The sequence below is a fragment of the Triturus cristatus genome, chromosome 6 (assembly GCF_964204655.1).
Source record: "Triturus cristatus chromosome 6, aTriCri1.1, whole genome shotgun sequence".
Classification (NCBI taxonomy): Eukaryota; Metazoa; Chordata; class Amphibia; order Caudata; family Salamandridae; genus Triturus; species Triturus cristatus.
In genome coordinates, this window is record NC_140589.1 from 764,798,286 (window position 1) to 764,942,464 (window position 144,179).

Below are 144,179 nucleotides of genomic sequence, written 5' to 3' on the forward strand. Positions count from 1 at the left end.
TCTGTGTGGCTTTGTAAATCTGGAGTAGCATTTTTTAATCATATATGCGCCAAAAAAAGTAGCACCACCACGATACAAAATGTTAGTGAATCTGTGTCTTAGTGTTAGGGGCCTCAACATATTACATTACCTTGACTGCAGAATTCACTCAGGCTGAAGCCTCAGAATGTGAGCATGGAAAGGTCATGCTGCAAACTTCAAGTGTGCAGAACACTACTGTAAAAAGATATTAGTATGAGTGTCAGATGTGATGAATACATTTTTAAGGTCATTCTACACCCCCAGGTAAAAAGAGTAATGTGAGAAGCGATATATTCATAATTGTTGCAAGTGCGAGGAAGGAGCTCTCAAATACACAATGAAAGTCTGCACACACTTAAATCACTGATATCCAGACATATTTGAAAGGCTGGAGGTGATTCTTCAAGAGAAAATTCCAAGGCGTTTTCTTTCTCTGCTTGGTGACATGGGGCATGAAATTGATGTGTAATGTTGAAATAGTGTAATTGAGTTGAAGTTAGTATAAAGTAAAAAGAGAAAGGTTTGGACTCAAAGGCTCATTTTGAGAAAAGAAGGTAGCCGACTTAGTCAAAAAGCATGTCATACAAGCTATAGATACTTCTGCAGAATAGGATGTGGGCAATATCACTCTTAGACAGTGCAGCAGAAATGATAATAGTTTGCCAGACTCTCAAAGAGCTTCATGGGCCTTGTTAGACCTGACACATTGGCGTGGGTCTCCCTTCCATTTTTCGCTGTTGCTTCTTATTATTTTGCTGGTGTTAGTTGCTCAGGGCACTGTGCCACTGCTGTCCAGTGCCACAGTACAAGTGCTCCCTATTGTAAGTTAATGTGTGAATTTGTGATTCCATGATTGGTTGGTTTGGTTTACCTGTCAGACCCTAGTGCAGTGCACCAGGAGTGCCCAAGGCTTGTAAATCCAAATACTGCTGGTGGGCTTGCAGCCCTGGTTGTGCCACCCACAGAAGCAGCCTGTAAAAATGTGTCTAAGGTCTGCCTTTGCAGAGCTTGCATGCAGTCTGGTACTGTCATGCTGACTGGGCAAGTGCACCCACTTGCCAGTCCCTAAACCTTCCCTTTCCTTCATATCAGACACCCCTATGGTAGGCCCAAGGGCAGGGTGCATTGTAAGGCTAAGGTAGGACATGCCCCGGTGTGTGTGGCATGTTCTAATAGTGAAATACAGCCATTTTCGTTTTTCACTATTGCAAGGCTACCTGTTCTCCATAGGCCAGAACGGGCAGTTTGGTTATTACATCCTATAATCTTAACTGACTCAGGGAACATGGTAGAAATTCGAATTTTGTATGCCTGAACTCAGGATGATAAAATACATCTTTTAGTGAAGTTGGTTTTAACATTCTGTGTTTGAAAATGCCACTTTTAGAAAGTAGGCATTTTCTTGTCTAACCATTCAAACCTGCCTCTGCTAGGCTGTGTATTCCCTGTCTGGAGTTTGAGTGACAGGGCTGGAGAATTCCAGGTTTAGGGGTGAGGTGTCCCAGTGGTGAATAGAGAGATCTGCATCTAGATGGGTGGGAGGAGTTGCACCTGGGACCTGAATAGGGCTGTGCCTTCCCTCCACAATGCTGGCTCCACCTCCTGTGGTGCGTCTGATGTCTCTGCCCTGCACTCTGAAAGGAAAGAAGGAGTCAGGTAAACAAAGTGCTCCAGGACTGACCAGAACTGGTTTGAACAAGGCAAAGGCCCCTCTGCCCTCAGAGGACAAATAATTTTGGGGTATAAGTATTGGGACCCTGATCCCAAGAATTTAGATCACTTTGGGAAAAGAAGAAGACACCTCTGCTGAGGAGAGGAACCAAGAAGAAGCTGAGGAGGAACTATCCCTGAAACCGGGTGATTGGCCTGCAGTGGTTGCCTACTGCCAAAGAGAGGAGAAAGGAACTTTGTGTGTACTTTTGCTCAACTTGTGAAGGATCTCCAAGGGCTTGGAAAAGAGCTTACCTCCTGCTGAAGTCTCAGGAACAACAGACTTCACCCCCCAGCTCCCTAGAGTTCTTTGGAAGTGCCTGCTGCTGTTGTTGGGCCTTCTGAGGGACTGCTTGTCACAAGGAGCTGGAAGCGTGACTCAAGAAGGAGGAGCGTGCCACCGTCAGAGCTGTTGTCGTCGCATCTCGTAAAGTGTGTTACTGCTGCAGCATCGCATAGAGCGGAAGCGTCTCGCATCATCCAGGAAGTGTCTCGCAACACCGAAGAAGCATGTCGCCATCGCAACCATCGCACTGATGCATTGCACCGCATCAAGAGAAGAGTCTCGCATCGAGGAAGAAGCGTGTCAAAATCGCAGCCATCGTAGTTGTCGCATTGCACCGCATCAAGGAAAGCGCCTTGCATCCACAGAGAAGCGTGCCGCCGTCGGAGCTGCTGTCGTCGCATCGCGTAAAGGGGTGTCGCCGCTGCAACATCGCATCGAGTGGAAGTGTCTCGCAAATGGCAGAGAAGAGTGTCGCTGCCAAGGCCGCTGTCGTCGCATCACTTAAAGGGTGTCGCCGCTGCAGTTGAAGCATCAAGTCGATTCTTCTTGCAACATCGGAGAAGGGTATCGCATCTGGAAGATCTTCACGTCTTTATTTCTTTGCACCATTATCTTCGTCACATCAACATCGTTGCAACACTTTTGTTGCCCTGCGTGTCGCATCTAAAAGGTACATTGACTTAAAGTGTCGCATTTAAGAACTAAAGAGAACTATGCAAAATTCTACCATCTAAAGTAACAGTATTGTGTATTTTTGTAGTTTAATGGTCTTGTGGTAAATCTATATAAATAATACTTATTTTTTTATATAAAACCTGTGTGGTGTCCATCTGTAGTGTTGTCACTGGATTACTGTATGTGTTCACAAATGCTTTACACACTGCCTCTGAGATAAACCTGTCTGCTCGTGCCAAGCTAACAAGGGGGTGAGCAGGGGTTATTTTAGGAGTGTTCCCCCTTACCCTGACTAGAGGCGAGGGTCCCTATTTGTCACAAGTGCATACCTGCGCTAACTAGAGACCCAAGTCTAACATTGGTGGTCAGCGGTGAGGATTCTGGACTTGCATTTGTGACTCATGTACAGTGAATGGTGAACACTACTTAGTGAGTGCAGACCATAACGCAACCAATACTTGTTGGTAGATTTCTTTTTGGGACTTTCTATTTTTGAGTACTGCCAAGCTTAACCATGGTGGAGAAAGCAGCATCCATAGCCTCTGTTGATAATGAATGGGAATGGGAAGAAGAGAAACTGGACAGCTACCCAGTAAAACAGCTAAAGTTCTTCTGCAAGAAATTCAATGTTTCTACTACTGGATGCAAAAATAAGCCAGAGTTCTACAAGGCGCTGAGGGCCTGGGTAGAAGCAAGGAATGCCACTGATGATGATAATGCAGAGGAGCAGCTGGAAGGGCCAGTGGGTCCAAGAGGAAGGAGAACCCCTTCCCCCTGCCGGTAGCAGTGTTTGTGGTAAATGTCTATCTCCAGAGGAGTTGGCAGATAGAAAAGAGTGTAGGATGCACAAAATGGAGCAGACCAAGCTCAAGTTAAGTGGGCAGTTAGAATTTGAAATGCAAAGTAGAAAGTTAGCCCTAGAAGAGAAGAAGCTACAGTTTGAAAATGAAAAGGTTTTTGAGGGAGTTGGAGTTGAAAGCCAAAAGCTTAGATATTGCTCCCTCTGGTGGCAGCACACCGTCAATGCCTGTGGAATCTAGAGTGTACATTCCTAAGGATGTGATGAAGTAATTTAAAAAAAATTATGATATTGGGCAGTGGTTCAAGGCCTATGAGGTAGCCATGTCTTCCTACCGGGTCCCTGAGAAGGATTGGGGAGCAGGGTTGTTGGGGCGGTTCCTTAGTGAGGGGCGGGACACACTGCTAGACTTGCCTTCTGATGTCTATAATTCCTATCCCCACATGAAAGTTGCATTGATGTCTAGATATGGTTTGACCCCTGAGATGTACAGACAGAGGTTCAGGGGTTGCACCAAGAGAGTAAACAGTACCTATGTTGAATATGTCACTTTTTTCTGCAGAGCATTGGATGGATGGGTGAAGGGTAGCAAAGTTGATGATTTTCAGGGACTTCTTGATTTGATTGCATGGGAGCACTTGTCAAGTAACTGTTTTCCTGAGCTACGACAGCACCTGATTGATAGTAGGCTGACTAATCCTAGGAAGCTTGCTGAGGAGGCGAACCGCTGGGTCAGTACCAGGGTCCACAAGGGTCACGTGGGAGACTCAGCCAAGAGTGGGCAGGGTCCCCAGCAGAAGAGTGGGGGGGTACAAGGGTAAACAGAGGGAGTTCCATAGGAGGCCCCAAAGTAATCCCCAAGGGAACCAAGGGAAAGGTTCTTAGCCTCCGCCCCAGAAACCATCAGGGGCCCGACATGTCCACCTGTTCAAAGAGGGTCCCCAAAATGCTACAAATATGGAGAACTGGGTCATTTTGCCAATGAACAGAAGTGTTGCCTGTTTGGAAAACCAGCACCCACTGGTGCAGCCCCCCGGCAAATGGCTAGTGTAGCCATGGGTGAGGAGATGGGTGCCCAAGGTGGGTGGGGTCCCGCAGAGATGTCCCTTGTCTCATTAGGAGACTGTGAGGTGGTCCCCAGGACCCAGCTGCCTGATAACACTAAAAAATACAGGCAGTGGGTGACCATAAATGGCCATAGAGTGGAGGCTCTAAGAGATACAGGAGCCAGTGTGACAGCTGTCAAGTGTCACCTGGTGTCTCAAGAGCAGTTTGTCCCTGGAGCATTCTACCCAGTTGTTGCCGCTGACAACACAGAGAGTCACTGCAAGGTGGCTCAGGTTCCCTTTGAGTGGGGGGGTTCTCTGGTACTCTTCAGGAAGCTGTGAGGCCCGCCATGCCTGTTGACTGTTTGTTAGGGAATGACTTGGAGAGCTTACCTTGGGCGAAGGTGGAGCGGAGTGCTCACTTAGAAATGTTGGGTTTGCCTGACTGGGCGTGTGTGACCACCCGGTCAACTTTGGGACCTGCCTGAGCTGACCCATTGGCAGCAAGAAGGAGGACCCTCCAGGGAGGAATTCTGCAAGGAGCAGAAAGAATGCCCTTCTCTTGTGGGTCTGCGGCAGCAGGCTGCAGACCAGGCAGCAGGTGATCAGTCTGGATCACATTGGATCTACTGGGAGAATGACCTCCTGTATACAGAGCCTAAGGTTGCTGAGCCTGGGTCAGCCCGTGTGCTGGTGGTACCCCAGCGCTTCAGAGCCTTCCTACTGGGGCTGGCTCATGATGTTCCGTTGGCAGGACATTTGGGGCAGGACAAGACCTTTGAAAGGCTTGTCACCCATTTTTATTGGCCCCAAATGTGCAGGAGTTCAGACACTCACTGCAGGACATGTCAGACTTGCCAGGCAAGTGGAAAGAGTGGGAGGAAGCGCAAGGCTCCTCTCCAGACCTTCCCTGTAGTCAACACCCCCTTTGAACAGGTGGTTATTGACATTGTGGGGCCACTGGACCCCAAGACAGCCATGGGAAACAGGTTCATCCTGGTTTTGGTGGACCATGCCACCCGGTACCCAGAAGCCATACCTCTGAGGACAGTGACGGCCTCCGTGGTGGGACGAGCAATGATGGGAATTTTCTCCAGAGTGGGATTCCCTCACGAGGTAGTGTCTGACCGGGAGACCAACTTCATTTCCAAGTATATGAAGTCCCTGTGGCAGGTGTGCGGTGTAACCTATAGGTTCACCACTCCTTACCACTCCTAAGGGCACGGGTTGGTTGAGAGATTCAACCGAACCTTAAAAGGCATGATAATGGGTCTTGAGGAACCCATGAGGCATAAGTGGGACGTCCTCTTACCATGCCTACTCTTTGCTTACCGTGAGGTGCCACAGAAATCTCTAGGGTTCAGCCCCTTTGAACTTCTCTATGGACACCCAGTAAGAGGACCTCTAAGTCTGGTCAAAGGATGGGAGCAATCTCCCAGGAAACCTCCCCAGGATGTATATAGCTACATGCTGTCCTTTAGGAACCAGACTAGGCGTTTAAGACAACTCGCTGAGGCAAATCTGGAAGCCAGCCAGGAGGAGATGAAGCGGTGGTACGACCAGAATGCCACTCTGGTTGAGCTTCAGCCTGGACAGAAGGTGTGCGTCATGGCCCCAGTGGAGCCCTGTGCGCTCCAGGATAAGTGGACCGGACCCTTTGAGGTTGTGGAGTGCAAGAGTCCGGTTACCTACTTGGTGGACTTGCAGTCTCCCAGGAACCCTTTGAGGGTCCTGCATGTCAACCGCTTGAAGCCCCACTTGGAGAGGTCCCAAGTGGGCATGCTCTTGGCAACAGATGCTGGGATGGAGGAGGAGACCGAGCCTCTTCCTGACCTCCTGTCAGCCAGAGAGAAAGATGGGTCAGTGGATGGTGTCAACCTCTCTTCCACCCTGACCCCTGAGCAATAGAATGACTGCCACCAGTTGCTGGGACAGTTTTCTGATCTGTTCTCCCTGGTTCCTGGTGTCACTGATTGGTGCGTCCATGAGGTGGACACTGAAGATAGTACACCTGTGAGGCACAAGGCCTACAGAGTGACTGACAGGGTGAGGGCTTGCATCAAGGAGGAGGTCTCCAAGATGCTTGCGCTAGGGGTAATTGAGTCCTCTAGCAGTCCTTGGCCCAGCCCAGTGATCTTGGTCCCAAAGGCTGCCGCGCCGGGTGCCACACCCGAACTCCGGTTCTGTGTGGACTACCGAGAGCTCAATGCAGTCACCAGGACTGATGCACACCCCATCCCCAGAGCTGAAGAGCTCATAGATCGGCTAGGGTCTGCACGGTACCTCAGCACGGTTGACTTAACGTCTGGGTACTGGCAGATCGTCTTGACCGATGGGGCAAAGGAGAGGTCAGCATTCTCCACACTAGATGGGCACTACCAGTTCCGGGTGATGCCTTTTGGGATGAAGAATGCCCCTGCCACCTTTCAGAGGTTGGTCAACCAGGTGTTGGCTGGACTGGACTCGTTCAGTGCCGCCTACCTGGATGACATCGCAGTGTTCAGCATCAGTTGGGAAGAACATTTGTGCCACCTCTGGGAGGTGTTGATGGCGCTGCGGAGGGCAGGCCTCACGATCAAGATGAGTAAGGGCCAGATTGGGCAAGGTTCTGTGGTGTACTTGGGACACCAGGTAGGGAGCGGCCAGGTGGCGCCCCTGCAGCCCAAGATTGAAACCATCCTGGCTTGGGAGCTGCCCAAAACCCAGACAGAGGTGAGAGCCTTCTTAGGACTCATGGGTTACTACAGGAGGTTTGTCAAGGGGTATGGCAACATTGTTGCACCCTTGACAGTGCTGACTTCCAGGAAGCAGCCAAAGAAAGTTATTTGGACTGACACCTGTCAGGAAGCTTTTGAGGCCTTAACCCCTTCGCTGTGCTGAAGGTTCTATTGCGCGGGTGGGGCCATGACGGAGCGGTTCCGTCATACGCACAGCGCAACCGACACGCATGACGGAACCGCTCCGTCACTCGCATCGATGTGGTTAAAAACTGCTATGTGCACAGCGCCCGTGCTCTTGGCACCCAACTTCTCCAAGGAGTTCATAGTGCAAACAGATGCTTCAGAGCATGGTGTGGGGGCTGTTCTATCACAGATGAATGAGGAGGGCCTAGATAAACTTGTAGCCTTCATCAGTAGGAGGTTACTTCCACGGGAACAGAGGTGGAGTACTATTGAGCGTGAGGCTTTTGCTGTGGTCTGGGCACTGAAGAAGCTGAGACCATACCTGTTTGGGACTCACTTCCGGGTTCAGACAGACCACAGGCCCCTCAGATGGTTGATGCAGATGAGGGGTGAGAATCCAAAGCTGTTGAGGTGGTCCATTTCCCTACAGGGGATGGTATTCACGGTGGAACATCGTCCCGATACAGAACACGCCAATGCTGATGGTCTGTCCAGATTTTTCTGCCTTAGTGATGAGAACTCCCAGGAGGTAGGGTAGTTCTCCCCACATTTCAGCTGCAGGGGACACGTGTTAGACCTGGCACATTGGCGTGGGTCTCCCTCCCATTTTTCGCTGTTGCCTCATATGTTTTTGCTGGTGTTAGTTGCTCAGGGCACTGTGCCACTGCTGTCCAGTGCCACAGTGCAAGTGCTCCCTATTGTACATTAATGTGTGAATTTGTGATTCCATGATTGGTTGGTTTGGTTTACCTGTCAGACCCTAGTACAGTGCACCAGGAGTGCCCAAGGCTTGTAAATCCAAATACTGCTGGTGGGCTTGCAGCCCTGGTTGTGCCACCCACAGAAGCAGCCTGTAAAAATGTGTCTAAGGTCTGCCATTGCGGAGCTTGCGTGCAGTCTGGTACTGTCATGCTGACTGGGCAAGTGCACCCACTTGCCAGTCCCTAAACCTTCCCTTTTCTTCATATCAGACACCCCTATGGTAGGCCCAAGGGCAGGGTGCATTGTAAGGATAAGGTAGGACATGCCCTGGTGTGTGTGGCATGTTCTAATAGTGAATTACAGCCATTTACGTGTTTCACTATTGCAAGGCTACCTGTTCTCCATAGGCCAGAATGGGCAGTTTGGTTATTATATCCTATAATCTTAACTGACTCAGGGAACATGGTAGAAATTCGAATTTTGTATGCCTGAACTCAGGATGATAAAATACATCTTTTAGTGAAGTTGGTTTTAACATTCTGTGTTTGAAAATGCCACTTTTAGAAAGTAGGCATTTTCTTGTCTAACCATTCAAACCTGCCTCTGCTAGGCTGTGTATTCCCTGTCTGGAGTTTGAGTGACAGGGCTGGGGAATTCCAGGTTTAGGGGTGAGGTGTCCCAGTGGTGAATAGAGAGATCTGCATCTAGATGGGTGGGAGGAGTTGCACCTGGGACCAGAATAGGGCTGTGCCTTCCCTCCACAATGCTGGTTCCACTTCCTGTGGTGCGTATGATGTCTCTGCCCTGCACTCTGAAAGGAAAGAAGGAGTCAGGTAAACAAAGTGCTCCAGGACTGACCAGAACTGGTTTGAACAAGGCAAAGGCCCCTCTGCCCCCAGAGGACAAGAGATTTTGGGGTATAAGTATTGGGACCCTGATCCCAAGAATTTAGATCACTTTGGGAAAAGAAGAAGAAACCTCTGCTGAGGAGAGGAACCAAGAAACCAAGAAGAAGCTGAGGAGGATCTATCCCTGAAACTGGGTGATTGGCCTGCAGTGGTTGCCTACTGCCAAAGAGAGGAGAAAAGAACTTTGTGTGTACTTTTGCTCAACTTGTGAAGGATCTCCAAGGGTTTGGAAAAGAGCTTGCCTCCTGCTGAAGTCTCAGGAACAACAGACTTCACCCCCCAGCTCCCTAGAGTTCTTTGGAAGTGCCTGCTGCTGTTGTTGGGCCTTCTGAGGGACTGCGTGTCGCAAGGAGCTGGAAGCGTGACTCAAGAAGGAGAAGCGTGCTGCGGTCAGAGCTGTTGTCATCGCATCTTGTAAAGCGTGTCGCTGCTGCAGCATCGCATCATGCGGAAGCGCCTCGCATCATCCAGGAAGTGTCTCGCAACGCCGAAGAAGCGTGTAGCCATCGCAACCATCGTAGCTGACGCATTGCACTACATCAAGAGAAGAGTCTCGCATTGAGGATGAAGCGTGTCGCCATCGCAGCCATCGTAGTTGTCGCATTGCACCGCATCAAGAAAAGCGCCTCGCATCCACGGAGAAGCGTGCCGCCGTCGGAGCTGCTGTCATCGCATCGCGTAAAGGGGTGTCGCTGCTGCAACATCGCATCGAGCGGAAGCGTCTCGCAAACGTCGGAGAAGAGTGTCGCTGCCAAGGCCGCTTTCGTCGCAACGCGTAAAGGGTGTCGCCGCTGCAGTTGAAGCATATCGCATCTGGAAGATCTTCACGTCTTTTTTTCTTTGCACCAAAATCTTCATCGCATCAACATCGTTGCAACACTTTCGTTGCCCTGCGTGTCGCATCTAAAAGGTACATTGATTTAAAGTGTAGCAGTGAAGAACTAAAGAGAACTAAGCAAAATTCTACCATCTAAAGTAACAGTATTGTGGATTTTTGTAGTTTAATGGTCTTGTGGTAAATCTATATAAAGAATACTTATTTTTGATATAAAACCTGTTTTGTAGTGTTGTCACTGGATTACTGTATGTGTTCACAAATGCTTTACACACTGCCTCTAAGATAAGCCTGTCTGCTTGTGCCAAGCTACCAAGGGGGTGAGCAGGGGTTATTTTAGGAGTGTACCCCCTTACCCTGACTAGAGGCGAGGGTCTCTCTTTGTCACAAGTGCATACCTGTGCCAACTAGAGACCCCCATGCCTAACAGGCCTTATTACAGAGAGTGCTCCAGGGGCGCAATGGGCATTTGCACCCGCTTTGCGCGCCTTCGGGGCACTTTGGTATTACAGAAGGGATTGCAGACTCTAGATCCGCTCTAGAATAAAAAGGTAATTTTGGAAAGGGCCTGAGATTTTTATTCTATATATCGGATCCCACATTCCCACTACTTCAACACATGTACTCCCTGTGAACACAGGGGGCTCACTTGGCACTAGAACGTTTTCATCAGGTGAGTGTGGTGGACCAGTGATGATACCTGACACCCAAGGTGGGGTGTGAGGCCTTGCCTTACAATGTAAATTTACAAAATAAATACTGTAGGCCCTTTCTAAATAAGAAGATATTTGCCTTACAATTTAAATTTACAAAGTAAATACTGCAGGCCCTTTCTAAATAAGAAGATATTTGAGACATTCGGTTTCCTCAAATCAGGCAAAATTTCCTTTGGTGGGTTCTTCAGTAACAATGTATTAGTCCTGTTTGCTTTGTAGTGCTTCATAGATTGAAAGTCCAATAATGATCAAATAATGGTGTACCAGCTAAGACCAGAGTGTGAAGAGATACAAAAAAACTTCATAACCTGAGACTCTCAACAGAGGCCGTATAGAACTGTATCACCATCTGTGCTGAAGGCTATCTAGAGGCTCACTTAGGTTTTGCTTGGCAGGCTTATCTTCCTGCTTATGTAGACGAGAAAAGCAGGTGCAATATTTTTTTAATGAATTTTGGTTCATTTGTTCAGAAAATAGGTTGTGAAGGTGTGAGCCATCAAAGAAACTCAAATTCGGTATTTTATTCGGTGCTGACAGTAGTTCAGCTAGCCAAAGAGACTAGAGTGGGATTGTAAATATTGACATAAAGAAAGCTTTATGATTTTACCAATATGTTACAATAATATTTGCTATTCAAACTTTGGTGCATTTTGTTGCTACTAAATAATTAATATTCATAATAGTTACTATTTATATTGTGTGTACTAGGAAAGTGTCTTGATGTTTAAAAATACATTTTTAAAATGTTCTAATGGGTTTCTAGTGTTCCTGAGTGTGCCTTTCCATACTGAAAAATGATTTAAATTCCACTAATTATGCCTGTGACATGTCACAGGATTGATCATGAGCTGAAAAGCATCTCACTCAATGATAGTTTGGTGGGTCATGGGGTGGCTGTAGTCCACCTGGCTCTCTGTCTCTGTTTGGCACATTGACAAAGGCATCATGCCAGGGGGTCTAGAAAGCCTATTTCTCCGAAGTGTTCTCGAGAATAATCCAGAAAATGTATCATCATATTCCCTTGTATTTTGTGGTTGAATGTCATAGATATGTTTTAATTCAGTATAGTAAAGAGTCATTTGTAGCAGAGGCTAAGGTGTTGGACTCAATATGAAAATTAAGGGTTTAAATCATGTTGTCTCTATGGTCTTTTTTGTTCTAATGTATGGTCTATTACTAAGAGTGCACTGATTAAATTAAAGGTAATCATCTTTTTTTATCAATTGGCAAAGCATTTTATTCTTCCCAGTCTATCTGAAAAGATCTGTTTAAGTCTATCACAACCTAAATATAAAACAACACTTCTTTTCTCTCTCATCTCTCACCCTCTACAGCCAACCCTACATTCCTTTCATCTATTCTATCCTGTAAATGATATTGTTAGCCAAGTGCACTGACCTGAGGCACTTTATTGACTTGTATTTTTGTGCTAAAAAGTCATAGTTATGTTTTGATTCAGCCCAGTTAAGAGTCACCCGAGGTCTGGTGGTAAAGGTCGTCAACTCTCACTCTAGAAATTAAGGGCTGGAATCCATGGGCCATATTATCAAGAATGGGTGATAACATTATCGCCGCCTTAGCGGCAGGAAACTCCCGCTAAAGCGGCGATAAGGGGCTTGATAATATGCCCCATAGAATTCCAATAGAAGCACAGGTTTGATGTCCTTCACACCACAACCTGGGCTTCTATTGGAATTCTATAGGGCATATTATCAAGCCCCTTATCGCCGCTTTAGCGGCAGTTTTCTGCCGCTAAAGCCGCGATAATGTTATCGCCCATTCTTGATAATATGGCCCCTAGTGTCTTTATGGCCATGTGCCATATCTAAGATCTGGTTGATTACAAAGAGTTTGAAGAGTAAATTAATGATGATTGTCATTTCTATCCATGGGCAAAAAAACATATTCTTGCGAATCTGTCTGAAAATATTTGCCTCCTAAATTCCTTCCTTGCCTCCCTTCATACTATTCATTATTCAGTACATTATTTGGCTGGCCATGTACACACACTCATCTCACCAGATTGACTTGTATTTGGGGGTTGAATGTCATTGTTCTGCTTTGATTAAACATAATAAAGACTTGCTCATGGCCTAACATTTAAGGTCTTAGACTCTTGCTCAGAAGATTAAGGGTTCAAATCCTGGAGTTTTATATTGCCATTTGTGTATTTGTAAGGTCTGGTCTCTTAAGCTGAGTTTCAATATTCAATGAGTAAATTAAAAGGTAACTGTTGTTTTTTTTCATTATCAAAGTGTATCTTGCCAGTCTGTCTGAAAGTATCTGTTTATAAGAATACCATGGCCCAAAGATTTTACAAGAAACATCTCTCTCCTCCCTCCTTCCATACTGTTCTATAAATTATATGGGAAGGCAAATACACACACCTATGGCACCAAAATGACTTGTGTTTTTGGGCTGGATGTCATAGTTACGATTTGATTTAGCATAGTAAAGAATCACTTTTGGCTCAGTGTTTAAGGTCTTAGACTAATTCTAGGAACATTAAGGTTTCAAATCCTTGTTTTGATTATGGATGTGTCTATTCTAATGTCTGGCTCTTACAAAGAGCTCAATGAAAAGATATCTCCCAAGAATTAAACAAAAAAGCTTGCTTTCACTCTTGTCTCTCTCCCTCTACCTCCAACCCTACCTGTCTTCTAACTCTCCCTCCCTCCCAACCCCCACAATATTCTGTAAATTATGTGGCTAGCCAAGTACACTCACCTATTGCACCATATTGACTTATATTCTTGGGCCGCATGTCATAGTTATGTTTTGACTCGACACTGGAAACGTTTAGTTGCAGCCTAGTGGTTAAGATCTTAAGCTGTTAAGGATTTGAATATTGGGTGAATAAATGGTCACATCTGGTTCATTAAGAAGAGTTAAATTAGTAAACACAACTTCATTGTCTTCTTATCTATGGGCAGATAATTGTATTCTTCAAACTCACTCTGAAAATACCTGGTTTTTAAGTATACCATAACCCAAAGATAAAAAAACCCAACATATTTCTTCTCTGTGTCTCTCTCCCTCTCCCTCACTCTCTTTCTCTCTCGGCAACCTTACGTACCTCCTCACTCGCCCTCCCTCCCTATCTCCATACTATACTGTAAATGATGTGAGTGGCCAAGTACAGTCACCTATGGCACATTATTGACTAGTTTTGGGGAAACAACCTTTACAATGCAATCATTACATCACACTACCTTTACATAGCAGTCATTACATCTCAACATCCTTTACATCGTATGTCATTACAACGCATCCATTACATCGCATGTCACTACAACGCATGTCACTACAACACAGGCATTACATCGCAAGTCATTACAATGCATACCATTACAACGCATAGTACCCTTACACTATCCAACACTTACCCTACTGTTGCACTCACTGGAGTTAGAATAGTAATTATTACCCCTACACTATCCAACACTTACCCTACTGTTGCACTCACTGGAGTTAGAATAGTAATTATTACCCCTATACTATCCAACACTTACCTTAAATGCGATGTAATGGTATGCATTGTAATGGTATGCGTTGTAAAGGTATACTGCGATGTAATGGCATGCGATGTAAAAGAATGCGTTGTTAAGGATGTTGCGATGTAAAAACTGCGTTGTAAAGGCATGCGTTGTAAATGTATGCGTTGTAACGTCATGCATTCGTATTTTTGGGCCGATGTCATAGTTATGTTTTGAGAGAGCCTAGTAAAGAGTCCTTGTGGCTTGTGTATTAAAATCTAGACTCTTGCTGTGATGATCACAGGTTTGAATCCTTAAGTCTATATGTTGCTCTAAGGTCTGATCCATTACAAAGAATAGAATTTGTAAATTAAAGGTGATTAACCGTTCACCAATAGGCAAATGATTTTATTCTTGCCACTCTGTTTGAAAGTATCTTTTTATCTGTATACCATGGTCCAAAGGGTAACAAATAAATTATTACTTCCTCTTGTCTCCTTCCTTCTACTTATTTTCCCTCCTGGTCTTCCTTTACACTAGTCTGTAAAATATATTGCTGGCCAAGTACACTCACTTGATTGAGAATAGTACTGAGTCATTTGTGGCCTAGTGGTTAAGGGCTTAGACTCTCACTCTGAAGGTTAAGGTTTGGAATACTGGTATCTATATGGTTATTTGTCTGTTCTAAGATCTAGCCTGTTACAAAGTGCTCAATGAGCAAATTAAAGGTCATTTTTAAATCTATGGGCAAATAATTTCAGTATACTATTACTCAAAGTCTAAAAAGAAAAAGAAATCTTACTCTCGCTCTCATCCCTCTCCTCTTCATCCAACCCTTCATAGTTTCCCACTTTCACTCCCTGCCTTCCATCATACTTTTTGTAAATGATGTGGCTGGCCAAGTACAAACACCTATGGCCCTATATTGATTTGTATTCTTGGACCAAATAACATAGTTATGTTTTGAGTACCTGTCATAAAGGGTCACTTGTGGCCTAGTGGTTTAGCTAGGGACTAAGGGTTCTAATCCTATTGTCTATAAGGTCACTTGCCTGGTCCATTTGTGGGCTGAGCATCATAGTTATGTTTTGACTCTACATAGTAAAGTGTCACTTGTGGCTTTGCCTTTCAGTGTTTTAGACTCTTCGGGCATAGGTAAAAGAAATTGGTGGATTGTGGTGTTACGCCAAATTTGGTAACGCCGCTCTCCATCAGTTTCAAAGCGCATGAATGCGCCGTATTTACCAAAATATGGTGCACCCCTGTGTTTTAACCAGGGCTGGCGCTAAACAAGCTGACTAGAACCAGCGCAGGCACCCTAGTACCATTTTGCTAGGGTGCCTGCGCTGCAGGGGGGATTGTTTATATGCAGGAAGGGACACCTTTTTGCACATAATCAATCATAACAGTCGATTTGCTCTATCCATGTGTGCTACAGAATGCAGCACACGTGGAAAGAGCAATATACAAGGAGAAATAAGACATTTCTCCTTATATCACCTGTTCAAGACCAGGTATTTTCTGGTCTTATTTTTGGTGCTGCCCCATACCTTGTACATATGGGGCAGCATCATAAAACAATGTGAACTGTGGCAGAACCCCCACTGCAACACCCATTGCCCACCCTTTTCACGCTAAGTGCTGCGTGAATAGGGGCATTATAATACAAGGCGGTATTAAGCCGCGTTAAGTGGCTTAACGCTGCCTTGTAAATAAGGCGAAGAACTTAACGCCACCAGAAAGTCACAAAAAGTGACGTGCTGGTAGCGTTAACTCCTTATAAATATGCCCCTTAGTCAGAAGTTTAAGGTTTTAAATACTAGTGTGCATATGTTCATGTGTCTTCACTAAAGGTCTGGTCCTTTACAAAGAATTCAATAAGTAAATTAAAGGTGACTGTCTTTTTATCCATTGGAAAATACTGTTATTCTTGCCATTCTGAAAATATCGGTCTTTAAGCATACCATAGCCCACAGACTAAAAAACACTTGTTACTCTTTCTCTCATCACTCCCACTGCCTCCCTCCATACTATTCTGCAAATGATGTGGCTGGCTAAGTACTCTCACCTATGGCACCATGCTGACTTGTATTTTTGTCCTAATGTCATAGCTATCTTTTAAATTCAAGATAATAAAGTGTCAATTGTGGCCTACTGCTTAAGCTCTTAGACTCTTAGTCAGAGGATTCAGGGTTTTAATGCTGGTGTCTGTACACTGTTCTAAGGTCTGATACATTAAATACTTCAATTAATAAATTAAAGGTGATTGTGTTTTTATCCTTGGCAAATAATTGAATTCTTGCCACACTCTCTGAAAAGAGTCAATTGCAGCCTAGTGGTTAGGATTCTAGACTCTCACTCTGAAGATGAATGATTCCACTCCTGGTATCAATATGGTCATGTCTTGAAATATCTGTCTTAAGGTATACCATAGCACACAAATAATAATAAAAAATATTTACTATTGTTCTTGTCTCTCTCCATTGACCCCCATTCCTACATACCTTTTCCATTTCCTTCCCTTCGTCCCTCCATACTATTCGGTAAATGGTGTAGTTCTCCAAGAAAAGACATCTCTGGCACCTTAGTGGAAATGTTCAGTGAGCAGGGAAGAAATGCACGAGCGAGCATGCAATGGAGTGGGTAAGAGGTGGGGAGGTGAAGCAAAAAGCAAGAGAGGAGGGCACGGATGCGGAAGGCATAATGTAGGGCAGTGGTGGGAAGAAGAGCAATGGGAGAGAGAGCAACAGAATAGAAGTACAGAAGCCAGTCAATCAAAAGTGATGGTAAAGAGGCAATTCTCTGTGGGAGGGGCAAATACAAGATTGACAAGCTGGGACATGAATACGAAGCAGGCAAATGAGTGACAGGAGAGCCCACAAATGGTAAGTAATGCGTGGCTCCAAGTCCCTCTATGTAAGCCCACAAAATGTCTTGCAACAGACAGTACATGTGGTGTCTAGTAGGTGAGACCTAAAAAGTGCAATTGCACAGTTGCACTCTTGCCAAGGCATTTTTGAGGTAAGGAGCGTTTAGTTCGCATGCTAAACAACGCATGCCATAAAAACGCGGTCGTTACAATGACCGCGTTATTATTTTGCATACTGTTACAACACAAGTTGGAACAGCGACTTGCGTTAGGGGGCAGAGGGTGTTGGATTTAAAATCCAACACCTTCCCTAGTGTCCGCACAGACTGGAGTTGGAATAGTAAATTATACTATTCCAACATCCAGCGCCCCCTATAAGCAAGTCGTTGTTCCGAATTGCGTTGTAACGGTATGCGAAATAATAGCTCGGTCGTTGTAACGACCGCGTTGTTATGGTATGCGTTGTAAACGCATGAGAAAAAACGTCATATATTCCATTTTTGGGCATACAGTTGCACGGTATATACGTTTATGAATACATAAAGTGCAATTGCACTCTTGCAAAGGAAGTTGTGGGTGTGCAGTCGCACAGTGTATACATTTATAAATACAGAAAGCCCTCTACAGGAACATAAGTAAGACTTCATAATACCTTTCCTGGAGTATTTGGAGACCTTTTGTGATTTCCTAACATTTGTAAATCTGCACACTGATGAGGTATTAAAGTTTCAAATGAAAAGTTTCATTTTTGTGAATATGGTCCATAGTGTTAAAATAGTAGCTTGTGTCCAACAGGGTGTTTGAGTAATCCTGAACAATAGCCGTGGACATGGAAAAAGCGTGTCAGCAATATATATTTTCAGCATTCCTGTACAGACAAGTTAAAGTGCTTAACTTCTCCCATCCCATCCAAAGCACATACATCTGCCAAAGACTCCAGAGGCTTGAAGGGCGAGTTGTTTCAGGAAACTCAGGGGTCATTATAGTTGGCCTGCCCCTACGTTTTCACTGTCGGCAGATTCCATGGACCATGACTAGAACGCATACCCTGCATAAATTGTAAATCACTCACGGAGTGCATCAGAAACTGGAAAGGGCTTTAGGCATTCATAATAAATGCCAAGAAGGCCTTTGATGCAGCACAGAAAATGATTTTTGGAGGGACTGAGGTGGTGGTAGGAGGGGACAAGTGGAGTGAGGTGTGGCTAGATCACAGACTTCTCCTGCAAAGCTTAAAAGCCAGAATTAGTTCTTTTAGTAATGTGCTGCCTTTTATGTGATTGGTCGACCACTCAGCACCTTCATACATTATCTGTCAGTGGAGTAAATTGCTTGTTGCTACTTTTGAGCTGTTATTAATGGAATAGCTGGATTCCTGGCATGCCTCCATGGTGCTCTGCCTGCTCTGACGAGAGACGGCCATTAATCGTCTCTCTTTGCCTCACTTTAGCTGGTTGTCATTTTCCGCATAATCCGCTGGTCCTAGGAAGAGGGGTCAAAGGGCAAACGGCTTGCATTGAGGAGAGGTTAGCGGTTTAGTGGCTGCTTCTCACCTTGCGGCGCGAGGAGCTGACAGCCCGGCTCTGTGGAGAATCAGGTTTTGTGTGTTTTCTTTTCGCTTCCTAAATGTTACTTCTAGAGTTTACAAATTGTGCCTCACCCCATTGCAGGAGGGAAGGAGCGATACAAGTTTTTTTCTCTGTACCGACGACGCTGTGTCTGAAAACAGACACACCTACTGCGGTTTTTCACAGTGACAGCAACACGTAAATTCACTCTGAGTGCACGATTAGCGGGAGGAGCTAACAATAGTACAACAGGTGGAGTGACACCGGGGCCCAACAGCCTGAGAAGCCCACTGAACCCCAAATATATCTTTGTTTTACTATCAAATCAAAGATTGGAGCAGCCCCATTTCCATTGATCGCATTTGATCCATGGCAAACTTCCTACGTCACTGACGATAAACTTTCTTGGGGGGGGGGGGGGGGCTACAGTGTACACATGAATATTCTGCAATAGTTGAACGGGGCCGTGCCCCTAAATAATGTAATCTACTTTCCATGATTGCGCCACGGTGCACCTTAAAGCAGGTGCGCCGAGTGCAAACATGAAAAGTGCGCTCTATCAGGAAGAATGCGTTGCCCCCAGGTCAGCGGATTCAAGAGAGATATGCGGCAGCGGTTTAAAAGCTGCTCCGTGTTTCTCTGCGCAGGTGGCAACCTGGCTGCCCCTTTAAAAGGGATTAGAGATCCCCTTGCAGGCGGCTTCACTGCACTCGCCTGCAAGGGATGTCTGGAGGGCCCATGGGACCCCCTTTCATCCCTGTAGAAGGGCTGCATTTAGAAAGTGCGCCACTCTTTTGTGGTGCACTTTCAGTGCACCTTCTAAAGGCATGTTTGCCTCTGTGCGCATGTCAGTAATACGGCACAGGCGCAGAGGCAAAGTGATTCCCTCATTTGCATGGGCCAGCACTGTCTGTCTGCCAGTCCTTTCTATATGACAAAAGGGGCCACACTAGCATTTGCAGCCCCTTCTGAAATACCAAAGTGCCGTGGGGTGCATAAAGTGGGCGCAAACGCCCGTTGTGCTCTCAGGCTGCTTGTGTAATACTGCCCCAGGAAGTTGTTGCTGTTCTTATGTGTACTTGCAAGAACTAACCTCGCTGCACTGGGATTTTTTTTAGCTTAGCTTAGTGAGCATTACTGTTGCTGCTCCCCTTTCTTGTCTGAGCACCTTGAGAATTTAATGGGATTCATTTAAGGATGCTTTTGGAGAAATTTCGAGCCGACGCAACTCTGGCTACCTAGTCATTTATCATTCAGAATTTAAAATTAAACCTCAAATAAAAAAAAATGCGGCTCAAAATATGAAATATAACTATTGCAAAGAATCACAGTTCATAACCATAGAAACATCCTAATATAGCTGTAGATGGAAACCGAAATTAACATGTACTGTGTAATGCATATTGGGCCAGATGTACGACCCGCCAATTAGCGAGTCTCAAATTGCGTCGCATTTGCGACTCGCAATTTGCGACTCGCTAATTGGGATGCACAACAGTGTCTGAGACACTGTTTGCCTATTCCCAATGGGGTCGCGAATTGCATGCCTCATGTATATTAATGAGGCTGATGCAATTTGCGACCCCATTGGAAATGGTTGGCACTCCCATGGATGGTGGCCTGCTGGGGTCAGCAGACCTCCATGTCTGGGACTGCTTTTAAATAAAGCAGTTTTTTTTAATGCAGCCCATTTTCCTTAAAGGAAAATGGGTTGCATTTAAAAAATGAAACGTTTTTGTTTAATTTTTTAAGAGCAGGTAGTGGTCCCTAGCACCACTGCCTGCTCTGAAAAAATGTTTGCACACCCAATCACAAAAGGGAAGGGGTCCCCTAGGGACCCCTTCCCGTTTGCGAATGGTTTACCCCCTTCTTGAAGAGGGTGGTAAACTGCGAGAGTTTTGCGACCGCAATTGCAGCCGCAAAACATTCTTACATAGGTGTTGGACTCGCTAGTAGGAAGGGACGCACTTGGAATGCCCCTTCCTAATAGCGAGTCGCTAACCCTATTTTGCAAGTCGCTATTTAATTAGCGACTTGCAAATTAGGGTAAGTACATGGGCCACAGTTTTTTTTGCATGCGCAAACAGGACTAAAACCCATTTGCGCACGCAAAAATCCATCGTACATCTGGCCCCTAATGCTTTGAAATGCATAGGGCTAATTTAGGAAACCCTACCATTTAGGACTTTGCAAATAAGGTGCACAATAGATATATTGAATCTGTGTCTCACTAGCAGACGTCTGGCAAATTTGCCTCAATGATTGCCCTTCGCCTTTTTACAAAAGACCTTTTTTGTTGTCTGTTTATTTATTAAAAACATTTCGACCATACTGGCCATTAGGGGCTCAGTCATGAAGTAAGAAATAAACACACATAAAGAAAAGCCGGCGAAGAAAGTACATCAACAAAGAAAGTAACTTTAATACACATCGCTTTTAAAACACATAACAGGCAATTTAAATGAGTGAATCCAACAGTGGCGGCTCCTCTGCTAAGGCAGAGTAGTCGCCCCACTGCTTTTTGCAGTGTAAAACAATGAAAATGATAACTCGAGGTTATTGTCCTTTTAGTATTCCCTGTTGTGGCATCGTTGTGGGGCGGGGCTGCTCTCAGAGCAGGGGCAGTAGTGGTTTGCACTCCCTATGTGAGCATGAGTTCTTGGTTGGACCTCTCAGGCTGCCCAAAACAGTCATGCGCACATACCGTGTTCTCCATGCAGGCTGCATTACAGCCTGCATGGAGAACATGCCCACCACTCCAGCCCCTGGACACGGCGCTCAGACCAATCCCGGCCGGCCGGAAGGTAAGCAATCTTTTTTTAACCCTTTCCCCAGCCCACCCCACTGCTGTTTCCAGGTAGCAGCCGCCGCTGGAATCCACTGAGTATCAAATATGCTTTGTCCATAAACTGATGTTCCTGGGAATTTGAACATCACTAGATTACACAGAGCAATTAGGATGGAATGCATCAACATGTAAAGGCCTGCATAGAAACATATGTAACATTGTGGTGCCAAATTAGTAACGGCAGTGCTTAATTGAAGCCAGTGTTTGCTGGTACTCAGCACCCGGACCCATTTTAGAGGGCAGGTACTTAAATTGAGTAGTTTCTTGCAATTGCTGTTGCACTGTGCAATGTGCAAATTGTATTTTATCATGTTATGTTATGATCTCTTGGTATGACGCAACAAATCGGAAACAAAAGAATATCTTAGCGCTTCTGCTGAAGTATATGACTAGTGAAAAACTGACTAAAACAGCCAGGTTTTTAGAAGTTTTTTAAACATACTCAGCTCTCTGTATAAGCGAATTGTTAGGGGAAGTTCATTTGAATAGAAAGGGGCCAAGTAGGCAAAAGACCTCCCACCAAATCTGGAGGTACGAATTGTAGGAATTTGAAGAAGGGATTGCCTGTAGATCTCAGTGCTCTAGTCGTGTGATAATAACTGATTCTATTTTGTAGGTAGGTCGGAGCCTTACAGTTCAGGGTTTTATGGGTAAGACAGCATATCTTAAACATGAGTCTTTTCCTTATAGGTAGCCAATGTATGGAATAAAATATTGGGGCAGAGGGAGCGCCTGACAGAAGGTTACACACCAGTCTGGCTGCAGTATTCTGCACAGCCTGCAATTTAGATAGTAAAGTCTCATTTGCACCGGCAAGTAAAGCATTTCGAGATGACTTGTAATTAAGGTTAGAACTAGGGTTTTACTAGAGGTAGCAGGAAACCATTTGAAATGCTTTTTTCAATAGTCGGATGGTGGCAAAGCAGATTCCGCCAAAGGGTTGAAACTAGTTCTTTTATAGACAAAGAAGTTTCAAACTTTATGCCAAAGTTTTTAACTACTTGTTTTGGGGACAGGGGAGCTCCTAATTTGGATGTCGCATATAGAAAAAGCAAGGCTCCTTTGTAAGGATATTGTTGTGTTCACAATGCACATTTCCGTTCCCCCGGCATTGTCATGCTCCAGGGATCAGACTGACCCTTGTTTTATACTGCTCACTACTGACAAAATGCTTGTCCTATCATAGCGATTGCAAGAAGTGCCATATCGAAAACAGCTGTGACATGCTGGTTCTTTCCAGCACCGTGCATTCAATAGCAATATGCATTTATTTGAAAAACAACAGAAATTTGGAACACAATGATTATATTTCTGAGTGCCAGGTATTGATAGTATCCCTACCGACATTTTCCTATATGATAAGGATAAATGGAGCAGGTATATTATGCTACTGGCAAATGCGATTGCCCTTGGTGCCCCCGTCCCTGATTCCTGGAGAGGGGAGAAGATCATCCCGGTATACAAAAAACGTGACAAGTCCCTGCCAGGACATTATAGGCCCATAAGCCTAATTGATTCCATTCAAAAGGTGGTAGCTCGCCTTGTCTTGACTAAGGTCCAAGAGTGGATAGATTCTAACGACATCCTAACTCCATTACAAGCGGGTTTTCGGGTACATACCGGCACTATAGACCAATTCTTTTCATTTTATCTTAATATACTGGCGGACCGTAATCCTTGACAAGGGCAGCATGTATGCTGCCTTTGTTGACCTCAAGTCAGCCTTTCACCAGTTCTCTCGCAACAAACTCTGGGTGGTGTTACAGGAGCTGGGGATGCCCATGGACTTGCTCTCCCTTATCACCCGCCTCCATGAGAAAGTCCCTTGAGGAGTTCTGGGCTGATTTAATTTTCTCCTCAAAGAACTTAGCCTGGGTTTCTTTAATACCATTGTGGTAGATTTTGATGGCTGATTTATATTTGCTTTTAAGTTGTGGGTCGTAGTTTTTCCTCCAGTCCCTTTCCCTTTTTTTGCAGTCTTTCTTTAACGCTAACAGTTGAGGGTTGAACCATCCCTCTGCCCTGGGTCTGGTTTTAGCTGTGACGGAGACTTTGGGGGCTAGTTTATCTAAGGATTGGGTGATCCAGGTTTAATATGATTCCTCAACTGTTACTGGCAACTTGGTGTTAAGTGCATTTGTTTCTGCTAGGACATTCCCCCACGCCTCTGCGTTGAGCTTAGCCCAGCACCTTTTCTTTATTTAGTCTATTCGGGAAGCTCCCTGCTGCACTCTACCTTTCTTCCCTATATAAAAAGGGATATAGTGATGGTCTGACCAGGGGACTGGTATTGATGGTCCGACTTTAATGTTAGAGTTGTTTGGGATGACTAGATCCACTATATGTCCCTCGGAGTCCGTGGCACCCAGTACCAGCTGAGATAGTTGGAAAGCTTTGAGATCTGCCACCATCCTTTTAATGCTGGGGAGGTTCTGGTCCTCCATATGTAAATTTAGATCTCCTATTACGGTAGTGTTAACTCTCTTTAGTGTTAGGCTGGCTAGTGAGTCTGATAGACCTTCTAGGAACTTGCTGTAAGGACCCGGAGGTCTGCAAATTAGAAGCCCTGAGAAGGTGTGGTTGGGTGTTAGGTATATTGCAAATAGGAGACATTTGCTCCCTTTAACCTGGAAGGTCTCGGTGGTGCAGTTGTATTCACTTTTTATTAAAAAAGCCAGGCCACCCCCTGCCTGTCCGACCCTGTCAATTCTGAGATTTTTATAGCCTGGGGGTAAGGCCATTACTATGTCCGGGGAGGAGCATTCTGTGAGCCAACTTTCTGTAATAAACAGGGCATCTATGGCGGTCTTCTCTACCAATAGGTGGATTTCTATTTTATGCTTGGGGAGGGAGCGACAGTTAATCAACTCCAGCTTCTAGGCCTGCATTTACTTAATTGCCTCGGTCTTATTCCACCCTGGCTCTGGAAGTCATTTTAGCTCTAACTCACAGTGGGGTCAGGACGTGCCTTATAATGCTTTGCCCGTAAATTCCCAGCTCTTATCACATCTGACTTCCCTTGGTTTGTTAAGGTCACGTAGTTCCTGACCCGAGTACGAGATCCTCTAGATTTGTGCAGGGTTCCTGGCCCCTGGGCCCAGTCTGGCTCGGACGGGCACAGACGAGGTTGCGTTTGGCGCGCCAGCGGCACTCCCGCTGCGCGTGTCTGCTGCGCGCCCGCTACCCGGCCTTCATTTAAGGCCATCCGGTGACCGGTGACTTTTGCATTGACCTATCAGCTGATCTCAAATCAATATATCAGCTGGGACAAAAAATTCATTTCATGGAGAGCTCGCTGAGCCTTTAAATAAACTGATCAACACATCAGCTCTGCTCTATATAGAAGTTATATCTGGACATTACTGAATTGACCTCCTTGGCAAACCTAGTCTCAAGTCTTTTCGACAAGATCTCCTTTCAAAATGGCTTGAACATTTACAATCCACTGCTACGGGTAAGTACTTCAATATGTGTCGGACCTTCTTTCACCCAACGCATTCAACAATAAGGCTGTCTTTCGAGGAGATTGAAAATTCTGTCCATTTAGGGGCATATTTACAACAAAGTGGCAGAGCGTGGCGTTATAAGTTACAAAATGTCTTTTTTTTTTTAAAGATTGTTTATGTGCAGGAAGGTTCACCTTCCTGCACATAAACAATCAATGGCCTTTTGCTGGTTTTATGTATGCTGCACATGGAAACAGCAAAAACGAGGCGAAATAAAGCATTTCTCCTCGTTTCGATTTTTTAAGATCAGGTTTTCCAGCTCCTAATTTTGGTGTTGCCTCCTATTTATGCTGCCTGTGCAAATAGGGGGGCAGCGTCAAAATCAATGGATGTTGCGGTGAGATTCCATTCTAATATCACCTAATAATAATAAATGCCTTAAAAGTACAGAAGAACAAAATCATGTAAAAAAATGTAATAATAATGTGCAGATTAATTAGGTTTGCACATCACTGGTAATCATGTACTCTTCAGCTCACAGGATTTCAGCATGCAATGACTTCAGTGAGAGAAGGTGTGTGTGTCACCAACACACAGTGAAGAAACCAAGAAGATACGTGTTGCATTAAGGTGGGCGCTTCACAGTGAAGCCAAATACAAAATGGCGCAAGGTGTGCATGTCACTGATATTAGAGGCACACTCTGAAGAAAACGAGAAGATACACATTGCATTAAAGTGTGCACATCACCGTGAAGCCTCACCAACTGGGCTCTACTCCTGTGCCCAAACAAGCAGTAAAGAATCTTGGTATGAAATTAGACCAAGCTTTAACGATGAAAGAGCACATCTTGGCCACCTCCGGAGTATGCTATCATAACATGCGCCTTCCACGCAGAATAGTCCTCTATCTTCCAACCTCTGCACGAAAGACTCTAGTCCAAGTCTTAGTAATAAACAGACTGGACTACGACAACTCCCTTTTAATGGATGCTAATGAGTCCTTAGTTGCCAAACTGCAGGTAGTTAAAAATACTGCAGCCAGGCTCGTTCTCCATTGCCCTTCCGGTACAGCTTCGGCTCTGTTGCTTAGGGAACTGCACTGGCTGCCAGTGAAGAAAAGATCTTGTTTTAGGATCTGCTGCCTTCCTTATGATGCCCTAAAAGGGAAAATCCCATTATAGCTCCAACAAACAAATTAAAGCATACACACCTGGCCGTTGCCTAAACTCTCGTGATAAAGCCTTACTGTGTGTTCCTCGCATTCGCCTGACTCGCAGCGGAGGAAAGGCTTTTTCCTATCTCGCTCCCTACTACTGGAACAAGCTTCCACTTCATGTTCGCTAATGTCCAAACTACTGTAAATTTAGAAAACTACTCAAATCTCACCTATTCTGAACTCTTTCTCCCTCCACTGATTCTTGTTTCCGAACAGCGCCGAGATGCCCCCGGGTTAGTTGTGCGCTACATAAAATAACATAACATAACAAGCCCAATACAAAATGGCGCACGGTTAATTTACCTAGAGCTCAGCATTGTCACACGAAGTTACGTGAAAGATCCTTGGGCCCAAGTTAAAATGGGCTTATATGGTGTCATCTTATAGGATGTCCCACAATGCCACATGTCACACTGAAGATCTTCCTCATCGCTGAAGACCTCTCGCACTGAGCGTTGAGATAAGGAGAGCATCTGCCTGTTCAAAGCAGGCACAACTTAGCTTAATACACTGTAAACAGTGATACGTTCTCACCACCGTTCATGATAATATACTGATACATATTAAGCACTACAACTGGAACGTAGCCCTCCCAAGCCAGCTAGCGAATAACTGCCAAACTTAGAACCACCACACTTCTCGGCAAGTCTAGAACATTACCAACATTCTGATTCTTAAAAACTTTGTTCCGCTAAAAATGACCTGTAAGCTGTCTACTATGGCTATGATGAGCAGATGTATCAGGACTCTAAGGGGGTCATATGATGGCGGAAGGACTGACACTGCCGGGCCGGCGGTGGCGGTCCTTCCGCCATCACATAGCGATTTAAACACCGCCAAATTAGGATGGCGGTGGGTACCGCGGTGAACGCAAAGTCCCTCCGCCGCTTCAATGCCAAAGGCAATCGCACCGATTGCCTGGCGGTCGGAGCAGGACCACCAATATGGTGGTGGTGCCTAGCAGGCACCGTCCACCACATTAGAATGTGGGTCCGAAAAGGCCTTTCCATGGCAGCGAGGTGTGTGGGGGAGGTGTCGCTGCACTGGGGGGGTACTCATGGTACCCCCCCTCATTTCCATGTACCAAGTGGCAGGCACAGTGTGGAGCCTGCCACATAGTGCAGGGAAATGCTGTGCATACACTTTTCACATTGCGTGTGGTGCTGCAGCCAGCAGCACCGCCCGCAATGAGAAAAGCCCAGGATGCGCCCGCCATCCTAATCGCAGTGGGGAGACCGCCGCATGTCTGCCGGCGGTCCCAAACACCGCTACAATGGCGTGCGGACCAAGTCCGCCCGCCATCGTAATCATCGTAATGTTGTTGAAAACTAAAATGCCGATATGATTAAGCATTTACTAAAGACATGAATTCTCTCCAGTTAAAGCATGTCTTTCGTCTTATGTTGCCTAATGTCCGGACTCCATTTTGTACTGTCATGTCTCCACGTGCTCAGCACGAGAAGAGACCTATCTTCGTGTTAGTTGCTCTTGTAATCTGCCTAGCAACAGTCTATAAATAGTCCCTTTGTCCGTCTGGCGCATGTCCAGACTTGACCACATCTGTTATCAGTTAGTCCTTGCTTGCCCATGTTTTCGCGGGCTTAGGAGTGTGTTAACTCCGCCCACATATTCATTCTGTGTCGAAAATGTCCATAAAAGGTAATGCTTTTCGCCTCATGTTGTATCCACCCACTTATGAGCCCCTCTGTTGTGTATAAAAGGGGACCGTGTACGCAAGTTCTTTGTGCTACTCTATGCAATACTGAAGAGTGTTGTATGGGCTGTAGGACCACCCTTAAGGGTTAATAAACTTTGTCTTTGTATTTGAAGTTTCCGTGCCAACTTCCTTCTAGTTTACGTTACAGGAGAGCGAACCCTAGTATTCTGCGGGCCTAGCTGGGGCCTGTATTCGTCAATTGGCGCCCGTCACGTGGGGCTCATCGGCGACTCGGATGCTCGAAGGACTGGTCGTGACGAAGGTGAGGAATTTGGCCGGGGATGTGATCACTGCCAGTGGCGTTTTTAGTCCTGGCATCCCGAGGTTTTCTTCCTTCCCTTCCGAACTGACCTTCTGGGTGGCGCCGGTCCTCGACTGAGACCTCTTCTGTCGGTTTGCCGCGAAAGCCGTTTGGGCGAATTTTGGAACTTGGCAGTTGGAACCTGGACACTCTTGATTGGTAAGAACCGTTGTATGGTACTTGCTCCGAGTTTTGAAGCCTGGGTTGGCTATTTGAGTTTGATTTGTGATGACCGGTCATATTTTGTATTGATTATTGTGAGAATATATGCGTTGCAACACATATAGGCAGGTAATGTGGAGATATTTCTCCGGAGCTGTGTAAATCTGAACGGCGCAAAGTTTAAGTGCCATTTTTTTGATAATACTGCATATTTTGCATTATTTTTGAGCATGCCTGCTTTTAGCGCACTCCATAAGTGGTGCTGCTGTTTTGGAAACCGGTTAAACCTCGAGGAATCTGCTCCAGCCCCCCCAGAGGGGACTCCTAATAGGGATATGTATGTGAAGCATGGTCTTTCCTCTATAATGTACAGCACAGTGTGGTGGAAATACACCAAAAAGGATCCTGAGTTACGATGGCCTTTGTATGGCTCGTTTGATATGCGCAAGATTGAGTATGTGGAACAGTGTATGTGTAAACGGCGTGCTCGGCAAGACATGTTTGAATGTGTACGGTTATGGGTGAAGGAAGTGCGTGAGCGAGAGAAACGTGAGAAAGCGCTGTTGGATAAAGAGCAACGGAAAAATGATCATGTGAGAGCGCAGGAAGCGAAGCGTCAGGAGGAAAGAGAACTGGCGGAGAAACAAGAGAAAGAACGTAGGTTGCAAGTCTCGGGTCAATATGCTGTCCGCCAGCCACTTTATCCTGTCCTTACTAATCTTGACGATGATTTTTATTTATTAGATCGCTCTCCGCCCCCTTATGTTGGCGCGTCTGCCCCGAGATCACGGGATTCTGGATTGGTTTCGGATAAGGTAGACACGCGGTCTATGTTATCAGTTGAGCGTATGGGTGAGCTTCGGAAAATTTCTCTTTGTGCACTTAAGGGCAAGTTATCCCTTGCTGAATTGTTGGACTCTTTGGAAAAGTGGCGGGATAGAGAGAAGTTGTATTTTCTTGAAACCTTTTCTGATGAAGTGATTACTGCCTTTCGGAAATATTCAGAAGTTTTTTAGCCTGATGATGTAGTATTAGATGCTAAAGCATTACGTAACGGTGTTTTTTCTCCCTCTAAGGCACCTGAGGCGGTCCGGCGGCTGTTTGCATTGCGGGACGCGGCGAGTGAACTTAAAGAGAGAGCGCGCCTAAAGACAGGGGAGGAGGAGCAATCGGATTCACGTATCGGCCGCGACCAATCATCTACCTCCTACTTAGATAAGAGCGAACTAGTGCATGCTAAACCAATGCGAGAGGCAGCGCCTTTGTATGTTCCTCCTAAAGGGGCAGGAACTAGCTTGGATATGTCTTCCCCCGATGCTAAGGGTTATTTTGTGTATAATTGGGTTTATACTCCCTGGCATAGAGCTGATGTTATGGCATTAAAGAATGCATTGCCTGACCCCTGCAAGAATCCAGCGGCCTTTTACGAAGAAGTCGAGGGGGCCTTGAATTCTTGTACTATGACTTTAGCAGATATAGATTTGTTCTTTGGGCTTATTTTACCACCGGATATGTGGCGATCTGTGCGGAAGGTGGATGATCTAGCCGTTTTTAAGGCCAAATGGTCTGAGATTGAGGATGAGGATAGGGAGAGAAAACCCGCGCAAAAACCGCCCCAGATTATTTTAGATCTCCCCGCTGCTATCTTGACCAAGTTGAAGACGATTATTCCCCCTAAAAAGATTGATTGGAATATGTTAGCTTCGTGTAAACAGAAGGTTGATGAATCAGTTTCAGATTTCTTTACACGCTTTGAGGAGACATTTCATGATTTCAGTGGTCAGTCGCTTACGGATGATACGGGCCGACATCTTTTTGTGGATAAATATGTGGCGAATTTATTACCGGGAATAGCAGCTCGTTTAAAAGCGAGTGAAAGTTCTTGGTCCACCTCGTCTCCTGCATCCCTCCTGACTATGGCTCAGTATTATGAGCGTCAGGAACAAGAAGCGAAGGGGAATGAGGAGAAGAAATCGAAAGATTTGAAAACTAAGGTGATGTTAGCATAAGTATATAGTCCGCCTCGTCGGGGTGTAGAACGAGGTAGGGGAGGATTCTATGGTCCCCCTTCGGGTCGGTCAGATGTAAATAGAAATCAATGTGCGTATTGTAAACAGTCGGGTCATTGGGCCAGAGATTGTCCGGTGTTGTATGCATCTTGTCAGGGACGTGGTCAGGGACCACCGAGAGGTAGAGGGGGCTTTTCGAATTATAGAGGGAACTCTAATGATCGTACTCGATTTGAGCCTAGCGTACAGCAACGGGATAGACCTAATGTGTTTGATAGGCAACACCAGTATCAAATGTCTGGGAATGACCGTTCTGGGTATCATGACTCACAGCATGAGTAGGATTGCGTTGGATGGGGGTTTGAATCAGTTGAAGTGCCGGTTGATCAGAAGGGTCCTTATGTTTCAGCAAATGTTTTGGGTTCTACTGATCGGTTCCTAGTTGATACAGGAGCTACTCGCAGTGCGCTGTCCAAACAATTGGTTCCGAGGGCTCCCCCATCTGGCTTAATGGTTACATCGGTAGGGTTTGATGGTACACTCTCTCGCAGCCCTCTTTCCCGACCCCTTGCATTCCATGTTGACAACCTTTCTGCGTCCTGTCCGTTTCTGCTTGCCCCGAACACGCCTGACAACATTATGGGTCTTGATATGCTCAAGTACTTCAGAGCAACGATCCGCTGCTCCCCTACTGGAGTATGTGTGATCTTAAATGATAATCACCCCATGACAGAACGGATGTGTGTGGTTGCAGAGGATACTGTCTTAGCTTCCCTCCCTCATACTTTGTGGGCTACTTCGGATACTGATGTGGGACAGATGGTGATTCCGCCTGTCCACATTAGTGTCCAGGAGGGTGCGGTGTTACCGCGCCTCCCTCAGTATCGTATTTCCCAGGAGGGGGAGGAAGCACTCATACAGATTGTGCAGGATTTGATTAAGGTGGGAGTAGTGGAAGAAGTTCCCTATAATGTCTGCAACAGTCCTATTTTACCCATTTTGAAGAAAGATACTGATACCAGAGTTTATCGTTTTATCATTGACTTAAGGGAAGTGAATAAGATAGTGATACCTCAGTATCCAGTGGTTTCTGATATCACGACGTTACTTACTCTGGTCCCGCCAACGGCGACCACGTTTTCAGTTATTGATTTGAAAAATGCCTTCTTTTCGATCCCTATTCACCCTGATAGCCGATACCTTTTCGGTTTTACTCTGAATAATAGGTCTTATAGATTTTGTAGAGTCCCTCAGGGCTATACAGAAAGCCCTAGCATTTACAGTCAAGCATTGAAAAGGCAATTGGATTCCTTTGTTCTGCCCGAGGGTGTCGCCCTTATACAATATGTCGATGACATCTTGTTGGCGGCCGACACTCCTGAGTTGTGTGAAAAGTGTACGTTATCCTTGCTTTCCTTTTTGGCATCTCACAATCACAAAGTGTCGAAGAAGAAATTGCAATTCTGTAGACCAAAGGTGACTTATTTGGGTCACCTTTTGTCTAAGGAGGGGCGTGCACTCACACCAGATCGTATTCAAGCAATTTTGGACACGCCAGTACCTTCCACACAGAAGGACGTGCGTGCATTTTTGGGTCTTGCTTCTTTCTGTAGGCAATGGATATTGGGATTTTCACATATAGCTAAGCCCTTGTTAGCACTTTTGACAAAAGACACACCGATCCCTCTTCCCTGGTCAAATGAGTGTGAAATTGCCTTTCAGCAATTACGACAAGCCCTTTGTTCAGCACCAGTGTTAGGTACCCCTGATTATACGAAGCCCTTTTCACTGTATGTGCATGAGAAAGATGGATGTGCATTATCAGTTTTAGTGCAGATGCACGGCGATAAGCAGCGCCCTTGTGCATATTTTTCGGCTGTACTTGATCCTGTTGCCCGAGCATTGCCTGGTTGTTTTCGCTCGGTTGCGGCGACAGCTGTGTCAATACGCCAAAGCGAGGGAATTGTGTTATCTCATAAGCTGTTGGTATTAGTTCCCCACGCTGTTGATGCCCTGCTTAATCAGACAAAGACGCAGCATTTGACCAGTGCTCGTTTAACGGGATATGAGTTGACGCTTTTGGCTCCTCATATTACGTTAAAGAGGTGTGCAACGTTAAATCCAGCCACATTGTTGCCGTTCCCGGAAACTCAGTCTGAGGCACGAAAAGCACATGACTGTATTCTTGTGACTGAGGAACAGACAAAGGGTCGTATTGATCTCCAGGATACGCCCTTTACAGATGTAGATGGAGAACTGTGGGTGGACGGATCATGCCTGAAGCTACCAGATGGTACGACTTCAGCAGCGTATGCAATTACCACATTACAAACAATAGTGGAGACAGCGCGCATACCGCAGAGATCAGCTCAAGCAGCAGAACTGATAGCATTAACACGAGCATGTGAGCTCAGTGCAGGATTGTGTGTGAATGTTTATACAGATAGCCGCTATGCCTTCGGAGTAGCGCACGATTTCGGCCTACTCTGGAAGGAGAGAGGGTTTCTAACGTCACATGGAGCACAGATAATGTACGGGGAGTTAGTTCACAACCTTTTGACTGCATTAACATATCCAAAGAAGATCGCTATAGTTAAATGTAGTGTCCATAAGAAAGTGGTTGATAAAGTTGGAGAAGGGAATGCTTTAGCAGACCGTGTGGCACGAGAGACTGCGATGCAGCCTGGTGCTACTGCAATGTATGTTGTGAAGTCATAGGCAGAAAGATGGCACGATGCTAGGAGAGAAGTGCTGGAGATACAGAGGACCGCTTCCGATAAGGAACGGGAGCAATGGTCCAATGATGGAGAATTAGATGATGAAGGGTGTTGGAGAAGTAAGCAGATGGATAAGTGGAAGTTACCCACTGCCTTCGTACAACCTATGGTTCAGATGGCACATGGACTAGCGCATGTCGGAGCTTCCGCAATTGTTAAATTACTCACACGAGTTTGGGAGCATCCGGAGATCGCTAGTACGGCAAAGAGGGTAGTGCAGACCTGCATGATTTGCCTGAGGTATAACCCGGGAAAGGGTACACGAACTCCAGCAGGAGGATTTGCGACACCTACTGCACCCTTTGAGGTTTTGCAGATGGATTACATTCAGCTTGAGCGCTGTAACAATCTGAAGTATGTTCTAGTAGTGGTTTGTGCCTTCAGCAAATGGGTTGAGGCATACCTTACGAAAGACAATACTGCAATGACTACAGCCAAGATGCTATTGAAGGAGTTCTTCCCTCGATATGGTGTTTGCAGATTGTTGTGGAGTGATAATGGACCTCATTTTATAGCAGACGTTATTAAGTATGTCCTGAAAGGCCTGGGAATTACCCAAAAATTTCATGCAGTGTTTCACCCTCAGTCTGCGGGATTGGTCGAGAAATATAATGGTACTCTGAAGCTTAAGATCGCGAAGATTCAAGCTTCGACTTCTTTGACTTGGCCAGACGCTTTACCGCTGGCATTATTGTCAATTAGATCGATACCGCATTCTCGGACCGGTCTCACACCCTACGAGATTGTATTCGGACGCCCAATGAATATTTGGGGTCCACCAAAACCGAGGTCAGTGTATGATATACCTTGTGTAATTATGAATGATTATCTGGCACAGTTAACGGATAATTTGGTTTCTATTCATCAACAGGTTCGAGAAGCGCTCCCTGATCGGTCCACAGGTGAAGGTCATAATCTCCGACCTGGTGATCAGGTTATGATCAAGGTATTCGAAAGGACGAACAGTCTGGAGCCGAGATGGGTTGGTCCTGAGCAGGTCCTGCTTGCAACGAGGACAGCTGTGCGAGTTTCCAATCGGAAGAACTGGATCCACTCTTTGCACTGTCGCAAAGTGCCGCCTGGATTGGTGGAGCCTGCTGTGTTGACCGACCATCGAGAAATCCTGACTGCAGAGAAAGGCCGTGCTGTGGAACCGAACGATACTGAGGAGCTCTTCCCGGACCAGTCGATTCCTGGAGGAGGAAGATATCATCTTAGACCAAGGAAGTGATTTTCTTTGTGCATCCAAAGACGTTGTCAGAACGGCCCTTAGGTTAGTGAAACGGAGAGCCAATGTGGCAAGGGGGGGGATCAGCCCTGCATTAGTGTAGTGACACCCGTCTTGGCCCGCTGGCGAAGAAATCAACGGCTGCCTAAGGGGAAGAGTTCTGACAACCTTTTAGTTTCAGGAAGATATTGACTTTTTACTACAAGATGGAAAAGAAGAAGATTGTTTGTGCGACGAGTTTTATTATCAGTGTAGCTATTGTTGGTATAACCACATGGTTTGTTGAAGACGTGACGCCTGCTCGTGAGTTGTTTGTCTTGACCACTCCAGTGCCTGAGGAGCACTACTTTTATACCCTCCCGTATCAAGAATTGAAGCATCGTCAGTCTTATCTGAATAACACTTTCATTCAGATGTTGCATCATACCCATGTTGCTACAAATGCTACGAACTGTTGGATATGTGGTATGATGCCAGCTCATCAGAAGAAAGGAGGAAGGCCATTTATACCTCTTCCTTTTTCTCATAATGGCTCTTGTAGAGCATGGTATACTTTGCTTTTTGCCACACGGAAACCTACAGTGGGACGACTGCTTTTCAGACTTAATAAGGAATGTCATCAGGATAAAGAAGGCTATCCACAAGCGAATGGGACAATATGGGAATGGGAAGAGTATCGACCAGACAATGAATCGATCCCCTACATTTTCACGAACACTAGAGACACAGCAGGGAAAGAAAAATTTGTGATTCAAGTGGCACAAGCTCAAGCGGACCTGTGTGTCCAGAGTGTGGGTTATATTCCAGTTGGTGTTAGTGACTGTATTATTGTTTTGAATATAGATGGTCTAAATAATAGTACTTTCTTAGCCTCCCATAACACATACTTTGTATGTGGGAATAAGGGTTATTATCGTTTGCCAGCCGGCTGGTCCGGAGTATGTTATGTAGCGTTCTTATTACCTCCTGTATTTTTGGCACCTGCATCTTATCATAAAGATTTGAAATTGTTGAACAATGTAACTGTAAATAGATATAAACGTACTCTATCTATTGATGATGTTGATCAAACTGATACTAGCTTACAGCAGTATATTGATTTTAACTTAGGATTGTTTTTCTTTGTTGGAGCTGCCCTAAATAGTAGGAAGGTTCGAAGGTTAACGAGAGTTGTAGAGGCTGTGACGAATCAAACTGCTGCTGCTCTTGGGAATCTTACGGAAGAATTACAAATCACTAGAATTGTTGCATTGCAGAATCGTATGGTATTAGATGTTATGTTAGCTGACAGAGGTGGAGCATGTAAAATTATCGGAAGTAGTTGTTGTGTGTTTATTCCTGACCATACGCCATCAGTTTATAATGCTATTAATAAATTGCATAAAATCGCAGCTGAGATTCATACAGAAAATGGCACTTGGACCTTTTCTGGATGGTTTTGGGCATTGATCACTACATGGGGATGGAAGGTTTTAACTGGTCTCTGCATTATTGTGGCAATTCTGTTCTCCTGCTGCATCTGTGTCCAGTGTGGTCCTTTACTCTGTTCTTTATGTGTGTCATTCTGTATTCCTGATAAGAAAGCTATTGCCAATGTCACCTATCAGAAACATTTAACCAAAGAGGTGGAAGAGATGATGAAAATTGACATATATGATGATTATCCTAATAAGCCGAATGTCTTCAGTAAATGCTGAAAGGGTCGTCTGTTGAAAACTAAAATGACGATATGATTAAGCATTTACTAAAGACATGAATTCTCTCCAGTTAAAGCATGTCTTTCGTCTTATGTTGCCTAATGTCCGGACTCCATTTTGTACTGTCATGTCTCCACGTGCTCAGCACGAGAAGAGTCCTATCTTCGTGTTAGTTGCTCTTGTAATCTGCCTAGTAACAGTCTATAAATAGTCCCTTTGTCCGTCTGGCGCATGTCCAGACTTGACCACATCTGTTATCAGTTAGTCCTTGCTTGCCCATGTTTTCGCGGGCTTAGGAGTGTGTTAACTCCGCCCACATATTCATTCTGTGTCGAAAATGTCCATAAAAGGTCATGCTTTTCGCCTCATGTTGTATCCACCCACTTATGAGCCCCTCTGTTGTGTATAAAAGGGGACCGTGTACGCAAGTTCTTTGTGCTACTCTATGCAATACTGAAGAGTGTTGTATGGGTTGTAGGACCACCCTTAAGGGTTAATAACCTTTGTCTTTGTATTTGCAGTTTCCGTGCCAACTTCCTTCTAGTTTACGTTACAGGAGAGCGAACCCTAGTATTCTGCGGGCCTAGCTGGGGCCTGTATTCGTCAATGTGAAGCTGACAGTAGAAGTATAATTTCTGAATACCAATATTTTTCTCTGAGCAGAAATGTAGTTATCCTGGTGTTTTGTTCACGGAGTATATCAAGACGAGAGGCACGAGGGGGTAATGCCTCGATTTTCTGTGCATCTGGAATGGGAACCAACACACACTATTATCGTGTTTTTTTCCATTCCAAGGGACCCCGTTGAAGATTGGGAGCAATCTAGGCCTCGCTCAGGCACAAACCCTTTGCAAGTGAAAATTAGCATGAACGCGATTTCCACCATATTTTCCTTGGTGCTTGGGGACATGATTTAGACAATGATGGCAATATATTATCCACTGAAAGCAGTAATAATGTGACTCACTTCACACAGGTAATTTCCACCAGAAATTAAACAAACACAGAGAAAGACTACTAATATATGCGTTCTCTTCCTTCCTTATCCTCCCACTCTCGTACTGCATACATTAAAATATGAGCTGTTGTAAGAACAATCAAGTGGTTAATAGGGGGAAGGGGAGTGTTACCCTTGTAAAGTCGCACCCACCCATTTTCCCGCTTCCTTTTCCGCACATCCATTCCATATTAGTGGTGAGACATTCTGAGCATGAGTTGTTTTGAGGTTACTTAATTTCATTCACGGGTTGCTTGAAGCACAAAATAGAATTACTTTGTGCATGAGCAGGTTTGAGATGCCTCGTTGTGAAACTTTCTTTTTAGAGCTAGTCTACAGCATCACACTGATAAAACCATAAATAGCCATGCAAAAGGAATTGGTGCGTGTTCGTTACCCTGTCTAAAGAATATGGCATTTTGGTTTACAGAACTTGGGGGCATATTATCAAGACAGGCGATAGAATTATCGCCGCTTTAGCGGCAGAAAACTGCCGCTAAAACGGCGATAATGGTCTTGATAATATGCTCTATTGAATTCCAATTGAAGCCCATGTTAGATGTGAAGGACATCTAACATGGGCTTCAATTGGAATTCCATAGAGCATATTATCAAGACCATTATCGCCGTTTTAGCGGCAGTTTTCTGCCGCTAAAGCGGCGATAATTCTATCGCCTGTCTTGATAATATGCCCCTTATTCTGTGAGCAACAGTTACAGTTTCCATAGTTGTCCAGCAGAGAACAATGTTTGAAAAGCAGGATATACACAACACCGATAGAACACAAACCACTCAACAAGCATTTGCAATGCAATAGGTCTCGCATTGACGTGAGTTTGAGCTATTGACATTGCAAACAACAATGCCTTTTGTTTTTGTTTTCTTTTTAAAAACATAAATAAAAGGCATTGTTATTTACAATGCCAATAGCTTAAACTCGAGTAACTGCGAGACCTATTGCATTGCAAATGCTTGTTAATAGTGTCAATAGCAAAAAAATATATTTCCATTGTAACTTTCTCATTGTGGCATCCTAAAAATGAAATGTTTTATACTAAAATGTTTCGTAAGCACATAACATTGGTAATAAGTAAAGGTAGTCTAAATGTATGGGTAAATGTGTGAAAACAGTTTTTTTAATTCATTTGGAAAAATGAGGTAACTATGGGAAAAATATTTTAAAACTTATAATAATGTTGCCTAGATTACTGTCAAAATAAGAATGAACACATAAAATCCCACTCCCTATATGTATTTGCAATATTGTGAAATGTTAAGAACAGAAGCTGATTGAAAATACATCTTTTTTAAGCTATAGTTCACAAGCCCTGATGCCAAGGTCTCTGTCTCCCTCACATTTCGCACCCAGCCGCACCTACTCTCTCAGCCGTCATGTTTTTTGGGCGGGTGCCTGCGCACTCATGTCCCTTGCACATCTGAGAGTGCACAGCGCAGTTCTAGGCGCTAGGTGTCGCGGAGTGACTTGGGCCGGTTGGCGGCCCTGCACAGACCTATGTGCGAGGGCCCCACCTCGGCCAAGCTGCTTCTTTGAAGGTGAATTACCCGGCTATTACTGTGCCAAGCAGGCCTTGCCCGGCCTCCGTCCAACTATTGTGTCTGAACTGGACTGCTTAGTGCCTCCAAGGGAGGCTGGTGTAGCACGTGGCAGGACGTGATGAGGTTTGGCGGGCACCTGGCCACTGGCTACTTGCTAAAGCGGGTTGAGTTGAGGCTGTGACGAATCAAACTGCTGCTGCTCTTGGGCATCTTACGGAAGAATTACAAATCACTAGAATTGTTGCATTGCAGAATCGTATGGTATTAGATGTTATGTTAGCTGACAGAGGTGGAGCATGTAAAATTATCGGAAGTAGTTGTTGTGTGTTTATTCCTGACCATACGCCATCAGTTTATAATGCTATTAATAAATTGCATAAAATCGCAGCTGAGATTCATACAGAAAATGGCACTTGGACCTTTTCTGGATGGTTTTGGGCATTGATCACTACATGGGGATGGAAGGTTTTAACTGGTCTCTGCATTATTGTGGCAATTCTGTTCTCCTGCTGCATCTGTGTCCAGTGTGGTCCTTTACTCTGTTCTTTATGTGTGTCATTCTGTATTCCTGATAAGAAAGCTATTGCCAATGTCACCTATCAGAAACATTTAACCAAAGAGGTGGAAGAGATGATGAAAATTGACATATATGATGATTATCCTAATAAGCCGAATGTCTTCAGTAAATGCTGAAAGGGTCGTCTGTTGAAAACTAAAATGACGATATGATTAAGCATTTACTAAAGACATGAATTCTCTCCAGTTAAAGCATGTCTTTCGTCTTATGTTGCCTAATGTCCGGACTCCATTTTGTACTGTCATGTCTCCACGTGCTCAGCACGAGAAGAGTACTATCTTCGTGTTAGTTGCTCTTGTAATCTGCCTAGTAACAGTCTATAAATAGTCCCTTTGTCCGTCTGGCGCATGTCCAGACTTGACCACATCTGTTATCAGTTAGTCCTTGCTTGCCCATGTTTTCGCGGGCTTAGGAGTGTGTTAACTCCGCCCACATATTCATTCTGTGTCGAAAATGTCCATAAAAGGTCATGCTTTTCGCCTCATGTTGTATCCACCCACTTATGAGCCCCTCTGTTGTGTATAAAATGGGACCGTGTACGCAAGTTCTTTGTGCTACTCTATGCAATACTGAAGAGTGTTGTATGGGTTGTAGGACCACTCTTAAGGGTTAATAACCTTTGTCTTTGTATTTGCAGTTTCCGTGCCAACTTCCTTCTAGTTTACGTTACAGGAGAGCGAACCCTAGTATTCTGCGGGCCTAGCTGGGGCCTGTATTCGTCAATGTGAAGCTGACAGTAGAAGTATAATTTCTGAATACCAATATTTTTCTCTGAGCAGAAATGTAGTTATCCTGGTGTTTTGTTCGCGGAGTATATCAAGACGAGAGGCACGAGGGGGTAATGCCTCGATTTTCTGTGCATCTGGAATGGGAACCAACACACACTATTATCGTGTTTTTTCCCATTCCAAGGGACCCCGTTGAAGATTGGGAGCAATCTAGGCCTCGCTCAGGCACAAACCCTTTGCAAGTGAAAATTAGCATGAACGCGATTTCCACCATATTTTCCTTGGTGCTTGGGGACATGATTTAGACAATGATGGCAATATATTATCCACTGAAAGCAGTAATAATGTGACTCACTTCACACGGGTAATTTCCACCAGAAATTAAACAAACACAGAGAAAGACTACTTATATATGCGTTCTCTTCCTTCTTTATCCTCCCACTCTCGTACTGCATACATTAAAATATGAGCTGTTGTAAGAACAATCAAGTGGTTAATAGGGGGAAGGGGAGTGTTACCCTTGTAAAGTCGCACCCACCCATTTTCCCGCTTCCTTTTCCGCACATCCATTCCATATTAGTGGTGAGACATTCTGAGCATGAGTTGTTTTGAGGTTACTTAATTTCATTCACGGGTTGCTTGAAGCACAAAATAGAATTACTTTGTGCATGAGCAGGTTTGAGATGCCTCGTTGTCAAACTTTCTTTTTAGAGCTAGTCTACAGCATCACACTGATAAAACCATAAATAGCCATGCAAAAGGAATTGGTGCGTGTTCGTTACCCTGTCTAAAGAATATGGCATTTTGGTTTACAGAACTTGGGGGCATATTATCAAGACAGGCGATAGAATTATCGCCGCTTTAGCGGCAGAAAACTGCCGCTAAAACGGCGATAATGGGCTTGATAATATGCTCTATTGAATTCCAATTGAAGCCCATGTTAGATGTGAAGGACATCTAACATGGGCTTCAATTGGAATTCCATAGAGCATATTATCAAGACCATTATCGCCGTTTTAGTGGCAGTTTTCTGCCGCTAAAGCGGCGATAATTCTATCGCCTGTCTTGATAATATGCCCCTTATTCTGTGAGCAACAGTTACAGTTTCCATAGTTGTCCAGCAGAGAACAATGTTTGAAAAGCAGGATATACACAACACCGATAGAACACAAACCACTCAACAAGCATTTGCAATGCAATAGGTCTCGCATTGACGTGAGTTTGAGCTATTGACATTGCAAACAACAATGCCTTTTGTTTTTGTTTTCTTTTTAAAAACATAAATAAAAGGCATTGTTATTTACAATGCCAATAGCTTAAACTCGAGTAACTGCGAGACCTATTTGCATTGCAAATGCTTGTTAATAGTGTCAATAGCAAAAAAAAATATTTCCATTGTAACTTTCTCATTGTGGCATCCTAAAATTTAAATGTTTTATACTAAAATGTTTCGTAAGCACATAACATTGGTAATAAGTAAAGGTAGTCTAAATGTATGGGTAAATGTGTGAAAACAGTTTTTTTAATTCATTTGGAAAAATGAGGTAACTATGGGAAAAATATTTTAAAACTCATAATAATGTTGCCTAGATTACTGTCAAAATAAGAATGAACACATAAAATCCCACTCCCTATATGTATTTGCAATATTGTGAAATGTTAAGAACAGAAGCTGATTGAAAATACATTTTTTTTAAGCTATAGTTCACAAGCCCTGATGCGAAGGTCTCTGTCTCCCTCACATTTCGCACCCAGCCGCACCTACTCTCTCAGCCGTCATGTTTTTTGGGCGGGTGCCTGCGCACTCATGTCCCTTGCACATCTGAGAGTGCACAGCGCAGTTCTAGGCGCTAGGTGTCACGGAGTGACTTGGGCCGGTTGGCGGCCCTGCACAGACCTATGTGCGAGGGCCCCACCTCGGCCAAGCTGCTTCTTTGAAGGTGAATTACCCGGCTATTACTGTGCCAAGCAGGCCTTGCCCGGCCTCCGTCCAACTATTGTGTCTGAACTGGACTGCTTAGTGCCTCCAAGGGAGGCTGGTGTAGCACGTGGCAGGACGTGATGAGGTTTGGCGGGCACCTGGCCACTGGCTACTTGCTAAAGCGGGTTGAGTTTTGCAGTGCTCCCTTCGGAGGAGGATTCGTGGGTCCGAGTGAACACGGTGGAAGGTGAGTGTTTGGTCTCCTAAGTACGGCTGTTTCCAGACTCTTCCTGAGTTATGGGTTTTAATAGGGACGGTTGATTTTGTTGTAAAAAGGTCGTTAGAGCGGATTCCTTAAGTGGCGGAGCACAAGTCTGGAATGTAAGTCATCAGAACCGAATGTGAGACTTTATCCTACGCAGTCAGGGACGGAGTCATTGAGCCGCGGGTGCCTGACAGAGAGGAGTGTCTCTGCTGTATGTGTACGCTGCCTGAAGAAGGAACATGCCTGCGCCCACGAGGCGCCACATTCGCCGGGGTACCTGGGGCCCTCTGGATTATACGCTGTGCCAAGTGGGAGCAGCTCTTCGAGCTCAGCACCTTGTAAAACCAGAAAAGCAAAAGTAAATGCCTTGCCGCAAGAAAAGCAAAGCGCGTGCATATGGTTTGTCCTTAAAACCGAAAGCAGAGCGTGAAGCAGAGCACATGCATATGCTTTGTCCTGCGTGCGTACAGCTAAGCTGTTAGACGTACATGTGCCCCCGGCCGAGTAAACTTTACTCATGAGGGGCTTTTAGGCCACTGTGTGCAGCAGCCGCGGCCCTCCATCCGTCCCTCGTTAACTACAGAGCGAGGAAGTCAGTGCATGGAGTTCAGAGCAACAGAGAAGGGAGCCCGAGGACGCAAAATAGATGTCAGGCCGCGAGGTGATTAACGTCGCTTTGGAGAAAATGCAAGGTGAGGCTGTCTCAAGAGCAAGGGCACGGGTGGGCTGCAAGCGCAGTTATTTTGGCCAGTGCATATTTATGGAAGGGCTGCTATGATACTGAGCGTGGGGTTTGGGGGAACTTTATGACTCGGCCTCATGTACTGGGCTGCATGCGCTAGTTAAAAAAACCCCTCAAACAGACGCTGTGAGAAAGGTGGTAACGCGTCGCAAGTTGGCGCGTGCACATGTGCAGTCCTCCTGCTGTCTGCATCGTGAACCTCTCCGAGGAGCTCGGCGAGACAGGAAACTTCTAAGGCCCATGTTGTAATGCGCTGCAGCGCTTTACCAACCTGCATTTTTCTGCGTGGTAACGCGGCGCAAGTTGGCGCGTGCACATCTGCAGTCCTCTGACTTGTTCAGCAAGGAAGCAGGAGGCATGTTAACGCGGCACAAGCTGCAGCGTGCACATGTCCTGTCCTGCCACTTCAGCTAACACCGCCGTACGCGTGCACAGTTGATGTCTTTTAAGCGTGTGCACCTATCTTGTCCAGCATCGCTAAGCAAGTCGGCAGGAATAGATGTCGCCTACGCGTGCAGCGCATGGCGCTGCATCGCTAGGCGAGACCTACAAAACCAAAGCATCTCCACCTTAAGGCATGAAGCTTGCATGTTAGCATAGAAGTTCTTTGCTAGGAAATTTGTATTACGTGACAAAAATAATTGTAGGTCATACATGTCCAGTTTTTCTGGACTTTAATTGTATTATCCAGTTTGCTTCTTAGCACCGCCAGAGTTATTTATGAACTTTGGTGTTTTGTATAGTGGCAATATTCTACTTTTTTGGCATATTGTGCATATTGGTCACTGCTGATTTTACATTGCATGCCATCCCAACGCATTTTTAGAAACTACATTTACAACGCATTCCTTTACGACGCATACCATTAAAACGCATTTATTCTTTTAGAGCAACAGTAGGGTAAGCGTTGGATAGTGTAGGGGTAAAAATGACTATTCCCACTCAAGTGAGTGCAACAGAAGGGTAAGTGCTGGATAGTGTAGGGGTAAAAATTACTATTCCCACTCCAGTGAGTGCAACAGTAGGGTAAGTGTTGGATAGTGTAGGGGTACAAATTACTATTCCCCATTACTTACATTATATTGCGTGGTAATGGCTCTGATGCTGTATCAACTTGTAACTGCACTGGTTTTCTTTGAAACTGCCAATATGTAGAGGTTTTAATGACCAAGATATTTAATCAGCTGTAAATGGCAATTGGCAACTAGTTATTATGGGGTTATACCAATGTTTTGGTCAGGAGTGTTGTTGTTGGAGAGGCGTTGCCTGTAACATGGTCAAGTAGGTCGCACTAGCTGAATGCTCCTTCCAGAGTAGTTAATCCGAACAATATCCTGTTGTCCTGAACTGAAACCATAGCCTCCCAAATGGCGCTGTAAGGCAGTTGCGTGCCCATGACCGATTAGCAGCTGTCCCCAAGCCATCCTGCCTGCCGGGATGACACACACATAATTGGTGAACAGTTAATTTGGCCAGTGCCTGACAAGATTGCAGTCCGCCTGGCTTGATCACTGCTGGAGGCCCGTCCACAAGACCTCCGAGGGGAGAGCCCATGCCGGGCCATCGAGAGGAACACTGTGGCCCAGGAGATCCCGGTACCGTGTCCCTCACCCCTTCCGTCCTCCCTCGCCGACGACTGCTGCAGTGGCCACGCGGCCAAGAGGGACCGCGTGGCCGAGATCGCATACAGGAGGGGGCTGGCAGGTGGGGCTGAAGCGAAGCAGCGACGACGACCCGGTTGAGTCTAAGGGGCAGTACGCGGGCCACACCTAAGACATGGAGGCAGCAAAGGGCCCTCAGCCGGCCCGAGGGGTAGGGCGGCGAGGGAAAGAACAGCGGCTGGCCCGCTGTGTGGCACGCGGCCCTGCACGGCAGGAGGGAGTTGGTGCCGCTGGCCTGACGAAGGTTCAGACCGGCTGGCCACACGGTGCCTGCGACTGGCGGGTCTCTTTGGCATTGGAGACCCGAGGGGGCAATGGTAGGGAGACAAGAGTCGAGGGTCCTCCCACCCTCACCCCTTCGACTCTCCCCACGAGGAGGGTGGGCACCAATGGACCTGAGGCCTTCTGCATGGGCGAGAGGGGCCGCACGGTAAAGACTGGGCTTGCCCATCGAGTTGGGGCCCCGAGCGAAGTGGAGTCAGTGGTGAAACAACGGAGCCACTGGGTTGACGGGGAGAGGGGCCCAGGCAAAGGCCTGAGTTGCACCCTATGAGATTCAATGGTGACGAGTCAATACATGCTGCACTGACTCCTGCTGCCAGTCATTGAGAAGATACCCTGGTCTGGCTTGAGAGGGGCTCCGCTCTGGGGTTAAAGGAGGAGACTGGTTTAAATTACTGCTGGTGGCTCGCCAATGGGGTCCATAGAGAGGAAATCAGGTAGCCGGTTGCACCCCCTCTCACTGTCCTTTTCCTCTATCAGGGGCGTAACACAGGCCCCCGCAGCCCCTGCAATGCGGGCCCCCCAAGCGCCCCCTCAGCACAGTGCTCCGTCCCGGGAGCTCCTGATTGAGCCCGGAGGGGGCCCCTCCACGTTCCTTGCAGGGGGACCCCTCAAGTTTCATTATGCCAATGCCTCTGTCTCTCGACTGCCACATAAGGGAAGATATGGACGTCAAACATAATCACTGGAATTGCCCGTACATAATGATGGCAAAAGATAAAGACTCCGAGCTGCCCCGTCAGGGAAAGCTAGACCACTTCACAAAAGTTCTGAATCCACAGAGAGAGGCCACAGAGAATACACAACCCTTGTTGGACACAGCCGTGCTGCTCCAGGTAATACAGTCCTCAAGGGAGGCATCAGAAAACAAAATAGGAGAGGTATGCTCCGAGGTGGGACTTTTGGGACAGCATGTCAACAAGGTATCAGAGAGAGTAGCGTAGGTTGAGATGCGAGTCTTAGAGGTGGAAGACACGTTACGAGAACTCCAGAGGAGGGTGATGGAACTCTGTACCACCAAAGCGAATGTACTATGGCATCTGTAAGATGCAGAAAACAGAGCCCGGAGAAGCAACCTCCATTTTGTGCGTTTCCTGCAAAGAGTGGAGGAAGCCAATATGCCTATGTTCTTGACAAGCTGGCTCAAGGACATTATTTCACCCAAACATTTCACTGTATGCTTCGTCATAGTGCAAGGCCGCCTTCAGGAGCTCCACCCAGACCTATAATAGTGAAGTTCTTCAACTTCCTCGATAGATATATGATCCTGCGAGAGGTGCGTCAAAAAGGAGAAGTCAGACATGCAAATGCTAAAATAATGGTGTTCCTGGATTACAGCCGAGAAATCCAGCATCAGAGAGGAACTTTTGACTCTGTTAAAGCGAAGCTCAAAGCCCACAAAATACAGTGTATGCTCCTTTTCCCAGTGAAACTGAAAGTTATCTACTCAGGAAAGAGTTCTTTGAAACCCCAGGAGAAGCATGGGCCTGGGTTGAGGAGAGGCCGATCTGATGCTCCCAAAGGGCACTTGAATTGGCATGATTGCTAATGCCATGCGTGGAGATCAGACCGAGAGTCTCGGTGCAAAAGAAGCGCGGGACAAACCAAAGCTTAAGTCGCGCTGGTGGCAGAACGCCATACACCCTGAGAAGAGCTACCCAGGACAAGAGATGCATTGATGGCACAGGAAATGGCCTGGCCCTGGAGGGGACTGGGGCCACGGTTGTAACCACCTCCCTGGAGGTCCACTCGGACCCTGATGAGACTGGGTTGTCCTCAGGATCTGAGAGCATACACCAGTTGGCTGCTGAAATCACTGCCATGCAACAGGACACAGAGACTGGCCTACAACCACCACTGGACAAACTGCCAGATCTGGACGTGAATGAATCAGGAACAGGCACCTAAATACCGGCAGAAGGGGCTTCAACCAAATGTTTAGCACTCCACGCACCCCATAGCAAAGGGCAGTGAAAACCTACTGTTGAACATTGTTACATGGTTTGATTGTTCATAGGAGCTACAGTGTTGGGTGTTGAGTAATTCCTTGGGGGGTGGACGACAGACCTCTCCATCTTCCTGCGCACACTGCTGTTTCTCCTGGATGAGGTGATATGGTGCTGAGGGGCGGTTGTGGGGGGTGTGGTGGGGGGTTAGTTGGGGCGAAGACAAGTTATGGTTCTGTTCTTATTGTTTTTTTCTTCTTGGTCGTGCGGGCTACTAAGGGATGGAGATCCCAAAGGGTGCAGGACGGTGTTATGAGTTTGACACACACAGGTGATACAGTGATACGGTGAAAGATTATACCCCTGATGTAAGGCCAGACCTTACTGTGTTGACATGGAATGCTAATGGCCAGGGGGACAACATTAAAAGTGGTCTGGTGATGCAATATATTAAAAGACTTCCCCCAAACATAGTGATTCTTCAGGAGACACATTTGCTGGGCACCCACTGTAGAATCCTGGGCCGGGGACGTACACAGTGTTGGTGCACGCTGGTTATTCCACTGGGTCACGAGGGGGTTGGCCATACTAATCAAGAGATCTCCCCCCCACCCCTTCCGGGCGATACTTCATTGGCTGGATCCCATGGTAAGATACGTGGGGGTCACTGGACAATGGGGAAGGGGAGAAATGACCCTAATTTGCATGTATCTGCCACTGAGACTCCATCCTGCTCGTGACACCTTCCTCCCTCCATGTGCCAGGAGGTGATTTTAATGATGTTATAAATCTATTGCTTGACTGCTCCCAGATGGGTGGGGAACCAAAGGGTGTCACTCCACTGTCACAATTTGCTTGTGCACTCTGGCTTATTGACCTGTGGAGGTACTGTCATCCCCAAGCTAGACAATATTCCTACCACTCTGGGGAACATAATGTATACTCTAGGTTAGACTATGTTTTTGTCCCTGGGATGAAATGAGCAAGGTGGGACAGATAGAGTACCTTGCGAGGGGTGATGAGGGAGCAGCAGAGCTAGAGGCTGACTTGACGTTATCGGAAATACACGAGGCAGTGGCCAAGTTGAGGCATGGAAAAACCCCTAGCCCTAATGATATAACGGCAGAGCTATATAAGAGGTGCATAGACTTACTAAACACCCACCTACTGCATCTCTACCAAGATGCGCACAAAGAAGGCATTTTATCCCCAGACTTGCGGTTGCTACAATAGTAGTGATACAAAAAGAAGCCAAATCCATGATCGGTGCAACTCTAAATGCCCCATTTCCAAAGTGAACACTTAGCTGAAGATATTAGCCATGATCCTAGTGACACGCCCCCTCAACCATATCACAGCTCTAGTACATGATGACCAATCAGGCTTCATGCTGTGCTGTGCCACAAGATTCAATCTACGCAGAACCCATTATTGGCAGATGGGGGTTAGGGACTGTAACGCACCACACCTATTTCTATCATTAGTCTCGGAAAAAGCATTTGATGCGGTGCACTGGTCATTCCTTGTTCGCATGTTAGTAAAATTTGGTATGGGGCCCAAGTTCTGGAGCTGGGTGGCATTATTATACAGAGCGCCCACTGCCACAGTTAGGGTGTACGGGGTGTCGGCTTCGGTCTTCCTTATTGGTTGGGGTACAAGTCAGGGGTGCCCCCTCCCATCGCTTTTATTTGCAGTCACCCTGGAGTTGCTGGTCTGTGGCATTCATTGCCACCAATGAATACAAGGTTTTAGAATTACCCCTACCGATGAGGAGGAAGAAAAGATTTCCCTCTATGCGGACGATGTCCTTCTTTATATCACAAATCCCAGTTCTACTATCCCCGTCCTGTTTAATACTATAGAGAGTATGGGAGGCACTCCGGATACAGGATCAACTGGCACAAAACCACACTATACAGCCCAGGTGGGATCCCGCTGGGACTGTCCTTGCCCGGTGATCTGAAAGTGGTTCCAGATGGATTCCAGTATCTGGGTATTTTTATCACCCCTCATAGAGAGATATGCAGGCAACGCAACCTTGGGAAGGTAATCACAAAATTCAAGCAAGATGCCGAAAGATGTAGGGACCTCCCCCCTCTCTTTGCTGGGGAGGGCTGCTATCTTTAAAATCATTACTCTACCACAGCTACTGTATGCGCTCCAAAACACATACCACCTGCTTCCGCGTGCGGTGTTTACCGGGATAGAAGAAGATATTCGGTCCCTACTGTGGCAAGGCAGTCACCCCAGAATAGCTCTGAAAACGCTATAGTGCAACCCCTACAATGGAGGGATTGCGTTGCCGGACCTTGAGGCATGCTACTGGTCATCACATTTAATCCTTATCAACAAATGGCTACTCAAGGAATGGGATCATCCCACATACGGGTTAGAGAGGGAGGTGATAGGGCCACATAAACAGTTGCATTACCTCTACGGTGGCAAGGGCAATCCACACTACTGCCAGTGACACAGGGTTCCCTGGAGGCGTGGGACACAGCAACAAAGGCGATGGGGTGGACGTGACGAATTGCATGGAATAGACCGCTCTGAGCAGGGGGAAGGTTCAGTGAACTGAGAAAATGAAAGGGATTTGGGGCATGGGACCTGTTTGGTATTTCCATGCTAGGTGATATTATGTAAAGAGGTGAACTTAAAACTTGGCCCACGCTCAGTACAGAATATGGGCTCCATAGATACCAGTTTCTCAAATATGTACAATTACGCCATGCCTGGCAGACAGAGAACATTTCATGCACTGACCTACACGAATATGCTTCCCTGGAAGGGAGCTTGCTACAAGAAGGACTCATAGAGAAGGTGGTCTCCCCCACCTATAAAACATTAAACAATAACATACCAGTAAACCTTGGTAGACTGCATGAGAGGTGGTAGAGAGACCTGGAAAGCCTGGAATATGTTGACTGGGAGGCGGCCCTTATGCACCCTAGGGAAGTGGCCATTAAAGCTAGACTGCGCCTTGTCCAATACAAGATCCTACATAGGATATACTATGACAGACAAAAACTACACAAGATGGGTAATGTGGAGACGCCATATTGTCTTAAATGCAGGAACGTCAAGGGTGATTACTACCACATGGTGTGGGACTGTCCCGCTTTGATAATCTACTGGAGAGAAGTGGTGGGGAACTGGGGATGATCTTGGGTGTATCCCTGCCAGTGGACCCTGTTTTTGGCCACATGGGGATCCCGAGCAAGGTTCATATTAATAGAGCCCAGCTACTTTTTGCTTCATTGGGACTGGCGGTGGCCAAGCGAGATGTGGCACGGCTGTGGGGAGTGGAGGAGATTCCACAATTTAAGAATGGAGGAGGGAGATGGACCTCTATATGGCCACTGAATGTACAACATACACCAGCAGGGGATGCCCCATACGTTTTATACGATATGGACCCCTGGAGACTTTATCATGGATTAGACCTGTTGGACAATATGCCCACACTCACACTATCAGCCACCAGCCACACCAACACCATTATACTTGGGAGTCATCACCAGACTAAACATACATCTGGACACTACAAATAACCATCAGAAGGTGCACAGTCCATATAAAGAAGAATAGCTAACCAATAATTACTGTAGAGGAAGGCATGAGATCCTACAGGTAATTGGGACACCACCTAGCAGGAGGTAAGAGTCCATCAGCCCACCCTTATTGGCGGAGCATCGTCATTTGGAACTCTAAGGAATCACGGTCTGAGCCCAGGGTCGCGGGTCACCAAAGACTCTGCTTGGTGCGCAGGCCAGTGATACCCAAGAAGAAAACAGACTCCTGCCAGGGTTTGTACCCAAGACTCGAGGACTCAAGTGATGTGCAGTGCTTATATGTGATGTGAAATTAAAAATGAATACTTGGTCAAAAAATATGTTTAATGAGAATTAACCAAGTTTCATATCTAAAAGAACCTATAGTCTTATTAAAATTCTATAGACTAATTCTTGGTTCAATTATGGTGTGGTCGACATGTTTCAGCCGGAGTGGTCACTTGACCCGGCTTTCTTCAGGACCGAAAAACACAACTAAAATGCTACTGCTAAACTAATAATAAGTGAAAAATCAAAACCCATGCAATCCAAATGTGAGTGTTGAGTAAGAAAGTGGCAAATGCCACCCTACCAGACAAACAGTCTCGTGCTTGAGCGCAAGAACAATGTCTCCATTCCTAGAAAAAGAATCCAAAGATAAAACATCGGAAGTAGACATCATGCACAACAGAACAACACTACTAGTCGCTATTCAGCAGAGCTATTTCAGCACTGCCCTTATTTCAAAGAAACTCAAAATGATGTTTGCAAATACAACAGTATATAAATCATAATGAAAAACTCCCCCAGCTTTTTGTGGGAGAACTGCCTCACCTCACCCGGCTGACTGCTCGGAGAAGGAGGCACCGCTCTGTTTAAATGTGGAGAAAAAGCCAGACAGATTGCATATTGATACCTATCTACTTCAGACTCAACACATATAGCTTTAAACATTTCATAAAACCTTCAATAATAAAAAGTCAAAAACCTCGAGACAACCCATGTGTGTCATTTGTTAGTTGATGAAATCTATTTACAAAACCCTGTCATCATCTGGTGTGACAAGACCAAAAGCAGAGCTACACTTCATTGTTGCCTATGTGGTTTGGAAAGGTGTATTCCTCCATTGTACTCTAAATGGGTAAATGGTCTGATTGGCCCAGTGAGACAGGGCTATGGCCAGACTTAAAAAAGACCAACTTGCAGGGGAGTAGTTTTTTACTCTGCACAGTCACAAAGTGTCCCAACATTTAGGACGTAAGAAACCACTTCATCGTAATTAAATCCAAAACTTTTGAACAGATAAACCCCTGACAAGAAACCCTCTACCCTTACCTGTCCGTCGATACCTCAGACTGGCCCACGAGCTGTCTGGGAGGTATTGGCAGGAAGGGGAGGGTTCTTTTTGTAGAGGTCGCGATTGACGTAATTGCTATCAATCATATTCAGGTGTGGGTTTTAGCCAAAATGCGTCCCGTGAACATTTGGACGAAAAGCGCATGCGCATAACTGAGATGCATGCCGCCACAGACGAGCACTAGTCCAAGACCTAGTGCGCAGGCGCCAATAATCAGCACTACAAGGCAGCGCAGTGCGAAGAAAGCATGTCTTGCTTCCGGCGCTGTAATTAGAGAAGTGAAGATGTAAAAACCTTTCCCAGTCCCTATTACGGGTGGCCATATCGGGAAATGACATCAGTCTCGTAGTGAAAGCAGAGACATATGAAAATACACAGCCAGGGACACAAAATGTATCGCGCCGAAGGTGGACACTTCGTCAAACCTAATGCGCAGGCGCCAGTTATCAATTCCACCTCACAACGCATGCGTAGTGCAGAAGGGGGATATCTTGCATCCGGCGCTACAATAAGAGGAGTGAAGATGTAAAAACCTTCCCCAGTCCCTATTACGGGTGGCCATATCGGGAAATGACATCAGTCATTTGCACTTAAGCTGCAATTAAGGGAATACAAATGTGAGAACTTTCCCCAATTATTATTACGAGTGTCCATCCAGGGGTATCACAGACTTCTCCTGGAAATGGCAGGGATATGCAGAGTGCCACAACTGGAAACAACCCGTAAAGTTGCAATCCCTTCCTGTGCCTCAAATGTATGTTTAAAAGAGGGTAAATATATATATATGCATCGCTGGGACATGCACACCAATGTAAATGGTGGCGGGCAGTACCTACTTACAGACACAAGACTTTTGAAAAGCATATCACTTCGTCCTCTCTGATTCATGTTGTGTACAGCACTGCCGCCTTGGCTAAAACAAAAAAAGGGGGGAAAACGAGCCAATGATGACTAGCTTAAACAGGACCCGTTACCAGATGAAATGCCAGTAGATAGCTCATTAATGTGTTTTCATTATGAGACTTCCTATCGGAACAAACAGGACTTTCAAAGAGTATTTAGGGACAAAAATGGCCAAATACAGAGACAGGTCAGCAGAGAGCCGTGTATTCCAGCACAACGGTGGGTGCTGTATCAAAACACATCTGACTCAGTATAAAGGTGTCTTTTAAAAAGTGTAACAACTATACCCAGGAGATGCCATATAAGGTTGAATATCTAGTCACTCAATGAGAAAAACAGATCTCGTGCTACTCAGAAATAACAGAAGTGAGTCAGCTCTCAAAGTTTATTCTAACTTGACCAATCTCCAAAAAATGAGTAAGTTGATTGATTGACTTAAGCGTCAAAAAGAAGCCCACGGTATGCTGTCATTTAATCCTTTTGTGTCTGTCTTCAACTTGAAAATCCATCTTTGTTCCTGGATATTACGTAATCACACAAATTGCAATTCGGAATGTGTGATTTACAGAATTACATGCCCCTGTACTTTGCATTATATAGGATACACCACACGCAAAGTCAAGCTCCGCATCAGCGAGCATAAAAGCACCATCCGTTGCATGAAACAATCCACCTGTCTGACCGAGCATTTCCTAGCCAAGAAACACAAGGCCGAGGATTTAAGGTGGCTCGTATTGGAACGTCCTTTTATCCCTCAGCATATAACGGACATCTCCAAGTTCTTATTTTCTAAAGAACAAAGATGGATTTTCAAGTTGAAGACAGACACAAAAGGATTAAATGACAGCATACCGTGGGCTTCTTTTTGACTACGTGACATTTTAAAGTGTGTTTTCATGTTAATACCTAAGGCAAATTATCATTTTCGTTTATTAATTTTTATGTAAATGATGTAACTATATCAACATCATCATGTATGCTGCTCTGTTGCTTTGTAGATAAGTTTGTACTACATCTACATACATTTTTACATACAAAGGTACATAGCTCTGCTGCACCATTATGGGGGCGGGGGCAGCATTTTATAGCCTTTGGCGGGGACAGCATTTTATAGCCTTTGGGCCTATACTTCAAAGCATCTGCCTTAGTGTCTTTCAAATGTAGGCTTGTAGGTGGTCTAGGCTACAGCAGATTGAGATTTCTGGTTGGAACACAGTACGTGGCCAGCTTCTGGGTGCATTCTGGACTCTTGTTCTAGAATCCCTTGAATATGGTACATAGTACTTCAAATTGTGCCCAGGATTCCACCAGAAGGCAGTGGTGGTAATATGAGGTTATTTTGATCACACCTCTTATAAATGAGGACCAGTTTCTATGCCTGGTGACACAGGCCTCAGTGAGGGTCGCATACAGGCAAACAAATACACTCCAAATCCAAAGGTGGTTGTCTCAGTCTGCATCTGTCCATGCAGCAGCCTCTCCTGTTTATTCATCTTTCTCCTCTGCCCCACGTCTGGTGTCAGAGGTGCGTGGATGTGTGCATGACCTGTGCACACATCCATGCACACATACATGACACAGCACCCTGCCCTGTAGTCTAAGTTGGGCCTACCTTAGGGGTGACTTATATGTAGGAAATGGGGAGTTTAAGGCTTGGCAAGGAGTTTTAAATGCCAAGTCAACATGGCAGTGTAAACTGCACATACAGGCTCTGCAGTGGCAGGCCTGAGATATGTTTTAAATACCTATGTAAATGGGTGGCACAATCAGTGCTGTAGGCCCACTAGTAACATTTAATTTCTGGGCCCTGGGCACATGTAGTGTGCTTTACTAGGGACTTATAGGTAAATTAGTATGAGTGTATGTCAATCATACCATGTTTTAGGGAGAAAGCACATGCACTTTAGCACTGGTGACAGTGGTAAAGTGTCCAGAGTCCTAAAGTCAGGAAAAGCGAATTCAGCAAAAAGGAGAGGAGGAAGGCAAAATGTTTGGGGGCACCTCTGCAGAAAAGACCATTTCCAGCATGATCCCTTCCAGCCCAAAGCCAGGGTAGACTAATCAATACCTTGATGGACTTTCCTGCTTAGGTGATAGAACATGGACAATGGCCCTCTAATTCAAGGGCACTTGTTAGTTCTGTGCCTCTCTGAACTCAGTTGTATCCCTCTGTCTACACTCTCCTGAGCCACTGGACTGAACCTTTCTCCTCACCTGTGGACCCCATCTGTGAAGCACCAAACTTTAACCTTCTCACAGATGCACACCAGTAGGCATATTGTACCACCTTGGCAAACATATTGATGTGGCTCATTCCACCCTGGGTTCAGACTTCTGTCCCCAACCCAAGGAAAACTCGGTTCACAAGGACATCAACCAACAGAGACCACTGACAGCTGTCAGTATCCAGAGCCAGGCTCCAGGCCATCTAGGGCTCTCCGACCTCTGAGGTTTCTCAGAGTGGGGGGCAGTAGCTCCAGGTGCCTTGCACCCTTTTCCGCTCTACCTCACACTAGTTCAGGGGTGGTATCCTGAGACTGGTTACTCAGCCCAGGGTCTGTACCCTGAGGCTGAACAGGAGACAGGGGTGAGTTCTCCCTCACCCTGTCTCTCCATCTGGGCTCCTGTACCCTCTGCCTGAGAGTGAAACCACCATAAATCTGAACTGTCAGGGCATTTTGGGTGGTTGCCCCTTCCAGTTCCCCTGACACCGGGGGAAACTCCTTCCCCAGAATGGAGTCTATGGGCATTTGAGGACTAACTATGACCCTCCTCCGAGTCACCTCCACACCCCATTCCACGGATACCAGGGACATAGGATGTAAAAGTCCTGCCCCAAGGCCTGAGTCATCCTACAGACCTGGCCAGTGTACAGATCTGGGGAAACTAGCTTTTCCACTATCATGAACTGGCTAGCCCCAGTATCCCTCAGAGCAGTGACTGGGAACCCATTCACTTTCACGTGGTGAAAGTGACGACTCCCACCCTCAGGGATCACCAGCTCACCCTCTGAGTCTATCTCCCAGCTGAGGGAGATGATAGCATGGTCTATGACCTGCCCCTGGGGACTACTTACCTCTAAGGCCACATTGGCCACTCCTGCAGAGGTACCACCACTGGGTAGGTTCTTAGGACCAGTCGCCCAGCTTGTGTCCTAGCTAGGAACAACCAAAGCAGCAGACTGGAAATAGAGTGGCCTGGGCCATCACCACCAGAACTTCCTCCCTGTTTCTCAGAAAGGGCATGGGAACCGTTTCCTCTCCCCTTACTCTGTGACTTGTCTGTGTCTTCCTTGACCTCTGCCTCACTCTGCTTGGGGTGAACCTGAACCACACTTCTTGGGTCACTCCCAGGTGCCTTCTTTTAGACCCTGGTGCTGATCCAGAGGACGGCCTCCTTAGCAATCTCGCTGGGTTCAGTAAGCTTAATATCAATCAGGTGATGGCGCAGATCTGGAAAACAAAGACTGAACGTGCTCCCTTGCAACCAAATTGTACAGCCCCTGATAATCCTTTACTTCGCTGCCCTTCACCCAACCATCTAGTGCGACTGGTACTGGGGTGGATCAAATAACCTTGGTATCCTGTTCTGAGGACTCTAGTGGTACAGGTGCATTGGGCGATTCCAGACCATCCCTACCCACTGAAGGGCCTCCTCTTACAGAAGGAGTGTTGCAGAGATTACACTTTTAGGCCTGGCTGTTGACAGAGTGAATCTGTTGGCTAGGGGTTGGTCTGTGGAAGTGGTGGACTTGATTCAGAACTCTGGGTGACCTGTGACTCTGCAGTCTCACTCTAGACATTGGGATTCTATTTCCAGGTGGTGTATGAAGAAAGGTCTGAACCTGTGAGGGTGCTAAATTTTTTGTCAGAGGGCTTCACATTATGGTTGGCTCCGTCTACAATGTGGGCAAAATGGTGGCTTTGAAGGCTTTCAGAAGCCCACATGTAGATCATTTGGATTCATTGATGTCTAGATTGATGCATAGCTTCTTTCTGCAAAGTCCTAGCGTGGTATGCCCGGCCCCGGCATGGGATCTTCCATTTGTGTTGAGGGCACTTCAAGCTCCACCTTTTGAGCAAATGGCAGAAGTTGACCGTAAGTTCTTGACCCTGAAGGTGGTTTTTCTTGTGCCCATTGTGTCAAAAAGGTGAATAGGAGAGATGAAGTTGTTTCTTAGGTCCCTGTCTTTTTTGAAAATGTTACCTTATAGGATTGTTTTAAGATCAGATACCACATTTTTACAAAACGTTCTGTCTTTAACATACCAGTCCCGAGAGGTGGTACTTCCGACTTTCTATTGAGAACCTCATACTGAGGAGTAAGCAGGCTTGCATCTTTTGGATGTGAATTAGGCTTTGTTGTTGTATATGGAGAGAATGGAGAGCTTTCAGAAAGCTAACAGCTTATTTGAGACTTTTGGTTCGGTTAAGAATGATCATAAGCTTCCAACTCCATATTGAGGAGGTGAATTAAGCAGGCTATTCTGCTTGGTTATGACACTCAGGGGACAGAGGTAGCGAATCGAGTGCAAGGGAGGTCTACTCAGAATATTTTGATGGCTTGGGCTTCTTTTATAGGGGTGTCTATTGAAGAGATATGCAATGGATCCACATGGATTTCCACACACATGTTTATGGACCATTATCGGGTGGTGTTGACGGGTGCGGCAAGCATTGATTTTGCTTCAGCAGTGTTGAATGCAAGCACTAGCTGTTGGGGGACATTGTGACAAACTGTGTATAGTTCTAATTGTTCGTTATGTCTGGTTTTTGGATTAAATATTTGTATGTTACAGCCAGATTGTTTCCTGGTGTACTTTATTTTGATCATGAAGGAGAGTTTGGCTTTGGTATCAGCTCACTATGTAATTATTGTGGCAAGGAAGACTGACGAAGAGGTAATGCCCCGGTTACTTACTGGTAATCGTCATTACTCTGAGTTCATGTCTTCCACGCCACATATGGTTTCCCAACCCAACCCTCCCTTCTCTTTTTCTTTTTGGCTTCATGTATTGTGGGGCTTGGGAAAGGAACAGGAAGGGGGGTGGGTCGAGCCTTCTTTTATGGTTAAAGTCAGAGGTAAGAGAGGTCGGTCATGTTAGGGAGGGATGGAAAGCCTGGAGCACTAAATTTTACTTGGAGGGTTTTGTGGGGAGCTAAAGCGCATTACGTGAATATTGTTGCGAGGAAGACATTAACTCGGAGTAATGAAGATTACCGGTAAGTAACCAGAGCATTGGCCACATTATTTTTCATTGAATGAACATCTTTGTCGTCCCCGTTAAAACATGGAACAAAGGCGTCCTGTGCATAGACAAAAGCATCTTTTGTTTCCTTGTGCCATGCACATCCTGGCCTATCAACCTTAGGAACTACTTTCTTAAACAAGCTTTTCAGGACCCAATCAAACTGAATAAGAATATGGTCTTTCAAGAGAAGTGGATCACACTTAATTTCATTTACATTATTCAGGGAAGAGAAAATAAGATCAACTGTATAATTTTTGTCATTGATGGGACTCTTTACAAACTGGGAAATCTCTATCAGTTTTCAATCTTCAAGAAAATTACCATTGTTAAGATGCAAAGGAGCATCATCCCAAATGTTAAAGAATTGGTGTGCACACCGGCAAAGAGTCAGACAGAGTTGGCTCACATCCTCTTTAGATGGGAGCTTGTGGCTTGTGGTTTTGGTAAATGCAAGAAGTTGCATGGGAAGAGTAGTTAAATGTGGGGATTTCCATCCTACGACAGAGAACCATGCATAAGGAGGAACAAAGTCCGCCCACAGTCAGTCTCTCTGAAAAGAAGGGACAATATGATTTGTTTTATGAACCTGTGACCCACAGGCTGTGCGTGTGTTTGTGTGTGTCTGTCCAGGAATAATGACTCCAATAAATCAGGTCCACTAACCAATGCTACACATACTCTACGAAACTCCCTTGTTTTAAGGAAAGAACTATTTTAGGTCTATTGCTGTCCAGAACCTCAGTGTGAAACAAAACAGTTCTAGAACAACGTACTAAGGCTCTCTTATTAAATTTTTCAATTGGCTCTTGCCATTATCTGGGAATTACCTCCAAACTTAGTTTGTTGCCTCCAACAAACATGGAAAAACAACAGTTGATGGACATAATGCAGAACAATGTCATACATTTACCCCAGTACAGAGATCTGGGCCTAAATCCATAGTTTTTTTGCTCACCATGCCATTCTAGTTTTAACCCAGCCATATGCAAATCAGTCTTGACTATGTGCCTCATGGGAACAGTCCAGCCTGAACTGCCAAGCCAGGTCCTCCCTGGACTTGAAATAAGCATCCTAGGACCGGTTTCGGGGTTTCACCCCTCTTCAGCCAGGATAGCTTGATTCCAGTGGCATGGAGAGCACGGGACCCACGTCTGGGCATACCCGTCCCACTCGGGGTGACAAATACAAAAACAACAGTTGATGGACAGAATGCAGAACAATGTCATACATTCCCCCCAGTACAGAGATCTGGGTCTAAATCCATCGTTTTTTTGCTCACCATGCCATTCCAGTTTGAACCCAGCCACATTATTATTATTATTATTATTACTTGAGTTTTATATAGCGCCGGCTAGAACCGAAGGTATCGGAGCGCTTTACATGAGGAGAGTTACATAGGTTCCACATTACACATTGTTACAGAAGGTACATCAATTACAAGTTACATCCGAAAGGTACATCAATTACAGGTTACATCCGTTGGTTCATGGCGTGTAGAAGGGTAGGGGGGTAATGTCAAAGGGCGACGGGGTGGGAGATTAAGCACAGAATAGGCAGAAGGAAAAACAAAGCAGGCAGGGGGAGAGAGATTCAGGGGAGAGAGGAAAGGAAAAGGGGAGGCAAGTCAAGAATGAAAGGAGGGAAGAGGTGGGGGAGGGGGTAGGACGCATGGCAAGGAGACGAGGAGGTAACTGTGTCCGATGTGCGGCTGGGTGGGAGATGGCTCCCTGCGGTAAAGGGGTCATTTCCAGACTTCCATTTTGTGTGATTGCCTTGTCGCGGTGGACTCTCTCAGAGGGGTCGCTGAGACTCCAGGGCATAAATGCTGGATCCCTCCCCAACAAGGGAAGAGGAGTGCTTTGGTCACGGGTACACTTAGAAGAATGAAGGAGGGAAGAAGAGGGGGAGGGGGTAGAAAACCCAGCGTGAACACAGTGTCCGACTTCCGGCAGGTAGGAGACAGTTCCCAGAGTTAAGGAGATCAATCCCAGTCCTCTACTATGTGAGACTCCCTTGTCACTGTGGACTCTCTCAGAAGGGTCTCTGAGACTCCAGGGCAAAAATGCTGGATCCATCCCCAACAAGGGGAGTAGGAGTGCTTTGGACAAGGGCATACTTAAGGGGGCGGTTTTAGGGAGTCAGGCTGGTAGGGTTACATAGGTTACAAGTTACCCATTGTTACAGAAGGTGCGTCAATTACGGGTTGCATCCGTTGGTTCATGGCGTGTAGAGGGTAAGTGGATAATGTAAAAAGGACGACAGGGAGGGAGATTGAGTGGAGCATAGGCACAGGATAAACAAAGCATGGAGGGGGAAAGAGATTCAGGGAAAAGAGGAAAGGAATAGGGGAGGCAAGCAAAGAATGACAGAGGGAAGAGGTGGTGGAGGGAGTAGGAGACATGGCGAGGAGACGAGGAAGTCCAGGCTGGGCCTGGAGGTATCAGAGCACTTTACATGAGGATTGAGACAAGTTACTGCGTTACATCAGTTACAGTTACATTACAGTTAAATTCATTGCTAGAGCATTCAGTAAACAGAGAAAAACAAGATCGATGGAGGGAGGTAAAGGAACATAACGGGTAGATGAGGAAGAAAACAATGTTTGATATCCAGCAGGGTAGGTGCCAACCAAGGGGGTGACCCAGAGTCAAGCTCCTCTATAGCTACATGTGATAGCTCCACCAGGCATCAACCAAATGGTACTCTAACTCGCGAAAAGTTTGAACAATTCTGGATTCCGACCAGGGGGCAACGTCATAATTCTATCGAAGCAGCGTTGGTCGCCTCGTCCTCCAGCTTGCCCTCAGTGAATGTGAAAACCATAGTGAGTGTTTGGGCATTTGCGCAGGCACTTAGTGGAAAAGTTTCATATTTTCACTAAGTGTCGACATGTATCCTGAATATTGATGGTGTTCATTGGGGATCAGTATAAATCAGAAATAATGATGGGAAAAAGTAGTTTTATGAACCAAGTCCATGTTCAGGCTAAGGTAACATTATCCTGTGTCTCAAGCGCGGCTCCCATTTTAAAGTCAGGCCTAGCGTAGGGAGGATTTACATGAGACACTATTTCAATTTGAACATACGTCCAGATAGAATTTTTGGGAGCAGCCCAGCATGCGTGGTGTAGATCTCGGGTGAGAGCACCAATCTGCATTTTGATGCCTGCCGGTCCTCTGAGCCCACATTAGGATTGCATGTGGCTGTTCGACGCTCCGCATTGCCCCCAGCGAGTTTGAACAAATTGGCTAGGCTCCCGCAGTGAGGAGATCAGCTCCGCCACTGCCAGCGGGGATATCCTTACATTGGTATTGCACCCACTGCCTTCTGTTAATCCGGGCCGTTTGTGCAGGAGGATCGGTCGCGTCTCACTCACCGCATCACTGAGCGAGGAATGCCGCGGCATCCGCACACTCTAATTACAGCAGGGCATGCACCCTCCTTGTCATGGTGCCCGGAGATAGCTCCTCTACATGTTCTGGCACGGGACACCTCCGTCCTCTGCCGCCGTGTTGGAATTCAGCCGCAGCCTTCACCATGGCGCTCCGATATCTCGCACCTGCTGTGATCGCGGGGGGCCCACTCACACTCTAGCCCTCCATCAGGTTTCCACTGTTCAGGGCTCAGGCTGCCTCATTCGCCGAGCGTGCTCCTTCTTCCTCCGCTTAGGGGTGTGTTGCGGCTCGGTCCAGCCGCCATTTTGCGTGCCCTCGAGGCTGCAAGGAGGAAACACGAACGTAGTGTTTCTGGATGGTCGATTACGGAACCCAGTTCTGCAGCATACCGGGCAGTTCCAGAGGAGGTCAGCTATAATGCGCTGACATTCGTGGCGCGATCTTCAGTGGATCTGCAGATTTTTAACGGATCATGGACCCGTCCGGCAGAGCCTCCCTACCGCGTGGCCATCTTGCCGCCAAATCAGTATGCAAATATGCAATAGCCATATGCAAATCAGTCTTGACCCTGTAAAAGTAAAGGTAAAAGGAAGTCACTGACACTAGTAGTAGGGTTAGGTCATTTGCTGAGGGTGCGTGTGCCCGGCCCCATTTATTAGCAGGGTCATCTGACTGGTGACGCCTGTGTTGGATGGGTGATGGATGGGTGTTAGGACTGCCCCTATGGAGAAGCTGTGACATGGCGTGTCCAGCAGGACACTAAATTCCTCCCAAAATCAAAAAGAAAAAGACAACGAATCCACACTGTGGAAACAAAGCAAAAACAAACTGGATACCACAAAGTCCATCAGTCTCTAGAGTCAATCATCTGCTCAGTATGGAATACATGGACTCAGCATGCTGGCTGCCACAGAATATCTCTGCTCGCATTTTTATTTTAACCAGAGTGGCTCAGGACATGAACACTGGTTCAAAACGTCAGGTACCTTCTTGCAACATGCTGGATGGAATCATGCTCCTGGTTTGGAGTTATTTACTCTGTTGATGCTCAGGGTGACTTGTGGTTGGTGTCAACAATTTAGAACTTGGTGCGTGAGGAGCGTAGTTGAAGTTCATCGCAAAGCGTCCCTCATGAAACCTAATTTGTTGATGTTTATTAGCTTGCTGAAGATAGTCTTGTCATGCTACCTCCTGGAATCTGTTGGTGGGGCAGTGTCAAGTCCATCTCTCAGGCTTGTGAAGGCCCCTTGGTTTGGTTGCCATGGGACGGCTTGTGGTCTACGCTGGGTCTGTGTGTGTACTGGAAGACCGCTAAGGAGCCACAGCCTAGTCGCTCGTGTAACTGCAGGGGTATATGGGTCCTGGTCAAGACATGCTCTTGCCACCGGGATTAGGATGTGGACGGGTGAGTGGGTAGTCTCTTGTTGACTGATTCTTTAGGCGACCTTTGGAGCTTCTTATCTGTAGGTATTAGAATGGTGTTTGACCCCACTCTAGTTGTTCGATGCTCCATGGGTAGTAGTGATGACACACACGACAGCAGCTGGCATGATGGGGTTTTCAGTCATGTGAACCTGTCTGACAGTTGGCAATGGCTTGCCATGATGGTTGCGGGCAATACTTCTTGGGTCATCGACCACTTGGAGAGATGGAGGCCAGGTGCTTATATTCTTACTTTGCGGAGGAACCTGCATCTTTGAGGCTGGATACTTTGTGTTGCTGAGCCACCGGTTAGAATGGTTGGATGGTTATGCAGGGAAGCGTGGGCCAGAGACGTGGTTTGAGTGTGCTTGAGGCTTACTCCTGGTTCTCCTGCTGGGCTTGGGGCAGAGGCTTAGTTTGTGCATGCTTGTGGCTTACTCTCGTTCTCCCTTCTGGGCTTGAGCGGTTATCAGGTTTCCCAACATGAACCGGCAGGTCACACTTTCTTTCATTCTTTTCTGTACTCCAGCATGCACTTTCTTTTTTACTATGCCAGTGAGAATTCTAGTCACTCGAGTCTCTTTGCCTTCTTTTGGGGGCATCGGTGTGCACCTTCTTCAAGACTGGCCAACAGGGTTCTCTCAGTTGCTGACTGTCACTGAAGTCCAGCCACCAGCCTCTGGTACTGGACTCTGGCTTGATGATGATCAAATTTTCATCATCTCTGTTGGTGCTGTGGTGCATCTGGCTGCATATTGCACGTTTCCTCCTCCCGAACCTTCTTGGAGCTCTCACTCCGAGGGTGGATGTTTGTGGCTTGTCCTCTGCCTCTAGGGTTTTCCAGCTGTCTCACACTCTTCTCCTCTGTGTCAGTGTGGCTTCATGCCATGTGTCTCACATTCCCTCCTCAGGGTCCTCTTGGAGCTCCTGCTCCATGGTGTTCCCTCTTCCTGGACCTTCTTGAAATTCCAATCCGGTAGAGTGTAGGGAGTCTTGCTTCTACCTCCTCTTCTCTGGGTGGCGCAGTGCTTGCACCTTGAGGTGTTGCTGCCATCAGGCATCATCGGTGGGGTGTGGCATGTGTGTTTTTATTGTACGGGACAATGTGGTCCTAGTGTCTGGACCACATTGGCATGTGGTGTGCTTTTGTCAACCGTCTGGTCTGGTGTAGCTTTCTCTGGACCATGTCCTGTCTGGGGCTATGTCCATCTGGCAGGCTTGGACGACCAGTGTGATGTCTCTGGAGTTCTCAGTCTCTTTAATGGGTAGCACTGGGGCGTTTGCACCTCATATTCTGGGAGCTGTCTTGTGCAGCCTCCACTCCTTTCACTTCTTGGCTTATCTACTCCTCTCCTCACCTCATTGGGGAGACAGGTTCCTGTTCAATTCCTCTCTAGAGTCGGCTCTCTAGTGGTGCTGCAATGCAGTAGAAGTCTCTTCTTAGGGCGTGTGAGAACAAACCTGGGTGTCTGATTACAACTGCTATGTTTGGCTCTTGGCCTCGGTCCAGGTGGAGACTTTGCCACCGTGATCTACTTGTGTTGTCTCCCTTTGGCAGTGGCTCCATGCACTGACACCCCTCAAGTCCTTAATTGTCTTTTTTCTGTCCCCTATGTTGCAGCTGGGGTTTCTCATCTGTGTACTTTGGGGAAGGGATGAAGCACAGCTTGCTTTTTTCTTCTCCCTTACATTTGGCTGCCCTCAAACCTTTTCCACCTCATTCAGTGGGGGCGGGGGTTCACCATCTCCCAGTCGGGCCAATCTCTCCTGCTGCAGCCTCTGCTCTCAGTCTGTGCTGATGAGTTGGTGCCGTGCCATTGTTGGTAGGGGCAGCAACACACACCCTAGTTATCCTGACACTTTTCTGGCCAGGGAATGCCTGGCTGCTCAGTGTGAGGCGGTGTAGCCGTTAGAGCGAGTGACAAGTAGAGGTAATCCTTTTCTGCGGGCTGTGAGCATCTTCATGGTGTGAGGGGCACCCTTTGGTGTAGCAGTCTTCCAACGTTTGTTGCACTTCTTGGTGCCCGTAATAGACTAGTGGGGTACCTCTTCCCTTCAGTGGGGCAGCGACCTATCAGAGCTTGCTGTATGAAGATGTGCTGTGAAGCTGTATTGTGATGAAATAATAAGGAACTCTCTCAGTTGGAGGAATGCCACTGCAGTAAGATATAGTGTGAGAGCTTACAGCTGGATATAGGTAGGCCACAAGTCCTATACAAAGAAGTGGGGGGACTAACCAAGTTAGGCAGTCAGCAAGTGACATCATGATACGTGCCATCACAGCTCACGATGTCTCGCCGCGTGACATTGTGCGTGATTTCACCGGAAGTGATATCACAACAAGTGACATCAGATAGCAAGACCTCACACATATATTCATCAGAGCTATCATGAGTGCATTTTAAGCTCATAATGAGATTTAAAAAATGAGATTTGGCATTGAGGTTGTGTCAAATAAGTGATGCAAAATCTGGGCCTCAATATATATATACAGATATTGTGTTTCCAACCATTATGACATAGTTAATATGTATTATAGCCAACATTAGCGCAATTTGCACAATCTAAAATACATTTCTTTACATAATTTATTTGCGTATTGTTGCACATGTATATGTTTACTTATTGCGTATTTTGCACATTGTTGAAAAAATATATTTATTTGCGAATTTTGCACTAAAAAAAGCGATTTTTGTAAAAAAAAGCGATTTTTGCACATGGTCATAAATACAGGCTAGAAATACGTATATGAATTGGTTGCAGATTCCTCACAAAATAGTGGGAAAGGAACATAAAGTTAACACTATGAAAATATCGTTATGATTGATGGTAAAAAACTGATGTTTATTTATAAGAAAATATTGCATTGATGCCGATACAAAGTACACCTGTTTTTTCAAAAATAACGCAAACAGAAAATCTCTTTAATATCAAAGGTCAGATGACATTTGACTAGGTAGAAGAAAGACTCACCCTGTGAAAATGCAAAAAAGTGGCAAATAGTATGTTGTCTATGTTTAGTATCACGTGTGATGTTTACACAGTGTTTGTATATGAAAAAAAGAGTCATGGCCGATAACCAACAATCTGTGAGCAAGGGCACCCGCCCGAAATGCGTCAGATTTTGCAGCTCGAAGAATAAAATATTCGTGCCTAAGAATTTGGGACTCGTGTTGTCTTTGGTTCGCCGAGAGGAAGTGCTAAGACAGCCGACTTTTCTTATATATATATATATATATATATATATATATATATATATATATATATGGGCACCTGCTTTGCCCCCAGCTATGCGAATTTGCATATGGGCTGGTGGGAGGAGCAGGTGGTCCAGACGCAGTTTCCTAAGGAATGGCAGGAAAATGTACTGTTTTGGTGTCGCTTTATCGACGACTTGTTCGTTATGTGGAAGGGCTCCCAAGAAAGTGCATGTGATTTTGTTAACAGATTGCAGGTCAATGATCTTAATTTGAAATTAACCTTTGAGATCAGTGCAAGCAGCGTCAATTTCTTAGATGTGACTGTATATGTTGAAGACGATAAATTGAAAACAAAACTTTATCGTAAGGCCACAGATGGTAACACCCTCTTCATGCAACAAGCTTTCACCCTAATAATTTAGTTAGGAGTATTCCCTTTGGTGAATGCCTAAGAGCTATGAGAAATTGTAGCAGCACTGAAGATCTAGATGCAGAACTAGAATGCTTGAAAGGCCGCTTTGCAGTTAGAGGGTACCCCCGGGTGTGGGTGGATGCAGCCATTTTGAAAGCCCGTAAAAAATCGAGGGAGGAAATACTATTTAACAGTAAAGGTAAATCAGTAGGACAGGACAGTGATTGTGACTATAAATGCCGATTGATTACTGGAGGAAGGAAGCTTGCGTAAAATCCTACAAAAACATTGGCATATTATTGCAAATGATCCTTTTCTTAGGAAATTTGTTGGTAGGAGACCATTAATAACATTCAGAAAGGCCAAGTCATTAAAACAATCCTTGGTTAGTAATTTACTCCTAGGAGCACAAAGGAAAACAGCCCAAAATTGGTTGAGTAGGAAAGAGGGATTTGTTAAGTGTGCGAAATGTAAAGCATGCACACATGGTAAGAATACCTCTACCTTTGTGGGAGGCCTTACGCCAGAGGTGAATAAAATCAAGGGGTTTTTCTCCTGCAAATCAGATTTTGCTGTTTATGTCCTCCGCTGTCCGTGTAACCTGCGATATGTGGGTAGTACAATACTCCCGGTACATAAGCGAATACTGCAGCATCTGAGAGCCATTAAGAATGGGGACAAAACATACCCCGTGGCTAGACATTTTGATCAAATCCACAATAGGAGTATCAAGGGTTTTGAGTACTACGTGATGGATGCAGTTCCTGTGAACGAGAGAGGGGGAGATAGAGTTAAGAAACTGAGAAGGTTGGAGTCTATTTATATTATTAGGCTCAACACCAAGATCCCCGAAGGTTTGAACATGGAAGAAGACTTTCATACACATTTATAAAATGACTGTGTTTCACTCCCTATGCCTGAAGTAGAATGAAATTCAGAATGGTTTTAATTGTATCTCTTTAAAGTTATGATATATGATTTATTCATGTGCACTTTTTTACAGACTTTTTTTTTTTTTTTTACAACAGAGAGTATATGAGATGGAGTTGTTAAGGGGGCTTAGAATTTTGCTAATAGCCCACTTGGGCAGACCTGTGTGAGTTTTGGGCGTTATGGTATTATTAGCGCAACAAACAAAGGGCATTGTGCTTTATGACTGGGTTCGGGTTAGCCCACTGGGGCACAACGTGCGCTTACGATTCACTTCTACCGAAACTCGTATGACGGTCTGAGTTCTCCAAAATGCAAATTGTATTATACTTTAATCTTGTAACAATTTTATTTTAGAATTGTTAATGAATGTGCAGAGGAGATCAGACCGATGGCATTATTATGAAATGAATTGAGTAATTACAAGATCAGCCGCCGGGGAGTCCGTAAATTACTTTGGACTACAAGTCTGTTGTTACTTTCTATTGTTTAGTAGTTTAACACGTATTACTGTGGAAATTTAGCTTGCAAACTGAACATTATCTGCACCATCTTGCCTCTCCCCAGCGCCACGCACAGCGAATGCACGGCCGCCATTTTAGGCACCCCACTCTCTCCCCGCTCATTCTCGATCGCCAGCGCTCTCCCCTGGCGCTGCGAGCATCCCCCACACGCCGGCCGCCCCCGCTCTCTCATACACGGGCCATAAACCCTCTCATTCTGCGCGACCCTGCTACGGAACCACATCCGACCGACATCCCATACATGGTCATGCCTCTCCTTTGATAACCCCCTTCCTCTGCGCCCCATTGTCCGAACTGGTCCCAGGCCATCACCAAGCCCTGCGGATGCAGTTTATTGCCCCTACTGTAAGGGAAACACCCCACATCAAAGGGATTACAGTAGATCAAAGCCCCTACCCCCTGAGACCCGACCGGTCACACACACCCCCGGGAATTGGCGGAATACCCTGCTGCGCGATAGCCATCTCCTACTGCGGGTAAGGTGGGAACTTCTACTGTAGCTATGTGTGGGATCGGATCTGAGCCGGGGCTTCAGGGGATGTTCTCTCATGCATCAAGGGAATCTCAAGAATGTACTATGTGTAATAAAGCAATAAACCTGTGTATAAGAGACCAGGTCTCAGAGATGCAGTTAGAGCACCTCGTGACGATACCTTGCTGTCTGATCTGATGTGTTCTGCTCCGACGGAATAAAACTTTGTTTCCTGCCTTCCAGTCTCCGGCGCCTGCCTCTTTCATTGGTAAATTATCGAGTGGTATGAGAGGCGATTACCGCCGGGCAATACTTGAAAGGTTATTGACTGAAACTGCCGCTACCATTTAACAATTGGCGTCCCAAACGTGGGGCCCATCAGCGACACGTGGATCCAGTGGGAGAGGTCCCGACGACAGAGTGAACGACTGCAACGATCGGGAGAGCTCCTGCCCAATAGACCCTCGTCTGGCAGCCGATCATCCGAACTTCACTGGTTCCGAGCAGACCTCTCTCGAGTGATCTACGGTCCTGACTGGGAACCATCAGGAGTGCCGCGGCAAATACGGAGAGTAGAGGACGATCGGGCGCTGGAGGCGGAAGACGAGAAACTGTCCACGCGGTCCGGGTAAGGTCGTGATACACGACAAATTGCGAAATAATTGATTGATTGTTTGAAGCTTTGGAATACTAGTATTGCTCATTGATTGTGCTCATTGATTGTTCTCTTTGAGATATTCGCTGTCTACAAACGGGGAGGAGTAGAAATACTCTCTCTCTCTCTCTCCCTTTGCAGATAGTGAAGGGTAGGTAACGCAGACTTTTGTCCCCGTTGAAACCCGTCGTGCCTATCTTTATCTCCCCACTGATTGATTGTCCGAACATTGATTGTTTTGAAGAATAGTGCTCTTTGAGATATTCTCTGTTTGCAAATAACGTAGAATAGAAATATTCTGTCTAGTCTTTGCAAATAGCGAAGGGTAGGTAACGCAGACTTTTGTCCCCGTTGTAACCCGTCGTGCCTATCTTTATCTCCCCATTGATTGATTGATTGATTGTCCGAACACTAGTTGTTCGATATTGGTTCTTTTGGAGGTATTCTCTGCTTACAAATAACGAGGAATAGAGATATTCTGTCTAGTCTTTGCAAGCAGTGAAAAGATAGGTAGTGCTGACTTTTGTCCCCGTTGAAACCCGTCATGCCTATCTTCTCCCCACTGATTGGTAGTTGGTTCTGCCCGGACCGCTTATTAGAGGTGGACCATCCGGCCCCACTGGAAGGCACCCCTAATAAGGACATGTTCACTAAATATGGACTAGTCGCCGTAGCTTATACCAAGCTATGGCATAAATATACAAAGAAGGACCCCGAGAGTCAGTGGCCACTGATGGGATCCTTCGACGACCATAAGATAGAAGTGCTAGAAATAGCTCTGCGTAGCAATAAGACGACGCCTACTATGCTTGACAGCATCGGCATGTGGCGCAAAGAAGCAACGCAACGGAAAAAGAGGGAAGAAGTAAAAGCAGAAAAGGAATTACGAAAGGCAGCTCACCTTGCCGCTAGAAAGTTAGAAGAAGAAATAAAGGAGAGAAGGGAAACTAAACTAAGACAGGAGCCCGAAACATCAGGCCAGTACGCTGTTAGGACCCCTTCTTTGCTCTACCCTGAGTTATCCTCTAAACAGCGAACAAATGATGAATTACTATTAGGTCCCCCGATCATTTACATGCCCCCTCCATACGCACCCTCCCAATCAATAGTGCAACACCCACAACCCCCAAACACGAACGAAAGCAGTACAGGGGCCTCGGTCCTCACGGCCTCCGCGCCGGCCGAGCCTCCTGCACTGAACACAACGTCGGCAATAACGTTGGATGACCCTGAGATGAGAAAGAAAGATTCCACCAGAATGAATCGACTAACGAAGGATGAACGAACAGGAATCGACAAAATAGTAAAGGCACTGGTGGGATCCTTTTTGACCTTACAAAAACTAAAGTAACGCTAGGAGTTAGCCCTTTGTGGGACATATGAAACCAAGGGAAGGAGCCAAGCTCACGGTCGAGAGGGCCACGGGGTAGCCCAACTCCATTACTCTCGCCTACCTAAACATGTCTGCCCTACTGCCCACCCCGCCCAATAAGCATGACAAAATCCTGCACAAACGGAAGCCTGCTGACACCCACCATCGACGTCACCAAACTAGGGCTAGATCGCGCACAATTGGGCTATGTTATTTTTCCGGTTGCACAGTAACCTCCTTGTGCTCGTCATCAGATTGCAAATATGTACAAACACTCCAACGAAGTAGTATAGTTATAACATTTTAATAACTTATAAGATATAACAAACACACCAACAGGGTAAACAGGTTAAAACACGTTTTAAAACAACTATTTACATGACAGTCTGCTGCAACCTCCATCCCAAAGCCTTAACGTCCACGTGACACCGTCCTCGCCTCTCCTTCCTCGAAATTGCAACATTGGCCTGTTTTGGGCGGTTCTTTTAGTTGACTTTGGGCTATAAAAGCCATGCAAAAATCCATTGACATCAGTGGCGGACGACTGTGCGAATAGGCCGGAGGCTATACGAAGCGCCGAAGTTCTGGCAACACCAAGGCGGAGTCCGCCACGCTGTGCGGGCCTTCCCGTTTTCTTTCTTCTTTCTTCAATAACGGCTGATGCCCTGACGGGGGGAGGCGACGCGGACGGGCCTCCCCCGCCTCCCCAGGTGGAGGCTCGCCAGCAGATGAGGGCACCCCAACCGTCTATGACTCGCCGGCCAGCTAAGCTGCACCCCAACCGTCTTTGACTCACCGGCCAGCTGAGCTGCACCCTGCCGCTGCACGCGACCACCGGACGACCGCCCAAGCACGGGTTCACCAGGATCGCCACTAGCGCCCGACGCGAGGAGTGGGCCCCCGCAGCCAAGTAATCGGGGACCCACCCCGGTGGCGATACCATCCAAACTGCTGTCGTTGCTGCTACTGGAATCACCCCGGTGGCAGTACCATCCGAACTGCCGTTGTTACTGCTGTTGGCTCCCCTCCGGTGGCTGTACCGAAGAGCTGCTGCTACTGCTGCCCTTGAACTCCGGCGGTCGGCTCCTCCGGATCCAGGCCTAAAGCCCACCGTGAGACAATTCTGGACTCGAAAGCTTGTCTGCTTGGGCGTGGGCCCCACCCTTGACAAAATGCTCCCCTCAGTTTCGCAGAATCGGCTGGAGTCATTTGACACTCGACTCCCACGGACTTCCGGTAAGGACAAACCGCTGCCACTGCTCTTTGCCCCGGACGGCAGCCACCTTGCCTCCGCTTGGTGCAGTAAGAAAGACTGGTTCGAAGCGTCGGCGGAAGAACCCGCCTGCTGCCCCGCCCCAAGATCGAACCATAGCATTTCTACGGGGTCGCAGTGACGCCATGCTGACGCAAAGTTGACGCTAACGAAAGTTCTCGAACTACTGAAAGGAATTCTGGTCCAACAGCTAATTCATGGAAAGACTTAGACTGTACTCTGGCCCGACCTCGCCCCAAGATGGCGCCGATGTAGGAGAGGCCTACAAACCCTTGTGGCGTCCCAGTCACGTGACATTTGTGTTAAAAAGAGATATATATATATATGTGCGATGCTTCCACACATGATGGTCGGGGAGGGGCGGGAAGGGAACCGATTTTATGCCGTAGTAGAGTTGCTCATGACACTCGACGCCTCCCACCCCGTGGCCGGCCTGAACGGTTGTAGGCCCGTATCTTGTATACTGACATTGTTTTAAATAAAGGGCCTCTTGAAAGAATTACGGAATCAGTGCCATGACTAATCACATAGGTTGATAAAGATTTCTTCTTTTGAATAAATGATTGTTACTCCCAAGCAATAGAAAACAGATAATGCAGTCCCCATTCGCCTGAATCCCTTTTGATTAACGGAATTTGTACCCATCACACCTATCTTTTTCCAAGAGTTGTTAAACAATGGTCAACCATAGCTCAGGGTATATGCCGAACGCAAGGTATGGTATCTTGCACCTTAATACACGACCGATTGAGAAATGCATGTATGACAAGGGAACCCGAATTTAGGAAATGAAATAAATTAGAGCATCTTTGTCTCGGACAAAAAGAATAATAGGTCTGTGGTATCACCCATTCCTGCGACTAGCCTGGTACGTGGTAAGTAGAACTTTTTCGTGTCTGCGCGCGCTAGGGTACTTTGAATACTGCACATCCCCTCCCCTCTTTTTCCCCTCTATAGGTCACGACGAAGCTCCGACTGAAGAATGAAGTGGACATGGACCGCACCGAGTTCAATATCAAGGAAAATTTAGACAAACGTTGTGAGATAGTGCGTGAAGTGCAGACCACCATTGAGAACATGAGGAACTGTATGGCATGATTGTGCGTGTGTGCTATGATTACACGGTATGAATGTGTGTGCATCTCATGCTTAGGTCACTTGAAGAGAGCGTCACTGTATGATTGAAGTGCTCGCCCATCGATCAAAGGGAGGAGAATAAAGGGTCCGACACCCCCTAGGATAAACTACAAAATACTGAAAGTACGCAGCATGCATAGGAAAGGAGGACAGGAAAGGAGAGGTCCCGATACTCAACGTAGCCCTGAGTCTCCGTCTTAAGTCTCTGTCTTGATGCATGTACTGTCACACCCTATCCGGTATTTGTGTGTACGTGATCACCGAATTTATGTCTTTTCCCCGCTTGTGTTTTCTTACATGGAACAGACCCATGCTACTCCATGTTGTGTGTGCACCAAGTGGCCTATTATCTTACCCATGTCTCTCTCGTTTTGTGTCGTATGTATGCCAAATAGCCTACTTGATGCACATCTCTCTCTCTCTCTCTCTCTCTCTCTCTCTCTCTCTCTCTCTCACTCCCTCCCTCACTAAAAAGCCTTCTTACCCTCTTTTCTTTTTGAATAAATTAACGACACATACCTCCTCGGTAAGTGTATAATTGGCCTGGAGCACGGTGGTGTTCGAACAAATTGACTGAAACAAAACGACCGTACTCTGCCACGTTACTACCTCTCCTTTCTACAAATATTGAGCTTAATTGGCTGAGAAAAGAAAGGACAGGTAAGACGACTGATGTCTCCCAATTTGGCACTCATCACGGGGACTATATGTCAGTGGTTTCCGTTTTTCAGAGCTTTAACAACCCCATCTCCACCGCCCAGAATTACCCCCGCCCAATTACCCCGAAATAGAATGTCTAAAGCACCCCGTTCTCCCAAGATAACCCCAGCCCTATACTAGCCGCCTCAGAGTATTTCGAACGAAACAGCTGATGACCTTATTCACTAATAAATACATCGCCTAAACTGATAAAGGGTTACCTATTGTCGCCAGCAAAAATAATGCTTAGCTTATGTTCCTCCCCGAAATGGATACTCGTGAACCCGTGACAGTAGCACCTCGCACTTTCTTTTCATAAACTTAGCAGTCCTCGGAAGGAAATATGTATTAACAAAACTTGTGTTGAGACGAACGAGCCTCTGCCGGAGAAGCCGGTTCGAATTTTTAATAGACTAGAAGGTTGACAGATGTCAGGCTTCCTACAACCAGTATCGGGCGCAGGAATCGGCACCTAGAGGGCCAGACGATGGGCAGGGACACCCACAGAAACTTGCACCACAGCAATGATTAATAGATTAGTAACGCACACCCTAACATCAGAGTTAATAGACACCAATCATACAGCAACCGATAAAAGCATGTCCGCAACCACTCGGTGGTTGGGAGAGAGGATGAAGTATGTAAATGTCTTCCCTGCCAACTCTCTAAGATTTTTGTTTCTTGTACCCATTTGAAGATAACGTGCTGCCATCGGAAGGGAGGGGTCGGACGTGACGCACAGCCTGGCTGCAGACCATGGAACATCTATGACATTGACCAAGGGGGAAGCTACGAAGCAAAAAGGGCGTGAGACGAGGCACCATTTTCAGGATGATAAGCGCGAAGGGCTACATCGAGGCCCCCTGCTCACTGACCAGTGTGCCTGAAGTCTCAACCCGTCGGGCCCGATTGATGGGCCCAGTGCTGGAAGATTCTGCTCCCCTTGGTCCACATTGTTTGATCCGATCCCACTCCACCCCCTCTTCCCTCGGCATCCCGAAGCACGTCACACCCTTCTCTCTCTCACCCTCTTTTATATGGATTATGAATCTGACTTACCTACAGACGAACAAAAAGCAGGTACCCTGTCTCAAAGTACCTATGGTGAACTGTGTTAAGGAACGGGGCTGTGATCGGAGAACAGTGAATGGTCACACCCTGCAACGTGAGAAATTGGATTTGAGCTGGACCTTAGCTCCACCGCCGGTGCTCAACAGTGCCAACGAAAGAAGAACAACAATAAGAGCGTACCAGTGATGGCTCTTTATAAAAAAAGGACACTGGAAAGAAGAACCCATGTCAAAGTTGAAAATCCTCTCCCAACCACCGTTTTATATTAACTATCTTCCTATCAAGTTTTCATGATGTTGCATCAATCACTTCCGACTGTACACTGAGAAGTTAAGAAAATGTAACTTTGTATAGTGACATTCATACAACACGAGCCATGTACATGACTATACTGACTATTTTCGATCCACACAAAGTCTGGGCCTTAAGTAATGTATGAAATATCCATTGTTTTGCCAGAAACATCCTGTTCGCCTTACAGTATCCTATTTGTGCTCAAACAAACTCCCCTCCTCCTGTCCCTGGGCCTGACATGCGGCACAGCTGATGTAACTCTGTATGTACTACCTCCTCGCCTACTTTATCACCTGTATGTAACTATAAGCAAATGTGTCAGATTACTCCTGCCTGCCCTAAAAACTCTGTATCTTTAAAGAATGTACGAAAGACATTAACGATATTATAGCTGAAGGTTAACGAAGATAAATGACGGCCAGGCAAGCTGGCGAGATATGTTAAAAGGGAGGACTGTGGAAATTTAGCTTGCAAACTGAACATTATCTGCGCCATCTTGCCTCTCCCCAGCGCCACGCACAGCGAATGCACGGCCGCCATTTTAGGCACCCCACTCTCTCCCCGCTCATTCTCGATCGCCAGCGCTCTCCCCTGGCGCTGCGAGCATCCCCCGCACGCCGGCCGCTCCCGCTCTCTCATACACGGGCCATAAACCCTCTCATTCTGCGCGACCCTGCTACAGAACCACATCCGACCGACATCCCATACATGGTCATGCCTCTTTGATAACCCCCTTCCTCTGCGCCCCATTCTCCGAACTGGTCCCAGGCCATCACCTAGCCCTGCGGATGCAGTTTATTGCCCCTACTGTAAGGGAAACACCCCACATCAAAGGGATTACAGTAGATCAAAGCCCCTACCCCCTGAGACCCGACCGGTCACACACACCCCCGGGAATTGGCGGAATACCCTGCTGCGCGATAGCCATCTCCTACTGCGGGTAAGGTGGGAACTTCTACTGTAGCTATGTGTGGGATCGGATCTGAGCCGGGGCTTCAGGGGATCTTCTCTCATGCATCAAGGGAATCTCAAGAATGTACTATGTGTAATAAAGCAATAAACCTGTGTATAAGAGACCAGGTCTCAGAGATGCAGTTAGAGCACCTCGTGACGATACCTTGCTGTCTGATCTGATGTGTTCTGCTCCGACGGAATAAAACTTTGTTTCCTGCCTTCCAGTCTCCGGCGCCTGCCTCTTTCATTGGTAAATTATCGAGTGGTATGAGAGGCGATTACCGCCGGGCAATACTTGAAAGGTTATCGACTGAAACTGCCGCTACCATTTAACATTACGTTCACACGCAGAGCTTATAATGGCGGCCAAACTTTATTGAGACCGTTAGTGAACAAGCTTGCGGGACAAGCGAAACGCGTCTAACGTTGTAGCTGACTGCAAATAAAGGATATTTTGCGCATTTGACACGGCGTCGACTCTCCTGCTTTGTAGGAACTTTGTCAAATATTATCGGACCGAGCTTGGGAGGTCCGATCGTCGACGCGCCCTCTGATCTGGAGGTGGTGGGCATACCGAAGAAAATGGAGGTGAAATATATATATATATATATATATATATATATATATATATATATTATCTACTGGTCGCCATCATGTGATCAAGGCTCGTGTAGAGCTGAAACGCGTAATGGCGGCGGTGCTGGGCACGGAATAAAACTTACATTCACAGAATCTGGGTTCGCCTCGTCTTTCCAGCATACGGAGTGTGGGCGAGTTGTGGCGATATATATATATATATATATATATATATATATATATATATATATATATATATATATATTACCTACTGGTCGCCAGTAGATAGTTATAGTTAGGACCGTGTTTCCATAGGAAATCCGCAACATTCTATTTGGAATAACTTTGGCGCCGGTTGACGAATTCTCGCAAACTTTTCAAAATAGGTGGGGCGCTCCGCTCCGCTCCTACCCTGAAAGTCTGGGGCAGATTCGTCAAGCGGGGGCTGAGAAAAAAGGGGGGTCCCAAAACACGTTTTCCCCATGCAATTTTCCATAGGGACCTTTAGTCCAAGGTACAGCTGAACAGAATTACTTGAAATTTGGCAGAGAGGTAGTCCTCAGGTCAGGGAAGTGCCTTTTGCAGGTCTGGTGTCAATCTGTTTAGTAGTTCCTGAGAAAATCAAAAGTAAAATCATATATATATATGTGGGCGGTGCCTAACCACACATCTCATCCTGAGATCTGATTGGCTGTCAGCACTTCATCCAAGAAGTGTTGGCAGCCATCTTGGGACCAATATACATGATAGCACTCATTAAAAAGCATAGCAGTTAATAGAAGGTTTTAAGACTTTAGTTACATTATAAATCATTTGTTGATGGTACCATACTCATTTTAGGAATTGTGGTATGTTCTAAGGTGATTTCACCATGTGAAAAAACCTTCTGCTGGGATATCATGATTGAGAAAAAAATATTTTCTCATGCTTTTCCCACAGAGGTTTGGAAGGTGATCTATAAGCTAAACTGAGAGCTTATTTTCTGTAAATTCACATTATCTTTCTCAGTCATGTGAGAATGAAGTCTGACATTCTCAGTAAAACATGTACATCCAACAAGGGCAGAGACTGTCAGTTGATTCCTTTGTGCTCTACTGCAGCTTCCCAGAGTGTTCCAAAGAACAACTAGAGCGCTAACAGTCCTACTTATGATAAACGTATGGCACACCTGAAGCCACCTTGCTTGGATTAAAGTGGTAACTCTTAAAACATTTAATTTAAAAAGGTACAAAATGAGGGGGTTCATTTTTCAATAAAAAGTATGATTAGTGCTGCAGAAAAGAAAAATTAGGGCACATTTTGAGTGACTTCTCAAATCCTCTTCTATTTCATTAAAAAATTCTGACATGCAGACTGAAACATGCACTTTCAATACCAGCAGCAGTTTTCCCTGGTGAGCTGTAGCTTTACTACAGTGATTTAATGAGCAAAAAGAGTGCTAACATTCTGAATTTATGGCAAATGTGTGACACATCTGAATGCTTTCTTGGTGGAATCAAAGTAAAAAACTGAAAGTATTTCCTACTGAGGAGACTGCAGTAAATGAGGAAATTAGGAAACTTCATAACAAATAAGTCTCCCAAGATGGCCACCGGAGACAAAAGAGCCGAAATTTAGCCCAAATATCACCCAGATGTAGCCCAAATATAGCCCAATGACAGAATGTCCCACAGTGTTCTTAAAAACAACTAGAGCGCTTACTGTCTTCATTATGACAAAAGTATGGCACAGCTGAAGCCATCTTGATATGGAATAAACTGGTAACACTTAAAACATTTCATTTAAAAAGGAACACAATGAGGGGGTTCATTTTGCCATAGAAATTATGATTAATGCTGAAGAAAGAAAATGAGGGCACATTTTGAGTGACTTCTCAAATCCTCTACTATTTCATTAAAAAGTTCTGACATGCAGACTGAAACATGCACTTTTAATGCGTTACAACAAACAAATGATGGACGGAATGCTGACAATGCATACATTCTCCCCCAGTCAAGAGATCTGGGTTAAATCCATCGTTCTTTTGCCCACTACACCACCCCAGTTTAGACATGGCCATATGCAAATCAGTCTTGACCCTGTGCCTCATGGGAACAGTCCAGCCCGAACTGCCAAGCCATGTCTTCCCTGGACCGGAATCAAGCATCCTAGGACCGGTTTCTGGCTATCAGCCGTCATCAGCCAGGATAGCTTGACTCCAGTGGCGTAGTGAGCACGGGTCCCACGTCTGGGAATACCCATCCCACTTAGGGCGAAAAGCGTTACAACAAACAAATGATGGACGGAATGCTGACAATGCATACATTCTCCCCCAGTCAAGAGATCTGGGTTAAATCCATCGTTCTTTTGCCCACTACACCACCCCAGTTTAGACATGTCCATATGCAAATCAGTCTTGACCCTGTGCCTCATGGGAACAGTCCAGCCCGAACTGCCAAGCCATGTCTTCCCTGGACCGGAATCAAGCATCCTAGGACCGGTTTCTGGCTATCAGCCGTCATCAGCCAGGATAGCTTGACTCCAGTGGCGTAGTGAGCACGGGTCCCACGTCTGGGAATACCCATCCCACTTAGGGCGAAAAGCGTTACAACAAACAAATGATGGATGGAATGCTGACAATGCATACATTCTCCCCCAGTCAAGAGATCTGGGTTAAATCCATCGTTCTTTTGCCCACTACACCACCCCAGTTTAGACATGGCCATATGCAAATCAGTCTTGACCCTGTGCCTCATGGGAACAGTCCAGCCCGAACTGCCAAGCCATGTCTTCCCTGGACCGGAATCAAGCATCCTAGGACCGGTTTCTGGCTATCAGCCGTCATCAGCCAGGATAGCTTGACTCCAGTGGCGTAGTGAGCACGGGTCCCACGTCTGGGAATACCCATCCCACTTAGGGCGAAAAGCGTTACAACAAACAAATGATGGACGGAATGCTGACAATGCATACATTCTCCCCCAGTCAAGAGATCTGGGTTAAATCCATCGTTCTTTTGCCCACTACACCACCCCAGTTTAGACATGGCCATATGCAAATCAGTCTTGACCTTGTGCCTCATGGGAACAGTCCAGCCCGAACTGCCAAGCCATGTCTTCCCTGGACCGGAATCAAGCATCCTAGGACCGGTTTCTGGCTATCAGCCGTCATCAGCCAGGATAGCTTGACTCCAGTGGCGTAGTGAGCACGGGTCCCACGTCTGGGAATACCCATCCCACTTAGGGCGAAAAGCGTTACAACAAACAAATGATGGACGGAATGCTGACAATGCATACATTCTCCCCCAGTCAAGAGATCTGGGTTAAATCCATCGTTCTTTTGCCCACTACACCACCCCAGTTTAGACATGGCCATATGCAAATCAGTCTTGACCCTGTGCCTCATGGGAACAGTCCAGCCCGAACTGCCAAGCCATGTCTTCCCTGGACCGGAATCAAGCATCCTAGGACCGGTTTCTGGCTATCAGCCGTCATCAGCCAGGATAGCTTGACTCCAGTGGCGTAGTGAGCACGGGTCCCACGTCTGGGAATACCCATCCCACTTAGGGCGAAAAGCGTTACAACAAACAAATGATGGACGGAATGCTGACAATGCATACATTCTCCCCCAGTCAAGAGATCTGGGTTAAATCCATCGTTCTTTTGCCCACTACACCACCCCAGTTTAGACATGGCCATATGCAAATCAGTCTTGACCCTGTGCCTCATGGGAACAGTCCAGCCCGAACTGCCAAGACATGTCTTCCCTGGACCGGAATCAAGCATCCTAGGACCGGTTTCTGGCTATCAGCCGTCATCAGCCAGGATAGCTTGACTCCAGTGGCGTAGTGAGCACGGGTCCCACGTCTGGGAATACCCATCCCACTTAGGGCGAAAAGCGTTACAACAAACAAATGATGGACGGAATGCTGACAATGAATACATTCTCCCCCAGTCAAGAGATCTGGGTTAAATCCATCGTTCTTTTGCCCACTACACCACCCCAGTTTAGACATGGCCATATGCAAATCAGTCTTGACCCTGTGCCTCATGGGAACAGTCCAGCCCGAACTGCCAAGCCATGTCTTCCCTGGACCGGAATCAAGCATCCTAGGACCGGTTTCTGGCTATCAGCCATCATCAGCCAGGATAGCTTGACTCCAGTGGCGTAGTGAGCACGGGTCCCACGTCTGGGAATACCCATCCCACTTAGGGCGAAAAGCGTTACAACAAACAAATGATGGACGGAATGCTGACAATGCATACATTCTCCCCCAGTCAAGAGAGCTGGGTTAAATCCATCGTTCCTTTGCCCACTACACCACCCCAGTTTAGACATGGCCATATGTAAATCAGTCTTGACCCTGTGCCTCATGGGAACAGTCCAGCCCGAACTGCCAAGCCATGTCTTCCCTGGACCGGAATCAAGCATCCTAGGACCGGTTTCTGGCTATCAGCCGTCATCAGCCAGGATAGCTTGACTCCAGTGGCGTAGTGAGCACGGGTCCCACGTCTGGGAATACCCATCCCACTTAGGGCGAAAAGCGTTACAACAAACAAATGATGGACGGAATGCTGACAATGCATACATTCTCCCCCAGTCAAGAGATCTGGGTTAAATCCATCGTTCTTTTGCCCACTACACCACCCCAGTTTAGACATGGCCATATGCAAATCAGTCTTGACCCTGTGCCTCATGGGAACAGTCCAGCCCGAACTGCCAAGCCATGTCTTCCCTGGACCGGAATCAAGCATCCTAGGACCGGTTTCTGGCTATCAGCCGTCATCAGCCAGGATAGCTTGACTCCAGTGGCGTAGTGAGCACGGGTCCCACGTCTGGGAATGCCCATCCCACTTAGGGCGAAAAGCGTTACAACAAACAAATGATGGACGGAATGCTGACAATGCATACATTCTCCCCCAGTCAAGAGATCTGGGTTAAATCCATCGTTCTTTTGCCCACTACACCACCCCAGTTTAGACATGGCCATATGCAAATCAGTCTTGACCCTGTGCCTCATGGGAACAGTCCAGCCCGAACTGCCAAGCCATGTCTTCCCTGGACCGGAATCAAGCATCCTAGGACCGGTTTCTGGCTATCAGCCGTCATCAGCCAGGATAGCTTGACTCCAGTGGCGTAGTGAGCACGGGTCCCACGTCTGGGAATACCCATCCCACTTAGGGCGAAAAGCGTTACAACAAACAAATGATGGACGGAATGCTGACAATGCATACATTCTCCCCCAGTCAAGAGATCTGGGTTAAATCCATCGTTCTTTTGCCCACTACACCACCCCAGTTTAGACATGGCCATATGCAAATCAGTCTTGACCCTGTGCCTCATGGGAACAGTCCAGCCCGAACTGCCAAGCCATGTCTTCCCTGGACCGGAATCAAGCATCCTAGGACCGGTTTCTGGCTATCAGCCGTCATCAGCCAGGATAGCTTGACTCCAGTGGCGTAGTGAGCACGGGTCCCACGTCTGGGAATACCCATCCCACTTAGGGCGAAAAGCGTTACAACAAACAAATGATGGACGGAATGCTGACAATGCATACATTCTCCCCCAGTCAAGAGATCTGGGTTAAATCCATCGTTCTTTTGCCCACTACACCACCCCAGTTTAGACATGGCCATATGCAAATCAGTCTTGACCCTGTGCCTCATGGGAACAGTCCAGCCCGAACTGCCAAGCCATGTCTTCCCTGGACCGGAATCAAGCATCCTAGGACCGGTTTCTGGCTATCAGCCGTCATCAGCCAGGATAGCTTGACTCCAGTGGCGTAGTGAGCACGGGTCCCACGTCTGGGAATACCCATCCCACTTAGGGCGAAAAGCGTTACAACAAACAAATGATGGACGGAATGCTGACAATGCATACATTCTCCCCCAGTCAAGAGATCTGGGTTAAATCCATCGTTCTTTTGCCCACTACACCACCCCAGTTTAGACATGGCCATATGCAAATCAGTCTTGACCCTGTGCCTCATGGGAACAGTCCAGCCCGAACTGCCAAGCCATGTCTTCCCTGGACCGGAATCAAGCATCCTAGGACCGGTTTCTGGCTATCAGCCGTCATCAGCCAGGATAGCTTGACTCCAGTGGCGTAGTGAGCACGGGTCCCACGTCTGGGAATACCCATCCCACTTAGGGCGAAAAGCGTTACAACAAACAAATGATGGACGGAATGCTGACAATGCATACATTCTCCCCCAGTCAAGAGATCTGGGTTAAATCCATCGTTCTTTTGCCCACTACACCACCCCAGTTTAGACATGGCCATATGCAAATCAGTCTTGACCCTGTGCCTCATGGGAACAGTCCAGCCCGAACTGCCAAGCCATGTCTTCCCTGGACCGGAATCAAGCATCCTAGGACCGGTTTCTGGCTATCAGCCGTCATCAGCCAGGATAGCTTGACTCCAGTGGCGTAGTGAGCACGGGTCCCACGTCTGGGAATACCCATCCCACTTAGGGCGAAAAGCGTTACAACAAACAAATGATGGACGGAATGCTGACAATGCATACCTTCTCCCCCAGTCAAGAGATCTGGGTTAAATCCATAGTTCTTTTGCCCACTACACCACCCCAGTTTAGACATGGCCATATGCAAATCAGTCTTGACCCTGTGCCTCATGGGAACAGTCCAGCCCGAACTGCCAAGCCATGTCTTCCCTGGACCGGAATCAAGCATCCTAGGACCGGTTTCTGGCTATCAGCCGTCATCAGCCAGGATAGCTTGACTCCAGCGGCGTAGTGAGCACGGGTCCCACGGGCTGGACTGTTCCCATGAGGCACAGGGTCAAGACTGATTTGCATATGGCCATGTCTAAACTGGGGTGGTGTAGTGGGCAAAAGAAAGATGGATTTAACCCAGATCTCTTGACTGGGGGAGAATGTCTGCATTGTCAGCATTCCGTCCATCAATTGTTTGTTGTAACGCTTTTCGCCCTAAGTGGGATAGGTATTCCCAGACGTGGGACCCGTGCTCACTACGCCACTGGAGTCAAGCTATCCTGGCTGATGACGGCTGATAGCCAGAAACCGGTCCTAGGATGCTTGATTCCGGTCCAGTGAAGACATGGCTTGGCAGTTCGGGCTGGACTGTTCCCATGAGGCACAGGGTCAAGACTGATTTGCATATGGCCATGTCTAAACTGGGGTGGTGTAGTGGGCAAAAGAAAGATGGATTTAACCCAGATCTCTTGACTGGGGGAGAATGTCTGCATTGTCAGCATTCCGTCCATCAATTGTTTGTTGTAACGCTTTTCGCCCTAAGTGGGATGGGTATTCCCAGACGTGGGCCCGTGCTCACTACGCCACTGGAGTCAAGCTATCCTGGATGATGACGGCTGATAGCCAGAAACCGGTCCTAGGATGCTTGATTCCGGTCCAGTGAAGACATGGCTTGGCAGTTCGGGCTGGATTGTTCCCATGAGGCACAGGGTCAAGACTGATTTGCATATGGCCATGTCTAAACTGGGGTGGTGTAGTGGGCAAAAGAAAGATGGATTTAACCCAGATCTCTTGACTGGGGGAGAATGTCTGCATTGTCAGCATTCCGTCCATCAATTGTTTGTTGTAACGCTTTTCGCCCTAAGTGGGATGGGTATTCCCAGACGTGGGACCTGTGCTCACTACGCCACTGGAGTCAAGCTATCCTGGCTGATGACGGCTGATAGCCAGAAACCGGTCCTAGGATGCTTGATTCCGGTCCAGTGAAGACATGGCTTGGCAGTTCGGGCTGGACTGTTCCCATGAGGCACAGGGTCAAGACTGATTTGCATATGGCCATGTCTAAACTGGGGTGGTGTAGAGGGCAAAAGAAAGATGGATTTAACCCAGATCTCTTGACTGGGGGAGAATGTCTGCATTGTCAGCATTCCGTCCATCAATTGTTTGTTATAACGCTTTTCGCCCTAAGTGGGATGGGTATTCCCAGACGTGGGACCCGTGCTCACTACGCCACTGGAGTCAAGCTATCCTGGCTGATGACGGCTGATAGCCAGAAACCGGTCCTAGGATGCTTGATTCCGGTCCAGTGAAGACATGGCTTGGCAGTTCGGGCTGGACTGTTCCCATGAGGCACAGGGTCAAGACTGATTTGCATATGGCCATGTCTAAACTGGGGTGGTGTAGTGGGCAAAAGAAAGATGGATTTAACCCAGATCTCTTGACTGGGGGAGAATGTCTGCATTGTCAGCATTCCGTCCATCAATTGTTTGTTGTAGCACTTTTAATACCAGGAGCAGACTTCCATGGTGGACAGTAGTTTTACTACAGTGATCTAATGAGCAACTAGAGTGCTAACTTTCAGAATTTATGGCAAATGTGTGACATATCTGAATACCTTCATGATGGAATCAAAGTAAAAAACTGAAAGCATTTCCTACTGAGGAGACTGCAGTACATGAGGAAATGAGGAAACTTCAGAACAAATAAATCTCCCAAGATGGCCGCCGTAGACAAAAGAGCCCAAATGTAGCCCAAAATCACCCAGATGTAGCCCAAATATAGCCCAATGACAGAAGTGTGCAAAACACTTATTATTTTGTGATTTTGCAGTGTTATATAGTGCAGACTTGTCAGGTATTGGAGTGCTTTACATGAGCATTGGTTACATCACACAAGAACAAATTCATTTTGGTTGTAGACATGGGGAGACTAAGTGATTTGACCAGAATCACAGAATGTCGAGCTGAAGCAGAAACTCCAACCTGGTTCCCCAGTTGCAAAGTCTGCAGTTCTGGAAGTAACACCACATCCTCTCCCCTAAGTGCAACATTTAATCAAGTGGTCAACTGGATAAAAAAACATAAAGATAACAAATAATTTAAAAGTGCTTTGTCGCTATTTGAAAACTCAGAAAATATGTCCTTATTTTAGTCTTTTAGAGCACTAACCATAATTTTGATGCCAATAAGACCCTCTCATATATGTAATTCCTAAAGGAAATGCTCTAGGTATTACAGTTTTGATTACATCAAGATGACGTCAGGCGTTCCACACTTTTGTAATAAATATAGAATGTTAGCAATCTAGTTGTTCATTAGGATACTGTTGAGAGGCAGAGGCCAGGGGCACGGACTCTGAAAATTGAAGGCAGGTAGGAGGGTGCAAAGGCAACAATTTAACCACACTGAGCAGGCAGGAAGGGCCGTGGCAGCACAACAGACTATGGAGGGCAGTGGAAAGGGGGTCAGGGGCAACAAACCAACAATACAGGACTTGCAAGAGAGGCTGTGGCAATGTAATAGACCATTGTGGGCAGAAGGAAGAGGCAATGGTAGTACAACCATACATGCCAACAGACCCGATTCAGCCAGGAAACGTCCAATGTTTTTAAGCACAAATGGGCTTTATTTGATCTGTCTCCTGTCTACAATCTCCTCTTTTTCAATGTAACTCAAAGGGGAAAATCAATACCCCAGTTTTTTTTCAAAATCTCCCTCTTACCAAGTTCAAAATGTTCGCAAGTATGGTACATTGGATCATGGAAGGAAATGGGGTAGGGACATGGACTTGGATAACAGAGGACAGGAGGGACATGGAGAGGTGCACCAAACTGACCCTGCAGGGCAGGCATCAGGGTTTGCAGCAGCACAATACACCACACAGGGCATGCGGGACAGGAGTGCAGCACAACAATCCATAGAAAGCATGAGGGAGGGGACAGGACCATGCACATGGACAACAGAGAACAGAGGGGCAAGAGGCAATGGTAGCTAGCTGACCATAATGGACAGACAGGAGAGAAAGCTGCAGCATAACAGACCATAAAGGGCAGGAGGGACGGATCAGGGGCATTACAATGGAACAGACAAGCCAGGAGGGAGGGAGTAGGGGTCTGCACATGTAAACAGAGGGCTGGGGGCAAGGGGGCAGGGCAGGAGCAGCAAGATAGCCATGGAGGTCAGGCAGGATGGGCACTAGAAGCAAGACACACCGTGAAGAGCAACAGTGAGACTGTGATGGCATACACACAGACCATGGAGGGAAAGTGGGAGGGGGTCAGGGGCAGCTAACTGACCACACAGGGAAGGTGGGAGGGGCCATGGCAGCACAGAAGACCATGCATGGCAAGTGGGAGGGTTAGTGGCAGCACAATGGCTATGATGGGCAAGAAGGAGGGTGCAGGGGCATGCACAAAGGACGATGAGGATAGAAGGGAGGGTCAGGACCTGTGCACAGACAAGAAAGTTTAGGGGAAGGGGCCTCACAACAGACCGCACGGGGCAGGCAGGAGGAGCAGTTGCAGCACAACAGACCAGGGAGGGCAGAAGGGTGTGGCAGTACAATGGACCATGTAGGACAGGAGGAAGAGGATAGGGGCATGGCATGTGGACAGGCAAGGTGGAGGTGGCAGGGACAGGTTACAGGCATCTGACAATGCTAGGCAGGTGGGAGGGGAGTGGCAGCTCAACAGAACACTGAGAGTAGATAGGAGTGGCAGGTCCATGGAACATGGTGGGCAAAAAGGATGGAACAGGGGCATGCACAAAGACATCGGAGGGCAGGGTGAAGGAGAATGGGGCAGCAAGCTAAGCACAGGGTTTAAGCAGGAGGTCAATGATGGGGCATAGAATTGGGCAATGGAGGGCAGGAGGAGTGGACTGGTACATCATACTAAATTGAGGGCAGTGGCAGCACATCAGACCATGCATGGCAGGAGGGAGGAGGCTAGTCCATGGATTCACACAACAGAGGATAGGGAGGAGGGGGATGGGGCAGCAAGCTAACTATTCAGAGAAGGCAGGTATTAGGAACTTTATTGTTCTTAAAACGTGTGTCTGTGCGAACTACTTAAAATATGAACAAGTATGCAGCATAATCTCACTTTTATTTAGGAAGAAGAGGACGTTTGTGACTGTGACTCCGGGCTCACTTGGCAGAAACACCCCCTGACCCTCCACCCCCTATTGCAAAATATAATGCCCGTGAAAAGGGTAGGTGAACACAGTGTTATATAGAACATAGTCCTGAGAGCACGATTGAAAATGAAAACTAGATATAGTGTATTGTATAAACTATGCACCAAAAAGTGTGATATAAGATGAACCGGGCATGAAATATAATATGCAATACATTGTGCACAATGACAGATTCATTGGAGAGCGCGAGATAGCACAGGCACTAGCGCGTGCTATGCGATATGCGCCTTGGAGTGTAATATGCACAGGGCAGTGTTGTGTAACCTAACTAGTCTCTAAAGTTGTAATATAAAATATGTGCTGGGGAGTGTAACGTTGCATATGCACTGTGACAAAGATATGGATCCCAGATTGTAATATGTATGGCATAGCACTGTGCGTTATAACATAGGCATCGAGGAAGGCACGTTAGATGGGGCAATATAACCCGTCCGAAGACAAGTGTGGCATGACATATTCACGGGGTGGTGTTACAGTGCCCATGGGCTAGAGAGTGTCATAGCATATGCACTAGCTGGTGGAATACAACACAGAGGTGTGTGGCACTCGGCAGGCAATGGTGGGTGTAACACAGCATTGGGCTCTGCCAGGAGCGCGCTGTGACTCTCAAGTGATGTTCGTCCCCTTTCCAGAGAGTAAACTAAAAAGTATTAAACATCTGGCAGTGGATGTGTGTTTTATTAACCGTGAGGGGGGTTTCTTGCATAGTTTTGGTCGAATTTTTGTCGAATCCCCTTTGAATGGCTTGGTGTGCATGTGTATTAAATGTGCCCGTCAATAGCTACCCATGTTTGTATAAATAAACGACAAGGGTGTCTACCGGGATTAGGCACGGTAGGGCATCAGACATGTCAGAGCTTCACTAGTGGTGTAAATACATTCCATGTGGATTCATTGTATGCATAGTCGCCTTTTAATGAATATCACGCAAATCGTCATGGTGATAGGTATGTACGGTTTGTCCAGCATGTCCTAGGTGTGTCTATAAATATATATTTTTTAAAAATAATAAAAAACAGTGGCCGGCCCTGGGGATTGGGGTCAAAAAAATATAATTAGGAGACAGGCCCTGGGGGATGGGGTAATCAGGGCCAATAAATTAGAATAAGAAGGGGAACCACACAGCCCCCCTTCTTAAAAAACTTAAAATAAATAAAAGACTGGCATCGTGCCGGAGGCCACGCCCCCTCCTTGCAGCACTCAGCAAACGCGCCCCCTGGCGAGTTGTAAGTTGGGGAATTAATTCCTCTTCAATACTGAGGGTCCCTGAGGGCCAACTAGCCCAAAAGGCATCTCCAGTATGCGCCAGGGAGCTGCGCTGCAGACAGGTGTTCTGAGGCCAAGCCCCTTTTTACACCTCTCTGCAATGCAGCTCTGTGGCGCTTACTGGAGGTACCTAGTGGTCTAGTTTGACCCTAGGGACCCTTAGGATTCAAGGGGACTTAATCTCTCAACTTAGAACAGCCACAGGGCGCGTTTACACAGTGGTGAAGGGAGGGGATGGGGCCTGAGGTGACGTGTGCAAACACACACTATGGCACGTTTTAAATTAGGGATATAATTTCCCTTCAATACTGAGGGCCCCTGGGGGCTAACTAGCCCACCAAGTGCTTCCAGTAAGCGCCACTGAGCTGCATTGCAGAGAGGTGGTCCAGGCCGTGCCACTTTTTACACCTCTCTGCAATGCAGCTCTGTGGCACTTACTGGAGGGACCTAGTGGGCTAGTTGGACCCTAGGGATTCAAATGAACTTAATCTCCCAACTAAAAACGGACACAGGGCGTGTTTACACAGTGGTGAAGGGAGGGGACGGGGCCTGAGTTAACGTGTGCAAAAACGCCCTGTGGCCTGTTTTAAGAGGTAGTTTTAATCCCCCTGCCCTATTATATACTAGGGGATTACAGAGGAGGTCATGCTAATCACAGGGGGACCCCAACGCATAATGTTCCCTAGTGTATGTAGGTGTTTTCACTTTATTCTAAGTGTCTTTTAACATAGCACTGGCTCTAGGACTGGTTAGTCAGACTCAGTTAGCACCAGTATCCGTCTGAAAAAGTTGAGGGTACAGGATGATTTTGCAACAAGGATTCTTTCTGCTCTTCTTTTTGTTCTTTCTGCACGTTATCCTTCTTCCTGCACTTTTCTTCGTCTTTGAGGACTTCTGTTGCTTCTTTCTGCACTTCTGTTTTTTTCATTCTGTGCATTTTTTCTTCTTTCTTCACATGTCCTATCTCTGTAGGCATAGTTAGAAATTAGCATTTAAAAAACCTTTGAAATTCACAGAAAAAAACATAGGTTTCAGGCACGTTATAGTTAGGAATTAGCATTTAAAAAACCTCAGAAATTCACTGAAAAAACCATAGGTTTCAGGGGTGTTATAGTTAGCTGGACTTTTCACTTGTACAAAACCATTGAAATTCCCCCGTTATAGTTAGTTCAGCTAACTATAACTCGCGCACCCGCAATGCACTGCTGATGACGTCACATATTACATCACTCATGACATGGTCAGTGACATCACTCATGACATCACTGATGACATCTCAAATGACATCAGTGAATATATATATATATATTATATATATATATCAGAAACACTCCTCCGCTGTTTTAGCGCTTCGTTGTGCAGAAGGAAAGGAGCATGGACCGCATTTCAGTGCATACAATTTGATTTATTTTACTCAAGGTATGCCAGCCTTGATCACATGACATATATATATATATATTCACTGAAAAAACCATAGGTTTCACACATGTTATAGTTAGCGGAAATTTTACTGATAAAAAACCAATGAAATTCCCCCGTTATAGTTAGTGCAGGCAACTATAACTCACGCGACCGCAATCCTCTGCTGATGCTAATACTGTATTTAGACACTTATTTGCCCATGTCTTCTTCCATACATTTTTAGCTATACATATATTACAAATATTTTTTTTTCATAAAGACACATATGTCATCAGCAGAAGATTGCGGTCGCGTGAGTTATAGTTGCCTGCACTAACTATAACGGGGGAATTTCATTGGTTTTTTATCAGTAAAATTTCCGCTAACTATAACATGTGTGAAACCTATGGTTTTTTCAGTGAATTTGCAAGGTTTTTTAAATGCTAATTCCTAACTATAACGTGTGTGAAACCTATGGTTTTTTCAGTGAATTTGTACGGTTTTTTAAATGCTAAGTTACTTTACGCCATTCGTGGCGTGCGCGCCCACTTAACGCAGTTCGTTCCGTGCGCGCACGGTGCGCTTCGCGCACCGTGCGCGCACAGTGAGCACGCGGTGCGCTTCGCGCACCGCGCGCCCACTTTACGCAGTTAGTGCCGTGCACGCACGGTGGGCACGCGGTGCGATGACAAAGCAAGAAAGCACGTCAACAAATCTGTTTCTGCTTTCCTCCGTGACTATGGTATGGGTGCCATTTACCACAACAACTTGCGTTATGACATGCAAGACATTTATAGAGGAGATGGTGTGCACTTCAATGATGAAGGGAACAGAGTCTTCCTCTTGAACCTTAGACTCTGCATCGGTACTTACTTGTAGGTACCACTAAAAAATCATTTCATAAACACAACGGCTCTTTTTAGAGCCCCCTAATATCTAAACACTTAAATCTGATTTTCTTTTTTTTTTTTTTTTTTCCTACCGTACGCTTACCGTAAGCTTACCGTACGCGTACCCCGTGATTTTTTTTAAAATCAATAAATGTTTTCTTTGTACTTTTCTGTCCTTCTTTTACCCCCTTACAAATGTTAGGGGGTCTGTAACTCTCCTCATTGCCCCCTTTCCTTGTTTTCACTCTTTTTTTTCAGAGTGAAATACACAAAATGGCGGCCGCCGCTTCCTGGTTTCGGCCGATTCGAATGTTTACTAAGATCTAAGAGCCAATCAGAATCGCGCTCGCGCACGCAACCGTACGCTTACCGTAAGCGTACGGTAAGCGTACCGTAAGCGGGCTCAGATATATATATTGATTTAAAGGCTATTTTCTCAGAATCTACTGAACAGATTTACACCAAACCTACAAAAGGCACTTCCTTGACCTAGGGACTACCTCTCTGCCAAATTTTGAGTAATTCTGTTCAGCCGTTCGGGCTGTAGCTCGTTCTAAAGGTCCTATGGAAAAATGCATGGGAAAAACGCGTTTTGGGACCCCCCTTTTATCTCAGCCCCCGCTTGACGGATCCCCCCGAGACTTTCAGGGTAGGAGCGGAGCGTAGCGCCCCACCTATTTTGAGAAATTCGCGAGGATTCGTCAACCGGCGCCAAAGTTATTCAAAATAGAATGTTGAGGTTTTCCTATGGAAACGTGGTCCTAACTATAACTACCTACTGGCGACCGCCAGTAGGTAATATATATATATATATATATATATATATTTTTTTTTTACAAACCCTGCCACAAAGAAACTGGAAACAGGGAGAAGCCTGGTAGTAGATCTGTTCTGTTAAATTGGTTGGAATGTCTGCATTTTAAAATATGTTATGGGGTTAAGGCATCAGCTGCAGAGGTGCCCAGTAAATCTCAGGGAATAATAATGGTGAGATTAAACGTATTTGTTGGAGAGATCTGTGTTTTGTGTAGTCCCAGTTATGAATGAAAGTAGTACACAAGATTAAGATGTGTCCTGTAAAGGACATTATCAAACACGCAGATGACATTTTTTATTTTAGGTAGATAGGTAAGTGGGTGACTGCTTTGAATACAGAGGTCCTTTTGTTACTTACAGTTCATAAATTGCAATCCTTCTAATACAGCACAGTGAGCTATGAAGGACATGAGACTTCTTCACCATGTAACGCATCTTGTACATTGATATGCACACTTACATTAGTTATTGTCAATGGATAATATGTATGTTATGTAAACCGCTTTAACACCCTGCACTGGGATGAGTAGCGCTATAAAAGAAATAAAATAGTGCTATTTAAATTCTTAATTGTGTAAATACTGGGACAGACCAACACATGTGACATTCTTACAGTGCATGGACTTGTGTACAGGGACTGAACAAAGTAAAAAGCAACAGCACATGCCTCTCTTAAGATCTGTGAAGAGATAGCAAGCTGTGTGCTTTTGTTTCCCCTCTGTTACATTTGCATTTAAGTGTGAGGTTCCACACCGCATCCAGTCGGGATACTCGATCAAAAGGAGGCCTGATGGCCCCCAATACTTTGGCCCAGCTGGAGGTGAAAAAAAGCCCGACCGTCACCTGCATGTTGCTGCTGGGAATGGAAAAGCAGGCTAAACGTGCAGGTGCTGCTGAACGTATCCCGGTGTCTCAAAATTATACCGGAACAAGTTGAGCATATTTGTGTGTGGCCAATCTGCTTGGCAGGGTGGACGGTGTCTACTCCATGAAAATAGTGGGTGGACGCCGTGTACCTGCATGTATCCCCGACTCGTGCCCTGGATATAGGCCTCTTGCACTGGAGCATCTCATGTGTCGTGCATGCACGCCCACTCACTGCCACCGGCAGTGTTTGAGGTGCATCCACTGGCTCTTGCCAGAAGCTCTGTTGTTCTTGGGTACAGTGGTGTGGGGTACTATTCTTTCTGTTGGCGGTGCTACTGGTTTCCTGTCCTGCTTAGCAGGTGGTTGCAGTGGCGGCTGGTGACATTTGAAAGTGGTGAGGCATAAAATTAATGTAGTACTGCACTATGGCAAGCGAGCGTAGCGAGCCAGCCCGAACAACCCACGTGGAGCTTGGGGGAAATCTCCTCCCCCCCCCGAGAAAATTTTGAAAAAAGAGTGGACAGATGGTGCATTTTCAAGCAAACTTGAGGAAGCAGGAAGGTTAATAAAGCAATACAATTAAATTATCTATCATTTAAGAAATTGCCAATTTTTATGAGCTATAGAGGAAATCTTTGGTATGCTGATGTGGGGGGCATATTGTGCCTGTCGTGGCTGCCCCATGTGTGGTTTGTGTGACAGAGTCACTCGCAGGATTGCTTGCTAAGTGGCTAAATGGTTACCCTGTTAGCTACTTTTTGGAATTCTGGGTGGCTTATCTAGTTTTGAAAGCTAGCGAAGTTTTGAGGACAAAGAGGCATTGCCACCACCAACCACAACGGTACACAAAGCTATTTAGTAATTAATTGCCACTCCTTACAGCCCCCACCAATCCACCACCCTCCCTCCTGCCCACACCTGGTGTGGATGCGGTGCCCTTGGTGTGAAACATTTATGGACAAAGTGTAATCCACAGGACCAATGTGTATGGCTTACGGTCTGGGCATATGGGTTGGCCCTTGTGTATTGTTGGTTGTGGTGCGATCACAGGCACTGTTAGTGTGGTGTGCTCACAGATAATATCATTGCAGTGTACCCACACACAATGGAAGTGCAGTGCTCTCACACACACAGCACTTATTCAGTGTACTCATAAATAAAGCTAACACCGCATAGTCACTGGTAATGCCTCTAGGATAAACCCAGTCTACTGTTCTCACAGATGATGCTCGTGCCCTGTTCTCACACTAGTGCTGTATGTTCACAGATAGTGCTAGTGTGCTGGAGGCGAGACCAGCGAGTCATCTGTGAGGAGAAAGTTTGCTCATACGACCATGTGTAACTTCAGATTTTAGTAATGTAAACAATAATAAACATTTTAATGCCAAAGAATTAAAAAGTAACACTTGACCTTACTGATAGCACACCACCAAGCCATAAATATAGTTTATGTCGGATACAGCCACACACATGCACGGCTCGGAAACTGCCCTGATGCTATGCAGATAGTGAACAGCACAGTAGCACCGCAGTGCACGGGGCTTACAAAAAAACAGGGTGAAGTGTGCAGTAACTGGACCCAGGCCACGCGCAAGAACTAAGCTGATGCTGAAGTTTGTTCCTCTACGAGAGGGGCATCGTACTGGTAGGGACTGAGGGGCTGCGAATCATGCAATGAACCATGAGCTCTCAGTGGGTGAGCACGTGCTGGAGCAGGATTTTCTGATGAAAATCTATTGGGTTTTTAAGCTCTGGTTTGTCTATTTGTCATGATTAACATTAATAATTATTAATTATTAATTATTTGTTTTGTGTAAGTGTTTTTACTTATCAACATGTACGAATTAACAAGAGAGAATTACACGTGGGAACGCGTATGTGTTGCCTATTGACAATGTGCATGTTTTATTAAATAAACGTTGCTGAGTGCTGTTTATTTTAAAGCACAAAACGCTTTTGAACTAATGCTTTTCTGTGTTGCAAAAGCTACATAATTACATACACATAAGGGTATTAGTGGGGTTAACACTGTTTAATCATTATGCTGTGGTAACGTTGTTTTTGTCTCTTTCAATTAAGATGGTCTATTTTGGCCTAGAAAAACATGGCCGCCGTTTGCAGCCTGGCCTCGAGTGAAAAATTTGTGATGAGAGGGCCTTGCTGAACATGGTCACGAGACATCTGACCACGGTCCTTGCCTGGTTAAAACTTTCCGTGAGGACAGCAGCAGTTCTGGGCGAGTTTCCAGATGTATCGGAACAGCCTTGGAGGACAAAGGGGCTATAAAGAAAGAACTCTGAGCTCATTGTGTCATCGCCGAGGAAATGTGGATGTTAAAAGTTACTTTTTTATTTTTGGTTCCTGTCCTGTCTTTTTATTTTTGTGATTTTCCTGAGCGGAGATTTTCCAAATGTAGCGATGCTACATCCTTTCCTTCTCGCTTTGCTCAGAGGTTCAGCGGACGCGATGAATACTTTTTGTTGCTTTCTTTTGTTTAAAATACTATAAAAATTGTTAGCCTAGAGAGGGTTTTTGCCACTTTGCCATTTTCTTCCCAAACCTGCGTTGGTGAGGATCGATGCTGTGAGGACGGTGACTCGGGAGATTTCTACTGAGAGACTTGTCCTGATGACCCATTCTGACATTTAGCTAGAATAGGTAATTATGAGAAAATGATTTATTCTGATTAATTTCTTTTGACTAATTTTAGATAAAGAATCATAATTTTAAATACGGTGTTGGTGATTATTTCTTGTCAATTATTGAGTACTCTATTTGATTATTGTTGTATAGATTGTTTAGATTATGACAATTACAATAACTAGGTCTTATCGACCTCAGTGTAGATGTGGGGTGTTTAGGAGTTTTCTTTCCACAGGTTCAATGCTGGTGGAGTATTTGAGTGTATGTTAGTGAAATGGGCCCTAGTGTATGGTGAGTGTATGTGCGTGTAACTGTGAAATTACTCTATCCGTGGAAGTAGGGAGATTTTGTACACCCCAATCTGCATCACACGAACCCTACCCGCCGGATACGGGTTGGATACGCCGAAGTAACAAGACAACAACAGAGCGGATTTCCCTCTCTCAGAAACACTGGGAAGGGGGAACCAGGGGAAAGCCTCCCGTTCCTGGCAGCTTTATAATTTCACTTTAGGCATTAATAATTCATAGGCCTCGGATAATAGCTCCAATGAAAAGCACAGGTAAAGGCACCATAAAATCACCCTTTTACCAAAGTGAAGGAAATCACAAGGATCTGAATGTAACAATATCCTCTGTGTCTCTGTCGGCTGGCTTCCCTCGATGCAACTCCATCTCTCTCTCCAGGCCTGTCTAGTTTCACATACAATAAAGACAACCAGTCGCGGCCGGCATGACGGGGGGGGGTGGGTCGCGTGGGTTCGGGGAGAGAAGCGGTACGGTAATTATACAATTTTAAAAAACGTACCTTCCCTTGGGTCACGCGCTGCCGCCTCAGCTCGTGCTGCTCCTGGCTGGGTCCCGCGTCAGGAAGCAGGCTTCCTCCCTCCCCTCCCTAAGCCAATCACAATGCTGCAACGGCAGCGTTGTGATTGGTGCGGACTGCGCCCAGCTGGGCGCCTGAAGGGAGGCCATTTTCTCTATGTAGGCTGCATGCAGCCTACATAGAGAAAAGGAGAGAGTGCGCATGACTGGTTTGGTCGGCCCCAGAGGTCCGAGCAAAGAGTCAGGGCCCACAACAGTGGGCAAGCGCCACTCACCCCCTGCCCTCGAGCAGGACCGCCCACCCCCCACCAGGCACTTCTGCTTTCTCACAGTTTGAGAAACAGAAAAAGAAAATGGTAGTTTTACCATTTTATGTTTCTGCTTCTCGCACTGCGAGAAAGCAGTGGGGCTCCTCCAGCTGTAGTGGCACACCTCCTCATCTTGCGGGGCCTCGCCGATGACATGCCCCTCGCAGCCCTTGGATGGCTCTCCAATGAGGTTGAAAGCTATGCAGTGACCCTATGCTGCTCCCACAGACCATGCGATGAGGCTTGACAGTTAGCTGACAGTTTTTCTTTTCTTTTTTTCTTTTAACATAGTCATGTGCCCTGTTCACTGCAAGGAGATGGAGGCAAACGCCTGTGGGAAGTGACTGGATTCCTCTTCTCCCTGCCGTGGTGGCAGGATGCCACTAGGGGGCGCTCATCGCTCACTTTGCCCGGATTCATGTTGAAGTCCTCCATTGCCGCTGCATCGGGGCTGGTGGGGCCACACTGGCGTGGGTTCAGGTAGGCAGTGCGGATTCACACAGTTCTTGTCTGCACTTTTCTGCCCTGTTTCTCAGCTGCTCCGTGATGGGGCATGAGTACAGGCCACTTTGTCCAGTCCGATAATCCCCTGTGCCTTTCCTTCCTGTGGGAATACTACTCCCTTTGCTACCGGTACTTGAGTAGGGTGAAGAGAACAGTGCAGCTCTGTCCTGCTGCCACTTTAGGAATTGGTTGATGCCCACAGTTGTCAGTTCAGCTCGGTCACCACCCGCACCGGCCTCTCAAATTTTTGGCAAGTCCCTCCCTATGCATGGGCGCAGCATGCCCTTTCTCTCTTCTGGGACAGGTCCGGTGCCTGCCTCATCACGGGCAAAGTTGCAGGCCTGTTACCCCACCTGAGGGCCGCTGGGTGGCATCGCTCACACCCACTTTCCATCACGGTGCTGTCTTCTCAGCCAGGGCTTTAAAGGGATGAAAAAACTGGGGGGTCTCTCAAAGGGGTGTGGACAATGTAATTAAGGGCGTGGCCTTAAAACGCCTACGCTAAACATCTGTGCTTAGCATAGTGTGCCACCGACATGTATTTTGCTGTTTATCATTGCATCCAGATATATGATACAAGTAAAATCAGACCTACAACAAGTCAGGACTATTGGCTTTGTCAATGGTTGTAAGTTGCATAAAATAAATAAGCAGAAAGTACGGCTTGTATACAGGCAGGCAACTAGAACCAAATTTCAGGGGGGGCTGAAAAAGATTTCGGGGGGGCTAAGTTTTCCAGCCATAGGCAGAATGGCTGTAAGAAGGGGTGAACACACAACAAAAGCCTCATTAACGAGTAAATGGTCTTTTAAAGACCCGTGAAGTACTCGGGTGCGGCTGCAATTAGACGGACGCCAGCCCGCGAGGCTGTCTCAGCCGGGCTGTCACACACGACGGGGGGGGCTGAAGCCCGGTGAGCCCAATGGGTGTTGCGCGCCTGCTTGTATATAATATTGAAAAAGCTTACACTTAAAGCCCTGGAGACGGGGGGCGTGGCTTGGCGCCCGCGGATGATGGCGGCGTTCGCCTGAGGCTCCGAGGCAGCACCGAGAGACCAGCCGGTTCCCGCTCTCAATTCACGGAAGAACTCAGTTTAAGATGCGTCGGAATCTGCCCTGACCTCGCTGGTGTTGATGAAGATCTCAATTCCTGTCCGCGACGCTTCAAATTTCACCTGTAAGTTCTGACAGACCTTCCTCTACGATGACGGCCGCCATTTTAGTCTTCCTGACTGACGCGCGTTACACTGTCGATGTCGCGCTGTTAAATTAATTGCTGGTGCAGCACTTTCACCTATCAACTTCATCGATGCTGCAGCACTGGCGCTTATACTTTTGACACCCAGCATGTGCTACATCTTATTTTTCGAATGAGTCGCCTCCTTGCAGACCCCTGACTGGACTAAATATTTATAACATTTTTTATCCCGCCTGCTGTGACCACGTCACGTTTACAATGTAGCGGTGCTTCCTACATAAATGGTTACTCTGCACTGATTAAGACAGGCGCCTATTTTCACCTCACATTTTCTCCCTCCAGTCTTTGTTGTAGATACTAGGAGCACGTGGGGAGATAAACTCTGGTGTCTTTTCACCAGCTCAAGGTGGCAGCCTGCAGCTAGGAACCGGTCATATATGGTTTTGCCTGGATGTTCCAGAACCCATCAGGAGGCTTCACAGAAGTTTGACCGGGACTCTTTTAGAAGGAGGTTCTGTGGTATTGTGCACGGACCCTATGTACAAGTCACCATATAGTGTCTTGTGTTGTTAATGGTCAACTCCACTAGTTGTTTGGCCCTTGCTTATCATCATTCCGAGACAGCGCTGACCAGAATTCTTTCCTTTTTACAGTGCCCTGGTGACAACATCATTTGAGTTATTTGGAGTAGGTTGTGCGCCCTTACACTGTGCTTAATCACCCTTATCCGCCTGCTTTGCCAAGCCTGGTGTTCTCCACACTTTTTTTTTTTGCACCTGGCTGGGCTACTATTCTTACGGATTGATGCATGGGCCGACTCAAGTCAATGTCGCATCTGCCCCGCTCGACCAAACTTCGCATTGTGAAGAATTCCAAGGTTTTTTCTGCTTTTTCGCAGTTAGAGGACTCCCTTACCTCATCGGTCTCGGATACACCAATGGATCCTCCCAGATCTGCGCAGGACACTTCTAAATCCAATACGAAACGGCTCAAGTCAAATTCTCTCTCACCTCCAAAGCATCCAGGGCCAGTTTCCATGGAATTATTGCTGGAAGAAATAAGATCCCTGCGTCCTTTTATGGAAGAGACTAACCTCAAGCTTCAGGTCCTTACAGATAACTGGTCACAAATGGAAACAAGGGTTACTTCAATCGAAAATTCTGTTCAGTCATTTCAAGAGACCTCCTCTGCTGTCTCAGCCTTGAAATCTCAAGTCTCGGACCTACAGCAACATGTGGAGCAGTTGGAAAACAGGAATAGGCGCAATAATCTTCGCATTTACTGCCTAGTTGAAGGAACAGAGGGGTCTGACCCAATTGCTTTCTTCAAATCGTTCCTCCCCAAGATCCTGCACTTACCACAAGACAAACCCCTTAACATCCAGCGTGCCCATCGACTGGGTCGGCCGCCCTCCTCTGCTTCCTCTTCACAAAAACCTAGAGGGGGCATCCTTTATTTTCTGGAATACACAGATCTCCTGATGGTTTTGACAGCGGCCAAGTCCCTTCCACATCTCACTTGGTCTGGTTCGTCCCTGTTCTTCGCCCAGGACTATGCCAAGGCTACTGCTAATCGCCGCAAGGCTTTCCTAGGATTCCGAAATGATCTACGGGCGATGGGAGCGCAATATGGCCTCTACCATCCTTGTCTCTTTAAAGTAACCTATAACAACCGTACCACCACTTACGAGGATCCAGTGCGTTTGCAAAGCTTCATCAACGCGCACAGATCATCTGCTATGGACGCCTCCGGTCCATCCTCCTCTGCTCCTGGTTGACTACTGATCCTCTGATTTTGTTGATTTCCTTACTGTGATTACATCTGAGTTTTCCTAGTCTCCGGATGTTCACTATGCTAGTCCTCAATATGTATGCTTAGTGGTTTGCCTGTCGCTTTGGTTGTTTCTTATGGTCTCATTGTATTTCCCTAATTTACCTTATTCCTTCCTTCTCCATTTGTTCTACAGGTAACTTTGTTTTCGTGTTCTGATGATGTCTCCCGGTCCTTGCCTCGTTGCTCCTGGATGTGTCGCCTCACCCAACTGGCTCCTTCCCTCCTCCACCCTATCTCGCACCCTTCCTTTGTAGGTATGTTCCTTTTCTATTTCCTCATTTGTCTCCCCTGTTCATCCGCTGCTCCTTCCTCCGACTCCTCCCCTCCTCCCTTCTCACCTCTAGTCGGATTTTTCTGCCTTTGTAAGAGTTACATTTCCTGTTTTTCTCGATGCATTTGTTTCTCATCCTCTCCTTCTTTTTTAATTCTCTATCTCACTTTGGATACAATTGTCTTTTATTCTCATTTCCTTACTATTGCTCTCGTTTTTACTTACCTATTCCTTTTCTTTTATTTTAATATCTCTCCACTGATCCTCTTCTTATTTTATCTTCACTCCTTCTCAGGAATCTTTCCTTCTCTAATCTTGTTCTCCATACTGTTTTTGGCTAAGTTATCGATATGTCATTGAATTTATTGTCATGGAATGTGAAGGGTATCAACTCTCCGATTAAGCGTCAACGGATTTTGTCACACTTAGCTAAACTAAATGTTGATATTGCATTTCTTCAGGAAACGCACTTAACTGATGTCGAATCTGTTAAGCTCAAACGTGGTTGGGTGGGTGAACTTTTTTACTCTCAGGGTGATGGCAAACGAAATGGAGTAGCAATTTTGTGTCGCAAGTCTCTTCCCTTTCAGGTCCTTACCCATGAATCAGATGCTTCTGGTCGATGGGTTTATGCTAAGTTATTGCTAAGAGGTGTTCCAATTTCTTTGCTCAACGTCTATGGCCCAACCACGGGTGAACCTTCTTTTTGGGCTGTTTTTTCTCCACTCTTAACCAAATTTATGGATCACAATTTTGTTCTGGCGGGGGATTTTAATCAGCCACTAGATCCCTTCGTTGACAGGTCGTCCAAGGCTCCATACATTCCCAACAGACCTCATAAGTTATTCAGTCATGCCTTATCGTGGCATAAGTTAATAGATTCTTGGCGCCTGTGCAATCCAAATATACGGGAGTACACTTTTTACTCTCCCTGTCATCACTCCCAATCACGACTCGATTATATCTTTATCTCCCACAATCTTGCCCAATCACTTCTACATTCTGAGATTGGCCCTATTTTTCTTTCTGACCATGCTCCCGTTCTCACAAGTGTTGATGTATTCCCTAAACCTACTGGCCCTAGAAGATGGCGGTTCAACAACTCACTCCTTGCCGATCCCAAGTTTACGAGCACTTTCTCCTCATTTTTTGATGAATTTTTTCAGATCAATGACGATGCCACTCTCCCTGCTCATATTATTTGGGACGCTTTTAAAGCAGCTGCGTGTGACTTTATTATTAGTTACGTTGCGGACAAACGCAAAACTGCACGAAGGTTCACCAAAAATCTCCTTTCTGATATTAAGAAATTGGAACATGCATATTTCACCTCTCACTCTGCTGATAGTTTGACTGCCCTTGTTGCTGCAAAAATGAAATTTAATGAGAAATCTACGGAGGACGCCTCCCTGTACTTGCTGAAATCTACTGCTAAGTTTTATGGGGGTAGGAATAAAGCAGGAAAGCTTTTAGCTAATTATTTGAAAATTAAGCATAATAAGTTAAATATTGAATCTGTGTATGACTCTGAAGGTGCCTTGAAGCATACAGATGTTGATATTCTTGCCGAATTTTCAAGTTTTTATGAAACTTTGTACACATCTGAAACTCAATCCTCTCCCACCTCTCTTGCACATTACTTTTCCACTATTCACACACCATCTAATTTCCCCCCTGATCTTTCCTCTTTAGAGTCTGACGTTACACAAAAGGAATTACTCACTGCATTACAACACCTCAAACCCAACACAGCTCCCGGCCCTGATGGTTTCACCGTCGAATTTTACATTCACTTTTCTAAATTATTGATTCCCCGACTGCACTCCCTTCTTCACACTTTTACTGCTCAAGGTGCCTCTTCGGGGACGTTCTCCGATGCCCATATTTGTCTGATACCTAAACCTGGGAAAGATGTCAAACACTGCAAAAATTATAGGCCCATATCTTTAGTCAATATTGACTATAAACTCTTCGCTAAAGCATTGGCGATCTGACTGGATCATCTTCTCCCCGACCTTCTTGGTGAAGAACAATCCGGGTTTGTCAAGGGTCGGTATATCACGGATAATACTAGACTTCTATTTAACGTCTTGTCGAAATCCTCCCGTTGTCAACACCCGCTCGCAGCAATCGCCCTTGACGCTGAAAAGGCGTTTGATCGGGTTGAATGGCACTATCTCTTCCATACTCTTACTTGGTTCGGTTTTGGCCCTAGATTTATCTCTTTAGTTTCTCTGCTATATTCACACCCTAGAGCTGCAATCTTTGCAAATGGTCAACTCTCCTCTTATTTCGATTTAGGCCGTGGTGTTCGCCAGGGATGCCCTCTGTCTCCCTTTCTCTTTAATCTCGCTCTAGAGCCTTTTCTTTCCAGGCTGCGTCAGAATCCCGCCATTCACGGCTTCCAGATTGCAGATTCCCATATCAAACTTGCTGCCTATGCAGACGATATTTTACTTTTTCTTTCCAACCCTGCAGAATCTATTCCTGCCTTTCTGAATGAAGTCCGTAACTACTCCTCTATCTCTGGTTATAAACTTAATCATGACAAATGCAAGATCCTTCCCCTGACCAAGTTCACTTTCAAACAAGACTTTCATGACTCCCAGTTCACTTGGTGTCCCTCCCATATTAAATATTTGGGTTTATATATTACCTCCTCCATTCCAGCCACTGTCTCTTTATGCATGTCCAAATGTGCGCAAAAGATCGCTGATCTCACTATAAGATGGCATCCTCTATACCTCTCCTGGTGGGGTCGTCTCGACACCATTAAAATGATGATTTCCCCTATTGTTCTTTATACACTTTCCAATATTCCTGTACCTATTCCCGCGAAATTCTTTACAAAAATCAACTCAATCCTATCTTCATTTTTGTGGAACTCCAAAAAACCTAGAATGTCTCTTGCCAGGCTTATACGTCCTGTCTCTGAGGGTGGTGTTAATTTTCCTCATTTCCCTGCGTACCAGAAGGCCTTTTTATTACGTCAAGCCTCCCTTTGGCTTCAAGATTCCACTTCCCCTTGCCCTCTATGGGTTAAAGTTGAACGTGCTCTCCTATCTCCGTTTTCTTTTGCTGAATATCTGGCTTTTTCTCGTAAACCCTCTTTGCTTCCTACTTCTATCCACAAACATACTCTCAAGCTTTTGTTATCTGCCGCCCCTGGTCCACCTCTAACCGTCGCTGATTTCCTTTCTTCGACTATTTGGCATAATAAATATCTCTTAATTGGTCTTAAGCCCTTTTATTGGAAATCTTGGAGGACTAGAGGATTGATTTGGATCTCGCAACTCTTTTCTGGTTCTACTTTCCTTTCTTTTCCTGATCTCCGTTCTTCCTTCGGTTTACCTTTTTCTTTTCTCCCCAGATATCTTCTACTTAAGGCTGCGGTTTTGGCGGTCCATGAACGACTCTCGGTTTCTTCTCCTTCCCCTGCCTCGTGCACCCTTATCTCTCGCCTTCACTCTCTCCTGCGTACCACACCTGCAGCGTCTCTCCTTTATAAATACCTTCACACTCACGACCTGCCTAGACCCAAATCCAAGGTTGAATCTCAATGGGAAGCTGATCTTGAAATAGTTTGGCCGGTATCCTTGTGGGACAAAATTTGGATAAAATTACGTAAAACCTCTAGAGCCGCTTCCTTGACACAATCCTTATTTTTTATTTATAACAGACTTCTTCACACTCCCGCTACGCTTCACAAACGATTCCCCAATACCTCACACAATTGTTGGTCATGTGACTCTCCTAATGCTACCTTGCTCCACATGCTCTTCCTTTGCAAACATGTGCATGCTTTCTGGCCACAGGTGTGGGCTCAAATTAATGTTATTTTCCATACCTGTATTCCTTTTTCTCTCACTCATCTTTTTTTGGGCAGTTTGTCTCCTAGTTTTGATGATGTAGATATGTATGTTCGCATTATTGATTTATTATTAGCCACTGCTTTCCAACAGATTACTGTTAACTGGAAAAATACGTCTAATATTTCCTTCAAAGCGTGGTGGTTCAATGTTTGTTATAATCATAGACTTGACAATGCCTTTGTTTTTCCTATACAAGTAGCAGCTAAGCGTGCGGAGCTCTGGCTCCCCATTACGTTATACTTAGACAACTGTGTTGCTCGTTCCTCTCGTCCATCGCCTGACCAACAAGAAGTTTCCAAACCCCCATGATACCCTTCCTAAGTCCATAATTCTCTATACATATTGCTTGTTTCTTATCTCTTTTGTACTTAGCTGTTTAGGTTATGATTAATGTAATTTTTATTTCGCTTTCTTTCAATTGCCCATGATTACTGTTTGGACTGTACATTCCCTCTTGCATATTGTATTCAACACTCCCACTCCCTCCCCTCCCTTCCCCTCCCTTCCCCTTTTCCCCTCTCCCCCCCTTTTTCCAGCGGACACTTGCTGTACTGTATTCTCATTTTTTCATTACCTAATAAAATTCTTTCAAACTTAAAAAAAAGCCCTGGAGACACCACAACAATGTTGCTGCTCCTGAGTTTCAAATAGAAAAAGACTCTCTTTAAAGGATTTCCCTTCCCCTACAAGGCTCACCTGGTATGACGTCATGCCTTAACTTCTCCACTAGTGAGAAGAGAGCAGTGTGAGCACTCGCACATCAATGTGCCTGCTGTCACTATAGTTCAGAAAAAACGGACCGCCTGTGCCAGGGCACCAAACAGAGTCCTAGAGAGACCCATTTCGAGCCCCCCCTTTTAAAAACTGCCGGTGCACACCCGGCCCACTTAAAGCTCGATTCTCAGCCATGATGGGAAACCAGGATGGAGTGACAGTGTCGGACATGGCGAAAACAACCGTCCTCATCGTCAGTGTTATGTTGTGGGCCCTAAGCCCAGATGTTGATGTAAAATGATGACATGGACCAGTTGTAGGGGTAGGTAACTGGCACAGGGCACCATCGCCCCGCCCCTTTTATTAGCAGGGTCACCTGACTGGAGTTGGATGGGTGCGGGATCGGTGTTAGGACTGACCCTAGGGAAGTGCTGTGGCCTGACGTCTCCAGCAGGACACTACAGACACCATAATGCAAAATCTAAAAGTAGATGAAGGCCAATGAAAGTCAGTTAATGGGATCGATCCAAAACGAGCAGCCGCTGCCCATTGCAAAGAATATTCCAGCACTTCCGGGTGAGAGGTCAGAATTAGAGTTGAGCCCTCAAAGCCTTGAGCAGCTGGCTTCTCCTGGGTGAGTGAGATATTGTGTGTGTCAGCGCTGATTTGTCTCTATCTAAATGAAGGTGTGTTCTTTTGCACAACTTCTGTTGTTTACTGCCTGAGTGAATGATGACTCATGGTTTTAAACCACTACTCAGTTTGTCAATTCTTCTGATGCTGCTGAAAGATGGTTCCTGCAACTATAGATGTTTTTGTTCCGCTCTCAGGCAAACCACATGCGTGTAGCTTTCACGTGTTTTACAAACTTTGATCAGAAACACTTGCAAAATGTGTTAAACATGACAAGCTTAAAGAAGATGTGAGGCGTGCTGGCCTGGGTCATAATTCCATGGACAACCTGTCAGAATAAGTAACACGCTTTTGAAGCGGTGAACTGGAAGCATTTCCAGAGGCCCACACATCACACAAATGGAATGCAGAAAACTTCAAGGAACAAAAAGATCGATGAGTGACATCTCACCTAAAACATATCCTGGCAATGCCTAAAGTAAAAAAACACCCACAACCACATCCTGCACAGAGCTGGGCAGCGTGTGTATTGAATATCCAGGGATGTCTACATTTCAAGGCAGGGGATGGGTGCACATATCACCTTACCTGGCCTAGCCCTCCCCTCATGGCTGATTGCTGCAAACTGTGGCACATCAAAAAATAAATATTTCTGATTTTGTACACACACACTCGCTGAGAGTAACATTCTGAGAGAATGGTGTAGCAACTTAAGTATACACTTAGGGGCTTATTAACAAGCCCTTTGCGCCGCTGGAACGCCACTTTTTCCCATATTAAAAGAGACGGGCCAGCGGTGCAAGGGGTTTGTAAATAAGCCCCTTAATCAGGGCTCGAGTCGGGGTACCACGCGGGTGGACGGCGTCTCCCCACTTATTTTACCGGGAGCTCGATAACTGGAGCAAATGGAGCCACACATTCACTCTTTGGCCTCTCTGGGGCGAGATCAGAGCTCATTCAGAACGCTGCTCACGCGCTGGCTTCTCTGATGCAATCGCATCTAAGGGGTGAGTGAGGGGTGGCAAGGAGTCTGATGGTGCAAGCCACCTTTCGTGACATCACTTCCTGTCGTGACGTCAGCGCCCCCTACTTCTTTTTTTAGGACTTGTGCCTTGCCCTTAATGTATGCAAACAATTCACACTACTATTTGAAGACGCCATCTGATGGCAGTGTTTCACAGTTTAAATGGAATCCCAAAAGAGATTCATGCTTTTAAGCAGGCCTGGAAGAAATTTCCATTAGGCAATCATAATCGCATGCAATTTCATAATTTAGGCTTATGCTTCTTACTTGATTCTCGAAATTACACAATTACACCACATTATGTACCTATGCACTGTTTGCAGAAAAAAACTTGGCGCAACAACCAGAATGGGAGCAGCTGCTGTTTGAAGTGCTTTTGTTTTGAGCTATTTTTTTGCGCCAATTCTATTCTAGCAAGGAAGTGTTTTGCTCTAAAGTATAGTGCCAAATGCCGGATTTGCTTTTACACATAATTTTGCATAATTGTTTCAAAATTCTGCATGAGTACCCAAAAGAAACGACCTTTTAGATGGATCACAATTACTCATTCGGCAAACTCAGGGCCTGATTCACAAATGACAATTCTCATTGCGGAGATTCCGTCCTGAGTGCGGAGACACCCCACAACTGTGTGGCCTCCACCACGAGTGCGGAGGGCCTTTGTTAATCAGGTTCTCAGTTTACTACCGGATAATGCTAAAGCCAGAGATTTGTCCAAATTATCCAAAAATTAAACCAAACCAATTCCTAATATCCAAACTAGCCAATATGGATTTGTTCACGTCAGGCTGAAGCAAGACCATGCCATCTGGTAAAATCAGGTTTTATTCAGCTCCACACTACATTCGCTTCCCCAATTTGTTCCACCTCCGACTTCAATAGCCAGTGTTAAAGATGTGACTGTTAAAGATTAGAGGTGATAGATGGCACCCCTCTTTAGTCTCTCTTTGAGGTCTCTGAAACTATTCCAATAGTAATTACCTGAGCTTTTGAATTTCATAGAGATGTTTCACTTCCGGGAATTGTGTGACGACAACCTATCGTTTTTAAGACCAATACAGAAAAGTTCAAGTTGGTGTCATCAAAGGCATTCACCATGACTAAAACTGCTTCTCTCTTTCCTTTCACTTGCCCTCACAACATTGAAGAGTAAACTCATATTGTCATGTACGCACTCCTCACAAAAACTACATGATCCTTTCAAACCAATGTCTATATCTACATTTTACCAAATATACTGGCCTACGGCTAATAGAAACTTGATGGTCTATAATCCACTTATGGATAGCTGAAATTACACATTTTTCCCTTTCTCTTTTTAAAGGATACTGGGCAAGTTTTCCAGAATTGAACTAGAATGCGTATTAATATAAGTTGTTCTGCATTTGAACTCGCACGTATATTGAAAGATATTGCAATTGGCACAAAATCATTATGATGTGCTTTAGTGCGTTTTTCTGCCTCAGACTAGCTGGACTTCAGTTAGGCCTCATCTCCATCTTTGTTAAAATGGCTGCTGAATCATGATATTCATTCTGTGGCCATATTTCTCGATCACCAATAGTTGCAGCAAGAAGCGAACTGTTTGTTTTATATGACATGTTGTTGCATCGCTGCTATAAAACAGCGATGCAACACTATCATTGTGTCCTCCTTGCGACACCATGGATGTGCTGTATTTACTGTACGGTGCTCCATGTCACAAGGATTAACAGATGCGTCAGCAATCCTGACGTATCTGTCAGAGCAAAATTCACACATTGCTGGAGTTGTGTCATAAGCATGACGCAACTCCAGCAATGCATGGGGGAGGCATATACCTATTGCACTGCGTCACCCTTACGCCTGCTATGAGGCAGGAGTAAGGATTTGACGCAATGACGTACCAGAAGTGGCGCAGTGAAATCTGATAGATTTCACTGCGTCACTTCTACAAGGCTTTCTTGTGGGGGAACAACCCACCCTGCATACATTATACCTGACGCAGGTATAAAGTGACGCAGGGGTTAACAAAGTGACGCATCTACCTAGATGCGTCACTTTGTGAATATGATGCAACGTGGCGCATTATTTACGCCACTGCTGCGTCACAAAAAGTGACGCAACGGCAGCGAAAAAGTGTTGCAAGGGGCTCATAGTGTATTGCATTCATTGGCAAATATTTTCTGGTGTTTATGTAACTAGTTTGTTATGACACCTCCAGTTGACATTAGGTCAGAATGACTAAACCAACATTCATGTAGTGTGTCAATGCTGAGATGTTAGAGTTATGTGACATTTAGGAAATATGAAATATGTTTTGCTGTACTAATGTTCACACCATGCTGACTTTTCAGTATCCATGATTTCCTATGATGAAAATGCCTCTAGGATGCTGCCCGATTTTCTAATGATTTGCTGCACATACGAAACTTGGTCAAGTTTCTTAAATGTTAGCAAAATGTTGCATTATTTTTGTAACTGAGAGCCTACCTAGCAATTGACTTTATGTACTTTGATTGATTCATTTGCATTTTCCTGTTTTCTGTATTGCACTTTGAAATTGGAATAAACCTTCATGGTTTTTTCTAAATTTCCGATCTTGAACTCCATTTTTGAGTCTGTCCTTTCTTATTGACTGTATTTTGAAAAAGCTATTTGAATCTCTTGTCTCTAGGGACACATTCCTTTATTGGCTTTGAGGTTAACACCGTTCCAGTCCTTTACAACCTGGGCAATCCACTGTCATGCAGATTGTCAGAGTGCAAGTGCACCCACAATACATTCAGTGATACTCTTATTGTGCAATTTATTCAAAATTCAAGGAAAAAATGCAGCAAAACTTTTAGATTTTGTTAGAGAACCCATGAGTCGCAGCAGTTTCCTGCTTTTCAATTTCACTATCTGGTCGATGACCTTTACATTTTTATTGTTTGCATGATAACCATGCCCTTTAGAACCATCTCTCACACCTGCCTCCTCACACATTGGAAAGCGTCCTCTATACAGAATTTCAAAGATGTATTCAATATATTCAAATCTTAGATTAAACATTAATTATTATAAAGGTATTCATTTATCTCCTTTTTGTAATTGCACAATGGGAGTTCATTCTTTCTGCAGAGATACATTGAGTCTCCAGTTCAACAAAGTGTCTTTTATGAAAGCACAATATAAAGTTATCTGAATCACTGCATGACCTGATATATAGATACTTTCCAGCCTAGTGTGAACACATTCTTCCCAATACTATTTTTGCACAATTTACAATCAATCTTGGAAAATTACTATTATCATCTAAGTAATGTGAATAATCTCACTCAGTAAGAGTGGCCAGTCTCCAGCTATCCATTACTCTCACCACTTCCATCAGATCTTGTAAATTGGCTTTGTGTTTTGGTTATTTCATGCTGAACCTGTATTTCTGCCCAGAATCAGGTCCGATCCCAGCTAACAATAACTTGCATATTTTATAAAATAGTCGGGGCATATTTACAATAAATTGGCATCGGGCAGCGCCACAAGGCTTCTTTTCTTGCTGTACTGCCCTACGCCTATTTGAAAGGGAAGAATACAGAGTTTACAAGATACAGTGCATTCATGTCCTTTCAGCAAGTGGCGGTCCACATTTTGCAGCCGTGCACCAATGCAGGTACCCTTACACCATGGTGCAAAGGAGTCTGCATTGTGGGCAGGATTGTTTTTGTGTAGGAAAGGGAATCTTCCTGCACAAAAACAATCCTAATAGGTGTTTTCCTCTTTCTATGTGTACTGCAGAATGCAGCACACATAGAAAGAGGAAAAAACTAGGAGAAATAAAAAACATTTCTCCGTGTTACTCCTGCTCTGGAGAGGTGCACGGTTTTGACACATTCCCAGATACATGCCATGTTGTAAATCTGGGAATCTGTCAAAGCCTATGGGCGTTGCATGGGAACACCCACTGCAACGAAAATGGCATGCTTCCCTACGTAGAAACTTGCGCACATGTTAAGTTATTTCTACTGCATTTCCTGTGCTACCTGCCTTCTTACATTGATTATTGTGTAAATAACTTGTGGCTTAACAGAGTTTTACCAGAACACCGTACAACACTATTTAATTCCTTTTTTTCCTTTCTTTTTGCAAATAGATTCCATGCTCAAGGACTGAAAATAGAAAATCAACACCAAGGTGTAATGGAAGTTCAGGATACTTTGAGAATGTCTGTCTCAAATAAAATTACATGAAGCTAAGATGCATGTATGCAAATACAATGGCCTAGCAAGACAACAGAATGTGCACAGCACAATGACCTATCTAGAAACATTAGTTTAGATTAGATTAGATGAGATTAGATTAGATGAGATTAGATTAGATTGGAAGTTTGTAAGGCACAATAACGTAATGCAGACGAAAGGTATTCCAGTGCCGAAGGAGCAAGAGAGAACTGATGAAAGAAAGTAGGGTGAGATGAAATGACTAAAAGGAAAATGACTTGCAAAAGACCCAAGCCTCGAGCAATTTGGTTATTGTGTTAACACCATTGTTATACAGTTTAAAGAATATGCAGCACACATTGAAAAGGCGCTGTCTCCAACCAGACGTATATAGACTTTTGAGATTTTAAAGAGGAAGGAGAATTGAGATCTAAGATGGTGAAGGGCAGTATTATCAAAAATTCTTTGCAGATATATTTTTCCTTGATCGCAGCAAGCTTTTTATGCAATGTGTAGGCTTTTGAACCAGACTAATTTTTGGTTCGGAAGCAAGTGCAAGGTCGCAAGGTGACTGGAAATTGATAGTTTCCTATTAAGGCCCAGGATAAGTCTGGCTGCTGTGCTTTGAAAAGGTTGAAGCCTATTTAAAAGACATTTTGTGAGGTCAACATATAATGAATTGCTGTAATCCAAGCATGGTGTAATTTGTCTTGAATAAATGCGCTACAGCAGTGTATTGGTAACAACACAAGGATCTTCCTTAGGGTTTTCAGCCTAACAAAATAAGATGAAGTGACATTGGTGACCTTAGCATTAAAAATAACGCCCACGTTCCAGACACTATTTCCTGGTATTGGTGTCAGAACCATGTTATCTGGCCACAAGAATCTGGACCATAATTCTTGATTTTTACCCCATATTAAGATCTTGGTTTTAGCAGGGCTGAGGGGGAGTTCATTTTCCTACATCTAAACAGCAAAGAATTTCATGCATTTTTGGAAAATCTTCTGAACTTGGTGGAGAACACGGTCTATCCTAACCACCATATTAAGTATCATCAGTATAAAGATAATTTGTAAACAAAAGGTCTCGCATTTGTTGGAGCTGGAGTTATTTTGGAGTTGGAGTTTCTTTACTGAGACATGTTGCAGGGTGCAGTACCATTGGACCTCTTTTGGCCACTTATGGTACTGGAACATGGCTAGGTAAAAAAACATGGCTAGGTAAAAAAACATTCCAACTCTAACAAATGTGAGACCTATAGTATAGACTTTGGCGAGCCACGCCTATGAAAAGAAAGGCACGGCTCGCCAAAGTCTATTTTTTCAAAATTGTAAGCTTTTGGTAAGCAGCGCACCAAGCTGCCTGTGCCGCACTGCTTACTAAAAGCTTTCAGTATTGAAAAATTAGACATTGGCGAGCCGTGTTGAAGAAAAGAAAGGTGCGCCTTGCCAAAGTCTATTTTTTCAATACTGTACGCTTTTGGTACACAGCGCAGCATGCTGCCTGTGCCACGCTGCAAAATGGTGAATGTTGTGTGAGCCACAATCTCGTGTGCCGCCATTACGAATAATAAAAAAATATAAAAGTGAACGCCCTCCTGAAACCTTACACCACATTATGTACCTATGCACTGTTTGCAGAAAAAAACTTGGCGCAACAACCAGAATGGGGGCAGCTGCTGTTTGAAGTGCTTTTGTTTTGAGCTATTTTTTTGCGCCAATTCTATTCTAGCAAGGAAGTGTTTTGCTCTAAAGTATAGTGCCAAATGCCGGATTTGCTTTTACACATAATTTTGCATAATTGTTTCAAAATTCTGCATGAGTACCCAAAAGAAACGACCTTTTAGATGGATCACAATTACTCATTCGGCAAACTCAGGGCCTGATTCACAAATGACAATTCTCATTGCGGAGATTCCGTCCTGAGTGCGGAGACACCCCACAACTGTGTGGCCTCCACCACGAGTGCGGAGGGCCTTTGTTAATCAGGTTCTCAGTTTACTACCGGATAATGCTAAAGCCAGAGATTTGTCCAAATTATCCAAAAATTAAACCAAACCAATTCCTAATATCCAAACTAGCCAATATGGATTTGTTCACGTCAGGCTGAAGCAAGACCATGCCATCTGGTAAAATCACGTTTTATTCAGCTCCACACTACATTCGCTTCCCCAATTTGTTCCACCTCCGACTTCAATAGCCAGTGTTAAAGATGTGACTGTTAAAGATTAGAGGTGATAGATGGCACCCCTCTTTAGTCTCTCTTTGAGGTCTCTGAAACAATTCCAATAGTAATTACCTGAGCTTTTGAATTTCATATAAAGAGATGTTTCACTTCCGGGAATTGTGTGACGACAACCTATCGTTTTTAAGACCAATACAGAAAAGTTCAAGTTGGTGTCATCAAAGGCATTCACCATGACTAAAACTGCTTCTCTCTTTCCTTCCACTTGCCCTCACAACATTGAAGAGTAAACTCATATTGTCATGTACGCACTCCTCACAAAAACTACATGATCCTTTCAAACCAATGTCTATATCTACATTTTACCAAATATACTGGCCTACGGCTAATAGAAACTTGATGGTCTATGAACCACTTATGGATAGCTAAAATTACACATTTTTCCCTTTCTCTTTTTAAAGGATACTGGGCAAGTTTTCCAGAATTGAACTAGAATGCGTATTAATATAAGTTGTTCTGCATTTGAACTCGCACGTATATTGAAAGATATTGCAATTGGCACAAAATCATTATGATGTGCTTTAGTGCGTTTTTCTGCCTCAGACTAGCTAGACTTCAGTTAGGCCTCATCTCCATCTTTGTTAAAATAGCTGCTGAATCATGATATTCATTCTGTGGCCATATTTCTCGATCACCAATAGTTGCAGCAAGATGCGAACTGTTTGTTTTATATGACATGTTGTTGCATCGCTGCTATAAAACAGCTATGCAACACTATCATTGCGTCCTCCTTGCGACACCATGGATGTGCTGTATTTACTGTACGGTGCTCCATGTCGCAAGGATTGACAGATGGATCAGCAGTCCTGACGTATCTGTCAGAGCAAAATTCACACATTGCTGGAGTTGTGTCGTAAGCATGACGCAACTCCAGCAATGCATGGGGGAGGCATATACCTATTGCACTGCGTCACCCTTACGCCTGCTATGAGGCAGGAGTGACGTTTTGACGCAATGACGTACCAGAAGTGGCGCAGTGAAATCTGATAGATTTCACTGCGTCACTTCTACAAGGCTTTCTTGTGGGGGAACAACCCACCCTGCATACATTATACCTGACGCAGGTATAAAGTGACGCAGGGGTTTACAAAGTGACGCATCTACCTAGATGCGTCACTGCGTCACTTTGTAAATATGACGCAACGTGGCACATTATTTACGCCACTGCTGCATCACAAAAAGTGATGCAACGGCGGTGAAAAAGTGTTGCAAGGGGCTCATAAATAAGGCCCATAGTGTATTGCATTCATTCGCAATTATTTTCTGGTGTTTATGTAACTAGTTTGTTATGACACCTCCAGTTGACATTAGGTCAGAATGACTAAACCAACATTCATGTAGGGTGTCAATGCTAAGATGGTAGAGTTATGTGACATTTAGTAAATATGAAATATGTTTTGCTGTACTAATGTTCACACCATGCTGACTTTTCAGTATCCATGATTTCCTATGATGAAAATGCCTCTAGGATGCTGCCCGATTTTCTAATGGTTTGCTGCACATACGAAACTTGGTCTAGCTTCTTAAATGTTAGCAAAATGTTGCATTATTTTTGTAACTGACAGCCTACATAGCAATTGACTTTATGTACTTTGATTGATACATTTGCATTTTTCTGTTTTCTGTATTGCACTTTGAAATTGGAATAAACCATCATGGTTTCCTCTAAATTTCCGATCTTGAACTCCATTTTTGAGTCTATCCTTTCTTATTGACTGTATTTTGAAAAAGCTATTTGAATCTCTTGTCTCTAGGGACACATTCCTTTATTGGCTTTGAGGTTAACACCGTTCCAGTCCTTTACAACCTGGGCAATCCACTGTCATGCAGATTATCAGAGTGCAAGTGCACCCACAATACATTCAGTGATACTCTTATTGTGCAATTTATTCAAAATTCAAGTAAAATATGCAGCAAAACTTTTAGATTTTGTTAGAGAACCCATGAGTCGCAGGAGTTTCCTGCTTTTCAATTTCACTATCTGGTCGAAGACCTTTACATTTTTATTGTTTGCATGATAACCATGCCCTTTAGAACCATCTCTCACACCTACCTCCTCACACATTGGAAAGCGTCCTCTATACAGGATTTCAAAGATGTATTCAATATATTCAAATCTTAGATTAAACATTAATTATTATAAAGGTATTCATTTATCTCCTTTTTGTAATTGCACAATGGGAGTTCATTCTTTCTGCAGAGATACATTGAGTCTCCAGTTCAACAAAGGGTCTTTTATGAAAGCACAATATAAAGTTATCTGAATCACTGTATGACCTGATATATAGATTCTTTCTAGCCTAGTGTGAACAAATTCTTCCCAATACTATTTTTGCACAATTTACAATCAATCTTGAAAAATTACTATTATCATCTAAGTAATGTGAATAATCTCACTCAGTAAGAGTGGCCAGTCTCCAGCTATCCATTACTCTCACCACTTCCATCAGATCTTGTAAATTGGCTTTGTGTTTTGGTTATTTCATGCTGAACCTGTATTTCTGCCCAGAATCAGGTCCGATCCCAGCTAACAATAACTTGCATATTTTATAAAATAGTCGGGGCATATTTACAATAAATTGGCATAGGGCAGCGCCACAAGGCTTCTTGCTGTGCTGCCCTACGCCCATTTGAAAGGGAAGAATACAGAGTTTACAAGATACAGTGCATTCATGTCCTTTCAGCCAGTGGCGGCCCACATTTTGCAGCCGTGCACCAATGCAGGTACCCTTACACCATGGTGCAAAGGTGTCTGCATTGTGGGCAGGATTGTTTTTGTGTAGGAAAGGGAACCTTCCTGCACAAAAACAATCCTAATAGGTGTTTTCCTCTTTCTATGTGTACTGCAGAATGCAGCACACATAGAAAGAGGAAAAAACAAGGAGAAATAAAAAAAATTTCTCCTTGTTACTCCTGCTCTGGAGAGGTGCACGGTTTTGACACATTCCCAGATACATGCCATGTTGTAAATGTGGGAATCTGTCAAAGCCTATGGGCGTTGCGTGGGAACACCCACTGCAACGAAAATGGCATGCTTCCCCTACGTAGAAACATGCGCACATGTTAAGTTATTTCTACTGTATTTCCTGTGCTACCTGCCTTCTTACATTGATTATTGGGTAAATAACTTGTGGCTTAACAGAGTTTTACCAGAACAACGTACAACACTATTTAATTCCTTTTTTCCTTTCTTTTTGCAAATAGATTCCATGCTCAAGGACTGAAAATAGAAAATCAACACCAAGGTGTAATGGAAGTTCAGGATACTTTGAGAATGTCTGTCTCAAATAAAATTACAGGAAGCTAAGATGCATGTATGCAAATACAATGGCCTAGCAAGACAACAGAATGTGTACAGCACAATGACCTATCTAGAAACATTAGTTTAGATTAGAGTAGATGAGATTAGATTAGATGAGATTAGATTAGATTGGAAGTTTGTAAGGCACAATAACGTAATGCAGACGAAAGGTATTCCAGTGCCGAAGGAGCAAGAGAGAACAGATGAAAGAAAATAGGGTGAGATGAAATGACTAAAAGGAAAATGACTTGCAAAAGACCCAAGCCTCGAGCAATTTGGTTATTGTGTTAACACCATTGTTATACAGTTTAAAGAATATGCAGCACACATTGAAAAGGCGCTGTCTCCAACCAGACGTAGATAGACTTTTGAGATTTTAAAGAGGAAGGAGAATTGAGATCTAAGATGGTGAAGGGCAGTATTATCAAAAATTCTTTGCAGATATATTTTTCCTTGATCACAGCAAGCTTTTTATGCAATGTGTAGGCTTTTGAACCAGACTAATTTTTGGTACGGAAGCAAGTGCAAGGTCGCAAGGGGACTGGAAATTGATAGTTTCCTATTAAGGCCCAGGATAAGTCTGGCTGCTGTGCTTTGAAAAGGTTGAAGCCTATTTAAAAGACATTTTGTGAGGTCAACATATAATGAATTGCTGTAATCCAAGCATGGTGTAATTTGTCTTGTATAAATGCGCTACAGCAGTGTATTGGTAACAACACACGGATCTTCCTTAGGGTTTTCAGCCTAACAAAATAAGATGAAGTGACATTGGTGACCTTAGCATTAAAAATAACGCCCACGTTCCAGACACTATTTCCTGGTATTGGTGTCAGAACCATGTTATCTGGCCACAAGAATCTGGACCATAATTCTTGATTTTTACCCCATATTAAGATCTTGGTTTTAGCAGGGCTGAGGGGGAGTTCATTTTCCTACATCTAAACAGCAAAGAATTTCATGCATTTTTGGAAAATCTTCTGAACTTGGTGGAGAACACGGTCTATCCTAACCACCATATTAAGTATCATCAGTATAAAGATAATTTGTAAACAAAAGGTCTCGCATTTGTTGGAGCTGGAGTTATTTTGGAGTTGGAGTTTCTTTACTGAGACATGTTGCAGGGTGCAGTACCATTGGACCTCTTTTGGCCACTTATGGTACTGGAACATGGCTAGGTAAAAAAACATGGCTAGGTAAAAAAACATTCCAACTCTAACAAATGCGAGACCTATAGTATAGACTTTGGCGAGCCGCGCCTATGAAAAGAAAGGCACGGCTCGCCAAAGTCTATTTTTTCAAAATTGTAAGCTTTTGGTAAGCAGCGCACCAAGCTGCCTGTGCCGCACTGCTTACTAAAAGCTTTCAGTATTGAAAAATTAGACATTGGCGAGCCGTGTTGAAGAAAAGAAAGGTGCGCCTTGCCAAAGTCTATTTTTTCAATACTGTACGCTTTTGGTACACAGCGCAGCATGCTGCCTGTGCTGCGCTGCAAAATGGTGAATGTTGTGTGAGCCACAATCTCGTGTGCCGCCATTACGAATAATAAAAAAATATAAAAGTGAACGCCCTCCTGAAACCTACAGCATGGTGCACGGAGGCAGGAGGGCGATTTAAGAAAATAGTACTCACAAACTGTAAATGAAACATAGTGAGTAACAAAACAAGTAAAAGGGCCAGTCCTTAAGGGAGGTTACAAAAAACAGAAAAGTCGGTACTAAGGAGGGAATACTAGGCCCATTCATGGATCAAACGCAACCATTAAAAATGGACAGTAACAGGAGCCAATTGAAAAGATGGGGCGGAAAATAGGCAGAGCTTCAAGTCCATACCTGAATACAGCATGTCTCGAACAGACAGCGCAAGCGCTGCCTACGCGAGACCTAAAATGAAGAAGAGGGTATAGCAGCCAGAGGCAGAGGTTTCACACAGATGTGAAAGAAATTACAGCTGATAGAAGAGTTTAGGGGACACTACATTTGTAATTTGTAGGCAAGTATCTGTAGTTACCACAAATTACCAACTGCCTTCTGTCTTGCAGAAGACATCTAAACCAGTTCAAGACACTGCATCACAGCCCCTCTTTACAAAGGCAATGCAGACAGATGGAAAAGGACATGGAAGTTAGTTTATCTTTGTTCTGCCATAAGTCGAGATCATCCCATGGTGGATGCAGACTCCGTTGAGTGTGCTGGTCAGAAGCCAGATTGAGCTCAATCGAATAGAGTACACACTTATTAATACAATCTTGGGTTGGTTAAACATTACCTCATACACATTATGGGAAAGGGTTTTAGTAACCCTCTAGGACTTTAAAAAATGTGTTTTTCTTTTTAATAGCTGCTTTGTAGATTTTTTTGAGCAGTTTTGTGTGAATTCTTTGCAGTAGCAACAAAGCTTTTCTTCCAGGCTCCTCAGTTCTATTTTAAAGATTTGCTTTTAGCTGATTATGATTGTCATTAAATCTGTCTTCATTGGGCTTGGAATGTCATGGTTGATTGGGGCAATTTTACCAAGTACTATATATTTCAATTTATTAAAGTTACTAGCATCCTGCTTAGTATCACCGTCCATTGAACAAGTAGAGTTGGGTAGAGCAACGTTTGTAACATTTTGACTACTGTGGTCCCTAAATGAATAGCTACTGGAAGTTGGGGACCCCAGCGGAAGGAATTGCTAAGATTTTAACGTCTAAACAATGCACAAAACACATAAACAAGTATATATCAGACAAATACACACATTATGAAATCTTTGATTTAATTGATAAAAAATTAAAAAATATATATTTTTTTAGAAACTTTATTTAAAGTTTTATGCAACAACACAATACAGGTGTGCAGACAATGCCAGAAAAAGTAAAAAAGGAAAACATGTAGTCATAAGGTACAGTTCTAGGGATCAGCCCAACAGCAGCCCCCCCACCTACTATCATTTGTCAGGTATAAACAAACTTTTAACAATTAACATTACTCCCCCTCCTCTTCTTCGGTTCCTGCCTGGCTGCCTGCCAGTGTGTATTTTTAGAGCCCTCTCTGTAGGCCATTAGCTAGTAGATCATGGATAACATTTATTTAAATGGAAAGGTATGAGCTTTTCAAAATTTGGTATTTTTAAAACATTAATCAATATGCTAACCTTTAGCATATCGTTTTCTTTTTTGCTCCTTATATAGTCTCTCTTTTTGTCTGCGCATATCAGTCCTTCAATAAAGGGTACCAATCCTCCTTACCAGATTGTTTGCTGTACTTGCGCTGCTCCAACGAATCAAGCAAACAAGACCAACCTAGTTTTAGCCTCCAATTCCAAACTCTTTCACGTTTACACAATGTTTTAAATTTTTAAATTTTACTTTTTATCAATATATATGTTATTGATCTGCTAACATTATTGACTTTTCTAAACAGTTGTGGACAAACCTGAGTGGACATTGAAGACACCCTGGTTGAGATCCGCTGGGATAGAGCACTTTCAAAGTTGGTATTAGTTACTTCAGGCCATATATGGACAAAATAAGGAAACCTCTTCATGTTTATGATATATTCAATATTGTGTGTAGTATTAAATAGAATATTATAGGTGCCAGACCAAGGAATAGGGTTTGTCTTTTCCACAGAAACTTTCTTAAAGGAAGATGTAATAGTTTCTAGAGTGTGGCGAGCTTTATGGGTTGCATATGTTACCATTTGGTGAAGTCATAAAACTAAGGACCCAAATCTGTCCTCCCTTACTCTTGGAGCTTCAAAGTCTTGGGCCCATAAATTGATACCTCACAATAGTAGAAGCTTAACTGTCTGCAATAGATATGGCAACAGGAATTTGAAATGTAAAGGGGAAAAGGTGGAATCCAAACCAGGCGATCCATATACAAAGCGCCCAGGTAATGGAGTCCATTTTGCATATTGCTATGTTTACTAATAAAAATTCACAAGTGGGGAGAGGGACAGTACAAAGAAGGGAAACTATTAGGGCACCATTATAAAAACCTGCCACTCCTTCTCTTTGTGGACGACATAAATTATACTGTAACTGCTAGGGACTGCCAAAGTTAGTTCAGGTTTAAGCCATTTTTCAGCAGTAAAGGTTAAATCTAAGGAATGTTGCAAGATCTAGTCTCTAATCTCAATTTAGTTTTTGACAAGTGAGTGAACATTAAGTAACATTGCTTTTAAAAAGCTGTTTTTGGCACTGAATGGTTTCAGTAAATTTGGATGATTATGAGAAACATCCAAAGCAGACAAAGAAGATGAAAATAAACCTTTAGTGCTACCCACTTGTGGAGTGGTCTGATATGAATTCTTTTGATCAATCATGGGAGGACAGGGGTTCCATTATTCTCCTGCTGGAGCGTGGATGGGTGCAGACAGAGTAACCTTTGGCACTCTAACTGCGCATGTCCTAACCACATGTCTGCTGTGCGTATGCACTGTGTGCGTCTGCTGCACGTCCAAGCACCCTGTTCCTTTAAATAGGTGGATAGGTGACAATCACAGGGCGCAGCATGGCAATAACTAGTGCACTAACATCTCAAACAATGTGTGTGGGAAGGAACAAAAGTTAAAAATAAACCATGAGGTGTAAATGTGGAACCTACACAGGTAAGTGCCCACAAAGTTATTTACATCCCACAGTGCAAATGAAAATCACAAATAAAAATCCAAGTAAATAAAACTAAAGAAAATATTTAAAATATCTGCTTAAAAATATTTAACGTCGCCCACCAGTTGTCCGCTGTGCAGCTGTGCCTCCTGCTCCATTAAATAGGTGGAGAGGTGTCAAACGCAGAATACAGTATACAAATCGAAAGCTCTAACTACCCAAACTGTGCGTGGGAAGGAAAGAAAGTAGAAAGAAACAAAGATGAGAATGTGGTACCCTGGCAGGTAAGAACGGGATGGAGCACTGTCCTCCACTGACCTAGCCCATCGGTTGTCCGTGACAGTTCAAAATTCTCATTCGCGAGCCCCCGCTTTGCCATATCCATGGAAAGCATTTACAGAGTACTCCCTAACCTGGGTGGTGTAATTGAGGAAGTTGATATTGATGCACTCACAGTTCCGGATCGGTTCTCATTCAGAGGCGATCCCCATTACAGATGTCACACCCACAACTTGGTATTCCCACCTGACTAGACCAGACGTATCCTAGCTTAAGGGCATAAACTTGAAGGCATTCAATCCTCCGGCATGGTACCAAACCCATTGTATAAATCACCCGGATTCAATGAACTTAGGGTGTGGACTGTTGATAAATTGGAACACTTATGCCTCCTATGACTCGGCTCTTATGACAGCAGCATAAGTGCCCTTAGTCCCCAGAATTCCCCGTCCTGTAAAGACCCCCCATATTCATAGTGGGGTCGAAACATCATCAGCAATCAATAAGGATAGTCTTGAGCGCACTAGAAAAAGCTCTGGTCCTTGATCCGTAATATTGAATCACAAAAGTCATCCTTTCTATTCCAATAACCTGTTTTATAACTCAATACAGTTACTTCGTGTTTTAATACAAGCTGGTTATGGTCACTTCACTGGGGTCACATAAGCCACTTTTTTCTATTCTTCAATATTTGCTTAAGCATTAGTTTTAGAACAAGAGGAGGAATGGCACGTGCGCGCAGCCTAAGGCAAGCCCGTCTGCGCCGGTCCGCGTCTGGCCCGCGTCTAGCGCCATGACCCCTGCTCCAATTCTCAAATGCCATAAGTTATTATCGTATTCGCGAGAGGATCTCCTAAAGTTGAATACGAATATCAATACAGAATGTGGCATACCAATAGACCTCAGGTTTGAGCCAAGGAGGTGCCAACACTGTAAGTTGAACTTCAGTTATATTAAGGCAAAGAATATCACTATCCAAGAAGCACAAAAAAACAGATCAAAGCAGAATGAGTGGAGAGCAGTATTAATTAATGCACGTTCACTGATTCGACACAATACTGAATTGGCGGATCCGATTGAAAGCCAGAAACTCGATCTAGCATTCATCACAGAAACGTGGGCTGACGCTGCCTCAAATTCGGAACTGAAGGCAGCACTCCCGATAGGTTACTCGATGGTTAGAGCAGACAGAGAACATAAGCGGGGGGAGGGCTTGCTATTATTTTTAGAGAAGAACTTAGAGTGTTGGGTTGTGCTAGAGGCAGCTCACCAGAGTGCGAAACTCTAGCATTTCAGATAACACTCCATGACAATTACACGTTAAATGGCCTTCTTATTTATCGTCCACCAAAAGCTCAGAATACCCTGATGGAGAAGATAAGTCCCTTTCTAGAATCCAGTATAAATCACTCAGACTTCACATTATTAGGAGACTTTAATTTTCACTTAGAAAAAGGAGAGGATACCAACACGGCCGCACTTACCGACTCAATGGCAAGTTTTTCCTTAAAACAGATTGTCAGACAAGAGACCCATAGTGCAGGACACACCTTGGATGGATTTTTTACCTCCAATTCAAAAATAAAAATGTTGGAAGTTATACCAGTCATTTGGTCAGACCATAAAGCCATAGTATTCACCATACAGGATATCGGACAATCAAGAACACCTGCTGATACCCGGGCTAAAACGGTATATCAGGATTGGGCCAATACTGATATCTCCAGGCTACAAGATCTACTAGGAACATCCAAGCCAAATTTAGAAACTGACTCGAACGATATGGCCAATAGAGTATACCTCTGGACCAAGTCGGCGGTAGAATCAGTAGTTCTAAAGAAAACCTTCCTGTCTAAAAGGAAGCGACCTTCTCAACCATGGTTCTCGGATAAACTTAGAGAACATAAAAAGGCTTGTAGAAGGTCAGAAAGAAGGTGGAGAACGAATTATGATGATGTGAGGAAAAGAGAGTACGCACAGACGCTGCTTGAGTATAAAGAAACTATTAAATAGGAAAAGTCTAAATATATTACTAATAAGATTTTAGAAGCAAAAAATTCCAGCAGTGAATTGTTTAATACGGTGAAGAAACTTACTAGCCCTCCAGAGAGTTCTCAGAAGCAGAATGACCTAGAGTTTTGCAACACTCTGGGAACATTCTTCATTGATAAAGTTGAGACATTATACAAATCATTGAAAGCTAGTTCACAGTTAGCCCCTGATGATAGTATGGCAGGAAATTGCACTACAAAACCAAGTCCGGTGTTCCTCTTTCGTCCGCCTTCAGAGGAACAGATCAGACAAATAGTTATGTTAACTAAGTCCGGAGCTCCATCTGATCCTTGTCCCCCCAAAATCTTTCATATGCTCACAGATATGATCAGTGAACAACTTACAATAGTATTCTCAGAAATAATAAGGTCTGGGATATTCCCAGAATCATGGAAAATAGCATCAGTCCGGCCTTTATTGAAAAAGAGTAATCTAGATCCCAATGAGCCAAGTAGTTACCGACCAATCTCAAGAATTCCCTTTTATTCCAAGGTGTTGGAAAAATTAATTAATAAGCAAATCTCAACCTTTCTCATGGAAAAAGATCTTTTAGATCAATCACAATATGGCTTTAGAGAAGGTCCTGGAACCGAGACAGCACTGGTAATGGCAGTAGAAGAACTTAGAACAACTCTGGATGAGGGAAAGAAGGCCGCCTTAATTTTGTTAGATCTGTCAGCGGCCTTCGACACAGTCAATCATGGAATCCTAATTGAAAGACTAACAGAGTTAGGGCTCCATGACACTGCCACCACACTGTTATCATCATACTTAACAAACAAATCGTTTGTTGTAGAAATGGATGGACTGGTCTCTAAATCCTTCAACTTGTCATGTGGAGTGCCACAGGGCTCTTCCCTCAGCCCCACTCCCTTTAATATATACGTGGCACCTTTGGCGGCCATAATTAGAAAAGCTGGCTTCTCGGTTGTCTCATACGCCGATGACACACAGATAGTGGTCTCGGTGTCTGATAAGTTAGATGAGACAGCTGACCGATTCAATACCTGCATGTTACAGATTAATACCTGGATGCAGAGAAATTACCTCAAACTTAATGGGGGGAAAACAGAGGTGCTGCTATTAGGAGCTAAGACACCCTTTTGGTCTCCAAGATGGTGGCCGGCTGACCTAGATGAATGTCCAGCCCCAGTCACGAAAGTGAGGAACTTAGGCGTCATAATTGACGAAAGACTAACGTTTGAATGGCAAATCAAGAAACTGGCCTCTGCCTTTTGGGGTATCTTGAAAATGATCAGTAAGATCCGTCATTTTATTCCACTAGATACCTTGAAAACTGTGGTTGTTGCTTTGGCTTTATCGCGACTGGATTATGCCAATGCCCTATATATGGGTCTTCAAACACAGTTTCTAATTAGACTCCAAAGGTTGCAAAACGCAGCGGCTAGAAAGATTTTGGACATTCCCAAGTTTGAGTCTGTCTCCCTCCGGCTGAAAGAACTTCACTGGCTACCTGTGGCCAAAAGAATTATCTTCAAGTCACAATGCCTAGCATTCAAGGCATTACATGGGAATGGATCACACTATCTCATAACACATATTAAAAAATACATTCCAGCTAGGAACCTAAGGTCATCACAAGCACTTCTTCTATCAATACCCAGATATAAGCAAGCACGATGGGGGGGTAGGAGCTTCTTTCTGGGAACAGCAAAAATGTGGAATACTCTACCTATGTCATAAAGAATAGCAATTCACTAATGACATTTAGAGGGTTGCTGAAAACATGGTTATTTCAGAACTAACAACCTAAACATTTGGTGATCCAAGCAAAACTGTATAGAATCCTTATGTGTCGATCATAGCGCCAAGACGCCCTTGGGCATTCGTGCGCTCTATAAGTTTTTAAATCAAATCAAATCAAATCAAATCTAGTTGGCTGAGGAAGGTACCTAAGTCCAAATATGGACCGTGCTTCTAGTCAGGGTAAGGAGGGACACACTCTTAGATAACTCCTGCTCACCTCCTGCTAGCTTGGCACGAGCAGCCAGGCTTACTTCCAAGGCAATGTGTAAAGTATTTGCAACCACACTCTCAGTAACACAGTGATAACACCACAAATGGATACCACACTGGTTTTGATAAAAAATAGCGGTATCTTTATCAAAAGGAATACGATGAGACCAAATGATAGAAATCCAACATATGCGTATTCATAATCTTTCAATTTGCCGGTTATTAGGCCAACAATCACTTATAGGTTTTTGCGGCATTAATGAGCAGTTCACAATGCTCTAATGCAGTCCTAATGCAATACTATGCAGTGCGTAATTCAGTTCGTAATGTAGTAATAACACAGTCCTTAATGCACGTACTAATGCAGTTCCTAACTCAGGAATAATGCGATTCGTAATGCAAGAATAATGCGATTCGTAATGCAAGAATCAGGTAGTTCGTAGTGCAAGAAATAATGTGATTGGTAGTGCAAGAATCAGGCAGTTCGTAATGCAAGAAATAATGCGATTCGTAATGCAAGAATCAGGCAGTTTGTAATGCAAGAAATAATGCGATTCGTAATGCAAGAATCAGGCAGTTCGTAATGCAAGAAATAATGCGATTCATAATGCAAGAATCAGGCAGTTCGTAATGCATGAAATAATGTGGTACGCCAATGGGCACGGTTAACTCGGGACCCCACTAGGCCCCAACACCAGAAACAATGGTCATACGCTTAAAGGGTGGCCCCGGTACTGCTGGGCAGGTACGGACAGCTTGGGGACTCAGCGTGTCTAACACGGTGCAGCGGGAGAGAGCTAGGAGCACTCCTGTACTCCTCCTGCACGCCTCCACAGGCAACAAACGCTTGCGGCTCCCGACCGGAGTCCAAGTCTTACCTGGGGGGTGCGCTGCTTTTCTCTCTCTCTCCGCTCGTCGGACGTCCTGCTGGGCGGCCCTGATGAAGGTACAGCTCCGTTGTTAGGTGACGCTGTAGCCGGACGGGTTACGGCGCTGCCTTCTCCTTCGTTGACTATCTTGGGAAGATTCCTCTCGTGAACAACGATCACGATCCCTTTCACCTTGTGGCTTTCTTAGCTTCAAGAAATCCTTTAGCACGTTGTGGCTCGGGCCGGCGGCGGTGATCCTTACTCACAGCCTCAATTACAATGACGGCTCGGGCCACAAACAGCAATACATCAGCGTGAACGATGTTTCACGCTGCGGGGACAATCCGATCACGGGGCACCTCGTAAACAGTACCACTGACCACACGGCAGTCTTCCAGAAATCCTGTAGCACGTTGCGGCTCGGACCGCTGGTGGTGATTCTTATTCACAGCCTCCGTTACGATGACGGCTCGGGCCACAAACAGCATTAAAGCAGCGTGGATGATGTTTCAAGCTGAGGGGACAATGCGATCACGGGGGACCTCGTAAACAGTACCACGGACCACACAGCAGTCTTCCAGAAATCCTGTAGCACGTTACGGCTCGGGACGGCGGTGGTGATTCTTATTCACAGCCTCCGTTACGATGACGGCTCGGGCCACAAACAGCAATACAGCAGCGTGGATGATGTTTCACAATGCGGGGGCAATGTGATCACGGGGACCTCGTAAACAGTACCACGGACCACACAGCATTCTCACGCGTGCAAAAGCACCACGCACCAAGCGTCGCTGAGACGCGGTTGGAACTTTTATGTTCCTGAGTTTCCACAACAGGGGACCAGCTCTCCTTGGGCCCTTGGAGCCACGCTACTTCAGGACACAGCACACAGCAAAGTCCTCACAAGCAGGGGGACACAGCACACAGCAAAGTCCCTTGGCCTCTCCTCAGTCAAATCAGCAAACTGCAGGCCAGGCCCAAAACACACACCAAGGGCAGTCCTTCTCTTCAGTCTCTTCAGCTGTTCTTCCTTGGCAGAGGTTCCTCTTGACCACAAAGTAGGTTCAATACTTTTTCAGTATGGATTTCAGTCTTGAGTTCAGGGGTTTCGGGTCTCACATTTATACCCCTAAATGCCTTTGAAGTCTTTTAGTTCAGGAGGCTCAGATCCCAGTCTAAACCAGACCTGGGTGTCTTCCTGCCAGTGCACACCCTCTTCTCTTGATAGTCAGGGTCCGGGGCCCAGACGCTCAGCAGGAGGTGGAGTCATCCTTTTGTGGCAGCAACACAGCCTTCTCCACATCCAGGGGGCTACTCCTCTTCCCCCCCCCACACATCAAATGTAGGACAGTCTCTTGCTGTCTCATCTTCTCCTCTGTGGGGTTAGGACACTTCCCAAACCCTGTCACATCCAGGCAGAGGCACACAGGATGGTTTAAGACAAGAAACCAGCCACTTTTAAAAACGTGGTTTCTATGCACACAATTTAAAAACCATCTTCACAAAAAGATGTGTTATTAAATTCTGAGTTCAGGCACACTAATCTGCATCTCTCCATCGAATGCCTCTGGGAAGATATGCTGGAAACATGGGACATAGCATTCCCCATTTTGTCCTATGGGCGAGATGGCCTTGCAACAGTGAAAAACGAATTTGGCAGTATTTCACTGCCAGGATATGGTACACACCTCAGTACATGTCTTACCTTTCACATACAATGCACCCTGCCCGGGGGGAACCTTGGACCTACAATAGGGGTGTCTGATGTACATAAAAAGGGAAGGTAAGGCCTGGCAAGTGGGTACACTTGCCAGGACAACAAGGCAGTTAACAAACTGCGTGCAGGCACTGCAGTGGCAGGCTTGAGATCTCTTTTTAGGGCTACTTGTGTGGGTGGCACAATTAGTGCTGCAGGCCCACTAGTAGCATTTGCATTACCAGCTCTGGCACACATAGTGCACTTTTCTAGGGACTTTGCTAGTAAAACGAACATACCAATTATGGACAACCAATTACCATAACAATTTATACAGGGAGCACTTGCACTTTGACACTGATCAGCAGTGGCAAAGTGCCCAAAGCATCTAAGCCAGTAAAACGAAATCCATCACAGCATCAAAAATAGAGGAGGTAGAGGCAACAAATTCAGGGGTAATCACGCCAAGAAATGCCAGGTCTAACAATTATCAATATATGTTGTGTTGTGTATGTGTTTTTTATTATAATTTCTGTATTTATAAACTAATATATCTCTCACTTTGGCTGAAGTGAGGATTAATCAATACACCTCCTGGGCTACTTCCTTAAATAAGTATTACGTAAACACTACAATGTTGAAATTAATTTAGACATTCAGACTGTATTATTCTTCTTTTCAGGCTCATGAGAGAGTCATTGTAAAAAATTATATACTTGCAAAAGCGATAAACTTTTTCTTGAAATTAGTTCCTTGTGAACAATTGTTTCTAGCTAAATAGGAACATAAATATGTAAAGAGTGGTCAAGATTTTGTCAGGAATGGTCCCTATTGTGCCAAGGATTCCTCTATTCCGTAGGAGGCATCAGGTGCCATTAGTAGCTCAAGATATGATGTGGGGCTACCAGGGAGAGAATCTGTCTGCTAGACATGGCCACTTCACCGAACTCCATCACATACACACACAAACACATACTGATCACAGCATGTGAATGTGCTCACATAAACCAACATGTACACCCTCATGCACACTCAGCCTCTCAGATGTGCCTATGCTCACAAACCCCACTCCCAGCCTCACCGAAAATGGGGCATTTACCTGCCCATACATTTCCTCCAACCATTGCCCCACTCTTTCACCCATTTCAAACATGTCCATTCCAGCTTCTGGAGTTCCACTTTCAAACCACTCCAGCTTCCATGAACATTCTCATTTCCTCACTCTGTGTGCTTCTTTCTCTCACAGTTTCCTCTCCTTTCTCTCTCCTTCTTCTCTCTTCTCTTTTCTCCAGCATGACCAGTCAACAATTAGCTCTGGATGTGCTGCAGCCTCCAGGTTGTCACTAACACTGTTTTTATGTTGGGTAGAGAGAACATGGGGCCCTGCAATTTCTTTCACTGACTTCCGTGATGAGGGTCTGAAAGTAATGCATTGTGTGGGTGGCAGCTCCACCCATCTCCAGACCATCTGGTTGACATGTTGAGCTTCTTGTCTTTGAGCCAGTCACTAGCAGCTGGAGAGCTATCAGAAGCTCATAAGTTACTAGTAGCAGACCCCTGAAATATAAGGGCCTCATTTATGAGGTTTTGGCACAGGACAGTGCCGCAAAGAACCTTACTGGCGATTTCCTTTTTCTATGTGTGCTGCAGAATGCAGAACACATAGAAAAAGGAAAAACAATGAGAAATGAAAGCATTGCTCCTCATTGTGCCTCCCTAACGCCACCCCTGGGGTGGCATGAGGTTCTGATGCATTCCCAGGTTTACGATGCCTCGTAAAACTGGGAATGTTTCAGGTTCTATGGGTGTTGTGTGGGAACACCCACAGCAACACCCATTGAACGCCCCTTTCACACAGTTTTCTGCGTTGAAGGGGCACATATTTGTAAGGCCATGAAAAGCCACGTAAAGTGCCTTTACGTGGCCTTGTAAATATGCTGTGGCACATAGCGCCACTGGAACGTCATAAAAGTGACGTGCCGGTGGCGCAAAAGTGCTGGTAGGGCCTCATAAATGAGGCCCTAATATATTATGGGTGAGAAAGGCCATACCAACTGAGAATCTGACACAATATGGACATGAAAGGAGGGTTAGGCTTTTTATGTGTAGCCCAAAGTTATTTTTCTTCTGAATAATGAAGCTACTCTTATTCACTTTCTCTCTCGATCTCCATCTGTTGGTCTGGCTTTCTGTCTTACCCTGAAACCGCCCTCATTTCAGGCTTTAAGAAAGCAAATATGTGGCATTCATATGCTGATGCCTATTGGAGGGAATATGGACTAAGATATGAGAAGTGGCATTACTGGCTTTGAAATTCTTTGAGCTGGTAGCATCAAAATAAATGAAATGTAGCTTCTGCATGCCAAATTTTCTAGGGCATTCAGTATTATTGTAGGTGAACTATCAGAAAGAAGTTGCAGAACAGAACTCATTCAAATAAGGCAGTGAGTGCATTGCCTGTCCAATGCTCATGGAGCCCTTTATCTTTTGTACATCTATTACAACGAATAATAGCATAGAAGGTCATGTACCTATACTAAAAATATCACAATAGGTGAGCGCTATATAGAGTCCATTACAGGTTGAACAGAGTTCCCGTTGAACTCACTGCTTCATCTTTTGTAATATGGATTGCTTATAAGAGGACAGCCCACTTTTTAACAAGAAGGGGACTGGTTACTGATATGCTACAAAAATCCAGGGCCTTATTTACAAAAAAGTAATGCAGCACTGTGCTGCAAGCCATTTAGCTGCACCGCGCTGCGTTACTTTCAAAGCAAAGGGATGCATCATATGTACAACAATCTGACGTATCTCTGAGCTCTCCCCTGCACTGGCGCACAATAGCTGACATGCACCAATGCAGGCACCATGGTGCAAGGGTGCCTGCGTTGCGGGGATCTTTCTTTTTGTGCAGGAAGGTTTTCCTCTTCCTATGTGAAAGAGGAAAAACAAGGAGAAATAAAAGTACTTCTCCTTGTTGTACCTCCTTACCCCTCCTCTGGGAAGGTGTAGGATTCTGACGCATTCCCAGGTTTACGAAATGTTGTACATCTGGGAATGAGGCAGAATCCATGGGTGTTGCGTGAGAACACCCACATCAACACCAATGGAACGTCCCTTTCATGCAAAGTGCTGCATGAAAAGGGGTCATATTTACAAGGCTACAAAAAAGTCACGCAGTGTGGCTTTACGTGGCCTTGTACATATGGAGCACCACACTGCGATGCATTTCCATCACAAGAAATAGTGACTCACCCGCAGCGCAAGGGGCTTGTAAAATATGCCCCCCAGTCTATAACTGTAACATAAAAATAGTACAACTAAATATCATCTTTATTCATTTTTCAATACAACACAAAACAATACAGTGCAGTAGCATCTTATCATGTATCAACACGTTACCAATGTGAAAGGCAGTACAAAGGGTGGGAGGGGGATCCCCAGGTGGAGGCACAGAAACAAGAGGCATAGAGCAATATCAGGCAGACACACTCACTCCAATATTGATGAGGGACTACTGTGTATGGGTGAACCTTCCACGACTCTTAAGAGGACCCACTTGTAGCAGAGGGAGCAAGGGAGTATGGGCTTGGGGGTTGCCTGTTCGTCCAGCTCAGTCACATTACCGGACATCAGATAGGGATAAGCATCGTCTCCCTCCAATGCGTCAGAGTCGGAGTCACCTCCTAGGTCCGTGCCCTGATTGCCCAACCTGTCCAGCATGTTCTCCCAGCTCTCAAGATCATGCTATGTTTTGTTATCAGTGTGGACCTTCCGAAGTCTACATTCTTCCTCTGCTTCCTAAGCAGGAAGTCATTATAACAATGGGGTAACCCAATAATAGTCTTTGGACCTGGGTGTGGATTGGTACAGGAAACAATGGTCCTAGACCTTTCTTTACACAATTTATTTCTTCCAAACAATAGTCATTTAGTTAAATCTTTGAGCATGCGTAACATCAGCTCGCGGTAACAAAGATCCATAAACAGTTAAATTATGATGTGCAACAACTAAGAGTTTTCAAAACAGCATGTATTTATTAATCCAAAATTAAGTCCACTAACTGTCGACATCCTACTATATCTTTAAAGAATGAAAGAAGAAAGGTTGCTCCAAGGGAACGTGCAAAAAGGGTGTGCTCCGTAAAACGATGATTGGAGTAAATCAAGACGGACTGATAACAAAATACCAATCTAAATAGGCCTAGCCAGGGATAATCAATTGTACAAAAACTCTGTTCAATATATTTCATTCAATATTTAAGAGATGTGTCATCTTTTGCATGGTGGGGTGGGGGGCTTGTGGTCCAGGCCTGTATGGGTGAGGGTCGACGTTTCGACCCGACTTGGGGCACAGAGGGAAATTGGGACCTCGGTCTGCGGGTCTTCTTCAGGACAGGGATACGCAACCGGTTCACGGTGTATATGACTCCCGTTATAAACACCTGCTGGGGTTTGCGGCGCAATACAGGTATGGCTTCTTAATGGTCCATAATCTTGAAGGGAGCATAAGTTCTCATCCGTGTATGTAGGGCAGTGTAGACCGATGAAATCGGCACAAGGCAATCAATTTAGTAACTTGAAAATCCGTGAAGTATCCTTACTGGGGCGAATTAAAGTGGGCCCCTGCAGGAAGTCAGCAAGCCTTTTAGACATGGTCAGAGGGGTCGGGCTGGTTAGAGTATGCCTATGCGCCAAATTGCAAGCACTAAGCCCAACTGCGCGAATCTGTAATGCATTTTTTTTATCTTTCTAGGGAAGAGGCAGCAATCCCAGCAGGCAGTTATGGCCTGTGAGCTCTTCAGTCATCTTTGTTTCAAAATTGTTTTATTTACATTTTTCCTCAAAAAGAGCAACAAAAGCATTACATATGCAACAATTCTCAATATTACCATCTGTTCAGGTGCACAGCTCGTTCATAAAAGCTTCATTTTTCCCTCATGTCCGAGCGGAAGAGTATTTAAATATACGACACAATTTCAACAGGACATGCCGCATATCTGGCAATGTAAGCTAATAGCCTGCTACCCTCTCTAGAGAGTAACACGAAAAGGAAACTTAATTAACCTTAAAAAAGAAAAGAAGATAACTCGAGATGCCATGGTGCAAATAAAAAGTGAAGATAAATGGGCATGATTTTGGGGGCAACGGAGTCAACGCCCGGTGGTCAGTGCAGTACTTATACCTCCCTGCCGTGTTGGGTAATTGGGTTAAGAATAAATGGAGGGCCCTAAGCCTTGGGTTGCAAGCCGTCCAAGGGAGTCCCTCTGAAAGGTAGCTGACCAATGGTGATCAAATTTAATCAAAACCTTTCCTGGTGTCCTCCACTATATCAGTCAATCGTTCTAGAGCCAAAGCACGCCACAATCTTGCGTGCCATTGGGTTAGGGATGGTGCCTCTTATTTCTTCTAGGCCGCAGCTACTGCCATTTTGGCTTCCCCCAAGCAAAGCCACAAAACAGATTTGTCACTCTGTGTCTGTCTTTTCAGAAGTGGGTCCCAAACCCCCAACACAACCTGTTCCATAGAGGTGGGAATGGGGTAACCTAAAATAACTTTTATTTGGTACAGAATCTCCTTCCAGAAAGGCTTGATTATAGGGCAGTCTCACCAAATATGCCGGAAATCGCCTAGGAGTCCACATCCCCTCCAGCACCTATCAGAGGCTCCTGGGAAAATCATGTGTAGTTTCTGAGGCTACAGATACCAGTCGTACATCATTTTGTAGTGTGCCTCCCTAAGATACATTGAACGGTTGAATTTCACTATATCCCTACTTAAATGTTCCCATTTCTTATCTTCTAATGGGGCTTCCATCAGATTATTCCAAAAGTGTCTGTAGCGTGGCGTTACCCTGGGACTCAATGCTTGAATAAGAGCATATAAAAAGGAGATACTTCCCTTGGAAGAGGACCCAGACTGAGCGAACCTTTCAAGAGGGAGCAAATCCCTGGTAGCGGCCTGCCGCACCAGAGGTTTCTGCACCCAATGTTTCAACTGCAAGTAGTGGTATTCTTCCTTATTAGTTAATGCGAATTGTTACTTGCAGTCCTGGAAGGAGAGGAGTTCACCTCTATCAAACAAGTGTGAGATCATGAGATAGCCCTCCTCCCACCAAGCATCAAAGGGACCTTCCGTTAAGACAGGGAGGAACGCACCGTTGAAGTGTATAGGCGTGTGTGGGGAGGGAAATGTCATGAGCTGCAGACTGGAGGTGAGAGTGTCCCAAACCTTGAGGGTGGTGGAGGTAGGGGTGCTGATATAGGCATTGAGTGGTCTATCCCGCTTCGGTTTCCAAAGGAGATCCCAGATAGTGCGTCCAGTTATCTGTCTATCTATGTGGAGCCAATGCTTTTCAGAGACCCTCAATGACCACTCCTTGATCACTCGCATTTGTGCTGCTCTATAGTAAGACTGAAAGTCCGGTAGCGCTAGGCTGCCCACCTTGCGTGGTCCATTGAGCAGTTTGTATGGCAGTCTTGCTCTCTTTCCCTGCCATATAAATGTGGTCAACATAATTCGCATTTCCCTAAAAAGTCCTCTCTCCACTGGAATAGGAAGCCCTTGGAAAAGATAAAGTAAACGGGGAAGAACATTCATTTTAACGGCATTAATCCTGCCTAGCCATGTGATGTATATTCAAAAAGAACAAGGGAACCCAAAAGGTAATTGAGGACCTTGGGTAATCGTTAATTACAAACAAACAATGGTCCTCAAATGATTTAAAGAGGAATGGGAATAAATATAGTCCAGAATCGGAACTATATTAAGGATGTCCAGCCGGACAACCAGTTTAATTTTTCAATGAAACAAGACAAATATACAACAACAAATTATATGTGGGACACAGTCCTGCATCCACTGGGAACAATGACATTTACAAAACAAACAGACATTCCAGGCAAGACAAAGGAGCTTATTTACAAAATCCAGTGTTTTAAGCTTTTTCAAAACAGACAATGCACTTTTTTACGCAATGGATTGATGTGCACGCTGTTTAAACTAAGGTCGACGACGTTTCGATCCTGTTAAGAGGATACAAGGATCATCATCAGGACAGTAATGTGTAAAAGCCTGATTATGGAAAGAAATTGCCTGTGGGAGAAATGAGAGATGATGTAAGAAAAAGAATCAGTGGTGAATAGGAGAGGGAGAGAGAGAAGAAAATTAGAGCTCTAATATGGCAGCTGCGGTAATTATGCACAAGTAGTGCGTAGTGCACATGCTGTAGTGGGTGCATGCGTATGTAGGCAGTCGCGATGGGTTAAAAATAAACGACGAGTGAGGCGGGGGATTGTGTGTATAAAAGGAACGGAACCGCGATTATGAGCGTGAGGAGTGAGGAAACGGGCAAGGCAGGCATTAGATAGTGCCAATGGAACGATACTAAGAACGGTGTCATCATGATAGGAAAAGTGAAGAGTAATTCGGACCGCGTGGAGTGGAGACGGGGGATTACAAGCATTAAATGGTGCCTACGAATTAAATATAGAGTGCTGGTGCGGAGTCTCAATGGAGCCGTAGGGCCCGCTTACCGTAGTCAGGAGATCAGATGCACAGCGTGTTAGGTGCCAGGATGTAAGGCCACGCGTAGCGCAAAGGATGAGGATGAAGTCTGGCGGAAGGCTCGAAAATACGGGTATGACCGTAAAAGATACTGTGGAAGGAAGGAACCACGTTTAGGCAATTGGACGTGAGCTGGGTGACTAAAAAGGGGGGGCCGTGGGGGAGGAGAAGTACCTGGAAATGGGAGAAACCGGGCAATTGGAAATCCAACCAAGTTACGTTGCTCCGGTGAGTAGTCCGTGACAATGCACTGAAAAAGGAAGCTACAAATTAGAACCCGAGCAAACTCATGTGAAACAGTGACGGGTAGTGAGAGGAGCGCTTACCGAAATCCAGTCGCGTCCTCGGATAAGATTAGTCGAGTGACGAGGTAAAAGGGAGGGCGTGCAGGTATACATGCTGTGTAGGCGTATGGGGCACTAGACCGTATCCACGCGCCGCCATGTTGGAAGAGTCAAATTGAAAGGGAAAAAGGACTAAGCAGTGAAAAGGCATCGAAAGCGATGATTCCGAAAGAACATTTATCTATGTGAAGGGCAAAATCTATCTCAAGGAATTAAACAATAGTAAAAGGACTTGAGAGACAATATTCTGAAGTTATTTTAGGCCACAATTCCTGGATATTAAGGAAATTGGAAACAGAAAAGAAGCAAAGTACACAATTTTCGACAGTATACTCAAGACCTGTGAATAGTACAGAGGAATTAAATTATTCAAACATATTGGTAGAGAATTACAGATGACATAAGATGTTAAAAGAAGCCAGGGCTATATTAACCCTATGTTGAAAAAGTATAATACCAAAATGTGATTTTAAATTAAGAACAAACAGATCAAATGCAAACACCTGTAAAAATTGTCAATATGTAAAATCATTACAGTCAATTTAGATGAGATTGGTCCAGTCCTCGTTGCGGTTCAAACCATCCCTTATGCTGTTGGTGCGAATGATCATTCTCAGTTCTTCTTTGTTAAGGATTTTTGCAATGTCACCGCCCCTTGGGGGTTGCTTAATGGTTTTGATAACTGTCCACTTGATGTCATCCTCTGTGTGCCCCATTTCAGAAAAATGTTCAACAAGAGGGGCGTTGAGGGTTTTGCAGCGTACTCTGCTCCTATGCTGGCCAATGCGTAATTTCACTTTTTGTATCGTTTGACCAATGTAAACTTTGTTACAGGGACAGGAAATTAGATAAACGACATTTCTGGTGTTACAATTGGAGAAGGAAGTCAGAGTAATAGAGACATTGTTGAATACAATTTTTTTTCCTTCTATAGTTGTACTACAAACATTACAGTTGCCACATTTCACATGACCAATGAGGGGCGCAAGGCCCCAGTGAGCATCCAGAGTCGCCATGGGACGAGCAGGAGGAAGGGCAGCCCTCACTAAATCATCCTTAAGGTTGCGGTTCTTCCGGAAGGCAAACAAGGGTCGCTCTATTGACAGATTCCCCGCATTTACCACTGGCCAGTGTTGCAAAATAGATTTGCGAATTTGATTAGACGCAAGGGAAAAGGTAGTAACACAAACTATACGGTTGGTGTTGGTTTTGGTTCTGGGAGAAAGGAGAACTTCCCTAGGGCAATACCATGCTCGTTTTTGTGCGTTTCGTACAAGTCTCTTAGGGTAACCGCGGTCTCTGAGTTTTTTGGTGAGAGTGGATGCTTCAGAGAAATAATCTTCCTTGGAGAAGCAGTTGCGTCTGATACGCAGAAATTGGGAATATGGTAACGAGTCTCTTAGAGCTCGGGGGTGATGACTTTCATAGTAGAGTAATGTATTTCTCTCAGTGCTTTTTCTGTAAAGTTTTGTGAGTAATTCTCCATTGGAGTGATATATGGTAAGATCAAGAAATGGGATATGTGATCTATCACATGTATTAGTAAAATTCAGGCCAGAGCAGTTATTATTCAACCAATGGATAAATTGAGAAAGTGTAGTCTCATTGTGATGCCAAATTAGAAAAATATCGTCTATGTAGCACCGCCACAAGGTGATACCAGAAAGGAATGGGTTGGTGGGGGAGAGAATGGAAGTCATTTCTAAATCGTCCATATAGAGAATGGCCAGGCTAGGTGCAAAAACTGCGCCCATCGATGTGCCTTTGACTTGTTGGTAAAAATCATTCTCAAAAGAGAAGAAGTTACGAGTAAGGCATAGTTCTAACAACTGAATGATGAACAGTGTAGGGACACAATGGGGGCGAGGTCTAGAATCCAAAACCTCTTGAATAACCAGGAGTGCTGGGATCTGTGGAATGTTAGTGTAGAGTGATTCTACATCTATGGTGCACAAAAGATCATGTACTGGGTCGAAGGGATGATGTTCAATGAGGTTGATCATAGACATACTGTCTCTGATATAACAAATAGTCAGGGGTACGAAGTCCTTAATGAAATGGTCAATATATTGACCAAGAGGCTCAAGGATGGAGCCACAGCCGGAGACTATGGGACGTCCGGGTGGGTTACTCTGATTTTTGTGGACTTTTGGGAGGGTGTAGATGACTGGGGTACGAGGAGATTTCACATTAAGGAAAAGAAATTCCTTCTGACTGAGGAAGCCCTGCATTTTTGCATCTGTGGTTCTTTGTAAAATCAGTGTCTGTAACTCTTTTGTGGGGTTCGTGAGAAGTCTGCAATAATGATCAGTGTTGGATAATTGTCCTTGGATTTCTGCTGTGTATGTAGCCTTTTCTTGTAGCACAATACCACCGCCTTTGTCTGCTGATTTGATGACTAGCGAATTGTTCAACTTCAAGGAAGAGTTGGCTTTCTTCTCTTGAAGGGTGATGTTATAGGGAATAAAGCGTTTTTTAGATCCCAAAGCAGATAGATCCTTTAAAACCAGTTTCTCAAAGGTAGTGATTTCACTGGGAATCATGTTGGTGGTGGGGGAAAAAGTAGATGGAGGTCTGAAGGGAGTATTGGCAGTAGATGGTGAAGATGGATTTAAAAGAAAAAAGGTATGTAGACGCAAACGTCTAAAAAATCTAAGCAATTCTGTATGGAGTTCGAGGAAGTTTGGGTGAGTAGTGGGGACGAAGGACAGTCCTTTGCTGAGTATAGAAACCTCCGGATCTGTAAGTACATGTTGTGACAGATTGAAGATGGGTATGCATTGCAAAGTGACTTCATTTACCATTGGTAAAATTTCTGGCGAGTTTGGCGCTCGCCCGGTGGATTGTACCATCTTTGGGCCTGTTTGACACGACCACGTTTTGCCGGTTCGTTTTGACCTCGGCCTAAAAAATTACTATTAGAGCCTGAGAAGTTGGGGCCAGAAGGACAGTTTGATGTACTAGTGCCCTCGCCTGCGTCTGAATTATCTGAGGAATCTGCAGAGGTATCGGAAAAACCGACAAGGTTGTTGCGTCTGTTGAAACGTCCCCACGGTCTACTGTTTTGTGGGTTGGAGTATGCCCCTGTTGGTGTAAAAATCCTTGTGATGTAGGCCGCATTCCACTTGCCCAAATCGCTCTTTAGCTGCCGCAAGAGGGGAGAGAAGTTCTCCTGATACAGGTCCCACACCCATGGGGTAAGCTTGGCTCCCAAATAGGTAATTTCTTTGGAGGTGCATCGGTACGGTGACATTCCTTCGATCATCCGCCATTCGTCTTTGGGTATTGTCAGATTCAGTGGAAAGGATTTTATCAAGTTTTCCTTAAAACCCGACACCCCCTCATACGTCTTCAGCTCTGACTGAATGGCCGGGAGAGTGACCTGGGGTTCCGTCACCGGGAGGAGCACATCATCGACAAACAATGAGATCTTATGATCATCTGTGCCAAAACGCATACCCCTAATCTCTTCATTACCCCTGATCTTGTGCGCCAAAGGTTCAATGCTCAAGGCAAAGAGTAGAGGGGATAAGGGACAACCCTGTCGCGTCCCACGAGTCAGGTGGAAAGGAGAGGACTCCCCTCCGTTAACAAGGACCCAGGAGAAAGGAGAGTGAAAGTTAGCGTGAATCATTCCAATGAAGGTGTCGCTGAAGCCAAATCGCTGAAGCACATTAAATTAAAAGGACCATTCCATGCGATCGACGGCTTTCTCCGCATCTAGCGAGAGAAGCGCTGTAGGGATTTCTTTTTGCGAGCCTTTTCGATGATATGAATGATACGCCTCAGGTTATCATGCGTTTGTCTGCCCTTAATGAACCCAGACTGGTCCGGGTCTATGAGAGTGGGTAGAATAGTTTCGAGACGGGTAGCCAGGATTTTGGAGTAGATTTTGGCATCAAGATTTCGCAGGGCAATCGGACGATAAGAGGAACATTGGGCCAGGTCCTTTCCCGGTTTAGGTATCACAGCCACTAGTGCCTCTCCTATCGAAGGAGTAACCCTCTACGAGGAAGCTATGAAATTAAATAATGTAGTTCGGAAGGGGACAAGCACCGGTGCAAAAGTACGATAGAAATGAGCGGAGAATCCGTCTGGACCAGGGGTTTTCTGGAGTTTTAGGGAATCAATCGCCTTTTGCACTTCGGCGGCTGAGATGGGTTGCGTTAGTTCCTCATTGGTGTGCGCCCCTACTTGAGGGAGGTCAAGTGATTCCAGGTAGCCCGAGGGGTCGTTCGACCCCGAGGACTCCTAGGTATAAAGGGCTCTTTAAAAATCCTCAAAAGCCTTAGCTTTACCCTCCTCCAACCTGTGAGAAATGCCATTGGTCTCTACTATGTGTTTGATGTATTCTCGCTCCTGTTTGGCCCGTAACTGGTGCGCCAATAAGGCACCCACCTTATTCCCACTCTCATAGCCCTTGGAGTGTAATCGTAAGATAGATTTTTCAGCTCTATTTGTATAAATTGCCTGTAGCTTCCCTTTTAGGGCTGTAACTTTCCGAAGGATCGGAGCTGAAGGTTGTGCCTTATGTGCCTGTTCCGCAGACGGTAGTACACTTTCTAGGTGGAGACACTCCGCACATTGCTGGGAACGTAGTGTAGTGGCCATTTCAATGCACTTGCCCCGGATTTCCGCTTTAAGAGCATCCCAAGTATTGGATTGAGAGGTGTCCTCCGGGTTGTTCGTCTCGAGATACTCTTTAATAGTCTGCCTGAGTTTGTCTCTAAGGAGTCTGTCTCTACATAAAAAATAGTGAGGGAAAAAACCAACGGGCATGTTTAGGGCTTGGGTTAGTCCAGGTAACCACCATCTCCAAGGGAGCATGATCCGATAAACAGATTGGATGAACCTGTGTTTGTAGAACAGATGATATCAGGGATTGGCTCAGGAAAATGTAATCGATGCGGGAGTACGTTCGATGGGAGTGCGAGAAGAACGAGTAGTCCCTCATCGTAGGATTGGCATCCCTCCATACGTCTACCAACCCCAAGCGCTGAAGTTGTCAGCGCAACGCCTTACCAAATGTCCCCCCTGGAGCTCGGTGTGAGTGCGATGTGTCTTTGTCCAAATCCCAGACTAGGTTGAAATCCCCCAAGAGCAGTATGTCCCCCTGGGCAAAATGTTCTAGAGTCAAAAGGAAGTCGTGTTGACCCGTGTTAGGTGCATATAGCGTTGCAAATGTACATATACGCCCCCAAAGCACCCCCCTGACCATGATGAACCTCTCGTTTTTGTCTGATTTGGTATCTCGAGCCTGAAATGGAACCCCCACGTGGAACAACAGTGCCACCCCATTTTGTTTCGTGGAATGTGAGGACCTGAATATGTGAGGGTAAGCCTTATGTCGCAATCTCTGATCTTCTGAATTTTTGAGGTGCGTTTCTTGAAGAGCTATTATTTGAAAATTATGGTCAAGCATGCACTTCCAGAATTGCTGGCGCTTGTTGGGAGAATTTAACCGCCTGGCATTCCAGGACACTACCCTAACCGCCATGAGTACGTAAGGAAGATTGCTGCCCTAGAAATGACGACCACCATCGACCCAACCCCCTAGCGAGCCCCCCCTCCCCACCCAAAATTAGTAAAAAGAAGAGCACCATGACATCTAACCAAAGGTAAAAAACTCAACAAGCAAGTAAAATGAGTGAGTGGAGACCCCCTCCTGGAGGGGAATTCCCGAACTAGAATACACTCTAGGAACATTACCAAATCCTGTCCCCCCGCCCTTGTCACAGCTCAAAAAAACAGGCATTTATTGCGTGTTGAAACTGTCCCCCCCAAACCGAGTAGACTTTAACGAAGATGTGTAGAACCCTGCAGTGAGTAAGCTCAACAATGTCCCAGGTTAACAACTTCACATTTCATTACTGAGCAGGTCCTGGACTTCACAAATCAACCCCATGAGGCCTCCCCTCTCCACGTGACTGTAAGGCACCCCCCAACCTGAGTTCACAAAGACATATAGCTCACGTGTCGTCCAAGTCAGGCACAGGAGTGAAGCTTTGTGACGTCGGGGCAGCCAAATCACCCCCACGTGTGGAAGTTGCAAGTCCTCCGCTCCATCCAGATCCCCGAGTCTCCCAACCTGACCCTCTTGCTGGCGCAAGAGAGCGGTGATTGAGAAGTGCCATCACTCCGACTTCACCCGATGCTGGAGATCTCGCTGCTCATTTAAGACCGAGGCCTCATTCTGGAGCTCTGGTGGATTTCCTGCCCATTCTGCGCCATTGTCCGCCATTGCGACGTTCCGGTTGGCTTTCTCCTTCGTGGGCCGATGAGGTTTTGGAGAGTTCCAAGCCCAGCAAGGCTGCCGCTTCCGATAACTCTACACAGTGATGCTCCCTATTTTGCCACAGAAAGGCAATCCCAAAAGGGTATGTCCAACGGTACCTGATGTTTTTCTCTCTTAGGAATTCAGAGACTGGTCGGAACTGCTGTTGATGCATAAGAGTGGCTTCGGCTACGTCCTGGTACAGGGTACACGTGGTGTTTTGGAAGGTAAGTGATTCAGAGGCCCTAGCTTTCTCTAGGACTAGCTCTTTTATTTTGAATGAACTAAATTTAGCCAGAACATCTCGTGGTCGACGATTATCCCCTGGTAAGCGCTGGCCAACTCTATGCACTCTCCAGCCGAACCTCCGGCCTGCCTTCTCCGAGGGGCCGAGGAGAAGAGGCCCACCATGAACGCCTCCAGATCTGAACCCTCGCAATCCTCCTCAAGGCCTCGGACTCTTATGTTGTCGTGACGTGAGCGATTTTCCAAATCTTCGCATTTGAGTAGTGAATCGCGTAATTGCTTGTGTAGGTCAGCCGTGTTTTCTTCCAAAATTTTGATCTTACCTGCTGTCTCCTGTTGCTGCGCTTCCAGATCAAGTGCACGTGTACCCACGGAGACAACATCCGCCTGGATAGATACTAGTTTTTCGCGCACCTCCATGCGGAAGGTTTCGAAGGAGGCTTCCATGTCTGCCTTGATGTCCGCCCGAAGCTCGGTGCGTAGTTCATGTTTGAATTCGCGCAGGGAGGACAAGAGATCCTCTCGGGTCAGTGCCATGGTCACTCCCTCCTCTGTCGTCCCTCTTCCCGCCGCTGTGAAGTAGTTGGAAACCCTGTTATTGAGGTTCTTCTTGTGTGGCATAGGTGGCCCTCCACTTGGTCAGCGCACGGTCGCCCATCTCGCACGTGGAATCTATACCTTCATGGTCGCCGCCAACAAGGACTCCCAAGCTCGCTCTTCCAGACCTGGAGTCACCTTACTCCCCCTCTCCAGGTGCAGTGTCCAGGCAACTTCCTGCACATCCCCCACAGCTCCCAGGGGTCAGCCGTGTCAAGGAATGTTGTCTCCCAACTCTCACCACAGCGCTCTGTAGTAACTCTCACCACGGGCACTACAGCTTGCTTTCAGATCTCTTGCAGCGCTCACTTACTCGCCAAGAGAGTCCACGTGGCGGCCATGTTGGGGTCAGGCACCCCTCTGTTAATCAGCCTCAGCGTGGGTCAAAGGGCCCCCCTTTATAGCTTCGGTGTCCCCCTGCAGCTCCACTGCAATCATACCCTTTTGGGAAGAGCGGCCCGCAATTCCTCTGCATGCACCCCTGGGGCGCTGTCAGGACCCCACGGGATGTAAAAACTCACTCGGTCTGTTGGGGGAGGTCTCGCCGGTTCCAGCACTAATTAGCAGTCCATTAAACTCGCATTGAGGGGGATAGTCGGCCGCGTATGGGTTGATCGGCTTCAGCTGGGCCACCTGTGGAGAATGGACGCGGTCCTCTCTCAGCGTCCGTCCGTCATCTTACAGCGCTCCGCAGCTGGCCCAGAGCAGTCCCATCCACTCCACGGGTAGTCACCGGGGGCTTCTGAGAGGCCAGGAAATGTGAGTGTATACCCCCATGAGCGCCGACTGTAAGGGTTTTCGAACAACAGTTCTGTTGGGCGTCAACTCCGCGTCCTCACTGGTCGAGCCCGGGAGTCCGCCATTTTCTTCAGCTCCGCCACGCCACCGTTGCTTCTCTGGTCTCAGCTAGGCACTCCCCGGCTCCTCAGAGACCGCAAATCAGCCCGCAATGGGCAGCGTTACTGCCGCATCGAGACCCCGCGGCTGGCAAGCTAAAATGATGCCTTCTTGCCACTTAGAAAGTAGGGCCTGGGATGGAGCCGATCGGTATCACATCCGATCGGCCATGTTGGTTGGCCATGCCCCCTTCAGTCATCTTTGTCACTCTATGCATCTCCCATAGTACCTCACCCCAGAACTCCGTATCTGCTTGCAATCCCATGCAACATGTCCAAAATCTGCCGGAATTGCTCCACACCGAGTGTAGCCAGCTGAGCGCATCGGATAGACCCTATTTAAGCGCTGTGGTGTCAGGTAAACTCTATATATGTTATAAAATTGTATCAATTTTAATGGGGCATTGCTGGGTATGTCGCGCACTTGTGCCAGGGCCCTGTTCTATTCTCCGTCCTTGGGGGGGAAGGGGGGGGGTCTACAACTCCTCATCCCAGATGGCGTGCCTTAGTGCGAGATTTATCTGGCTATCACTCTTGAGGGCAGCATTTAGCTGGGAGATAATGCCTTTAGAGGAGCCAGGATCTAGAATCACCTGCAGTACCTGAGACTCACCCAGCTCGTCAGGAATGACGTCAAAATCTCATGGGTTGTGCAAGATATGCTTGCGTACTGCAAATATTGTCCCCAATCTATGCCGTAACGTGTTTCAACCTCCTCTACTGACATAAAGGTGTTGTTTAGAAATAGGTCTCCCACTCTTTGGCAACCACCCTCCATCCATTTAGTAACATCAATGAAATCTCGAAAATTCCGTAAGGGGAATAGCCACCAAATCAGGAGAAGCCTGGCACAGGGAACCCGTCTCAGAACTTGCGTGACAGCTTTTTCCCATGCCTTAACCACTTGTATGACAATAAAGGGAGTTCCTGCTGGGAGTCTTCGTCCGCACATGAGCAACCTGGGAAGCTCAGCAAGTACAGATAGCAATGTCTTCTCCCAGTTAGGACCGTCATCACACAACAGAGCGGCTTACTGCAACATGCCTGCCAG